We start from the raw sequence: 117,182 nt of genomic DNA, 5'->3' as shown, positions 1-117,182 counted from the left end.
TTAGGACTGTAGAAAAGGAAAAACCACTGGCCTAGTTTTGTCCTATTGTGTCAAAACTGCCCAAGAGCCCCTTAAATGTTCAACAATCGTTATTTTTAATATCAAACGGAAACTTAAAATCCACGTGTTGTGGGGCCTACCAGTAGCTCACCTGGTTCAGTACATATCATTTATCAGAGCTGAAGCATTATCTGGGTTCATCTCTGGTCCAGGGCTGTTTGCTGCTCGTCATCCCTTCCCTCCCCTTTTTTCCTCCTCATCTACACTGTAGCTGTCAAAAATAGAAAGCGCCAGAAACAGATATGTTGTGGTTTTACGGAGGGTCATGTTTGGGATTATCAGTTGGCTGTTTGCAGTGATTTCCTACAGTCATGACACCCCCATGATGTTGCCAGGCCACCAGTATAGATTTACACATACGTCAATGAGCTTAATCTCCTCATCTAATCCTGATCTAAGTCCTTTTTTCCAAAACCGCCACACTACTCTTTTGAAAATAAAGGTCAGTGAAGGTAACAGGGGATTTTCAGTATCAGTATAATGGCATCTTTTCAACTTAATCAATGCTTGGATCAGGAACATCTCTCTTTCCTTTGGAACTTTTATTATAACTAGTCAATCTCGTCACATTGACTGTCACGCAAACACGCATAACAATAATTATGATTCTGTAGAATTACCTAGCCATAAACTTTCGCCATAAAGACTATTTTTTTGCAAATTTTGCCTTAAAAATAGGAACTAAAACTGCTTCATATGTCGTTTGCTTTGGTTCATCATCACCATTTACAAGTTACAGCAACTCTTCTTTACAAGTTGTTTGAATTCTTCTGAAATTCACCCCCCTACTGCCATTTGCCACTGAAGATGTGGGGAATACTGTAGGCAGCTTTCCGAACAATAAAAAACACACGACCTCTGACACAGTGTGGTCTTGGCTGACCTGACCCCAAGGCCACGACAAGGACACAAGCTGGCAAGTACGTTAGGGAGAAAGAAAAAAAAAACAGCATCTTGCAATAAAACAGTGTTGTGCTTACCAAAATAAGAGAATGTTTGCAGAGGGGATGTCAGCGGATGAACATCGGAGCGAACAGGTTTGTTTCATTTATCTGCATCATCTGTTTTGAATCAAGCAGTGATACAAGTGGGCAGTTAACATTGCTGTCAAACTCCTGTACTGAAATGAGTCACGGGAACTTCATTCATCCGTTTCTAAGCTGACAGGACCAAAATAAACATTTCTGCTCACTTACGTGGGAATTGAACTCCCAAACCTAAAGGAGATTGAAATGGGAGTTATGTTCAGCAGATCATCACAGCAGGTTTAAATATACAGAGACTATATGGCTCCATGTTTCCCCTGCTACTTAAACAAGTTTCATTGAAATGGCTGGTAAGTGAACTAATCAGTAGGTTAAACAGCCACTTTTAATGATCCATTGTGTTGTCTTCAGGAAAAAAAGAGAAAAAGAAACACTCATAAGCTTTAATTATCATCCATGTGGATTTCATATCAGGCTGTGTGATCGGTGCTTCACAAGGGTCAAAATATGAAAGAACAAAGTGCTGAATTGTTCCAGGTGGCAAAATCACTTGTTGCCGTGTCCCAATGGAACTAATAAGGCAGGTCCATTTTCACCCCCTAAATCCCCTGCATTGGCTAAAATGACTGATTTACAGCTTAGACATTAAAACATGGACCAAACTCACATTATGCACATGCACACTCACACATAAGCACACAGCACAAAGGTTTCTGATACTGTTCACACAGAGAACATGGGCCTGCGTCTCGGTGGCCTCACAGGTAAAAGAGTCCAAGGCCAATAATTGGTTTTGGCTCGTTGGGACGATAATCAGATTTGAGGTTTGGAGTCAGGAAACCTACACTGTAGATTGGAGTTTCTATTCTGATTTAAAGTGCAGGTATCAAGGCGCTGGTGACGCCTAAGAGGGGTTTCACTTGTGGTGTCAGGGGGACAGAGGAGATTTAGACAGCAGAGCCTGATTTTCTTTTTTTACACCATCTTGTGTGTTCAGTTTTAGCCGAATAAGTCACGACCGTTTGTCAACGTGTGAATGAAATTTTGAATGCTCATTTCCAAGTATACCTTATTTTACTTTTATTCTTTTATAGGGGAGAGTAGCATTCGGTTCATTTTTCCATTCGTTTCTCCTCACTCATTAAAGATGCTGTAACTAAATTGTATTCGAGAATCCGGTGCAAACTTCTTACAAAGTTACAAAACTACACAGAAAGGTGAGGTAAAATGTTACACATCATATTATTATTTGAGAAACTTATATTATTAGCTGTGATCATGCGTAGATGATTTACAGTTCAGCTTATGAAAAGTCTAAATGAAATGCTACTTCACAATCTTTCCTCACAGCCACCGGCTCCACATGGATTAAAACAGGCATCAACTGGTGAAGTCTGGAGTTTTCAGACTTGATTCACACAACCACCCACCCTCCTCCCTATCAGACAAACGAGTGTGTAACAAGTCATGTTCCCCTGAAGGAAACCCCGCCGCTGTGTTGTCGCAAAGAATAATTACAATATAATTGCATGTAGTGTTCGAAGCCATGCTGTGAAAGCAGCGCACCAGGCCCAGGACACAGTCTTCAAAAAAGTCAGACCAAGGAAAGTCATGGAAGAGTGATTGTGAGCGGGAGAGCATTTGTATCCAAGGCAAAGGGCTTTAGATGTTATGTGAAAACCATTTTGTGTCATGTGTTCACATGGAATACATATTACTTACACATGTAGGATGAAAAAGTACATCAAGGTCCCTCCCGGGAGACCACCAAACAATCTCTAACCTGCATTTAGGGAGTAAGTTAATGTAACTGTAGATTTGCTTAAGTACATGCCAGGGAGTTTTTCCATGTGGATGTCTGTGGTTTAAGAAAAAACAAGTGCACCGACATTTCACGTGTATGGAGATACTGCAATATGACCTAATGGCATCTGATGAATAGGATTAAGGTGTTTGATTGTGATTAAATGCTTAGTAAAAGCTTAGTAAGATTTTTGGAAGACATTAGATGTGTTTCTAGTAAGTAAGGAATTAACCTGATTATTAACTTACAAATAAATTCTTGTTTCCTTCTATGTGTTGTTAAATGATACACAGTTAATGTTGAATGTTGTTTTTGTGGGGTTGCAAGCAAATAGGTGAAGGCAAAATGTTTTAACAAGTATTCAGTTTCAAATTGGCTCCAGCCTGGACGCTCCGCCTGCTCTCGTCGAGGATATTGACTTTCCCGCAAGTTAAAGTATTTAAATGTGGAGGGAGACAGATGCTGTGTGTGGACTGGTGGCGACCACAAGAAACACACGTGTGGGCGGAAGGTTGATGCTGGGAGTTTTACTATCCGCGCATCTTGTAGAGAGACATCAGCTGTGCCACCACTGCTTTAACTGCACAGAAACCAAATCATTCCGCGCTGTCACTCATGGAGTCCATTCAACTTTTTATTTTTATTTTTTATCACTTATTTTTAGGGCATCCCCTGTGCGCATTTTGCCGCTGATGCGTAAAGACCCGTGCGTAAAACTCCCCAAAACGCACCGCTCTGCCGCGTCACAGAAAGTCAAAGGGGGTTTATTCCTCTAATCAAGACTTTCGTTTTCAGTGAGTGATTGACACGAAGGGATTTAGCGGAGCCGCGTTGGTGACAGCGACACTTTCTCCGGACTCTCGGTGAGGATTGGCACCGCAGCGCCTTTTAAATCCCCAGGACCAGCGAGAGTGGATCCTCTTTTTTCGCCCGCATGGGACCCTGTCAGTTTTGGATCTCTTAATTGTCCCAGCTATCGCCTTCCATGTGTAACATGAGGGACATAACGCTGGGCTGAGATCCCCGTCAGGAGGAACTGTATTTCCGAGAGCTTCTAGCAGGGAATCAGTGGAGTATTCATGAAGCAATATTTGAACTATTACAAGATGAGGCTGAGAACATCGAGGTTAGGTTATCTGTAAGTAAAGAGGTGTCACTGTCATATAGTTGGTTATATGTATCTCAATGAATTCCAGCAACAGGTTGTTAATTTTTTCCCCATTTTCTCTCCCCTGCAGGTTACTCCAGTTCACGGCGCTTTGCTTTTACGCACAGGTAACTTCCATTCTCACCTCAATAAAAACCACTGCACTAATGTTGCTTAAAGTTCTGCAGTTAACAAAGTAAAAGTGCACAGATATTCAGGCGCCGTCCGCAGTCTCTACATCTGCGACAGGCTGCAATAACAATGAAAACATTTTATTATGAGCTCTATGGCAATTGGCAACAATTCAAACATCTTGAAAAGAGGTAAGCTCCAGCCTTAAAAAAAAAGAAGAAAAAAAAAGGTAATTGTTAAAACACATGTGGGTGGAGAAACGCTGCAATGAGGGGAAAAAAAAGAGAAATCAGGAAAGGGCGAAAGATCATCGGTGCTGAAATGTTTTTTAGAAATAAATTAACCGGTTGGATGAATTGACAAATGAACGAAATCAAAGGCAAAATCCCGAGAATCTCCACAATGTCCTATAAACGACGGTGGGCGGAAATAAGAAGCGGGCTGAATTGTTTAAATATGACGAATGACTTAATGAACTGTGGGAAAGCGGGGCCCTGGCTCTTTGACTGGCAAGCTCGCGTCTCCTCACGGCTAATATTCATATTTCCGCAGTGCAATTCCATGCGAGCGCTCCTGACATGTGTTTCCCATATCGTCCGACAGAGCTCCGTGCAGTCACCCCCTAATTTCAAGCACCATGTCACCGAGCAGAGCCGCCTGTCGGACCGCATGAGCCGCCGGCTGACCCGCACCTACCAGCTGTACAGCCGCACCAGCGGGAAGCACGTCCAGGTCCTGGCCAACAAGAGGGTCAACGCCAACGGGGAGGACGGAGCGATGCACGGTAAGATGGTGCAAGAGGGCACCCACTGCTTTCAGAGGAAACAGCCACACGTGCATGAAACTGTGAGGAGCGGGAAGGGAAACACGTCGAATATCGCGAGAAACATGGTCTTGTTTTTAAACAGTAGCCAAGGTTAATCATCCCAGAAGGTGGTGTCTTCATTTAGACAATTTAAATGGGATTATCAAGTTTAGTATGCATGTGTCAATTAAAACACCACAAGAACCTGCAGGAGGCAGGAAGTAAAACATGTCAAATAAATATTTTGAAGCTAGCTTACGCCAGTGTAACCCTGCAATATGTGTATATTTAAATACATATTTAAAAACATGCTAGTGATCTAAATAGATGTAGCATGTTGCAGAATCGGTACAGTTCAAGTTAATCACTTTGAGAAGCTGCGGGAGGCCAGAAGTGAGACACGCAAAAATATTGCTAGACTATGTATACTTTTAACAAGTAGCCTAGCTTAACCTTCCCTGCAGTTTATATATTTTACGACATATTCATTACCAAAATCGAGTGAGCATTTAGCTAAATACAGGTCCACATATGTGAATTAAAACACTAAGAGATGCGTCCGGAAGTGGAATTTAACATTTTAGTGGCCTAGCATAACATCCCCTGCAGGTGGCATATGTAATTACATTATTCAAATATAAATATCATATACAATTACAAAAGATGGCTGAATTAAGGACCACTTTTGCCAATCAAAAATGTCTCTTAAAACATTTCAAAATCACACAAAAAATTGCATGAATATGAGTCGAATTAAAAAAAGATCTACATTTGATAGCTAGGCTACTCGGTAAAAAGTATCTGCTACATGCTCATTCCATTTAGTTTTATTAATATCTGAATATCAGATAGAATGAGAATAAAGAGCCACGTAAGTGAATCCTTAATTTCAGTTCAGACGCAACGAGAAACCGTGGGAGACAGGAAGTGACACGTGCAAAATATCGTGAGAATATGTCGTGTAATTAACTTTTTGAGCAAGGCAAATTTTTTATGCAGGTGCAGTATTCAATTACGTAATTTAAATATGATTTCAAATAAATGTGCATGTAGCTGAATAAATGTCCACATATGTGAATTCATTCAGGAAAAAACTTTTTTTTTATATCATCTCTGAAACAACAAAGCAACTTTACCTCTTGAAGCCCCAGTGTGCCGTGTCCAGGTCCATGAAAAGGCGATGACAGCTAAAGGCCGTCGCGTCTTGCGTTTCAATGCTTTTTATACCTCAGGAAAACAGTAAAAAATACTTAAGATGTTCACCTTACAAACACAGGAGCAGTTTAAACTCAATGGTGCACGGTGCGGTGTTGAAAAGCAGTATAAATTATGTCGTCTTTCTGGCAGCCTGTAGGAAAAATAGCTGGAGCCAGGAGAAACAGAGGTGGAAATTGTAAACAGAGTTAGTGGCATCGGTGTTGCCATCTTTTATGGACTTATGAAGGTAATTTATTTCTTTCGTGTGTTGGTGGTCCAGAAAGTCATTGACACCTGTAGGGATGGACCTTTCTGAACTTCTCACAGGAAAATCTTCTTAAACTTAGAGGGAGCAGAATTCCTGTCACTAAAGGAGTTTTTGGTGCGTCTAGCCATCTTTCCACCGCAGCCACCATCCATCCATCCATCCGCTCCTCTGTGCCGGCTGCCCGCCTGCTTTTCTGGAGGCGGCTTTTATGAGGAATTTTCATTGCTTTACAACTCAATGTATGACTCAATTTATAAGGAGCTGCGGTGAAGTCAGCATCTTCACTTTATACCTTTTCCTCTCCTGTGTGCTCTTTTGTCTTTTAAATTTCCCTGCCCACGCACACTCACACATACGCACACACACACACATACACACAGAGTCCATCCTGCACACACTGGCTGCACATCCTAAGTGGGTGTCACTCTTGTAACCGGCCCAAATCTGACCGCTGCTCTGTGCTTGTGGCTGTGTCCCCGACCGCAGTATTCTCACTCTCCTTTATCCCCGGGTCTGAAGTGCATCGCAGCACAGCATTTACCGACATCCAACAACAATCACGCCGTGAGAAGATCACTATCATTTGCTGCTATTTTGGACGGCTCGCATGCTTTGTTGAAAGGTGGCTGCCGGTCCATGAAGTTGAAAAGTTTATGTCTGGATTCTGGTTCCCTGGTCACGACCTTGTCCAAACGATTTCATGCCATTTAATGATGACTTGATGTAAATCCAGTTCTCTGCAGCTTCCTCTGCAACGTGATAATCTGAACGCCTGCGCCGTGTCACAACTGTGTCATCTCATTATGTCTGATCTCTTTTGTCCGTGCAGCTAAACTGGAGGTGGAGACGGACTCTTTTGGAAGTCGTGTTCGTATTAGAGGGGTGAAGACAGGATACTATATATGCATGAACAAGCGGGGGAAGCTGATTGGCAAGGTAATCTTGAATTCGTATTTTTGTGGCTGCAGAAAACAACACTTATCTGTTGCTTGGAAATGTAAATAACAACAATGTGTCTGCCTCTTGGAATTTGTCTAAATTATCTGTATTGTCTCACGATCACTCCTCTTTTTCCTTTGCAGCGGAAAGGCCGAGGCAAGGACTGCATCTTCACCGAGATTGTTCTGGAAAACAACTACACAGCCCTCCAGAACGCCAAGTACGAGGGCTGGTTTATGGCTTTCACACGCAAGGGCCGCCCAAGGAAGGCCTCCAAGACCAAGCAGCATCAGAGGGAGGCCCACTTCATGAAGCGTCTACCCAGGGGGCATTTGCTGAGTGAGAGGAGGCCGTTTGATGTCCTTCCTCTCCCTGTCCCCGTGCACCCTTTGAGCAGGCGGACTAAACATTCCCATCACCAGCGCTCAGGGGACCGCTGAGGACTGAAACCACTGAGGGAGAACTGTGGAGGAACCAGCGCGAGAACCACTACAAGGAAAAAAAAACATGTGCTCCCAGCAAAGTCAACTTTTACCATCAAGGGCCCATACACTTTTTGCCTCATTTTGTGGACTTATTATGTAATACTTTGTACTGGATTGTGTGTAAACAATCTAATATCTAATCTGCTAGTTATTTCCAATTCGGTCAGACTTTAGGAAAGTTTTTTTTTCTCTTATTAAATCAGGGGGCATTTAAAGGACTGAAGAGCTCAACTACATTGAAGTTCACCAGCTCAGCAACAAAGAATGTTTGAAAAGAGAAATGAGTACAATGCAGCTAGACACGGCAGCTATCTGTGGATTTTCTTGTGGTCCCAGCATCTGAGTCTCAGTTGACATGCTATCTTGCCTTTAGGAGGAGTTTGGAGAATTTCAACCAGTTTTTTTTTTTTTTTTTCTACACATATAAATATATTTTTACTGTAAAAATGTAAATTGCGTCAAATGATGGAAATATTTATTGTAGAGTGTATATTAAAACCACTAAAGAATCAGTTCACATGCTGCGTGGCTTCTCTCTTGTGTAGTTGTTTTTCGGGTGAGGCGTACAATGCTGCTTGCCCTAAAAAAAGAACAAAAAACACTGTTGCTTTTTTTTTTTCTCCTCCTCCTTCTTCTTCTTCTTCCTCTTCTTCCCCAAGCTGGAGACCCAGATAACTGAGGGGCAATATCTGTGACAGGCTACTGAATTCAGTGTGCTCAGCAAGTGAGACTTGGGCCTGAATGGCCCGAGCTATGCATTAAAAGCGATGAGGTCAGCCCACCATTTTGGCCCAAACAAAGGTTACCACCATGTAGTTGCATTTCTCACGATCGCACACCGTAACTCTCTGATCAAATGGGCCCTTTGTGTAACCTCATATAAAAGGGCATGTTATACAATAGTGGGTTCGAATAATAACACGAGAAGGGGTCAGTTATCAAAAAGAAGCCAGTCACACAGGGAGGGGTGGGTGGTGGGGGTCGCGCGGAGGGGCTGCAGAAAAAGCACCAGGGCCTGTGTGGCAAAATGTGGCATCGGCTGAAAGAGGGGGAATGGCTGGGAAGAGGCATTCGCGAATGAAAGGGAGGCAGAAAAGAAACCCTCTTCCAAGAGGCAGTTGAGCATGACCAGCAGAGGCCAAACGACAGGGGAGGAAGAAGACCCTGAACAGAGGAATTTGGCTGCTCTCACAATGCATGAGCTGGACAACCAATTTGTTAGTTGGTGTTTGCTGCCACAGGAATTTGTTTTGACAGCAGCCCGAGTGCTAAAGACTGCAGAGCATTACAGAAAATGAGCAAAAATGAAGACCTCAGAATCATTGCTCGGTATTCGATGTAATCACTAAACATCAACTTTGTTTTTACATGTTATATTTATTTAGAGTCGACAGAAACAAGTATTGTATAAAAACAGGTAGAAAATCACTTCCCTGACGAGTGTGTGTCAGGGACTTTCTGCACGTCAGCTCCTTCAAGTCTCTCTCAAGAATTTGCAAAACAACAGGACAGGCAGCGTATGAAATGCTTTCTTGTGTTCCTGTTCTTTCCATCTGGAATAAGACAAAGCACAATGGTTAGAGAGACCTGTGGCTTTGTCTCTGCTTCTTGCACTTGCTCTCTGGGTTTGGACAAGTGGTAAAAGAAAATGCAAGGAATCACATGGCTGAGACGATCTATATTTAAATACCATTGTCTCCCTTTTTTATCCACTGTCTAAGTATTTCGGACAGCAGTTCTTAAAATGAACTTATCAAACATCGCAGTGAAGCAAGGATCTATACATTCATTTCTTTCTGTACACGTCCGGTATTCACTCAGAATTTCATTTGACAAACATGAGAGCAGACGACTTTATATTCGTCAACATTAGGCCCTTTTGTAAAACAACTCTGGAACAGTTGCCCTCATTTCTAACCTGTGTCGGTGGAGTTTTAGCTGCAGACCACTGCGTCAGAGTGACCCGCTGCTCTAATGGGAAATGGTAACACTAGTTTCAGTAATGGCCTTCAGGGTGGCCCACTACATGCAAGGAACATAAGGATATTCAGTTAACACAAATGGGTTGTGCTCGTAACAGTGACCCCGGAACAAACAGGGATGAGGCATTGTGTGTTTTGAGTGTTTTACAAGGACATCAACGAAAAGGAGGGTTGTGGGTTATGTGACCCGGCCGTCTAAATGTCTCCCAGGTAGCTTTGGTGACAAGGAGTACAAAATACATGTTGTTATTTTTTTGTGACAGAACTTAATTGGAGAAAAAACCCTCATGGTCAAATGGCAAAGTTAATAACTCTGACTGTTAGGCTGAAAAAACACATTGACCACTATTAAATGGGCAACAGTTGAGAAACATATTGAGAGAAACTAACCTATGAATAAGGCACTGAGAGATAGGGAAGAAACTCACTATAGTAACTGACTGGAAAAATGACGCTGTGTGTTTCTACTTTAAATGCAATGCAGAACTTTTCTCTCGCTCCCACCGTCACAATTCACTGAGTTTTGCAGTCGGCGTTCCCATCTCCAGTTCCCTTCAGCTTCTTCAGCTCCTTCAGTAGCTCCTGCTCAAGGGTTAAGATCTCTTTGGGCTTCTTGTACTGGATAAGGAGAGAAGAAAGAATAATTACTTCAACATTCTCCCCATCTGCCTCCTGCATATCCTCCACAGCAGCCATATCGAAAGAACATACAAAATGCAAAGCTAATAAAACAACAAAAAGGAGCAATTACTGTGGGCATAAAAAATATAAAACTTTAAATCCACATCTTGTACTCATGATTCACATAAAAGTACTTAAATAAACAAAGTGATGCTTTTATGAACATGACCAAGGTTTATATAAAATGGAAGTAACTTATGCAAGTTAGGATTATAGTTTCCAGTAGATTTATTTGGATTTTTATAAATGTAAAAAATTCTAGATTCTTTTTAAATAACTCATAATACTCAGATCATAATGTTCAGGACCCTACATTCGTCAATTTAAGTCTGAAAACAGATTTAAGAATCAAACGTTAATGTTTGCACCTTTACAATTAAAGCAAATAGTTTTACAACTGGTTTAAGTTCATTTGTATTTCATTGTAGCGTCGCACTTACGCTGACAATCAAAGTGTTGTTGGCGTGAGTGAAGCTGAGGGCAGAGCAGTCGAATGGAAGCTCGCTGCGCTCCATGTCAGGTACACTGAACTTCTTATAATACCTGCGAAGACATGCAGTCAAATGTCACTGGTCGGTCTGGAGACTGTGAAGACTAAAGTGTTGTGCACACTGCCATCTAAAGGGAGACCGTGAGGATTACATGCAGCAAGTGGTATGCATGGGAATGACAGGATGGCCAGGAAAACCCAGTGTTCTTATGTGCAGATTACTTTTTGTTTGAGGTCTTTATGATGATGCATTTCTCCGACGGCTCCACAAAAACACTGAAGACATCTTTAGGATAGGGAAGGTTACGGATTCGCCACTGAAAGCTGCTCTTTGTGTCCGTACGCATGAACACAGGCTGCGGAGACAGAAAGATAGTTAGTGAAAGAGTTCTCTCTCATACGAGCAAAAGTGAAGTGGAGAATCTGGGGCGGTTCAGAGATAATTTTAGGATGAAAATGAGAGAGAATAGGTAGAAAAACTCACATTGGAGTTGTTCTCCTTGATCACATCATCCGAAGATGCAACTGGGCTGGCAGCTGGCTCCCCTACCTCCACCTGCCATGGGCCCTGAGCTCCAAGTGTGCTTTCATTACGCCACTTTCGTACTGAAATGAACCAAAGGGTGTGTAAGACAGATACACACATGCACTCCATGCACTGTGAGATATTTAAACATGAGTTGCCCCATGCAGCTGTGTAGAACTCCTACCAATGAGCTCATCTGTTTTCAAGTCATACTCCTCAGCCATTTCTTTTCCATCTGAGAAGAGGAAGTGGATCTTCCTTTTTCCTGGAGGTGGAATTCAGAAACATATTAACATTCAGACAACAACAACAAAAAACACAATACTTGAACGTGTTTCTAGTGGAGCTCAAACAAGCTGAGCAATCGCAGTACTAACCCAGATCCTGTCAATCTTAGTCGACAGTCATTGACATATTAAACACCTTTTTTTCATTCTTTTAACATGATATTTAAACGTGGTTCAAATGAAATAAGATGTAAATACTGGATTATAATAATGTAATGTAATAATGGCAGAAAGAGACATGGACAAACACAAACTAGTGTTTCAAAGATTAGCTTCAAGTGAGCGGAGATGTTCATCAGGACTCTTATTCATGCCACAACGCTTTTCAGACATCGTTCTGTAGATTGAGAAATCGCCACCTGCTTGTTGCCAAACGACACCGATGCTGTTAGCTTACAGTGGCTAACATTAGCTCTGGAGAATGACGAGCTCTTTAAGCAAAGGGTTCCTTCCATTTGGGAGAAGTTTGGCTTAAAGTGAGGAAGACGAGTCCCTGTTATCGGTGGTTGTTCTCACCGTCCATGCAGTCAATCTTAGTCGACAGTCATTGACATACTAAACACCTTTTTTTCATTCTTTTAACATGATATTTAAACGTGGTTCAAATGAAATAAGATGTAAATACTGGATTATAATAATGTAATGTAATAATGGCAGAAAGAGACATGGACGAACACAAACTAGTGTTTCAAAGATTAGCTTCAAGTGAGCGGAGATGTTCATCAGGACTCTTATTCATGCCACAACGCTTTTCAGACATCGTTTTGCAGATTGAGAAATCGCCACCTCCTTGTTGCCAAACGACACCGATGCTGTTAGCTTACAGTGGCTAACATTAGCTCTGGAGAATGACGAGCTCTTTAAGCAAAGGGTTCCTTCCATTTGGGAGAAGTTTGGCTTAAAGTGAGGAAGACGAGTCCCTGTTATCGGTGGTTGTTCTCACCGTCCTGTATCAGAGCTGTTTTCCTCGATGCCTGTAAACTCTGAGTCCAGCTCTGCACAGCCATGTCTCCACTGAAGTCTCCGTCTCACGGGCGCACTTCCGTAACCATAGCAACCCACGTCAACACGTAACCCGACAAGTGAGATCACATATATATAAAAACATCTGTATACATGGATAATTGCTTGAATTTTTTCTGAAGATTAACCATCTACATATTGTAGTTTGTAGACTTTCAAATGATTGATTTATAATACCTAAAAAATAGGAGCTGAACGAAACCAATCAGTGACCCGGAAGTGAACTATTTGAATTAATGTCCGTCTGTCGTCGTGTCCGTTTGCATGGTTCCAGCTGAGCAGGGGTAAGAGTCCAACTGTCACATTGTTAAGATTTAAAGGTTCAAATATGGAAATGTATTCGGACCTGCTGGTATGAGTTTAACATGCTACATATATGTTGGCTGAAGAGTATAACTGAAAGAGTCTAAAGCCTGTGTTGTTTACTGTTTCTGTTAGCATAAGCTAATGTTGGCTAGCTAGGAGCAGACAGAGCACAGTTTGATTTCAGAGAGATCAGCTTTAGTGTGTGAAGCAGGATCAGCTGTCCTGCCACACAGAGCTGGTCCCCACAGCTCCCACTTGTTTCTTTAACTGGGAAAATCTGTAGCTGTATGTTCTGTGGACTGATCCATTCAGAGGAGCAGACAGAAACCAGTTTGCAGTTATGCCATTTCACGAATTCCTTCTACTCAATCACTGTAGGACATCTATGAAGTCTTCGTATTTTATTTGAGCATTCCCATGTTGTACTATGTTGTACCATTGCCCTACAATCATATTAATGAATGATTATTATAAACTATATAGTAGTAATCCTTATAATTTGATCTATGTCACTAGTTTCTGATAACTACTAAATAATAATGTACTTTTAAAATAAGTGAATTTCTTATTAAAAATATGTTCTGTATATGAGTGGCAATAGTAATAAGAGGTACAATTCTAATATTTGATGATAAAACACTCTGTTTGCATTTGATATTACTTTCAGTTTACTTTCCCATTGTAGATGAGTTATTCAGTGAAAAATCTCATATGGCACAGATTGAATGCCTAAAGCAACTTTGATTTGCTTCTCTTGTAATTTGGCACATGTAATGTTCAATATCGGATCATATGGATTGCTGGAGGTTCTGGGCTACAGCTGCATGACCACATGGGGATATTCACTCTGAAATTGTGAACTTTCAATCAGAGTTTTGTGATTTAAAAGGTTAATTTTAGAATGTTTCTTACAGCATAGTATAGTTACTGTCAAACTGTAATTTCTGCAGAATTCGAAATATTAAAAGGACACAAATAGAAGACATTAATTTTTGTTCAACCAGTCTTCCTGTGTGAGCTTGCTACACATTAGTGTGTGAAGACTATTTGGTGCTACACACACAGCCAATGTTTCAGGTATGTGGGTTGGTTTTACTTTTCTGACATTATTCTGCTTTTGGCCTCAGGCCACTGGTGCCCCCCTGTGATACACAAGATGGAGGCTCGTCATGGGATCATGAAGGCCTTCCCCAGAGTTAAAAGGGCCAAAGTACTACAGGGAAAGGATGCACCACCAGTGAAGAAGAAACCAGATGAATGTGATGCCTCAGGTTGTTATTGTGTTTGCATTTGTGTTGTATGAATAACGAAACAAATGGAATGTTGATGGATTTATTTCTAAATGTTACACTGTTACAACAGTTAACACCAAAGTAGAAGCCAGGCAATGCAACACATGTGCTCACACTAACCCGCTCCTCTCCTCTGCCACAGGAGACACTTTTAATGGAGTCACAGTGCACATCCTCCCTGCTGGAATAGGAAGTGCCAGATGTCAGATCTTTCAAAGACAAATTCAGCAGAATGGAGGACAGACAGAGAGTTCACTGTGTCCCGCTGTCACTCATGTTGTTGTAGATGACAACATGGACAGTGACAGGGCTCTGCGCCTCCTGAAAGTGGATTGTATGCCCTCTGGAGTCCAACTTGTGAAATGCACTTGGTTGAGCATGTGCATCAGTGAGAAAGAACTCCTGGATGTAGCCAACTACAGTCTTCTTTTACCCAAGAGGTAAATGAGCCATTTGTTCTTTTGTTCTAGAATTCTTATGTTTATATATCTGTGTCCTTAGATTTCTCCAGTTTATGAGGTAGACTTAAACTTAGACTAGACTAGACAGAGAGAGTGGATATACACGTGCAATCTAGTATGTCTTAAATCTTGTATCTTTTTATTTTTGTCTATTTAGAGATCCAGAAATGCAACATGAAAATATTAAAGAAGAGTTGCCGATTGTCAAACCTGCAGAATTTGTTGAACCAATGTCTCATCCAGCCAAGCAAGAGGAGACTTTAGACAAGGTAGGTTGCCAGGTCACAAGATGCTTTTCTGATATTAGTAAAATCTTTCTTCATAGCAGAGTATTTCACATTCTCCTGAATCCTCTCCCTTGCAGAAACACAGAGAGACACACACTCAGATTGTCATTGGATGCATCTGTAAACTCTGACTGGGTTCAAACAACATTCTTTAGTTTCTACAAACTGAAATGACAGGTTTAATTGCATATATAACAGGGAAGTGAGATCCCATCACAAGTGGTCAGAGGAGACACATTCTGCACGGCTTGTAATGCCATGTGTGAACAGAAGATCTCAGAGGTGACCACTTTTGATTGGATCTCTCAGGATGGATGTTAATACCAAGTCTGAACAGGGCCTTATAGAGTTAACCAGACTTACAGTAAGTTATCATGTCTCTGTGAGTTGGATTGTTAATTTAGTTTAATTTAAATTCCTGCTATTAGACTGGACCAGAAACCAAAGATGAATTGCGAGCAGAAGAAGACATCGTCTCTCATAGTGACCTGAAAGCGCTCCTCACTGGTCAGCACCCCAAAGAGGAGCTGCCTGGCCCAAGCCTCGACCCCGGTCCGGACTCTCCGGCTCAGAAGGCGGCCTCAGGAAAGTGGGTCTGTGCCCAGTCCTCTCAATCCAAAAGTAATAACTTCAACAAGCACATCACAGACAAACTAGAAGTGCTGGCCAAGGCCTACACGCACCAGGGGGACAAGTGGAGGGCGCTGGGCTACTCCAAGGCTGTCAACGCAGTGAAGAGTTACCACAAGCCTATAACATCCTATCAGGTACTGCAGTGCAGATGCTTTTATTATTATGTCGTTGGTGCTGTCAGTAATTTGTGTGGTTGTAAAATAAACTGGAGCATGTACTTTTTGGTGCATGACAGTTAAGTACACTTTTTATTGCAAGGTGTTGGAATAATTTTTTTAAATACATTTTTTTGCCCACTTCTTTCAGGAGGCTTGTCAGATTCCCGGAATCGGAAAAAAAATGGCTGACAAAATCGATGAGATTATGGAGAGTGGACATCTCCGGAAGATTGATCACATCGGGGAGGCTGTGCCAGTACTGGAGCTCTTCACTAACATTTGGGGTGCAGGAGCTAAAACCGCACAACTGTGGTACCAAAAGGTAAGACATACAAACTTGTTTGCGCATATATATATATATATATATATATATATATTTTATAGGCATGTTTATGAAATTTGTGCGTACACATATAAAGGTAGGTAAATTTACAAAAAAAGTCAAATTTTTACAGATATCACTAAATGATGTGTCAGATAAGTGAAATGTTGTGTAGATTAAAACTCTGGATCAAAACCCTCTCTGATAAATCGTCTGAATCTATAACCATTGCATACAAAAAACGTTCAGATCCCTTCACTTTCCACATTTTGATAAAACTGTTTCCCTCATCAACTTACTTTAAAAAATGACACAGTGAAAAGCACAATTTTTGAAATTGTATATTTGACAGTACTTACAGCCTCTTGGGTTCTTGGGTATTACACAACAAGCTGTGTACACCCATTCCACTCCTGCTCCGTCTTGGTGGTGTGTTAATGGTCATTGCCCTGTTGTAAGAGGAACCCCTGACCCACTGTGAAGTCCAGAACATTCTGGAAGAGGATTTCATTAAGGATATCTTTGTACTTTGCTCTGTTCAGATTTGTCCCCCTGTCACTGCTGCAGCTTTTGCTCTAATATGAATTATCGGCTATGAGAGCCTATGTTGACAGCTGTTTGTGTCATATCCAATGAACTGAATGTGCCATTGGTTTACTATCAGCAAAAATGATAATAACAAATAGTTTCAACCATAAACTGTCCCTGCTCAGTACTTACCTCATCACAGCTCTTTAAAATCCAAATGTAAGAAATCCTAAAGATTTGATCCTTTTAGGTGTTAAAAGTCTTTCTGCTTATATGGTTATCAGGTTTTCTGAAGTCTCAAATATTAATATAAATACCAGCTTCAAAATACATTTGAGTAAAGTTTAGGATTTTTTTGATTTGGAGCTTCATCAGCGGATACTTTTGCTATCTTGAAATACGTATTACAAAAAGCTGGAAAGTGTGATTTTTAGTAGATATAGTTTTGTGAAATACACCTTAAATTCCAAAGGAGTTATATATAAGGCGGGCTACACATTTTCATGGTGATTTAATGAATGAATGAAACTTTGGCAAAAAAAAGACAGGAAGCAAATTTCTAATATATAATGTGGATTTTTTTTTTAAATGTATTGTTTGATTTGTTGTTATCAGGGATTTCGCACTTTGGAGGACATCAGCACAAAAGCCCACCTGACCAACACTCAGAAAATAGGACTCAAGCACTACGATGACTTTCTGGACCGCATGCCCCGAGAAGAAGCAGGAGACATAGAGAAAGTGGTAATGCAGCTTCATTTGTCACAAAACGTACAATGTTTTGTGATGATGACTGAAATGTGTTTGATTTCATTCTCATCATTATAGCCGTGTACATAGAGATGAGATATCTCTAAAAAAGATTCCACCTTTAATCCACAGAAATTTGGATGAGTTAAAGTAGGAGAAACTTTGTAGCGGTTTTCCTTGACCGCTTGATAATGAGAAAAGCAGACCATGTTCTCACAAAGTGAAGTGAGCTTCCCAAAGGGGAAAAGTAACTCTTAAACTTGCTGCATCTTGAGGTAGCCAGATACCTGCTCGCTCTACAGCACTGAGCACAATGCTAGTTGTTTTTAGATAGTATTACTGGATTTTCTTTTTCCTTCAGAGCTGCCAGATTGAAAGCGCACGCGAGGCAGATGACTAAAGCATGTGTCCTCCCTCAGCCTTGTCAAAATTATATGTGATGCTACCTCCCAGTATTTGGCTGGGAACAGGTAAAAACATTGCTGTTCGCCAGCGGGAGGGACTCTATAAAAAAATAGAGAACATACAAATTAAACAGTGGTTGTATGTTATTGATGAGAGGATTTCAAAAAGCTAATTCGGCCTAGGTTAAGTGATGGGCACTATTTTGTGTCTCTTTTTGGTATGTGCAGGTGAGGGATGCCACCCATGCCATAGACCCAGAACTGGTGGCGATGGCCTGTGGCTCCTACCGTCGAGGAAAAGCCACATGTGGAGATGTAGACGTACTCATAACTCACCCTGATGGCAAGTCACACAAGGGCATTTTCAGCAAAGTACTACAGAGCCTCCATGACACTGGTAAGCTCCATTCTTTTTTGGTGGAAGGGATTTTCTCTTATTCGTGTGCTGGATTTCCTTCAGAGAAATTAAAACGTCCTTTCTCTCAGGGTTCTTGACAGACGACCTGGTGAGCCACGAGGAGAATGGAGAGCAGAAGAAATATATGGGTGTGTGCCGGCTGCCAGGACCCGGCCACCGCCATCGCAGGCTGGACATCATCGTCGTGCCCTACGGGGAGTTCGCCTGTGCGCTCATGTATTTCACCGGGTCGGCACACTTCAACCGCTCAATGAGAGCCATGGCAAAGACGAAAAACATGAGCTTATGTGAGCACTCGCTGAACAACGCTGTGGTGCGTCAGGGGACTTTAAAGTTGTATGGCGGCACTCCGCTTCCTACACCGACAGAGAAGGATGTTTTCAGTCTTCTAGGCATACCGTACAGGGAGCCCAATGAAAGGGACTGGTGATCATTTGTCAACCGCAATGCCATTTTGGATTTTAGAGAGAAAATAATCATGAATCAATGAGAAAAACTCAATCATGGTCAAACAACCTATTTTAAGGATATTTTTTTTGCTGCTCCACAGATTAAATTAGAGCCCTGTTTGCCTTGAATTGCAATTTTATTCACTATTATTCTCCTTTATTATAAAAAGGTTCAAGCCTAAAATCATATTTTCAACTTAACTGCATCGCTCAGGTCTGTCACGTCCAGTCCTAACACTACTGTGAATCTAATATATAAGTGAAGGGAAATTTGTTGAGGATTCCATAGCCTTTAAAAGTATTTTTTTTTAATTATAGTATGTATATACTTAGTAAGTAAATTAGTTAGTAGGTAATTTAAGTTAGTATTTTTTTGGTGGGAGTGGCTTATAGCTCACCTAGCAGGTGGATTTCAAATCCCCCCCCCCCCCCCCGCCTCTCTAAGAAAAAAATAATTGATGAATGGATAATTATTGATGAAATTCCATCAATATCAGTGTGAAATCAATATCACTTTGGAAATTCCAACTTTCAAACAAACAAATTAATAAATAAATCCTGGATCCTCCACTCTGTCCTGGTCTACTGCAAAATGGAATGTTTTCTATCTTGGTCCATTTCTCATTCTTCAAAGTTTTGTGGAAATCTGTCTGGTGATTAGTTTTCTTTTCATCATAATCCTGCTGAACAAAAAAAGCACCAACGAGCAGGAGTGAAAGCAACCTCCTTGGCTGAGATCATAATCAGCAGGTACAACTAGAGCAAAGTGGAATAATATGTGGTTTTACAAGTTGAGTGAAGTGGCTCCACAACAACATTTTAACATAGGAAGTGATCGATGGTGTATTCTTATTCTGAGTGGTGATAATAAAACGTACTGAAAGGGAACAGTCGATCCCCCTTGTGCCTTCCTTTTCTGTTTTCATCACTTACATCTTTACAAACTCCAGTCTGAATTCAAAAGACAGTTGAGTTTGAATTTAAACATCTGATCACGAGGATGGATCTGGCAGCGTTTTAAACTTTAAAGAAGAGCAAACCAGGAAGTTAACAGGGCTGCGCACTTAAAGACGCACCGACCCCTGATTGGTCAGCCTGTCCCCAATAGCGGCCCAGTCCACAAAACCAGTGTCGGTCCACGCAACAGCACGCCCGTCACGTTCCGCACATGGATCGGGGGTTGAGGTGACCACGCCACACCCTGCGTTCAGACGGAGTCAGGGCGGCTGTGCTGCCTGGGGGGGGAGCGGCTTGTGTAACAGCTGTACGAGCCAGTGGCACCGACAGCAACCAGTTGCGCCAGCACCGCGCGCCCCGCTGAAATGTCTCGTACGCAGAGGAGGCGGCGCATGCAGCGGCCTCTCAGCGCGACGAGCACCGACAACTAGTGGGGGATTACGCGGACGCAGTTTGTGTACGCCAGCGGTTACATGTTCGTGTCGCCGCCGCCGCTGTAGCCACTTGTCGGAGGAATGAGAGGCCTGTGCGGGGCTCTGGAAATGGGACTGTTCCTGCACGCTGTGGGCTCTGTCACCCCCACCGAGTCTGCAGTGGACCGGGTAAGGCTGAGCTCTTCAAAACAACGCTCCCTCACAAAGCTGCTAGCCTAGCCGCTCCCGACTTCAGCGGGGCTAAGTTAGCAAACTATCCCGCTAGAAATGTATCCGCTTATTCAGCGGCACACACGGGTCCCAGCACAGCACCTGGTCCGGGCTGTCGTGAAACATGAGCCTCAACTCGCCCCGTGCTGTCAGGGAAGGTGTTAGCACGCCTGCTAAGCTGCTATAGCTAATGCATCTAGCTGAAGTGCAGGCACAGTGAGTCAGGGCCTGGCTCTGCTTTGTTGACGGTGGAGCTCTGACATTTTCCTCAGTAAAGAGTTGCATAAACAACAAAAGCAGTTATTCAGGTATGAAGGCAGCCACACAAGTCGACTTCCCCACAGTTACAAAGTGAGCCGAGCCTTGTAATGACCGCACAGCAGCACTAGCCCAACAGAAAAGAGCTCCTCTTGTGTTTCTCAGTCAAGTTATTAGTTGTTATTGTTGCTGTGTTGACTGATCTCCTCAGAATCTCCTGGCAACTAGTAGTTCTGGTCTTTAGAGAAAAGACTGTATCAATGTGAGCATTCTGACTGGGAGTTGAGACGTCAGAAAACTTTTTACAGTCCAAACAAAACACAAACGTTCAACTCCAGAGACAATGACATTGTTTTATACGTGACTTCATAACATTTATGATGATTCACAGGCGGTTAGAAAACAACTTCACATTCAAAATGAATAAAACAAGTCAGCGACATTTTCTTTTGTCAAATGTTATCAAAGGATATTTTTGAAAATATATGTAATAACCTATATATCGTTCAACTCTCAATCGCATTTTTACATCGTTGTGGAGACCGGCAAGGGTTCCAATATGAAGTATCAGTCGCCTTAATAGGGTAAAAAAAAATATGCTTTGAGAAATCAACTAAGAGTTTGCAAAATGCTCTATCCCAAAAGGTTAAAGAAAGTGAAAAAAATGACATGCATCGGCCACCAGGTTCCAGACCAACTCCAAAATGTAATGGGTTCCTCCTTGACCCATATCTCATCTTCAATCAAGTTTTCACCAAATGGAAATCTGTACAGTTTTTATTTGGCGTGATCTCACCAACTTACAAACAAACATACAAACTAACCAATAAACAAATGGACAGGAGAGAAAAACACAAGCTCCCTGATATTGTTTGTTTCGTTTTGTATGATCACACTTGTACGTCATTTGAGTGGGTGGATTAATGTCACCAGTCAGCATCCGGTTCGGTTTCTTATCAGCATGTGACATTCATGTCAGGAATTGTCCTTGATTATTTGACCGGCAGGTGTAAAAATTGTGAAAGGCAATCCTGGTACATAACAATTCTGTCATATCATTTATCATTGATGTGTTGTACTGTAAAAAAGAAAATGTAGTACCAACCGGAAAACATACTTTAATTGGTAACACATAAATTATTATAACAGTTTTATTCAAAGTTAGCCATTTTATCAATGTTACTTTTAGCTGACCAAACTTTATTCGTTTTTCTGTTACCAATTGAAGTATTTAAAATTGGTCCAACAGTTTGTTTTTTTTCGGAGTCGCAAACAGATAAAGAATCTATTTAGTAACTACACTAGTGTGATAAGAAAATGATGACTATATTACCACAAAGCTGTAAACTACAAAGCAGGACAAGTTTATAACTGCATGTGGAAGCCCACTACATGTGGGTCTATGCTTATGTCCAGTCAGAGTGGCACGTGTTGAGAGATTCGGTAACAACACACTTCAAAGACTCCTGGATGCATCAGAAAAAAAACGTCTTTATGAGCTTGACTAATCACAATCTATCAACAATTACATAGTTCAAAAGATGATATTAATAATTACATTTAATCTAAATTTGAATCATCATTGTCATCCCCTGCACTATCGTGTTCCTTTTGACCACAAGAATGTTTAAATGCAAATTTGTATGTCCAAAGCATATCAACTATTGCTTTGCAGGGTGTTGTCTTGCCATTACTATAAATATAAGCTTTATGTTACTCTGTTTGTCCTGAAAGGCATATACGTATGCCCATAACACAGCCTGACCAGTTCCTCCATTCAAGATAAATTTGTCTTTGTTTTATCAGCAGATAACGGTTAAAATATCTCTGAAGGTTCATGCAAGTTCTGAGGTTTAAAGTTCAACTACCATTAAAGAAGCAAAAAAAAAAAAAATCCAGTTAATAATGTTATCACGTGCAGTATCATGTTCTATTTGTTATCAGTGGACACCAGCATGTTCATAAACCATTGACTGACAAACAACACTTATTTTAAGAAGACCTCATGTAGCAAATTTATGACGGGTCAGAAGTGAGTCCTGGCTGAGACAAAGGTAATATCACATGGGCCTGTGTCATATATAATATATAACATTTACATTAATCCCTATAAATCTCCACATAACACAGAGTCAGCATTATGGTAACCAGTGATAACTTTTCTCTGTCAGACATTTTGAATAGTATTATCCTAAGCAGTTTACAGGATGAAAACCGCATCATACAGTTAATTATTTGAGAAAGGTCACATTCAGATTAAGGTGTTGTATAGTTATGTTGAATCTGTTTTTGAACTCTCACTATGATGCATTATTTTTGGTTAAGATGAAGGTTTCTGTTCATCTCATGAATATATGATCAATATTTACACTCTTTGACTTATGTTTCTCCACCAAATCTTGAGGGCAATATCCAACTCTTCTAGGGATAGTTCACAGCAAAATTCAAATTCACTCATTGTATTCGCCACAGTGCCGATGAAGGGGTGGGTGAAGTGCCTGAGATCACAAAACACTTCTGGAATTTTGAGGGTAAACAGCAATGCAGCTAGGGCTGCTCGATTATGGAAAAAATCATAATCACGATTTTTTTGGACAATATCAAAATCACGATTATTTAAACGATTATTAATGTGCCCTTATTCTGAAGTCTATGCTTTATTTTTTTAATCGCTTCCGGTTCTGGTAAACACCGATGACGGCTGCGTGTCTTATTCCTCCTTGAAACCAGGATATCGGTGCCCGGTTATTCAAACCCTTAATGATGGCCACCCTAACACTCTATAACCGACTGACCGGCGCGGAGAAATGCGAGACCGGTCTGAACAGCCAGGCGGGAGGGCGCTTGAGAATAGCGGTGCGCGCCGCCGCCGCTACATGGTCTGCTGCTGCCCTCCCTGCTTTTCCACTCGCACTGTTTTTTTCACCGCCGATCACCACCCACACACAACTCACCTCCTTCACTTTACTGCTGCTTGAGAGTGAGAGGCAGTCAGCTGGGCCGCTGAATGCTTTGGGGGAAGGACTGAATTGTGCATGCGCGTTTCTTTCGGAGATTCAATTTTGATTAATCGAGCAGCCCTAGTTGCAGCAGAATCCAATGCAATTGAATTAAATGGTGACCTAGACTTCAGATGTTATAAATCAACAGAAAAAAACACTACATGCCTCCATACTGCTTCTGTGGTGTCACCCAAGTGTCTGCAAGCCCCGACATTCATATTCAACTCTAAACCAGGATACTTGCATTGTGTTTTTAGCCTCAATGTCCTCTGATAGCTTCCTACGAGGTGCATTCACAGACCCTCAGACACACCATCGTCTGGCTATGTCCGCAGTCTTGGCCACTTCCAGTGGACTGTTAGGCTTAAAACGTTGTGTTAATGACCTTGTTTCGAGTCGAATGTGAATGTCGGCTGCTGACATTTGGATGACGCCGGGTTCACACCGGACGCGGAAGCGACGCCGAGGCGAGGCGTCAGCGCTAATCCCTAGAGCGCCGGCGCTTGGCTGTTCACACCGGGCGCGGTAGCGACACCGAAGTGCCGCTGTTATCAGCCTGCAGTCAAAACGTCATTTAATTTTTTTTCAAGCATATACTTACTTGTTGCTCCAACATTAACTGCAACAGCGTCCTAACATGTGTCATTTTAAGTTTGTTCTTTACAACATGTTCCGAGGATCATACAACTCACTGGACTTCTCCACTTCAATGTCAATGTCTTTAATGTCATCCATGTTGAAGAACTTCTCAGCTGTTTGCTCCGTTAAATGTCGGGTGTCGAGGGTAAATTACGTATTCTCCACTCGAGCTTATGTGGAGAATACGTAGACCCCTCTCTCTCTCTCTTTTTTCTTTATGACTGCTTGTGTGGCTGTAGTGGATGGGCACAGGGGGACATTTAATAATGTGGTCGGTAAAATTAAAACTCCTGGACAACAGAAGGTGAATACAAAGTATGGGATGTATATTTGAATATTTATATCATATAAAATATGTCGTCAATATCGTTTAAAATCATTTTTCAGTGTGTTTCCTCGTGCGATACGCTTGCGTCAAGCGGAAAAAATAGACTCAACGCCGAAACGATCGCTGCACGGCGCAAGGCAGCAGCGGCGCAACACTACGCTTCAGCGTCCGGTGTGTTCAGCACAACGATTTAACATGGGAGGGGATGGGAGCCAGAGGCTTGGCGCTGCGCTTACGCCTCGCTTCGGCATCGCTTCCGCGTCCGGTGTGAATCCGGCGTGACACAAGCAGTATGGAGGCATGTTATGTTTTTTCTGTTTTATTACTTCTGATGTTAAGGTCACCATTGACTTCAATTGTATTGGATTCTGCTGCAACAAAGTTTACCCCTGAGACTCCAGAAGGGTTGTGTGGACTCAAACACTTCACCAAACCCTCCATCGACATAGTGCTGGGTAGATTATGAGTGAATTGTCTGTAACCTATCCCTTTAAGCTGCTGAATGCTCCACTGTGTCCACTGGGGAGTGTAGGACATGCAAAGTTCATGCATCCAATGTTCTGCTTGACCTGCCTGAAGCCTCTTGTTTCAGCCTCACTGGCAACGTTAGTGATAAGATCGTAGTTATTCAATAGTTACAGCTGGAGTTTGTCTTCGTCTTCGTCTTGAAGCTTTATCCGCTGGCAAACAAACTGCATTTTCCTAACCATGAGATAACGTTTATCAGCTCACACAACCTTGTTCAACTCTACTTCTCAGCTGTTGCTATGTGGGAATGTACAGTTTTAGTGACTGTGACAAATATGCCAGCAGTTTTTTTTTGTCCCAAACAACCTTGATGTCTATGAAAGAGCACCTTCCTTTGTCACAGGACAGGATAATAGAGAAGGGGTCAGCAGGTTCTCTTTGTGCATCGGCTAACCTGCCTGCTCCTACGGACTGCTGATAAGGGGATCAGCTCTCGCGTTGTGGTCAAGACTAAGAACTGTAGCCACTTATCTCCAGCAGCAGTATTCGATAGTCACCAAGGGATTATTGAGCTGTTCTCACTGTCTGCACGTTTCAACAGCTTCTCATTATTGAGGCTGATTATTTTCTAATGCAACAATGATTTCTGGGAACGTTACCAAACCCGCTTTTAATGTGGCGGTGCAACATGACAGGGGTGGATGGTTTGTTTAGTTTAAGTGCACATGCGCCAACTTTGTATTCTGCGTGTGGCGGTTGCTCCTGTTCTTTCTCGTAAGCAAATTTCTGTGAGGTGAACATTGAAGTTGTTCTGATTGGTGGGGAGACAGAGGAATCTGGTTTGTCTAGATTCTTATCTTGGTCATGGTCTGTCAGGAGACGTAAACACAAACGGATAGAAATGGTTTCTGATGACCTACATCTTTTTCAGGTTCAGATATTTGATGATTGAATGTCACTTATCCAGTAGCAGAGGTTGTTTTGAGTCCCATTTGTGTTAAAGATTTTTTGTGTCAAATCCAGACCTCTTTCAATTCTCTCTTACGCAGCACTGACTGAAAAACCAAACACACTCTCAAAATCTCTATCAAATTGCAAAGGGGTCTATGCCAACCCAGTGGAGAGCATATGGTGCAGAATAGTTAGCGAGCCAATGAAAACAATTGTCAGAAAAGCTATCAGAAAACAATAGGAGGAACAGAACATTTCATGTTAATTACACGGAAAATTAAATCCCTCTGTCAGTCTGGGGTTTTGAAAAAAATCTTGTTGACAAAGCTGAAAACAGCTGATGAGAAATGATTCATCTGTCAGGAGTAGAGAGGTTGCAGCCACATTTCATTTCAGCCCTTTGGTTTGTGCTGAGCCTGTGTGTCCCTTGTCAGTAATCTTTCCTCTGTTAAGGCTCCATGTTTGACTCTCTCACAGATTTTCTCCACGTTTCCCTCACTGCCAAACACTTTGCAAAAAACTGTCTCACCACTGCGTACGCCTTATTATCACACGGCCCAGGCCCAGTTAGGAGCCCGCTCTCAACTGCTGGTTGGAAATTTCCGTAGAGCAATCCGCGTCGTCCACTGTTTTGGCCTGGGTGGGTGTGGGGTGAGGGGGTGTGTTTGTGTGTGGGTGTGTATGGGTATAGGGTGGACGGACGGAGAGGGAGGGAGAGAGAGAGTGAGTGAGAGTGTTCGAGAGCTGTTTGACTTTTTTCTTCTATGGTACAATGAGCTGAGAGGTGGAGAAGACCTGGATCATCATAATGCCTCTCAATCTGGGACCTGCACTGGTAATCTATATAAATAATATAAATAAAATACATAGAAGGATCATGAAGAGAATCTAGAGGAAAAACGTGCAAAGGATATTGCAGGAAAAATCCACAAACATTTCCCAGGAGAGGATTTTCGTTACACACAGTTGTCTCTATATGCTGATGTGTCTGATGTTATTCTCTTCTAGCCTGTGTGCTTCTTTTTACAGGTATGACATTAGTGTGTTAAAGTGGTAACGTTTGACCAGGCAGAGCTTCTAAAGTTTGGTCTTGGACAGTTAAAACATGCAGCGGACTGTTGGACCAGAGACAAATGCCTTATTGAATTTCGATGAAAGTGGACCGTTGTGCCGAGCTTCTTCTGACTGTGTGTCCGATCTTTGGGAACATGCTGAGTAGTTTTGTGCTGGCTGCGATTCAAACATTTGCACTTGATATGGGCCATGAACGCCGATGCAATTCTAGTAGCTTACAGGGACTTGTTTACTCCAGATTCATTGCTAAGTATAAATGTTTGCGACTAGATATCTGCAGTGTTATTATTCTAAATTGAAGACCAAGGGCAGAGTGTAAAAAAATGAATAGTGTCCTACTTTTATGCTACATATTAATGTTACACGTGATGCAATATACACTAATCTTCATAGGATACCCTTTATTTTGTAGTTTGTGTTTAAGAAATCTACACACTTCAATTCAGAAAAGAGAGTTACCCCTTTGTTATCCCTAGCTTGGAGTAATATTTCCGTTTACGTTATGCAACAGTTGTGTACATCAGCAGCACACAAATTATGCATACTGGCTTTATTTAGGAATAACGTGCGTTAGTGTTATCTGTTTTGAAATTCTATATATGGAACTGGAACATGGGACTGGGGCATGATTCAGAGGACTGGAGAACAACATAAATCATGAACTAGCTCCATAACAAAGTAAAGGCTTCTTGCATAAAAGGCATTTGAAATGTCAATGTAGGAAAACATGGGTAAAAATGATAAAATCCCTTAACCCTCGTCGAGACTGAGGAAAAACCACAATAAAACCCTTTTAAAGCACAGAGAGAGAGAGCTGCATCTGAGGGGATCCCTCTCCCAGGATGGTTGGAGGTTCAATAGGTGTGTTGGGCAACAGAGCACATCAACAAAATAACAATATTAACAACATTCATGAGCGACTACGATTTTCACCATAAATGGAGAGGTGTATCAATATCTCTTTAACAACAGGTCCAATCAATTATTCTTTTATTCTCTTTTTAGTTAGCAGTTTGGAGATATTTTGCACTTGCAATGCAAACACATTCCTCAGCTAAAAACTATCCCAGTATCTTCCACACAGTGAGGCTCACAGCTGAGTCTCATTGGTTGTAAGAAACAACATGGATTCTCGCTATTGGCATGTTTTAAGGCTCTGGTTTTATACCATTGCACATTGTGACCAAATACATTTTCTGTGTAATTGCAGGTAATTTATTCCTTTTTAAAGTGACAGTTCCTCTTCTGTCCATCTTGTAGAGTCTGCTGCACTGTGAAGGCGTTAATAACCAGAGCTACATCTGTGAGTCGGGACACTGCTGCGGAGAGTCTCAGTGCTGCAGCTACTACTATGAGCTCTGGTGTAAGTGTCTCATTCTTATACATTTTACTTTTTTCTTTACGTCTTCATGCTCAACATTATTTGATAGGTTCTAAGACACATTTTTTCTTTTTCATGTTAAAATACTATGCTGTAATATTAGTGGTTCACCGTTGATCAGGAGGAATAGACTTTATAATTGGACAGAGGGAGGAAATACAGAGTTGCATCTTTTTCTAAAGATTAAAAGAGGAGCTGAGAGCAGATAATGTGACAGCCACTCAACCACAATGTTAAAGCCCAATTCTGATATCTTTCAACCTTTCCTACAAAAGTTCTAATGCAAAGCTGTGTGTATTAGGGAAGTCAGCATGAGCCTCATATCATTTCAAATGAACATTCATCTTTTCAATCTCTTGTCTCCGACGCTGCCCAGCAGTAAAGGGATTGAAGCCACCTGGAATGGCCACTATACTAACTTTAAGGGCTCTAAATCAGGTTGCAGGTGGACCTTACCTTGGACCCTGCATACACCATATGCCACACACTCATTCTTTTAGGCTGACTGAGGAATAGGTTGGCACCCATTAGGAAAAAGCTAAATGCACATGTTTTTGAAGGGCAAGTCATCTCACAGGTGGTGAATGGTATTTATCCAAAACGGAGTAAATAGACAAGGTCAAACTGATTTCCATGAGAGTTGCTGTTTTGAACGTCATTATCAACCTAAATGTATTCCACAACTTCTCCTTCACATTACCCAGCAATGGTTTGAGGTGTTCTATTTACAGTAACAATTTACAGACTGCAGAGAAAATAGTCAAACCCGTACATTAATACCAGAGCTGAATTAATGTATCAGGTATTCTGATCTTCCAGCAAAATATTTCAGCTGCATTGTGTCTGTGGTAATGTTGTGCAACAAAGAACAACATGTTGCAGTTTCGAAAAGCCAAAAAAAAAACACGTGTGTTAAATCTTGTGGAATTGGTTGATCATGATGTTCAGTACTGAGCTCAATATTTTGTAGTTTACATTCTTATTTCTCCGAGACACAGGCCTACTTGCTGTGTTGTCCTTGAAGAGGCGTTCTCCACATTTCATTGTTGATGTAATGACGTGTGTATCTCAGACACACAGAAAACACAAACTGACTGTTTTTTTAAGCTTCACTCAGTTTTGGTTCCCTGCTGCTGTTTAGACTCTAGACAGTACAGGTTCACAAATAATTATTTAGAAGAAATGTTTAACTTCATGTCACAATAAAAAACACAATGATCTTTAAGAGACACATTGCGCTGGCATGTTTTGTTGTTATCATCATTATTAGTACACATTCTTAATATATATAATATGAAATTATTTTTTTTATATATATATATATTTATTTTCCACTGGCTTTGGCAGAAATAATCATGAATCATGAGGTCATCATTAAGAGATAAAAGCTAATCACTGTGGCCTGACATGAACTGTAGTCTGGACATTTCCCTGAAATTTTCCATATGTCCCGAATCAGTTGCTCCCGACATTGTCTGGAACTTTTTCTGCCAGCTCCCTAGCAAAATGTCCGGAAAAATCAGCGATCCCATGTGGGAGTATACCAGGAAAATGTCTAGAAAGTTCAAAGCCGGCGAGTGGGAGCCTGGATGAAGTTTAAAACACACGATGGACACATAACAGAGAAAGGAAAAAAAAAGTACATGAAACTCACTCTGAAAAAGAGGCGCTACAGTTAGAAGACAAAGATGTCAGCTTGGAAAGAAAACGACGGGCTGAGCCAGTGTCACTGAATTGTGAACAGAAACACATTGAGTGTAAACGTGGTATACAGTGGAATTTATAAATCATGTCATGCCGGAACCAATTTTCTGGACAGTTTGCAGAGTAAATGTCTGAAAACGGCTCAAGCTTACGAAACAGTTATATGGTGCAATAGCTTATACATACACTACTCAAAAAAGACTGATTATTATTCAATTTTTAAAATACATCCAACTAAATCATACAAATAATAATAGGGAATAGCATTAAATTCTTTCTTCAAATCCATAGTGCAGTACGGACAATATAAAGGCATGTGAATGTTTCACAATGTGAGAACCAGATGTTGGCTGGGTTGGCTCGGCAGTGGTATGTTTGTGCTAACAGCGGGGACTTTGTTACATCACCACATGCTACAGGGAACCATGCATATTATCGAGCACAGTTTTTCCTGTGTTAACGTGATGTTAACCATGTGAGTTAAAAATATTAATGGATAACACAATCAAAAATCGTTGCTCCACTTTAAATACAACATGTCTGTGTTTGTTCTTCTGACCGTAGGGTTTTGGTTGGTGTGGGCGATCATCTTCATTTTGAGCTGCTGCTGCGTGTGCCACCATCGCCGCACCAAGCACCGGCTGCAGCAGCAACAACGGCAGCACGAGATCAACCTCATCGCTTACCGTGAAGCACACAACTACCCCGCTGTGCCCTTCTACTTCAGTAAGGGCTACCACTGGCACTTGAATCTGTTCATATTTGTATCTTGTACATATATATGTTAAGTCTCCTTATGATTGCTGTCAGCAACTACTCAGATTTGAGCATTTAAAGCTGCAGTTTCAAACAATGTATGAAACTATTGTGTTTAATGTGAAACAGGTTGCTTATGATGACAAGCCCACAGAGCACTCTGCAGCTTCTCTCAGCCTGAAGAGTATTTTATTGTCTTTCTGCCCATTGTTTTGTTTTAACTGCCTTCAACTTCAAAATTCTGGTTCAAACCCGTGTTTTGATTTTCTTTATATTTTACTTACTGTAAGACATGTTGTTCGTGGTAGGTTACTAGGTTTAAATATCACCAGCAAATACAATAGGTTCAGTCCAACAGATCTATTTCCAAACATGTCAAATTGTGATCAGACCAGTCAAAAGCAGAGAAAAACTTAAAAAGCTAGTCGGTGAACAAATCTGAGTACTTAGATCCAAATATCTCAATCTGGAGATGGTGCTGATCAAAACATTGAGGAGAGTGAAACTCGACTCCAGAAGAATGCTGAGGCTTTTCCCTCTGGTGATGTGTAAAGAGCCGTCTCTTTGCTGTCTTAAAGGGATAGTGCACCGAAAATTAAAACTCACAACATTTGATGCATGAACTCTGTGTTTATCCTAAATCTTCCAGTACCAATCCAAGTTTTCTCACTTCATTCAGTGATCAAGTCTGTTGGTCAAAATAATTTAAGTAAAATCAATACAATATTCATCTGTGGTCTATATGAGTGGATTTTAATTACCCTTAAAAGTAAATACAGAAAAAACAATAAGCCTCCCAGTAGAAGGGAGGTCATAGAACACTACACCTTTGAGGCCAACATTTCAGCTAGGCTCAGTCAGCTGATTGCTTTACTGTAAACAAACGAATCACCACTGTGAACACACTATCCTGATACAAACTTTCATTTCAGTCCAGTACATGTCTGCAGATAATGTGTATATAAAATGACTGGACCTCTGTTTCATTGTTTCTGTGTGAAGCTCCGTCAATATTTTTTCACTGACATTGAACTGAGGAATATGACACTAGTGACTAGCAAAGTCAGTGGCTCCTGACTCAAATGTAATGTTTGCACTGAGATCCATCCCTGGGTTCACACAGCGTCAGAACCTTCCCTGTTTGCATGCCCCAGTTTTCAGGAAGAGGCAAGCATTTCTCTCTTGGTACCTTGCCAGTGTTGCAACACCATCTCGCTTGGAGCTGAAACAGGCCTCGGCACAGAATGAACCAGAAATTTACTTTGTTTTTCCACAAAGTGGTTTAGAAACTTCAGTAAGGTCACATTGACATTTTCACAAGTCAGACAGTGGTGTTTTTTTCAAGAAAGAGTGACTCATAATTCTTGCTCACCTGGTATTGTCAGTGCAGATGCAAATTAATGTTTTTCCTACTTAACACTGTTTTTTCCATCCTCCCTTTAGGGTTTCTGCCAAACTACCTCCTACCTGACTATGAGGAGGTTGTCAATAGACCACCAACTCCTCCCCCTCCCTACAGTGCCTTACACACAGGCCCATCCTCAGTGGCTTCTTGTCCCCTGGCCTCTGAGCCGCAGGAGGGACACTGTCCAGCCATCCAGCCTACTCCACTGCCCCAGGTCTCTGAAAGTCTGTGTTGCAGACCCAGCACAGAGGAAGCACAACCTCCAACTTCAGACTTTAGGCCAAAGCCTGACAGCAAGCCCATGCAGACTCCACAAGATTCAGGCGTGATACTCCTCTCAGATGGGCTCAGTAGGGAGGCAATCACCAGCCAGGAGAAAAGAAGCGGAGATGTGGAAGAGTCTTGCAAGGACCCCCTGCTGAAGGACCTGTCAGAGGGTTGCGCTGAGGACAAAGATCGTCTCCCCAATGGAAGGAGGCGGCGATTCACAGGGGACTCTGGGATTGAGGTGTGTGTGTGCAGCACACGTGGGAGCGGCAGTTGCAGTGGAGTAGGAGGGACGGGCCAGGAAGGCAAAGAGTTGAGGGAGCTGGAGAGCCTTCTTGGGCGCGAGGGACATGGCGACAACGATGAGGAGGAGGGGGAAGATGCGGGCGACTTCTGTGACAGCTGCGGTCATCGGGCCTCCTTCAGCGTGGAGGAGGAGCAGGTGCTGGGTGGGCTGGAGAGGCCGGCTGCTCGTGGACCTTCAGGATCTCCTGAGGCGGCTCAGCAGATAGGCAGCGGCTCGCTCCACCCTCCTGTGTGCCTCCTCCTTCACACCATCAACGAGCAGGAGGGGCCACACCACAACACAAGCACTGAGCCCCAGGGCTGAAACACAGCTGACACAGTGTTGTTAGGACAGGATATAGAGGCACGTGCTTTTGTATTTAAGTGTATTGTCTAAATGCTTTCTGAGTGAGTATTTTTATGAATGTGTGCATCTTAGATAAAACGGGTGTGGAGGAAGTGGAATCTCAACTGAAGCGAGTGAGATCTGGAAAAGTGGCCTTAACCTGTGTATGTTGGGTTAGTGGGGCCGTAAAAGCCCTCTAACAGCCTGTGGCAATTGAGACTTCTCACTCTGCTCTCAAACACAAAGTCTGTCAGATGTCCGTCTCATACAATGGAGTCTACTGACAGTCAAAGACTTGATAGCCGAAGCTGTGATGTCAGAACAGGATGTTCACTGCCTAGGATGAACAGAGCTCCTCCTCAATGGGTGCTTGTAACAGTTCTGCAAAGCCGCTCTTTCCGTTATAATAAAAAGAAAAAAAAACACACCCAGCAGGGACATTTTGAGGGAGTGGAATGTGGAAGTACCACAGTGTGTTTTTTATGCAATCCGATACTGTACAGGGACACCTGAACAAGACTGCGTGGGACGTCCTGTTATTCTCATGCTTCTAAAGTGCTTTGTTGGCGATTTAAAAACCGCTTTGCCTTGTTCTCATTTTGTTGTTCCTTATCTTCCCTGCTAGCGATAGTGTAAGTGCATTAACAGATCTTTATGTGAGCAGTTCCTATTTTGCACAAAATGTATTTAGCTATATATATATGGAAAAAAAAAAGTCAAGACAACTGTTTTTTTTTTTCATAACCTAAAAGTCTTAAAGGACCGATATGAAAGTTTGGCGTTTGGCTACATCTCCAACATTGGTGTTATCAGCTGTCTACTTAGCAGCGAAAAGTGGAAAGCAGAGCGAATGTGAACTCTTCATTTGCCTCTATTTCTGTCACTTCATCTTCTGTTAGCGAGTCACCTTTAGCGTCCAGCCTGCTCTGAAAAAGTGGTGCTGCTCAGAGGGCATTGTATGGCCTTTTTTTTTTTTTTCATGTAAATGCAGCAATTGCTAAACCACCAACAAACCGGGGCAGAAAAAACATACATATAGCACCTTTAGTTTCTTAGGGTTTTGTTGCCACATCTGTAGGAAATTGACTTCTGTAAATTGTTTGTATACAATCATTTTAAAACATGATTTAATGAATGTTTGTAGTATGTGCCTACCCCAAAACATGCAGAATGTTGATGAACGATTAGCCTCACTGAAAGTGAGAGATTGTCAGCAATCAGGTACTAAAACCAAGAAAAGAATGTTAAGCTTCAGAGATTATAACTGAGATGGGCAACATCAGACCTCAAACTTTTGTGTCAGTCACGTCAATAGATCACCAGCTTCACAGTATAAAAACAAAGATTCACAATCTTAATGTTTCATATCAGCTCAATCGCTACCATTCTCCACTCCTAGTATCCATTGATTGAACATATCTTATAGTTTCCAGTTAAAGAACTTTACCCAAAAGTGATTGATTCTGTAAGTCTTTTCTTTGTTTGTATAGGACAGAAAATTCCCCATTTAAATTGTACACAAAACGTGCATTCAACCACTCGTGGTAAAATACACATTTTCTTTCAACAGCTGCAGTCAGGTGTGTGGGGAAAGAAAAACCTCTGTGGCAAGTGAACAGAGAAAATGTATGTAGTTTAGATAAATTCATAAATAAGTGATTAGTGAACCATAAAAGATAATACATCACCATATGAGTGCCAAAATTAATTTGAAACAATAATCAAAAGTTAATTATAATGAAAGCATTTTCACTAGAAAACCAGTCGCTTGAATGTTTTAAAACGAACCTCCAAATCCAAACATCCCAAGATGATAATCGTTTGTCATCGATACACAAATTGTGATTAATGACAGATATGCACATGAAACATGAATTGCTCACAGAGGAGAAAGTGGGTGTGATGTGTGAATATTTCACAAAGTAACTTTTTGTTTGCCCATGAACAGGATCTGGTGACTCTAAATGCTGTTGTGCTGCAGCAATGTCGTTTCAAAGACTTAACGATATTGTGATGTCTGCAAAGCACAAATGTGTAGGTCTCTCAGATTTATACTAAATATACCATGAAACAATCAAACGCAAGGTGTCTCCCAAAAGCGCTGGGCGCAAGATAAAAAAAACTAACATCACTTTCTGTAATGATAGTGAGATGACTGAATTTTACTCATCGAAGCCTGAACACAATTTAAAGTGCTTTATATGCTTTTTGTGACCTAGAAAATCCAATTGTAGTACATGTAGTACAAAGATGAGCTATTTTTCATATCGGCTGAATCCTTTAAAAAATATTCTAACTGTATAAAAATTTCAAAACCACTTTATATTGAGGACAATATTCTGTAACATGTTTGTGAACCAAAATAGTTGCTTTCATCATTTTTATGGAATCAGTAGCTTTATGTTATGGACAGATTTTCTTTTGTCATTGTGGGTATTATTAGTGTTATTAATATTATTCTTCTGTTTGAGAAAAGATGTGTGAAGGGTACATGTGACTAACAATACACTAGACGAGTCTGATAACAAGATCAGGGGCATCTCGCCAAAGACACTTTTTCTTTCTTTACCAGTGTGTAAGGTGGTTTTGCACATATTATTTGAATGTTCTGATCATAAGCCATTAATTACGAAGATGGACATATGTTTAATAAACATACTCTTTTAAATTCAAGCTGGCAGTTGTGTCTTTGTGGCTCTTTCATCAGACATTTCAAACATTACAGAGATGGTTTATTGTTTCTCTAGTCAAGTCCAAGTCAATTTATATATAAAGCACGTTTAAAAATAACATAGCTAAAAGGGTAGATGCAATATAAGATAGAACAAGCAGCCAATAAGAACACTGTAAGACATTGAATGAGGTATAATGTGAGGTAATACCTACAGTGAATTTATTACCTATTAACCGTTTATGTTGCCCAGACAGAAGATTATGGCTCAGTGAACGTTGCACAGTTGAGAAGTGTTAAAGTGACAGTCCATTATGGTGGTGCGTGTAGTTTTACTGGGAGCAGAGCTGGTTGTACAGTCTAACAGCTGCAGGAAGGAACGACCTGCGATACCTCTCCTTATGACCCTTAGCTGAAGGAGCTGCCAAGTGGCTTGATGGTAACCTGCAGGGGGGTGGGGGAACTTGTTGTCCTCCTCTGTCCCACCAACTCCACTGGGTCAAGGGGGTATCCCAGGACCGAACTGGTCCTCCTGTCCAGTCTCTTCCTGTCAGCAGTAGAAAAGCTTCTGCCCCAGCAAACTACTCCAAAGAAGACAGCAGACGCCGCCAGAGACATACAAAGTCTCCAGGAGCGCCCCCTGCACTCCAGAAGGCCATGATGTAGATCAATAACTAACTGTGGTTACACAACTTTTATATATTGCTTTTGAAAAAAGCTATATTGCGATTATTATTGATAATGTTCTCTTCCCTAATAAATTTCAACCTTGGACTCAATTTAGCCTTTCCTCGTCTTGATGACCACTCATAGCTCTTTTTTGCCCTGCACCCATTATAGCTCATTCATACAGTCCATCCATGTGCAGCACGACCTCCTCCACACATCACTCACACTGCCAACCCAGCAGCAACGTGGGGTTCAGTATCTTGTCCTTGGAAATGTGGGATTGAACCACCGATCCATTTGGTAAGTGTACGACCCGCCCTATACACAGCCGCAGAAGTTCTCAAGGTTCATCCATTTAGATGATGGATATTCTTTGTCGACATGGTGAACATGCTTTTAATAAATAAATCTAAGGAGACCATGTTAATTCATTCCAGGAGACACACGTGGACATCTTCCATCTTGTAGGGCTGCTCAGCTGAGAGGGAACTGGGAACTTCTGCTTTACCACCTGTCGTTCCAGGCGATGCCAGCCAGAGGGGGCTGCTGAGCAGGAAGTGAACTGTGCTAGAAATGACTTCCTAGCACAGCCAGATATAACTGTGCTGCTGCTGTGGACTTTACACTCGAGGCAATGGCTGAAGACAAGAGGTAAGAAAGATCACCCTGAAAACTTCACTTTGGCCTTTTTCATCCTCGCATATTATCTCTCAGCTCGGTCAGATTTGAATCTGCTGACAGCACGTTAGCGTGAGAGGCGAGTTACACATGTTTACATGCGATATTACAACTGTGAACTGGTGTTAGCAGGTTAGATGAAAGTTAAGTAAACTCTGTATTGTACATGGAGCATTTGAAGTTCAGTATGTTTATTATGTATACTTATATTTGCAGTACTTGTGGAAAAGGCTTCCATGACAGCTCCATTCACGTGGACGTGAAGGTAACACACAAACATATGTCACACTGGTCAACCTAGCTTAAATGCTGCATTTAGCCTTAATTAGCTTTGATTAGCATGCTCAATCACTGCTGATGATAATTACCTCAGTAATGACTAAATGAAGCTCTGTAGTGGTCTGTAATTTGTGTTTGTGCGTGTGTGTGTTTGTTTGTTTGTGTGAGAGCAGGATTATTATGGAAACAAGCTGAAGCAAAGCTCTGACCTGAAGACCAACGCCTGTGTGGCTCCAGCCCAGCCCATCCCAGCATTCATCCGCCAGGCGCTGAAGAAAGTGCACCCTGAAGTCACTGCCAGGTGTGTTGTTGTTGTTGTTGTTGTTAGCGCTGCACTATCCACTCTTGTCTTCTCCCTGCAACAAACTGACTCTGGCTGTTCTTTGTGATTCCCTCTCCTCTTCAGGTACTATGGCTGTGGCCTGGTGGTGCCGGAGTGTCTGGAGGAATGCATCATCCTGGACCTGGGCAGTGGCAGCGGGAGGGACTGCTACATGCTGAGTCAGCTGGTGGGCGAGAAGGGCCATGTCACCGGCATTGACATGACTGAGGACCAGGTACTGTGCGTCAGCATCACAGTGTGGCTCACTGATAGGCTGCAGTAGCCTCTTGAGGCATTGCACGCCCCTTGCATAGTTAAATGATGTATGGATTGTATTGAGGGCTATTAATGGCTTGTATAATTTTCCAGTTTGGATTATAGAAGACAAAATTCTGCTCATCAGTCTGAACATACTGCTTTATAGTCATTGTGTGATCAAATGGCTTTGTCATATTACTGTACACTTGGCAAATAGCTTTAAATGCAACCTGACATGGGCTCCACAGAAGAAGCCTGACTGATAAGTATTTTTACTGGCTGATGCCAATACCAATATTAGGGATTAAAAAACATTCCAATTATTTAGATAAAATTGGCAAGATGTCGTTATCACACCCACATGACAAAGAAAAGTTATGCTTTTCTAGAAATGATAGAAAAACTAGAAATTAGTACATAAAGCATTAAGTACTCAAAAGGCACTTCTGGCAAGAATGAGTGTTATTATAACCCCAAGAGTGTGTCCCCAACAGCAACACTTCAGAGTCTGTGTTCTCTTCCAGCTCAAAGTGGCTAGGACGTATGTGGACTACCACATGCAAGAGTTTGGATACAAGAAGCCCAACGTCAGCTTTGTCCAGGGCTACATCGAGGCCCTTACAGAGGCGGGTCTAGAGAAGAACTCATTTGATATCATCATGTAAGACATCGTTCAAGTTTCTCTTTGTTTCACGTTTTAATGCTGTGCGATACTCAAGAAATTGTGTTGAGATGTTGGCTTTTCTGACGTCACATAGTTCCAACTGTGTGGTGAATCTGTCTCCAGACAAGAGGCAAGTCCTGGCTGAAGCCTACAGCATTCTAAAGGTACGCTATTTTAAAACAAGCTCACAACTATGCCAACAATGCCATAAGAAACAGCTCCATTAAGTCGGTTTACTCTGATCCTACCTGGATACGCTGTTCCTCTGTTGGTCATCAGGACGGTGGTGAGTTCTACTTCAGTGACATCTACAGCAGTGACAGACTGACGGAGGAAATAAAGAATCACAAAGTGCTGTGGGGTATGTCACATAAATATTCCGTTGCAACGCAAGACAACAGACACCTGGCGGAGTATCAGCGTGTGGATTGTCTTGGCAGGTGAGTGCCTCGGCGGAGCGCTCTGGTGGAAGGACCTGCTTAAATTGGCTGAAGAAGTTGGCTTCAGCCCCCCCCGGCTGGTCACAGCCAGCGTCATCACCGTCGACAACAAAGATCTGGAGGACATCCTGGGTTTGAAACCTTTTTCTTGTGTTTTATTTATTTTTGTGTATTGCTAGGGTTGCAAAATTCCGGGAATAATCAAAGTTGGAAACGTTCCATGGGAATCTACGGGAATATACAGGAATTAACAGGAATTAATGGGGAATTTTGTGGGTAATTTATTCTAACTGTATTTACCTTGTCATATACAGACATGAATATAAACATTTGTTTTGTAATAGGCTGATTTGAGCCCTGAGGAAAGTTTGGGCACTTGACTATATGCTTCTGGATCTGTGTCATTCTTAACATAGGTCTTTGCAAATGTACACAGCCTTTCCTTATACATTGGCTGGGGTGGAATTTCTCCACACATGAGATAGTGCACGTGCAATGGTTCTGTAGAATAAGATGAGAAAAAAGCTTGTAAAAAAACACTAATGCAATGCCAGAGATATAAATAATCGTCTTTAAAAATATTTTACAATTGATGGATAAATGAATAGAAAGAGGCTAGATGACTGGCCTCAATAGCCCTGCTGTAGTGTGCAGGATGCTGGGAATTATCTGCGAATGTGATGGAGAAATGCAAAGTGGAGGGTTGAAATTCAACGTGCAGCATGTCTTGTATTCCATACATCTTTAAAATAGAGTTTTGAATGATGTTTTTATTGCTCAGCGTTTAATTTGCGTATATATATTTTTTTCAAAATTCCCAAAATTCCCGAGCTGAATATTCCCATAGAAAGTTTCCGGAAATTTACCGCAAATTGTCCGCCCCCTTGCAACCCCTAGGTATTGCCTTATTTGCCAATGTTGTATCTGAGCTAACAATTTGCCAGAGTTCACAGAGTCCATGGAAGAAGTCTAATTAGCCTTAGTGAAGTAGTGACTGCTGCGTGAGTGCACCGTGGGTACGTAGTGCCCTCAAGATAAGGTGACCGGTCAAGTTAGGTTATGAGTATTTACAGTACTTAGAGTTACAACATAGCTACCATTCCCTTCACCCCAGCTGATTCTCACATGACAAACAAAGCAATGAATTTTTCATGTGGTAATGTTGACTGTTGACTGATCGGGCATTTATGTACAACAAATTATTTTACAGAACTGTTTTGTATTTAATAGGAAATCATCCAAGATGTCAATTGAACTGAGTTTGTAAAACTTCTAATATTGAAAACTTCATAAATGCCAGTACATCGTTTGTGTTTATGTTAGTCAAAGTTCGCATTTGCAGTTTGTCATACAATGTTTTCTATAATAACACAATAGGTATATTACACAACATAATTATTTAAATTGAATGGCCATGCTGTTGCTTTTTAAGAATGCTTGATTTTGTGTTTTTGCTAATGTCAGTCCTATATTTAGTTTTGACTAACCTTTTTTTGGAGAGATTGACTCATGTTTACATAATTTACATAATTTGATAATTGGACATAATAATTGAGTGAATTAGACTCATTGGGTTAAATGTAATTTCTCCAGCACAGCTCTGTTTTATGCTTTATTCAGGTTTACATATAAAGCAGTCTTTACTTAACAGACAAAATCCTAATTATGCTCTTGAATCACCAAATAAACCAAATAGGTTTATTTACATTATAGATTGGGAGAGGCGGTGGTCTAGTGGCAGAAACTTGGACTATGGGCAGAAAAGGTCTCTGGTTTGTCTCTGGTTCGACTCCACGGAGAGACAACAAAAGACGAACCTGGATTGATCTGTCCAAAAATCCAAGAGAATTCTCCCTACCCTGTCTAGTGCCCCTGAGCAAGGCACCTTACTCCCCCAACATCTGCTCCCCGGGTGCTGTACATGGCTGCTGTACATGGCTGCTCACTGCTCTGTGTGTCTTGCACCAGATGGGTTAGATGCAGAGGATAAATTTACCTACCATTGCATGAGTGTGTTGTGCATGTCTGTGCATGTGTTTGGTATAAATAAAAACGTATCTTAATCTCATTTATTTATCTCTTTACACTTCTCATAATACAGGTAACTTCAAGTTTGTCTCCGCCACATACCGACTCTTTAAGGTCCCTAAAGGCAACACCAAGCCCTGTCAGGTCATATATAACGGCGGCATTACTGGAGTAGAGGACAGCTTCCAGTTTGACAATCAGTACACATTCAAGGTGAGAAGATCCAGCAGTGTACCTGCAGTTAGGTCTATTGCACATGCATCAAATGGTACCAAATGTGGGCGTCTTTCACAGGTCGATGGAGTAGTGGATGTGGACGGAGAGGTGGCCAGTATCCTGACACATTCAAGATTTGCAGGGGATTTCACTATCCAGCCGTCTGGAGGCCCTGGCGGCTCATGTGGAGTCAAACCTACGGTCAGCGTCACAACTGAATTCTTAAAAAATATGAAAATGTCCGATCGGTCTGTGAGCGCTAGATGTCAGTATGTTTGTATTATCTGTTTGAAATGTGTGACACACCCAGAGAGGCCAGAGTGAACAAAGTCACGCACACACACACACACACAACAGGACGCATGCTGCAAGCTCTTACACACACGCACACACACACACACGCACACACTCACATACCCACTCAGACATAGAGTACATCCACACACATCCACATGCACAAGGTCAAGCAGCTGTCTTGGAGTCATAACCAGACTCTGGAGTCATGCTGGGGAACCTTGAACAGGAAGGAATGTGTTCTCCTCTCAGCTAACGGAATGCCATCTTATCAGCCGTCATGGCCATTGTGTGTGCACATGCAAACACACACACACAAGCACGCGAAAGCACGTCTTCAAACACAACAACATGTTTTTTAATGACTACTCAAATCCCTTAATCACTCGTAACACTTGCTTTCTGCTATTGAGGGATTTTCATTCTGTTTTGTGAAAAAACACATGCATTTATAATCTCAGTTATATATCAAAACCTTTGCCTTGGTTTAACCTTTGGACTGCCCCTCTGAGGCCAAATCAGACCCTACACACTTTATTCCAATCAACAACACTAGTTGGTGATAATAGCCATAAAAAGTCTTTGGTCTTGTTCTTAGAGGCGCAGCTACTGTGAAATGAACAACCAGTGTCTGATAACAGACACCAGGAGTATAGATTAATTTATATAGCTCTGTGAACAACAACTCTATACCCAACATTTTGCAGAATGTCTGTCACATTTACCTGTTTGATACTGGGAAATATGAGAATGTTCCTCAAGCCTTACGCTTGTCTTGGATGAAACAAAATTTGTATGTAATGTTAAAAACAAACTTGAAATCAGGACATAAACTGATAATGATTTCTAACTCTTTTAAAAATTGATACAGGCAAAAGTTGTGGACCCTTTTGAGTTGGTTCTTCAGCTGGAGAAGAAAGGACCAGGTTCAACCACAGGGGGGTGCTGCAGCACAAAGTCTGCAACCTGCTGCAAATGATGATGGGAAGAACTCAGAGAAATGCAGGCCTGGCATCACACTGTGCATTACAGAAGTGACTGAACTAAATTCCTTTTTGTAATACATTGTAAAATATGTGTAATTGACTTTGTAATTAATTCTACTGATCTTATGCTACTTACTTACTTGCATATAAACATATTCAAATAATGTATAATTAAACTTTTAATCGGAGAATAATGTGATGTGAATAAAACGACTATAACCAGGACAATATTCTTTGCCTTTTGCATTATTCTTGTTCACTGTTAGTGTTCCACTTTCACCACTACAGTACTTCTGTTACAATACCTGTATTTTAACGAAATAATTTGACAGATTCACATTATTGTGTGCTATGCAAGTTTGTTCTTCTTCTTCTTATAATTATATGGGTAAATTTCAATGAAAGGATAAACAAATTAAATCAACTGAATGTATTTATGTTCATTGGACATATCATATTGGGGGTTTTACGTCACGAACAATTTTACCAATAGAAAATGGATATTTGATTTGAAACAGGCCTGTATTATACAAATGATAAAATACTATGTAATAAATTGATAAACCTGGGGGGGTTAAATAAGGGAATATGTACTAATTGTATTAGTTTACATGTTTTAATTTAACCACTTTTTGAAACATCAAATAATTGATTGTCTCCCTGTCACTTAAACTCTTTCATATTAAACATTCTGAGAACAAAACATTATTATTGAATACATTTTCATGGGAAGTATTTCTTTATAAAAAGTTTGGAGTTTGAGCTACAGGTGTATCAGCATGTCCGTTCACCGGGTGATGCGATACACAACATGTAAATCCCAATCTGACATCTCATAATTGATGCAATATCCTTCCCTTGCATCGAATGGCAAGTCAGAGCTGTGGGTCCGGATCTGCTGCAGCGGATTCGTGTTGGAAAAGTCACGAGCAGAGTCCTGTCTCTTAACATGAGGTGCACTTGTTTTGGAATTTGATTCGCCGACCACGCCGCGCACGCCCCGCCCCCGGGCCGACGGCGCCCCCTCATTGGCCGCGGCCGTCGCCTGTCTCGGGGACATCAGGGGAGGCACGAGCTGGCCCGTAAGCCTGCGCTCGCGAGGCATCAGTGTCGGACACGTAGTGGGAGCGCGCGGGTCCCGATGCACAAGTGGCGGCGACCCTCTGCGGAGATGAAGGCGGACTCCGACGGGCTCTGAGTTTCCACTGCCCTTTTCATTCAGGAGCTCGGTTCGCCAATGGTTATCAATATGGCAGAGCCGTTATCCCAGGCACCCCCTGCTACAAAAATGGCGTCACTGAACCGGGTCCGAGCTCTGGCGATGATTTTCTTAACTGTCACGGGCTGTTGTGTGGCCCCGACAAGTGGCAAGGAAGGGTCCGAGGAGACCGTCATCATCGGCCTGAGGCTGGAGGACACGGACGACATTTCCTTCATGGACAGGGGCTACCTGCGGCTGAGTGAGCGCTCCCGGGTGAAGCTGAGGATCTACGGGCAGAACATCAACAACGAGACCTGGTCCAAGATCTCCTTCACGGAGCACGAGCGCAGCCGGAGCGTTGACAGCTCCTCGTGGGATAACCAGAGCCAGGAGGACCTGTCCAGCCCGCATCCCTGCGGCATCAGGACCTCGGATATAATCATATTGCCCCACATCATCCTGAGCCGAAAGACAACGGGAATAGTTGAAGTCGAGGTCAAACCTCTGCGGAAAACGGAGAGGAGTAAATCGTACTACCTTTGCATCGCCACCTCCACACCGGCCCTGATCGGGATGCACGACCCGTGGACGGAGACCACTTGGATCTACCACAACGGGGATGACACCAACGTGATCGTGGTGGAGGAGAAAAAGTTCCTGCTGCCCTTCTGGCTCCAGGTCATCTTCATCTCCATGCTGCTCTGCCTGTCGGGCATGTTCAGCGGGTTGAACCTGGGGCTCATGGCCCTGGACCCCATGGAGCTCCAGATCGTCCAGAACTGCGGCACGGAGCGGGAGAAGAATTACGCGAAGAAAATCGAGCCGGTCCGCAGCCAAGGGAATTACTTGCTTTGCTCGCTCCTGCTGGGGAACGTGCTGGTGAACACCACGCTGACCATCCTGCTGGACGACATCGCCGGCTCGGGCTTGATCGCGGTGGTCATGTCCACCATCGGGATAGTGATCTTTGGGGAGATCGTGCCCCAGGCCATTTGCTCCAGACACGGCCTCGCGGTCGGGGCCAACACCATTTTCCTCACCAAGTTCTTCATGCTGCTCACCTTCCCCGCCTCCTACCCGGTGAGCAAGCTGCTGGACTACCTGCTGGGACAGGAGATCGGAACCGTGTACAACCGGGAGAAGCTCCTGGAGATGCTGCGCGTCACGGACCCGTACAACGACCTGGTGAAGGAGGAGCTGAACATCATCCAGGGCGCGCTGGAGCTCAGGACTAAGACCGTGGAGGACGTGATGACGCCGCTGAGGGATTGCTTCATGATCCCGGGGGACGCCACCCTGGACTTCAACACCATGTCCGAGATCATGAAGAGCGGCTACACGCGCATCCCGGTGTTCGAGGGCGAGAGGTCCAACATCGTGGACCAGCTCTTCGTCAAGGACCTGGCCTTCGTGGACCCGGATGATTCCACGCCGCTCAAAACCATCACTAAGTTTTACAGCCACCCGTTGCACTATGTGTTCAATGACACCAAGCTGGACGCGATGCTGGAGGAGTTCAAAAAAGGTGAGGCAGCCCATCACACTATTTCCTTTATCAAGAGTGAAACGTTCCCAGTTGACACCACCCTTGACACCTGTAAGGCCAGGTGAAAGGGTCACTTTCTAACCGGTCAGAGAGATCTCTTGACCCTCAGGTGATAAAAGTTTATTGCACAAGCAGGTTGGCCTTCCACCTGTCCACCACCACCCCCTGTGCAAGAGCCAGAGACTGACTGGTGAGTACTAGTGTGTCCCAGGTCCTGCAGCCTCTTACAGCTCTTCCCTTTCAGGATGCCACTGCTCTGTCCGTCTGAGTCCTGTGAGCCAATCCCCCCAAAATGTGCATAACCTGATTTGTTTGTTGTTGTAGGTTTTTTCTTTTTGGGGAGTAGCAGGATAAATTCTGGTCCCCTTCACGATTTAACAAGAACTCCCCGGTATAGCAGAGGACAGGGAGGAGGAGGATGGGGTTGTTGTGGCACTTCTTATCAGGCCTGCCTCACTAAAGTGGCCACATCAGGAGTGAGCTGAACTTGCCACAGCCTCACTGGTCACTTCCTGTGAAGGGGAGGAGGAGGAGGAGGAGGAGGAGGAGGAGGAGGAGGTGTCCTTATCTTTCTCCATCGCTTCCATTCAGCGTTAATGTTCACACACTCTCTCGCTCCCTCTCTCTCCCTCTCTCTCTCTCTCTCTCTCTCTCTCTCTCTCTCCTCGTATACACTCTCTGTCTTACTTTCCTTGCCCTCCTCCCATTCATTCACTGCCCCCCTCCCTCCATCTCTCACTCTCTCTCTCTCTCTCTCTGATTTGTGAATGCATTAGGACATGTGGGAATGGTGCAACGGCAGTGCTGAGGTTATCAGGTGGGGGCATCTTGTTTGAGAACCTGCTTAAATCCCCCCCCCCCCCCTCTTGCCTCTCCTGTGCTTTGCCTCTTAGTGATGGTGGCGATAACTCCCTTTTGCCCAGCCCTGGAATGCAGTCGTGTGGATAATGAATAACAGCCTCTAACACCCTCGAGCCCCCCATGTGTTGTGTTTGTGTATGCGCATGGTGTTGGAGAAAGATGTTTACCTCGCCCGTGGTTTACCTGGTGTTTTGCATAGCCACCCCCCCTCCTCTCTCTGCTGTTGCCTGTGACTGATTCCTGGCACTGTGTGTAGATGTGAGCCTGTTCTCTCTTCCCGGCAGCCGTAGGAGTGATTCACAGAGACACCTGTCGAGCAGCCGATTTCCCAACGTCCACAATGTGAGGGGAAAAAGCACTGATAGATGCATCGCGTGCACATTCGAATATTCACTTTCCTTTTAAGAGGATTAATTGGGGGGTTCAGAGCTACTCATTGAGCTCCATTACCAGAAATTAGGGGAGGTTCTCCATGCCAAATTAGCATTACATAATATACTCACAGGGGGGGGTTCATCACCGCTGACTATTTAAAGACGCGTGGTAGTTCTGAGCAAAACAAAGAATAAGGAGGACTAACTGCCCCATTTAATATTATTACTATAGTTATATTACAGGATAAAATTCCTGCAGTATAACCTCCCTCTCTATAACAGATTAGACCTTTCTATTATATTTTATTTATTTTTAAAGTCTGGTCCGACAAAACAAGGAATGTGAAGGTGACACTTTTGACATCCATCCATCCTTCCCTCCATTAATAACAGGGACTGGAGCTAATCCCAGCTGTCATTTGCTATACACTCTGCACAAGTCACCTGTGTATCTTTGGAAAATTATTAATTAAATAATAATATTTTATTTCTAATATACATTGGAAATATAATGGTATATATCATAATATTTTCTGGCATTTTATCAACAAAACAATCAGCAATTTAATTGAGGAAAACACCTGACCTACTTCACTGACAAACGGCATGAAGTATGAGTCGTGAAAGAGATCTGAGCATGAAAGTAAAGTTGGCTGTGCTACTGCAGGATCAGAGAGAATCCATAAATTGCTGCTATATAATCATTTCATTATATCATCAGTGACATTTCAACAAGGTTCATATAAAACAAGTAACTCCAGGGCTGACTGGGTTTCAAATCAACTGGCAGTTCACTGGTGTTCTTAGGTATCTGCGTTGGTCACTAAAAGACAAACACATTATGTTGGCAGTGTACTTGATGCTATAGCTTTAGCGAGAAATGGCAGGAGTAGTGTGTCTCTGCTGCTGGCCAGGAGCCAGAGGGAATTCACCTTTCAGCTTCTCATGGAAGTCATAACCAACAGTTGCAGGGAAGGCGGGGGGGTCAAAGTTCCTTGTCAATCTGGCTCTGTTCGCGGCGCACACTCAGTTCAAAGTGCTTTGTATTGTAAGTCACTGTTAATTAATTTGATGCCGCTTGTGGAGCTGCACAGTCGTCTGAAGTCTGTAACAAAAAAATCCCCAAACCCACACCGCGTCGCTCGCGCTGGACACCGTGTCGGAGTGGCCAGTGCTGCTTTGTGTTGGATCTGAACTTTGTGTCTGACTAGATTTCCTTTATGCTCATGTTATCAATTTAACAATGTGACAGAACTCACTGTAATCCTATTCTCCAATTTCTAATCAACAGAGAAATTACATAAATTAATGTTGCCCTAAAATGAAAAGCAAAAAAAGTGTGAAAAAGTCAGATTTAAACCCACTGTATGCCCATTCTCATTTCTAAGTGGCTCGACCTTGGGCCTAGGTCAGGGGTTAAAGTAGGATTTATGCGGGAGCTTTTTAATGCAGGCGGACACCCTTCTGGAAACTTCTGACCCTGTCATTAATTGCTGTTTGTCTGTGATTGCAACAATTACTGTCATCCAGGGGCTACTTGTCAAAGCTGCAGGTTTAGCGGTTAATGAGTAGGTCAGTGTGTGCCATTTGGGACCAGAGAAACAGGAATTCAACTTTCCCTCTCGACTTCAAAGAAATGGGCGATATTACTGAAAGTGAAAGTTATTCACCAGCTCACACACAGTGCAACCAGCCTTGTGAGAGGAGGGGAGGGGGCTGACTGTATGTATGGGTCTTTGGAGAGCTCAAATCAGGTTGTGCAAAGGTATTCTTCTCCAGCACACAGTGCTCTCTGCCCCCCAGGGAAGGCACGCCACTTGCCTAACTTGTATTTGGGAGTTTTTTCCGAGGGGGGCTGAGACGGGACCCAGCAGAGGCAAGGAAAAGTTTCCCCCACAGTTTTCCTCAGGCCTTGCTAAGACTGGACAATTATAACACTTATAACACTCCCTCTTGTCATCTCTGACTCTGTGTGTACATTGATTTGGTTACTCCACTGTTTGTCCGCGACAAACATGGTGTTTCATGTAGGTAATGCAGCCCTTCTTTTCAAGCTGTTACATTTACATTCATGTTAATAGTACTCCTCCCTCATCTGAACAAGATCCTCTTGATAAATGATCAACATCACGTTCAGCTGTCGCTCCCCACCTCAGGTTTTTGGGCCTCAGTGTTTCAGAGTACCGTCCCCTGTGTAAAAGAGCCTACATGAGGTCTGGCACGTCTTGAACTAGTTCCCCCAATTGCTGCAATATAGGCCAATCTATGCTTAATTCAGATTCACCAGCCTTCACGGTCTCCCTGCTCAGGGCTTCGTCTTAAAGGGAAACTGATTTTTTTACTCTGTCGGTCTTCCTGAAATCGTTTTTTTTTTTAAAAGCAGTTTGGTGTTTTGCTTCAGATTTTCTTTTCTTGTGTTTTTTGGAGCGTACTATAGCTAATGTCTAGGACGCATGTTGGAGTGTTTGCCTGGTAACCCTTGGTGCAAACGCTGCAACAAGTGTTGGGATTAAATGGCATCATGTTGGTTGGAACACTTAATGTTTCCTGATGAGGGACACCCCTTTGAACTCAGCACGACGTCTGCTGCCAGCCGCTCACTTTATCAGAAGTAATTACCTCGAATCAAAGGTTGTCTGCTTTTCCCTTTACTTTGTATTATCGGAGATGTCATTATTAGTAGAATCTAATTTTGTTACAGAAGAACTTACAAATGGAAATAGCACAATGTGTGATTACATTAACACATATTAAAAAGAGAGCTTATTTTTGTGCTCGGTTTTGTTCATTTCTTCATTCACCTGTTCAGTCATTTGGCAATTAATCCTCACTGAAAGAAAATCTTGAGAGTCGTCTCTATGATTTATTGCATGTGTTTTATTTAAGTCTTTTGAGTGACTTTTGGGTGAAAGAAGCCCAAAAGTGCTGTTGTAGCAACCCTGTATATAGTAACCTCTTTATTGTAGCCTGGACTTTGAATTTAAGGAACCACACTCAATGTTTTGCATGTTTGAGCCTGTTTACCACAAGCCATGAATAATTTATATCACTTCTAACGGTTCTTTTAAACCATAGTTTTAGAGTCGTGTAGAAATGAAATGTTTTTTTTTACCTTTTTCACAGTTGGATTCACAATCTGTGGTTATGAGCTCACTTACAGGACAGTTGTTATGAAGATTCTTTCGTTTTTGTTCATGTTTAGTTCTCTTTGCCACTTGGGGCAGCAGAACCAACAACATGGAAATATTATCCTCCTTTTAAGTTGTTGTATCAGCAAAGAATGTCATATTTCAATTAGGCAACTACTTCAGACTATATTTGGAGTAATTTCTGGAGCTAGCGACTGGAGACATAAACATTTGTTATGATTTTTTCAGGATGAACAGATAGGATTTGGTGGTCAAATGTCAAAGGTCAAGGTCACTGTGACCTCACAAAGCTGTTTTTGCCTCGTGAATGTGATATCTCTGGAATTTCCGTCAAAGAGTCCTTTCACATTAGGCACAATAATTCACTTTGACTCAAGGATTAAATCACTTGATTTTGAAAGCCAAAGCTCAGAGGTTCAAGGTCTCAGTGGCTTCAGAAAGTATCTTTATGTTTTTCCGAAACGTCATATCTTAAGATCAGCTTGAGGGGATATCTTCAAATTTGCTACACAGATTCCTACAGACTCAAAGATTAACTGAACCGACATTTTGGGGGTTGAAAGTGTAACCTTGCATATATTTTATCTGGAATAACCAAACAACATATTATAACCAAACAACATATTATTACATGAGGCCCAGACATTCACTTGGACTCAAGCATGACCTGAAGACAAGTTGGTGGTACATTTATGACAAGGATTTGGACAGAAGAGCAGATCCAGGAATTTGGTTCTCTTTCTTTAACATTACAATACATTTTTTCAAGTTTTCCAGAAAACCATTCATGGATCTCTCGATGAAAAAAATCCAGTACACTGTCAGAACTGATATCTATAAGTGTGTACAGTTTGGTGAGGCTTGATTAAATTGAATTAGACTGTTGGGCCATGGCGGTGGTATGAGCTCTACTGAGAGCTTTTTCTTGTTTGTAATATAAATCTATGATAGGGTCAGAGACAGGCAGTTAACCATATCCCCTGTTAAAGGTTATTATGCGTGTCTATTCATTAGTATTCTTTATTAAGACATTTTACAAGGCTTTGCTGGAAACTTTCATTACATTTTGAATGTGATAATACTGATGCAGCTTTTAAGATGATTAAACATTTCCACAATTTTTGACTCATTCCAAACTTACAGAACGGAACAACAACCATATTGACATCATGTCTTCACTACCATTTGCATATTGTTTCGCTTTAGTGTCCTTGAACTCACCGCCAAGGAAAGATTCCCTAATGATCCCCTCTAGCACATCAGTATCAGAGTAGCATATTGTAGTAGGCTGCTAATTAAAGAGCTTCCACCTGTGATGTAATAAATATTGGAGTAATTGCCATGTATAATGTCAATGAATGATTGACTTATGGTGACTTCCATATCGTCTGGATTGAACTCTTGTTTGTGTTTGTTGACTGGCTTTCGAATTGGCCTACATTCCTCAGATTCTGGTACAACATGGAGTAGGCTTTTAAGACCCGATTAGTACAACAGTTGAGGAGTGTGAATATGGGCGCAGTGCATTCCCCAAAGCCTGTCTGATCGGGCATTATGACTTTGGTTTACATCCCGGCACTCCATATGTATCTCAAGAGCACCAGAGAAGTCTGTTGGCAGTGGTCCTGATTGGCCAGTTAGTGGTGTGGTCCTGTGCTTTGAGTATCCAGGGAGTTGCTGCTACTGTGCCACAACTCCAACCCTTACCGTTCACCATACCAACAACTGTTTCCTTGTCAGCTAGCTCACTGTATATTTACATTTAAAATGAGTGGGACTTCAAATTGGCCCTGCTTGGCAACCGACAAAAGGTGCCACAGAAAATAGAACATGCGTTGAAATTAAATCACGAGACATCAAAAAAGTCCCAGCAGCTTTGAAGATGTTATTTTATGAAGAGTCACTTTGAAGAGATAAATTCTGTGTATGTCGTTTGATCTAAACCTCTGTGATCCGGCCCTCTTGCCTCTGTCGAGCAGCGACAGTGGGCATTTATGGACGCCCACTTAGATAAAGGTTGCACGAATCTGAGGCATTCATTGTGGTAGAGAGATATTATTGTATTACTTATGTGTCTTTTTGTGCAATCTTTTGTTTGGATGGATTCATATATTTATATTTCAACACCTACTCTTTTGCTCGACACAGTTGTGAAATCATATGTCAGGTCACATCTTTTCCTCTTAACAACTTCTTTGATTCATTAGTGACTCGTTTCTTTTCTGGTAGCCTCTGACGACCACCATTCCTGAGAAAAGGCTTTGGTAGTTTTGTGTTGTGGATGTAGTTAAGAAGCTGAGTCTGCTTCCAGCACATGTTGCCAGGGATCTGTAGCCGTGCACTACTGAGCAAAATTTGTTATTACACAATTGAGAATGCAGCCACCCCCATGTTCCTTTTAATAAGCTGTTTCCCAAAACAGAGATCACACAGGGTATGACGGATCAAGGTAGTAACAGTATTCGGGATTAATAATTGACACGAGACCAGCTGTATTACTATAACAGCTGAAGAGTGATGTAGAGATGAGTGAGTACTTATTTGCTTGATTATGAAAAGGCCTGGATTTTACTGAGACACATGAGTAAGCAGAGTGTGCATACATTTTTGAGTGTATACTCTTTTTTTGAAGCATTTTAAAAGTAATTTGAACTGTGAAGTGTTGTGGTCTCAGGATTTTTTGCAGAATTGTTGACATTCAGTCAGTGTTAATTGGATGGTTCAAGTCAATTATTACACAGCTAAATGCAAGGAGAGTTAATTCAGGACAATTAGTCAACATCAAGAACACAAAGATCTCTCTCCGAAAGCAAAAAAACATAAACAAATAACATAATTCATAACGTTACAACATAAAACTACAATTATTTCTCAGTCACGCTTATCCAAAGCAAATTAGAACCCAGAGACAACACAAGAGCTCCAGTAGAGAAGAATGCGCTGAAGTATCTTGTTCAATAAGACCAAATGCAGGAGATCCGGTAAAAAGTACACAGTAAGTGCTAGTCAGGCTTGTAAGGAAAGGAGATGAACTCAGAGGAGATACGTCTTTAAGACTCTGGACTGTGGTTGCCTTTTGTGAAGGGATGGTGATTCCGGATGATATTTCTTGGAGGAGTTCAGGGGACAAGAAGTAGGATAAGCCCATTTGATTGAGTTCAGGTACTGCAAGTGACCCTGAAGTTACTCTGTCGGCTTTAGAAACTTGGATTTGAAGCTTGCAGCCAGTGGAAATCGATGGACAACAGAGTGACATGAGCTCTTGTCTGCAGATTGAAGAAAACATCTGTAAGTGTTTCACTGAGCACTAAGGCCATTCATAAGAGCATCTCAGTGGGTGAGGCGAGATAACCATGACCTGTACAAAGCTCTGACTGGCTCCCTGAGTCAGGTAAGGCCCGCTTTCTATAGCATGTGGAGAAAGATGCTAACATGGTCTGAGAAGGATAACTTTTCATCAGACATGGCACCTAGCTTTTCATGACCTTGGTTGGTGAGAGAGGAAGAGGTGGAGTTGATGTTGAGATTGATTGGTGGGGATGAGTAACTGTTCAGTCTTAGAGAGGTTTAGCTCAAGGTGGCCTTTCCATCATACATGACTGATAGACAAGTTGAGACTGCGACTGTGGGATCATCTGGCACGTATGACAGAAGGGTTGTTTCACATTAGCATATTGGTGATATGAGACGCCATGCCAGTAGATAATTGGACCAAAGGAAGTTGTGAATATTGCAAAGAGAAGGGGTTTCAGCAACGAGCCGTGGGGCACCACCAATCAGTTGGGAGGGGATGGTAGAATGACATTTGTCCATGCCATGACACGGAACACACAATGAGATAGAATTCAAACCGAGAAAGCACTGTGCCCTAGATGCCCACCGGAGAGTAATAAAAGTTCATTCAGATTAAAAAAATCTGAAATTCATACTTTTGTGCAAAGGAATATACTTTGTGTCTCATGTGAAGGGATAATGTTGTAGATATGTTTGTTTTCACTGTAGTTATGTCTTTAAGATGCTATCAAGGTAATTGGGGCGTTCTGCTTTATGTCATCCTTATGAAATGAAGGGAAATTGCTGCCATTAGTGTCCCCGTATGATCATTTTGAGGAGGAGCAGAATAATTATGATGATGATGATGATCCCTGTGTTGCAGTGATTATTGTGTCTTATTAGCAGAGGCTGAGATGTGCAAAATTCTACAAACCCTGAATTCAAGGTTTGCTGTGAAAATCTGTCCCAGTTTTCACACAGTAAAGTTTGTTGCACTGGTTATTGAGCTCCTGAGGTAGAGAACTATAATGTTACTGTTCTTTCTGAAAGTCTGACATATTGATTAACTGGCATCTCTTTGACATCTTTTGGTTCTCAGACGTACAGTAAAGCTGCTAATAGCTGCTAATAAACATGTGCTGTGTGTATGGTTGGATATCCGTCTCTCCTACAGTTGGTTTAGTTGTTTTCATATTGATATAAGTATGTGTGTTCAAATTATTATATCTTTATCTAGTTTATGTTTCACTCGGATTTGAACAAAAACGAAAATAAGGCCCATTCAGCCTGTGCCTCACAGAGGGACAGAAAGCCCTCCAGCTTGGTCAGCCTGGTAACCAGGCTCTGTGCAGCACACTCTGGGAGGCAGAGCCACTTGCTTGTGCAGCAAGTCCCATCCCCCTCCTCCAACATTCCCTCTCTCCCTCTTCTCTCCATATTGTCCTCTTGCCCATTTCCCTCAGTGTTATAAATTACAAACGACACAAACCTTCCAGGCCTAATGCCCTGCCATGGACGCCTTCCAAGCTGCACTTTTTGGAGAGCCAAGAGGCTGGCTTCATTGATAACACCGGGCACACTGTCCGTCTCTCCATTTGCTGGCAGGAGAAAAGCCTAAGACGGGCCCTTCACAGGCCCAAAAGACACCAGCGCCTTTTTACAATCAGCTGATGGAGCTCACTTTTCTGAGACTTCAGCAACGGTAGTGTTTCATTTCAGGCGGCCATTTGAAACGTATAAGTAATAAACAAAACAACGGAAAGACTGAGAATCACAACTATATCCAAAAAGATGCCCTATGATTTAGATTTATGCATATAAGAAGAAGCAGTGTGATTTTGGGGGGACTTCAGACACTACTGTTTGGGGTTCTTTAAAATTTAACACCAGTTATGACTTATTAGAGAGTGGTCAATGGGCCATGATGTGTCATTCTCAAAAGTGCAAGTGATCATTTCATTACCACACACTGCCACAGAAGTGATGCTAACTAAATCAATCTAAAGTAGACCCAGCTCAGAACTAAAAAGATTCATGAAGAGAAGAAATTCCCTTTCACTCAATAGTAAACAAAGGATTTATCAAGATCTCAAATAGCCACTTAGTTCCACCGATCGGCCTTTTAGTCCTACCTGTTAAAATACAGCAGATTCTCTTCTCACATGTGACGAGGACGAGGCATGTATGAGGACGAGGCATGTATGATGTTAGTGTAAAAAGCAGTTTGAATGCACATTTTTTGAGCCACATCCATATGCAGCAATAAGCAGTTTATCTATAAGCTTGGTTCTAAATACACAGATGCATTTTTGGGTCACTCAGTTCTCTTGGTATGCCTGCTCTTTTCCCTCTCTGGTGTCTCCCATCAAACAGCAAGGGGGGAAACTGCTAGTAGAGCCCCACTATGGGCTGCAGGCCCCTGCCACTGCTCCAGCTGACCCTCCAAACCCAGATCCAGCCTCCAGGTCTTAACCCCATCTGCAGCTGACCCTCCAGCTTGAATTATTATTCCTGTCCTGTTTGCTTCCATTGCAGATGGCGACTTTGCTTTGCTCATACAGTATATTTGAGTTGTTTTTAGTCAGCGATCTAGTCAGTTCATGTCTTTTTCTTGTGCCTCAGGAGACGGCTGTCAGTGGCCTTTAGTGTTTGAAATCCTACAACTTGCTTTTATATTGTTGGGAGAATTTTCCCTCTGGAGAAAATGAGTGTAACAAGTGTAAAATTTAAGTGACATTTCATGAGTTATGGTTAATTTTTTGCTATTTGAACATTATGTTCAAATATGTCCTGAACACTTTGACTGCAAGGTGGCAGTATTTGAACTCACACAAGCGCAAATGATTTAATTTTATATTACTCATCACTATAATGTTTGTTGTTCTATATTTTTAGTCTGGGATTTTACCTCTAACTTATGTTTCTCCTTAATTGTTAATATACTAACATGCTAATGAGCATGTCGTTGAGATATACAGTGAGTAAAGGTGAAAACCAAAATCAGCTTCACATTAGGGAATACACAGCCATTGATGGTCTATGAAATCACAGCGGGACTCAATCTGCTGTTTACCTGGATGACATCTAGCAAATTAGTTCATATTTCTCTCAAAAACAATGATAACCTATCTCATCAGAATGTATGCAGTTTTAGAGAATAAATAAGTAAATAACAAGTCATTGTTGAAAGTAACTTCGTGAGAATAGTGTTGCAGGAACTTCGTGCAGGTTTCATGTTTTCCTCAATAACCCACATTCTCAAAGCCTGTTGCACAAAGCACAAGAGCTTTTTTTATTGAATACTTAGCTCATTCTAGCTTTAAGGATTTTGCCCCCGGATAATTGTTTTGATTGAGGTATTAATTATGAGTTTCAAAGCTGCAAGTGCTCTGTGCCAGGTGTCGGACCTGCTTCCTCTGCTTGTTTCACAAGTGAGGTCGAATGATTCGGCAGCAGCAGCAACAAGGCTGTGACATGTTGTTGTGGATATCGTTGCTTCCCAAAGTGTGTCGTTGCAGGTAATTTAACTACAAAACAAAACTTCTGCTTAGTGGGTGAATCCATTTGACATATCCCAGCCCTATATTGCACCCCTGGTTCAATATAGTATGACACTGTATGGAAACAAATTGGTTTTGTCTCTGCATCTCAAATGCTCAAGTGTTCACTGCACACAGAATTTACTTCTGCTAAAACCCTGGCAGCAAAGCTTAATATTGTAGGTGCCTTATGTAAACATGCCATATATAAAATCAAATGTTGATTTTATTAATTCAAACATTTTATAATGAAATATTAAGTAGTTGTTTTGAACCTCTGCTATAGCTGACTCCTCCCAGTTGACAAATTTTTCTTAAGTTGCAGTAAATCAACAGTTATAACATGAAATGCTTTCATAATATATTTGTGATTTAAATATGTTCATCCATCCATTTACTGTACCCCTTATCCTTTAATGGTCTCAGGGGGTTGCTGGCGCTAATCCCAGCAGACATTAGGTGAGGGGGGGGGGGGGCACCCTGGACAGGTCGTCAGTGTATGACAGGGCCGGGATTTGGTCCTTCACATGCGATTGGATTGGATGTGGTTCAGCGCATATTAAACTTTACAGAGATGTGATCACTCTTCTATGCTGTGAGATCAAAAGTCAGACGATTATGAGGAAATTAGGAAAATTTGAATCAAATCTTTCTTTTTCTTGCCTTGTTGTTTAGTCTGTGGGAACAAAACTATTGTACAGCGCATTGAATTTGTCATATGAGTTAGGTACACAAAATTTAAGGGAAAAGATGTCATCCAACTGGATGATACTTAATTTGACTTTCTTAAATATGAGTGTATATTTTATATTTCAACATGACATTTGCCATAAGTGTGTTATATCTTGGTAAACCTACAGTGAAAGAACAAGGATAAATAAATAGGTTCTCATGATTACTAATTGCAAAAGTTCAATCAGGAAAAGCTATTAACAGATCTATGCACTGTGTGGATTAAAACACAAAGGATACATAATTCTCCTTGACAATAAACCACTGAACAACCAGGTAGACAAGACCAGGTAAGATCAGTGTATATGATGGAATCTGTGCTTCAAAATACTGCAGATTTCCATCAAATTGGAGCCTTTACAGCTAAAGTCTTTGTTTATGAGGGCATGCATTAGGATTCAGGTCAAGTGTATTTCCTAAATTGTTTGTCTTCTGGTGTAACTCGCAGAATACTAGATTGTCCATTTGCCCAGCGACAGACAGGAAGTGAATAATGAATGAAAATGAAAGTTATCACAGATTGTTGATATGATGTGATCTGCAAGCGCTAGACAGCACACTGTATCCAGAGTGTAGGCTGTTCATATTCTGTATGAGAGTTGCTGTCTGTTGACAAGCGAAATAAAGATGGCAAGGAATCAGGAGTGGTGAAATGTTACCATCACATTTATTGCTAACATTAAAAGAATATTAAATTCTGTAATATTATGAAGTTCCTTGGGCTAGCTGTGCCGAAAGATTTGACGATTATAAACACGTTTTCACAATGTCAAATTGCAAACTTAAAACAAACATAATTGTACTTTTTACATTTTTGCTTCTTCGAAACACCCCCGCTTGGTTCTTGTCATTGTAGTATGATGTGCTCACCATTCAGCAGTTACAACACTCACATAACAGAGCAGCACCTGACCACAGGCCCATTCATTTATCCCCTCTGGTTTCCCATTGATGCCTCTCCTTATGACTGAGGCCCAGAGGAATCTCCACCCAGGGGACCTTTCAACAACAAACGCAGCCAGCTACGACAGCAAGCTGCTTCTCTGAATGAACAACAATGTCATTCCAGCAGTGTGCGTGTGTGTGGCTGTACTGTATGATTGTGTGTGTATGTGTAGCGAAACACCACTGGCTAGTAGCAGTAGAGTGATCTTGTGACCAAGGCCTTTTAATGATGGTTAGGAGCTGTGAGCAGACTTAATGTCTCTGCAATACCCTGATTAGTCCATATCATGGTCGCTGTATTGTTTGACTCAAAGGCCATCCCAGGCGAAGGGAGCAAATCATCAGTGCTTGAGCACAAACACCCAACTGGCTGACAGACTTATTTTTACACTGCTATAAATCTGCTTCAGGGGACACTGCTTCAGCTGCCCTGAATTAGAATAAAGATTATAAATATACATGATCAAAATAAGCGACCACAGAGACGTATGCTGTCTTCTTTCAGGCACAAAGAGCTCGGGGGTTTCTGACTGAGCGGGTTGAGTTTGTGGCTTTGTGGGCACAGGACTGTGTTTGTGACAGGACCACCCTGTGTCACTACGCACGACCTCCGCTGACGTCACATGGGCAAGTTCAACATAAAATCCAATGTTACCGTTTGAATCTCAGCTCAAGTGATGTCAGTGCTTCTCTCAGTGAAGACGGATACTCATAATTTAAGCTGTGGTCATTATGCCTCCGTCTGCAGTAGTTAAAGTGCTCAGCTATGACTTGCAGATATTAGACTGCGATCCCAGCAGATATTGGACAAGAGGCAGGAACAGGTTGCCAGCTCATCACATAGCCAACATACAGAAACAACACAATATTTCGTTTCGGTATGTTGATCGGAGAGATTTCGTGCCCTTCAGCCTCAACTCTGCTCCTCGCGTCAACACTACACCTGGCATTCTATCGGTTGATGAATTTTGACTTGTCGCACAATTAAAGTCTCAAGGGCATCAGAGGAAAAATCATAGATCAGAGGAGTAATCTGGGAGCAGGCCTTTCCCGTGCGCACACAGAAGCAGCATGAGTGTGAGTATAAGAGCTGAAGCTGGAGCAAAGGAAATCTGTTCAAGCTACAAAATATCTGAGTGACAAGCACAGTTAGAACACAAGAGGAATAAATCATAGCTGAAGCAGGGAAATTCCAGTGCAGGGTTTTTGAGTGAAAGCATTAGAGGAACATGCTGTGAAGCAACGCTGTAATGTTTAATATATAACATTTTCAGGTGAGGCTGAGTCACAATATATAAAGTGGTGTTAGCTAGTATTAACATTAACATTAAGTAGATACCAGTGTATGGATTTGCACTTGGGGCAATTCTCAAATGTTGTTTTCGAACTTTAAGTCTCTACAGGAAACTACATTTCTTGTTCTTGTGCTTTCACATCATTTTGTGTTTGAAGTGTTACATTACAATAGTGACTAAGGGGATTCTTGTATGTTTGACGTCACTCGTAGGATTTCCTCAGAAGTTTAGAGTCTCTGTAGAGCAGCAGCAGCAGCAGCACTTCCCCTCTAAGTCAAAGGTCAAGGTTAATTTGTCCTGTATTTATATTAACAAATTTATAGAATGCCATTTTTCTGATTAATTTAAAATACTTGTAAAGGAAATAGGAACACTTATACACACAAACATACAGACACACATTCCACTTATGTCTCCAGATAATATGGGCAAAGACAGAATGATGTTATTTCACTGTCTGTATTCAAACCAAATGTTTATGTAAATGAAGACGTTATAAATAGTCGGCATGTTACCAGCATCAGGGTAGTGGATTTGCCCATGTTAATGGAAAAATGTGTACGATTATTTTGAAACGTAGCTCCCTCTTTTTTTTCTTCACTGGAGGTAAGATCATCAGATGGGTTCCCATCACCCTAACATTGCTCTATATTTGTCAGGGCTCAAATGTTTGGAAAAAAAGGAGGAGAACAAGAGAGTGGAAGGGCAATGATGAGTGAACAGGACAGATACTGACCCCTCATACTCCCACCCCAACTCTGCAAGCCTTTTGCGCCTATTTATAGGGGGAAAATTGCGCTATGGAAAAATATGACAAAGCTGCATTCCATAAATAAGCTGGGAATGGTGGAAAAGAGCACACGGCTAAGTCTCTGAAGGCCTGAGTGGTGGTTCTCAGGCTTGGCTTTGGAGCCTCCAAACACCACAGGAACAGGGCTGTAGCTATCATTAGCCAATCCAAATTAGGTGCAACATTTTCGGAACAATGCGGATATTATGAATTGGTTCTTCAGTACAGCTCGTGTTTAGTCAAGTGCAATTGAAGAGCATGGTGCCAGTTTATCACCAGAGGAACCATAATGGAAATATACCATTTGTGTTAGTTTTATGTTTTATTTTGAGGAACAAGACTCCATGGCTCCACGTGTTTGGGATGTTTTTGTTTGCCCCATGTTTCTGTCTCTTTGGTTTTAACGTTTTAACTACAAAACGCCGATGTTCTTTGTTGATCCTTGGATCTTTCCTCCAGCACCATCATAGGCTTTTGAGGGAAATGTCTCAATAGTTTCTTAATCATTCTGGTGATCATAAGGTCAGTGTGCTCAATAAATTGGTTTATGACCAAATACCTTCAATGGTAGTATTAATACCTTTAATGGTAGTATTGACATCAGCATGTTAGCATCATCACAGTGACAATTAAAAAATACTCAGTTCATTTGTATTGCACTAATTCACAACATACATAATCTAAAGTCATTTTATATGGTAAGGACCAAACCTTACAAAACCACGTCAGCATGCTAACTTTAGCATTTGCATTTTATTCCAGCCTTACAAAGGCATGGTTAAAGACTCTTAATCTTGTTTATCATTATTTATTTTTTAATTCGATTATTTGAATCACACAAAAATGAACTAATAAATGAATACACAATTAGTGGCCATGGCCCTGGGTAGTGGATCTCTTGCTTTGCATATTCATCTTTTCATAGCAACTGTTTAAACTAACTCTGAGACACATTAACTAAACAATGTGTCGTGGTCCCCGACTGTCTCCTCAAGGGGATTAATCACTTCCTGGTACCTTAGTACCTTGCTGCCTTGTTGTTAAGGGAAGCAAAATAATCCTCTCTGTGTGTGTGAGTGTGTGTGTGTGTGTGTGTGTGTGTGTGTGTGTGTGTGTCTTGACTTCACTCAATTACAAATGTAAACTGAAACAGCCATTTACAGTGCTAATGACTCAACCGTTATTCTGAGAAATCTTTCAGAAATCACATTTAATGACTGTAGTGTTCCAGTTTTTGACCAAGAAAACATGCCTCTTTAATGTGAAAGTGAATTGACCCCCGACCCTGATGTGTGCAGTGTGCCTGTGTGCTGGACTACCCAGCATGCATTCAGTCTCGGCCCAGCTAGACAGCCCCAGATGTCAGGCAGCAGTGGTGGCGTATAGGACCCCAGACGACTGGTCTTTGCAAGGACACGCTCTCCCTGAGGCCCTCTGCCAAGTTCCAGGCTCCAGAGGGTCCAGAGGGTCAAACTCCCCACTCTACCTCCAGTCCCCCCCACCCCCCACCCCCCCAGCCACAATATCCAGCGCCATAACAACAGCTTAGGAGCTATGAATAAACAGGCTGTCATTGTCTAATAATATATTTATGGAAGACAGAAGCTGCATTTTTTTCAGTAGACTGTTATTTTGTCTTTGTGGGAAACTGGAAGGTATGCATCTCATCTTGTGGGACAGCGAGACAAAACGATTTGGAGTGGAGCTTCTGTGCAAAATAACTTTGTGTGTTTGTGTATTTGTGTGTTTGTGTGTTTGTGTGTTTGTTTGTGTCTACCATTAAGCGAGACAGTGCTAGACTTTAGACACCAGAAGAGGAGTTTGTATGGATACAAGACTCATAAACTGGCAACTTTTATATCTTTATCTTTGCTAAATCTATCGTCAAACAATCCCACATGACTTGAACAAAAATTATATTTTACTTTTTGACTCTCAGCTGCTGTCAACATTTCTCTTAATGAAGAATAATATTCATGATATACACTATAGTCGGTTATGCCGCAGTCCCTAGCTAACAGTTAAATTGCTCGGCTACTTACAGATATTTTTGACCAACATCCTGGTCAAAAACATGTGGGAAACCAAATAGGAAATGGAAACTGCAGTGCGTTTATCTGGCTGTATGCCTATCTGTCTGTTTGTATTTACATTCAGCCATCCTAGCAGTATGAAAACTCTCAAGGGATTGAAACATTGGTTGTTTTGCCATTTTTGGCTAAGCAGAAATATCTCAACATCTTTTTGATGGATGTCACTCAGTTTTGTACAGACATTAATGGTCCCTAGGAGATGAAGCGTACTGATTCTTATCCATAACATGGACCAGACTATTAGTCTTCATCAACACTGGCTGCACTCTGAACCCAGCTTTGACATAAATGCTTATATCAGTGTGTTAACATGTGCTCTAGGACAGGACATATTAACCTGGTCAAAGTCGTAATTTAGCAAATGATCACCAAACACAAAGTGCAACTGTGATGTGGATGTCATTGGCTTGGCCGGTCTTAAGTCATGAACAATAGAACTGATTATATTTGTGACCTGGTGATGATGCTCGATGAAACAGTTGGGGATCATCAATAGGAAGTGGGATGGTTGTAAATTTGACGGAAATACATCCTGTAGTTTGTTTTACCTTAGTCTAAAAACGTAAACATCATGCATAGTGCCAGAGTCAAGTCAATTCACCTTTATCACTGGGATTATCCTCTTGGGGCCATGAATCTATGTACATAGTTGTACCAATTCAAAACAATGTTATTAAATCATTTCACAGGAAAAACGACAACTTGGACCTCTTGGTGGTATAAGGGGAAAAGTACTGGAATCACCAAAGTCATTACAATTCTACCAAGTGGGGATCATAAATTAATCTTCTGGTACTTCTAGTACCGCACTTTGTGCCAGCTCATACAGAAGTTGTGAATATATTTCACACGTCACATAAACAAATTTGACCTGCAGGTGGCACTAGATCGAAAGCCAGGGACTCTTCAATGTCATAAGGATTCATCCTCTTGATAATCCAGCCAATACTTGGGATATTTCTCTGTGGAACAAGAGAAGACGATGGCTTCCTTGGATTCACAGCTGAGAAAAAAATATTTTCTCAAAACAGACCTAATTACTTCCATATACAAAATTCAGAATAATATGTGGAAGACATCTATTCCATGGAATTTGTGAAATTCGTGTCTCCTTACATTGCTTCCCAAGGGACAGACCCTAGGATAAACAAAACCAAACGCTGCATAAACACATTTTTCTCAGTTACTTTCCATTCATTTTTATCCTGTGTGTAATGCTTTTTCTTCTAACTAGTGACATTTTTAACCTCTGTTAAAGCTCTTACCCTAGGTCATCTTTAATAGTGCCCCAAGTTACCTCGTCAGTAGAAGAAGGCGATAGTGTTGATGTGGACAAACATCCTGTTAGCTTAGCTTGTCTAACGAGTGAATATCGAAGATTGTGTTTGCTCTTTTCCACCTCTTATCAGTTGGCTTACATAAAGGTCGGAGTTCAGGCCTCGTTTTGTGTCAGAAAGGTGAGGTTCAGATTTGTTGTCCATTCTTTCTCAGATTAAATCCCCATATATGGAGAGTAGAGCAGTTAAAGGACAGCAGTTTTACAATACAGCATATGCAATGTACAAATTATGTAAGGGGAATGTTTCTGTTATGTTCACCATTCTGTGGAGGCTAGACTGGAAAGATGACATTACTATTTTGTAAGGTGGCTTTAATTAAGATTATTTGGTAACATTTTGAATTGTTCCTTCTGAAAAGTTATATATTTTTATCACCACCAAGAAGGTTATGTTTTCATTTTCGTTAGTTTGTTAGTCAGCACGATTACGCAAACCATTCAAATGATTTCCATTAATTGTGTTGAGAAGTGGAACACGACCAAAGCAAAATCCAATTTTAATTTGAATACCCATCATTTTATTACTGCGAGATCTGACATTTTTCAAAATTTTACTTGTCACTTTAGCATGATCAATTCATGGATCTTAATGTAAAAGCTCAGGCATGTATAGGGGACTGATGTGTTTTTGTAAGGAGACTGTTTGGTATGCAATCTACACTGAGTGCCAATCTACATGAATACATTCTTAAAGAAGAAATTTGAAATTGAAGGAAATATATCAACGTGCTTTCTTGCTGCGAGTTAGATAATAATACTCTCATCAAGTCTGTTTTAAATATGAAGCTTGAGCTCTAGCAGCCTCTTAGCCTCCTATCTTAGCATAAATAATGAACAATGACAATGTACAAACATGAGATGGGGTTGCTTGGGGTTCTCATCTAAGTCTCGGAAACAATGAGGAAAGTGGATTACCAAAATATGGTAGTATTCCTTTAATGGGCCCGGAACAAATACATGAGACTGTTAACAAGTGTATTTGTGCTGAAAACAAAAGATTTGAAATGAGAATAAATCTTCACATATTTTCTGGATTTTCACATTATTGTGTTTTTTTTTTTTTTTTTGTATCTCTTTAAGATAAGTTAAACCAACAATGGGGAGCTGTGTTTTTATTCCTGATGGGAGTGGATGCCATTAAAGTGGAGGAAGTGAACATTGATCTGTTTCACTGTGCTCTGCTGGCCACTCCATTTGCCTTTTCCCTCCCCGGGCAGTTTCGAGTAATTGCTTGCTCAAGGACTTCAGAGGCCTGATTGCTTTAACCCACCAAAGCCCCATTTGTGTTTGTCCTAGTTAAACACAAGTCCTCAGTGATAGAGCAATATGCTGTAGATATCATTGGCACCTTGATAGAAATAGTTAGACTCTCTTGCTGTTGTTGGACACTTTAGAAATAAGATATAAATACCACCTTTGTGTTGGAGGATTTTCTCCGTTTACATTATTTATACCTCTCTTTGGAGATCTACCCTGTTAGGTGTAACCTGAGTGAATTGGTTGAAAGCATCACTTCCGTATCTAATACCTACAACATTCTCTCGCTCAGCCTCTGAGGCTCTGCACATGTGCTGTCATAGTGTTGTGAGGAGGCAGTGAGCTGCAGTGCTATAAAACATGTGTGGTGATCAGCCCTATCAGCCTCTGCTATCCTGCACCAAAGCATTAGCTGAAACAGCGCCTGACTCCGCTGCGATGTACCTGTGTTCTCCAGAATTAACCACACACATGTTCGCACACCCATGTGCCCATGCACTCGGACACAAGCACATGCACGTGTACTCACACAGCCCCACCGATGTCCTCCATTATTTACACCCCGGTGTATCTGCATGCAAACGGCCCATTCCGAGACAATCTGATCACACAGCGGAGGCTTCGCCCAGTCTGTTCCTTCGCTCGGTGAGAATATTGCCGGGGCGGAATGGAAACTTCATTTTGCAGGGGCTAATATTAGCCTGGGCCTCTGGAAAATTCCTTTTAAATGATCACAAGCTGAGAAAAGGCAAAGAATTTGTTTAGTGTTTTGCCTGACAGTATTCTCTGCATACACGGCAGTTTGTTTCCTTTTTTCAGATGGTACAGCACACAGGAGGGTCCTGGGAACACAGATGTGGAGGGAGGGAGGGCTGAGGGAGGACACATGATGGCATTTAGGACAGTTTGACTGTCACTCTCTCTGTCTCAGTCTCTGCTGTCCCTGTTAACACTTGAACTACCATGTTGTGCATCCCTGCTCACTGAGGAGATCCCATCACTGTCTCCTGCTCTGTGTGTGATTCGCACTGCAGCCTCAGTGTCATAACAGCAACACTATCTGACATGAGTGATTTCCTTTTCCTTTTTGTTAAGTATTTACTTTTAAAACATGTCAGATAGGTACATTATGAGAGGATCCCTGTCTGTATGTCCCTCTGTAACTCCACCACTCACTGACCTATATTCAACTCTGTTTATCATTATATGACCCTAACTTGATTACATTGTGTCTGTATGTTTTTTTAGGGAAGTCCCACCTGGCCATAGTTCAGAGGGTGAACAACGAAGGTGAGGGGGACCCTTTCTACGAGGTCCTGGGTATCGTCACCCTTGAGGACGTTATCGAAGAAATCATCAAGTCAGAGATCCTGGACGAGACTGACTTGTACAGTAGGTCTCGCTCTTAAAGCTCATACCCTTTAGGCTTCAAGATTTCACTGGTCAGCAGCCTTAATAGCACTCTTACATCACAGTGACGGTTTAAAGCAAGTTAATTTAAGTCTAATTCATGCAGCAGAACTGTCTAAATATGTATTTAACGATGCCCTTTTTGAAAACTAACAGGGCACTAGTGAATGAGTCTCATCTTATTCTGCTTAGACCTTGGTGTGTTATGGTATGAAGGTCTGTAGCAATAGAGTGTAGCAACAGTAAATCGTGACCAAAGCTGGTACCAGTGATTTCTAAATTTGTGATTTTTTGAAAAATTTCTGTTTGCATATTGAATATGAATTAAAAGGTGCAACTAAATCTGCAGGTTTGAAAAGTATGTGTAAAGAGAAAGAGGTCACTTGTGGTAATGACAACAAAATGATCACACCGCTCTGTGGTTTCCCTCTGCTCTAAGGAGTACTTTAGCCTCTTTCAGGTCACTGTCTTGGTTTTTACACCCTGCAATAAAATGTGTGTATTTGGTTTGATTCCACCGCTCTCAATAAGCTCTTTTAAACTGCAGAATTCAGATGTAAACCATGTGCTGAGCACTAAACAGCTGACAGAGCAGGTGAAGGCAGTGGAGCCTCTAGCAGCTGAACATCCAGATACTTGGTGGATTAACAAAACAAAGTTAAAAGGAGAATGAATGGACTGGTATTGATCAGGGGACCAGAAACACAACTCCAGATGAAAGACAATATTGTTCCATGTCTACTTAGATAATTGCAGACACAATGTTTTGAGGTTATGGAGACCCGGTGAAGTGGTCCAGTAAGCCCCCTATAATGTCTTATACCTGTATGTCCAGTTAAATGTGAGCAAGGTTTTAATTGAAGAAGTGGGGCTCAAGTTTGATCAAAATTTTCAGATCTGACTACAACCGCTCTACAGATATTATATAATAATATATTTTTGTCCAGTGATCCAACAAACACAGCTTCACTAAATTGTTTCTCAACTTCCTACTATTACTCACAAGTTAAGGGTCAGGAGTTTTTGTTGTTTGATGGCGAGTCACCCAAATAGAAATTGACAGATTACCCCCCAGGTAAAGGATGAGCCATCAGAAGTGTGTCAGTGTTTTACTGGAAGAGAAATGGGAGGGAATTCATCTAAACACTGAAAAGCGAAAACAGAAAAGTTAAGACAGAGTGTCTAAAGTTAAGTTCATGCAAATGAGGGGACCATTAGATATTTTAATTATTAGTTCCATTACAAAAGTCAGTTTATTGTGTTGTTTTTTCACCAAAGGGTATTGTGTAAGTGAATGTGTATTTTCTACGAAACCTACACTCTCATTCAAACTTTCCACACCAAAGCTGTGCTGTTTCAATAAATGGTCAGAATCAGAAAAGGTCTGCAGACATGGAGTTCATGCCAGTCTATTTGTTGCCGTAATACATATGGCTTTAAGCAATGCTAAGAATGTGCTAAGCTCACAACGTAGCCCCCTATAGCTCTCCTTTAGTTCTGAGAAGGACGCCACAGCTACGTTTCTGGAAAAAGCAATAAGCTTTTGGGTAACTCCAGTTTAGTCACCCTCTGACCCGGGACGACTCAGTATCTGTGGAGGGATATGGATTGACGCTTTTCCTGTTGCAGAACAAAAAGTGAAAGTTTTGTGCATCAACCCTGTCTTTTAATTTTCCCTCCTCAGCTGACAACAAGACGAAGAAGAAAATCACCCATCGGGAGAGGAAGCAGGATTTCTCGGCCTTCAAGCCGAACGACAATGAAATGAAGGTTAAAATATCACCTCAGCTTCTGCTGGCTACCCTGCGTTTCCTAGCAACAGGCAAGTGGGCTGCGTTGCTGCTTGACTTCCCCCAGTGTGCCCTCAGCCCCTCACTGTGGGGAAAGTGTGTGTGTGTGTGTGTGTGTGTGTGTGTGAGCTGTTTGTGTGTGCATGTGCCCGTATGGGCTTTGAATTTTTGGGCAAGTGGATGTAGGGAGGAGTGAGTATGTGTGTAGAATGAGTATCTGTTGTGTGTCTGTGTGAGGGAATGAGTTGTGTGAGTTGTGTCACAGCAAGCGTGTTGGTATGCGTGTGTGTGTTTCTGAAGAGGTGGAAGGCCTTTCGGGAGCGCGGCACGGGATGTCTGTGCAAAAGAAGGCGTCTATTTGCTTGCATGTCATGCACTGAAGGTTACATGTTGAGATCTTTGCTCACAGCTTTAAAAACACCACCCTGTTTGCTTACACTCGTTCCTCGGTGACATCACGTCCAGCATTTTTGGCCTCTGATCTCTGTTCTCACACAAGTCGACATACTTTGTGTAAAATGTGAAATATTTCACCCGCTTTCCCTTGGGAAAAGGATTTCTGACCCGGCAGAAGAATATCCAAGCACCGCTACAGCAGCAGCAGCAGCAGCAGCAGTTGATTAGAACTTTGACCTAGCAGCTAAGCGTTGATTAAGTTCCTCTAAAGGCTATTAGGGAGTTTAGTTCCTGGTGGTGGAGCCGGCAGCCAGCTGACACATATCACCGCCGCTGCGTTGAAGGAGCTGATTGGCCCATTGGGTGGTTGAGGCAGACCTGTCACGGTTAGGCTACTTCTTACAAAGGTCTCGGGTACGAAATGACTGTTTGTTGAATTAAAAGCGGGATTCTTGTAAACTCTCATATCTTCGTCAGCAGCCTGTTCATGTTTGGTTTGCCCCACTTCACATTCCGCTCTCTCTCCTCAGAGGTGGAGCCTTTCTCACCGGTGCAGATGTCAGAAAAGATCCTGCTGCGCCTGTTGAAGCATCCGAACGTCATCCAGGAGCTGAAATACGATGAGAAGAACAAGCGGGCGGCAGAGCACTACCTCTTCCACAGGAACAAGCCCGTGGACTATTTCCTCCTCGTCCTGCAGGTGCGTTGGCATGACGACAGACTAAAGTGAATGTGACATCTGCAGATTTGATCCGAAACCGACCAACTACTGAACTGCTCATGAAACGATTTACAGCACAAGTATTTCAAAATCTATTCATGTTCCTTGGTGTGTACGTGTGTGTGTGTGTATTTCTGCTCTAATGCAGAGGATTGTGTTTTCTGGAGTTAGACTTAATCACAATCATTTATCCAACGAGACAACAGACAACACAGACACCTTCAAGGCTCTTTAATAACAGGTGTCGTGTGCACTCATCTAACCAGCTGAGTCACTAACACTTGTTTGAATACTGTTATTAAAAAGTGGATATTTCACCAGTACATTTTAACAGCTAATAGCTCTGGTACATTTTCTACATGAAGGACTTCATAATACTTTCATCAGTATTACTATTAATAATAATAGAAGCAGTGTAGTAGTTTTTTAATTAGTTACCTCCTAGGTAGGGGGACAGGGACAGGGACAGGGACAGGGTAGAGATGGGAGGATTTTATGTTTTCATCTGTGTTTGTTTGTTTGTCCGGTTGTTTGGAGCATTACAGTGTGAATCAGGAATTTATTATCATTCTCTTTAACATGGCTAGTTTTTTGACTTTTCACCAATTTCCCTGGGGAATAATTAATAGATCTTTATGGGGGGGAAAAAAGAATGCATAAATATTAATAGCATATAAATAGTCTGTGTGAATATAGCAGCTTTTTTAGTCCTGATGGCCGCTCAAAGCAGAGTTTTTCCATTCACACACACATTTAGACAGCTCATCATACATCAATCTGCCGTCAGGGGCAACTTGGGGTGGAATGTGGGAGACGGGGATCAAACCATCAACCTCCTGGTTAGGAGTTATTTAGGCATGAGATTGGGTTGATGTAAGCTTGTGAGTCTATTTCAATCTGCCTGTTGTGAACTTCAGATGTGGATTCGTCAAATGATACCATGCTCCATGCTTGTTCACTGCTAACTTCAGTAGTTGAACAAAAATAGATCACAGTATCTTTTGAAGCTCATGCAGTGTGTAATAATATCTTTCCTTTTTTCTAAACCAAAGTCTGAGCTTTCACTGCAACCGCACAACTATATTACTCTTAAATCAGGCATAGAATGGCTTATATAGCAAGTGACATGTGTTTTTAAGGCGTTTCAGTGAATCGTGATGCAGTTTTCCAAACACCAACAGAATCAAAGAGGTGGTACACACATCCCTCTCCTCTCCCTGCCCCATGTCTGCAGACACCTCAAAGAAATCCTGCTATAAAGTTACAATTATGTACTCAAAAGCAGACGCAAAACACATGTTGCTGATCTTCATGTAGCTTTACAGTTTGAAAACTGCTCTTAAAGGGATAGCTCAACCCAAAATAAAAAATCCACTCATCTACTCACCACTGCGCTGATGGTGTTAAATTGTTTGAGGCCAAATCCAGTAAAATGTTCTTCTTGAGTCGCGTTCGTGTTCACACACACCGCACAAGCTGTTGCCTCTATGATCTTGCCTCAAGGAGCATATGGCAGCATCAGTGATATGCAGCAGGAACTGCAGCTATGCAGCGATGCGTCAGTGCGCACACTTTACTTGACTCTCCCCATCACTCCATTAAGTCATCATCTGTATTAGTGAAACCCTCTTTTCTTGGTTGGTGGCTTGTTCTTCCGTTCTTCTGGGCTGTGGGTAATAAGCTACAACTGCTCTGGTAAACACTTGGTTTTACTAGTCTCCGGTCTTCATTGAATAAACACCAGCATGGCCAAACAGTTCATAGCTCTGCATTCACAACAGGCCTCTGGCACTACTCCATACTGTTTAACTCATACCTGTCCTACCTATAAGAATGGCAGGTAGGGACCACGTTACTCCTTGGTAAGAGGACGTGCAGCCACAACTTAAATGTTCTACAGTAAAATAATTAGACAAAATAATAATTAAAGTGCTTTAAATGTTGTTAGAGCAATGCTGATTTTACAGAAAACTGCCCAATGTCGCTGTGGATTTTTTCCAACTGAAAGTGCAAACTATAAAGCTCAATAGGAAACAATACATTTTGCGTAATAACTGAAATGATTAAAATTTCCCATAATACAATGTGTACCAGAACTACAGTTACAGTGTCTCTGGATCAGGTGAGGTCCAGGTGGGACAAGTGTGAGGTCACTGCCCTTGAGATCAGGCTTATAGGAAGACATTGGGAGCTATTAAATTGAGCACGGATTTTCTACAAGTAGTAAAAAAGGAGAGAGAAGAGGGAGGGAGGGGTGGTGTGGGTGGATTTGTCCTAAACTCACGGGCAGGGTGAATAAATATATTTGAGCAGATTTTGTTGAGGGTGGAAGTAGGATTGCAAAGCACAAAGCTGTAGCTGAAATCCTAGAGAGGAAGGATGAAAGACTATACTGTAACTGACACAATGAAGCACTAATGCAGAACGTCCATTCTGGGTTGGTGAGAAGTTGGATATCCAAAGAAAACGTACAGTGTGAAAAAGGATGGATAAAGATTAAGATGCATTTATTCATCCCAAACACATGCACAGACATGCAGAGGCACACTCATGCAGGTAGGGAAATTTAATCTCTGCTTTTGACCCACCTGGTGCAGGACACACAGAGCAGTGAGCGACCATGTACGGCGCTCGGGGAGCAGATGTTGGGGGAGTAAGGTGCCTTGCTCAGGGGCACTAGACAGGGTAGGGAGACTCTTGGATTTTTGCACAGATCAATCCAGGTTCGTCTTTTGTTGTCTCTCCGTGGAGTTGGACCACAGACGAACCAGAGTCCTTCTCTGCCCATAGTCCAAGTTTCTGCCACTAGACCACCTAGACCATGTGAATTCAAACAGCATGAATTGCCAATGTAACCTTCTACAATGTTGGGTGGTTGGTTGTGTGTCTTTGTAGATAGTAACTTGTTTGTTGCCGTCACAGGGGAAAGTGGAGGTGGAGGCAGGAAAAGAGGGGATGAAGTTTGAAGCAGGACCGTTCTCCTTCTATGGGCTGATGGCCCTGACAGCGTCGCCAGGTAACACCGACTGACCGATGTACACCCTGTCTCTGTCCTCCTTGTCACGATTGATCATTTTCTTTTTTTAAAGGCTCTCGGGTAAAAATCTTTATTTGATTTTTGAGTAAAATATCACTATGCAGCTTTTTGGAGAAAAATATTTAAAAACAATAATTGAATGCTGGGATTAGCTCCAGCTGACCCCAGCAACCCTCAAAGGATACGCGGTATATGGATGAATTGAATGTTTGTCTAGCTTTATCGTCTTTTTCACTCATTCTTTGATCAGATAGCATCTAACATTTTAACACTTCGTACTTACTATTATTTTCGTCAAGTAAAATTATTTTTTGCTGGAAACACTTTAACATGTAAAAAATGAAAAATATATAGTAAGTATTGTATGTGTGTCAATTGCAATAGTTAGATATCATATCAGCTCATACAAAAATTTCAAATCAATTTTAAGTCATATGGAAAATGTGGAAATGGTCCTGTCCACAAATCACAACAAACAATCCTCTCAAGGCACTTTGCAGGTTGAAACCTTACAATATTACAGAGAAACACAACCACTGTAGGACTGTAGGACTGTCCTGCAGTGACATCATGAGAGAGTGTCACACAGTCATCCCCTCAGTTCATTCATAAACTGTAATACTATTCTCAGCATTTCTCAACTGCCATGATAAGTGTGGGCGGTGAGAACTGAGAGACACCTACTGGTGAAACAGCAGAATAACCTTCCTCTGTATGTGTGTTTAGGTGCTCAGAATTTAAATGCTTAATAGTGGATCAATAGATGTTGATTTTTCTTTGATTACACATTCTAATTCAAAAATATGCTGCCATAATATGTACGACACATATGTGATTTGGTCCGAAAAAATGCATAATATGCGCTTTGATTTTATTGATTTATTTCATATCTTTCCTGCTTTTTCTTTCCCACTTTCTTTCTGTTTCCTCCCCAAGTCCCTCTGTCCCTGTCTCGTACCTTTGTGGTCAGTAGAGCTGAGTCATTAGCAGGATCTCCAGGTACAGTGGCCTTTTCTCTATCTTCTCATCTCATACCACACATCCTGTCAACTGATAAATGAAATGAACGTGAATTAAAGTAATATTTTTTTGAAATTACAATGTTCCCTTGTAGATTGTCCGCCTGTATACTTTGTAAACGTACATGAGTGTGTTCTGTCCTTTTCTTCCTCATTTTTGTCCGTTTGTACTTGAATGCAACACTCACTGTAAACCTGTGTGTACAAGTGAAGGAGAAAGAGGGCGAGAGGAAAACAGATTCAGCTATAGACTTTAACACTTTCATCCCTTGAGCCATTAGTCAAGTGGCTGAATGGTGTTGGAGACTAGAGGCCCCCGAGTTGGACCCAGGCTCCGCCCCGCTCGCCCCTAACCTTTAACCCTTCAACTACATAAACAAGACCTACAGCTACAGGCCCCCTGCCAAGCACCACTGAGAGCACATACAAAAACACACACACACACACACACACATTAACACATATGTTCACACGCACGGTTACACACACATCTAGAGTTATATGCTCGGTGCAGTAGAACAAAACACTCTCTCTTTCTGTCTTCTCAAGTATCCGGCAGTGCACTTAACATGCTTTGTTTCCTCCAGTGTGGAGCCTATGCACACATTTGTGTGTGGGTATCTGCCTGTATGTTAACGCATTATGTGTGTATTCTTGACACAGACCGCCATTTTTTTCTGTACTGACCTGGCCCCTGTGGCCCTGAGAAAGTGGAGTACTAATTCGCAAGAGTTCACATGCCAGGTCTTTCGCCCACTGCGCTCAGTCTCCACACACATACACACACACACACACACAAACACACACACACACACACACAGTGACACACACGCACTGTTAGTGCGTTGCGCTCCCTTTCACGCACACACATATTCCAACATGGGATTACATACATTCCAGTCGGCATAGTAGCATTAGCTCTGGCCAAGCCGTTTCCACTTTGTTGTGTGTGATTTTCACTAGGCTTCTTTAAGAAGTGGAAAACATAATCTGGCTTTAATTAAAAAATTACAAAAAAATGCACACACAAAAAACAGAACAGGTTTTCTGTGAGGCAGCTCATATGAGGAAGGATCATCAGAGACCACTGACTCAATACCTGCTGCATGAAACTCCCCTCACCCAAAGACTTATGTAGAAATGAGATTTCCATACAGCAGCACAGCAAGCATCTCGATAATATGTAACGCTTGACCTGGAAAAATGTCAGTGGTGCACAGGATCTTAACTACTGACAAGACTGCAGCTATCCAAATCTGAAAAAACTATGTCCAAATAGATTATGTACTGTTCCGATATCATAGACATAATGATACATATTTATAGTAATAAACTTTTGTTGTAGATATGGTATCACTGATGCAACAGCACAACCCATGGGAAGAAGCATAAAACTAGACTATAGGATTTCCAAGTAATGACGCTGCATATTTTCAGAAATGTTCAATTTCATGCATTATCAGGCGACTGTGATTGGGTCGTCCACTAATCAGAGGGTCGACGGTTCGAGCCCTGGCTCCTCCAGTGTCCTCGGGCAAGATACTGATCCCTCAAATAGCCCCTGACCTCTGTTCCATCTGTATGTGGATGATGTGTGATAGAAAATAGCACTGTGTATAGAAGTGCTATATGAATGTGTGTGAATCTGTGATTGTGATTTGTAGAGTAAAGTGCTCTGAGTGGTAGATTTTTTTGTCTAGTAATGGTAGGACTGAGTTGCGTTAGACATATCTCACACCACAGTCATTAGAACTCTGATGTATCAGATAACTCAAACCTTGTAAACATCTTCCTCCTCCTTACAGAAAATAAATCTCCTCCACGGCCGTTTGGACTCAACCACTCGGACTCTCTGAACAGGAGCGATCGCATCGAGGCCATCACCCCGACTCTGGGCAGCAGCAACAACCAGCTCAACTCCTTCCTGCAGATCTACGTACCTGACTACTCAGTCAGAGCGCGCTCGGACCTGCAGTTTATAAAGGTGAGAGAGCACACGAGGCCGAGCAGGACACAGCTCACACTGAGGCTCACGGGTGTAGACGTGCTCGTTCAGTACCCATGAAGAGCTGCTTGTTATTGAAGTCTTGCAGAGGCTGTTAATGAATAGATCTTTTGGACAGTAGAAACTGTAATGACCTAAGTTACATGTGTTTATTAATGAACTGATCAAATTGAGTGCAATTCAGTTAGACAGCTGACGTCCAAATGTTTATTGCAACATAGAACATGTTAGTGTTTGGCATGTGGCCTCCGACTTAATCACTCCCCCAGATATGATTATAGAGCAAATACTTGTACTTTTTTACTTTACTCACAGCTAATTCATTTTATGAATATCGTTTTTACTGTCCAATTAAATATCAGATAATTTATTGCATCATGACCATTTGAAAATCTCTCCTGGTCCAAAGCTACTCTACATCTGACAAAGAAAAGTCGTCATACAGAACCTTTCATTACACAATAAAACTGGAAGTGAGTCAAGTCTGACTTCATTAAAAGATCATTAAATTGATCAAAACATTATAACAATGTATACAGAACGTTTTACATTATTATGTTATTATGTTATTATTAGAAAGGATTAGTCATTGTTATTGAAAAATTCATTCTTTCTCTGGTATTTTCTGCCGCAGTCAGCTCATCACCTTTTTAGACCACTCTTACCAGCTCTTAGCCAATCGCAACCAGTCACAGTCAGTTGACCCCATCTTCACTGTTTCCTAGATAACACGGCAACAGTACCAGAACGCCGTGATGGCGTCGCGGATGGACAAGACCCCCCAATCCACAGACAACGAGTTCACTAAGATCGAGCTCACGTTGACGGAGCTCCACGACGGCGTGGAGACCTCAGCCGTGGTCACCACCACAACCAGCACATCCAGCACCACCCCCGCCGTGTCCATAGCTGTGTCCAACGAGACATGCCATCTGCTCAGCCCCCAGCAGAACTGTGTGGGCCTCAGCAGGAGCAACCACAGCGCCCACAACGAGGCACCCATCTAGCCCCCGCCGAGCCTGGTGGAGACCCCAGACCCTCCACCCTGTCTCGTGGACACACACACACGGAGCGGTGGCGTAGATGGAGATGAGGGAAAGCGGGGGAGTGGAGGCAGGTGGAAAGAGGGTTCTGCTCCGACCAGTAAGCCCCAGTAAGTCAGTCAGTCTGTCAGTCTGTCAGTGAGACCCTTTCATGGGAGGGGCAGTGGGGAGGAGGGGCGCTGCGCCGCCCTGTTTGCCCCCCCCCCACCACCACCTGAACGCTGTCAGGATCCCTGCTGTACCACTCTCCTTCCAGAGGCTGCACTCGGACAGTTCCTGTGACTGAGCTTCTTTTCTGGGACAATCTGACACTTTCATAGCGGTGACTTGGACTAGAGGACGACAGAGTGCATGCAAACCCCTTCCCTTTACCCTACACACACACACACACACACACACACACACACAAACACACACAAACACACACTGACACAGGCACACACACTGACAAAGACACACACACTAACAACACAACATTCTTTATACTTTCTCCTCAGGCCAAAGACTTTGGTCCCCCCCCACCTTCTTACACTGGACACAGACTGTCTTTTGCACATGTTTGAACATGCTCCCACTCCCACACACACTCACACAAATACAGACACACACATGCAACTCCATCACCCGTGCATCTTTTCAGGGAGGCTCAGTCAACTGTTGATCCCATCAGCAAGGACTCAAACCCAAACACGCAGAGAGCAACGGTTAGTCAAAGACTGCACCAAAAACCGCTTTGAAAGAAACCGTCGGAAAAAAAACATGAACCAAGAATGTTTTCCTGTATTTATTTATTTTATAATATTGTATGTATATATGTACGCGTGGAGACACGCTGTGACATAAACTGGCATACGAACATGCTCGAGCATGTGCAGCGAGGCGCGTGTGGGGCACACGTGTCCTATCACAAAAGGACATGCTACAGATATGGAGATGAACATCCATTCGTGTAAATGAGGAGGTGAGGGTCTTTTACAGATACAGTATGTATATTACAGATCTTGTTATTTTTACTATTATCCTAAATCAGGCTTATGGTACACTATCTTTTTCACCTTAAAAAAAAATCACACTATTGCCTTTAAGAGAAATCATATAATTAATTATTTTAACAAGTGCAATGAACAGCAATTTATTTAAGAGATGATTATGAATGAAAAAAAATCAGTGTATTATAAATTGACAGATATATTTGTATGTATGTACTGTATGTATATGTATATTTGTTTTTGAAAAAAATGCTAAACTGCAGCCATCCACAAGCAAAACTGTCTTTAGTCAGTTTCTGTTCTCACTTCGTCTCCATGTTGTTTGCATCGTTTGACCTCAAACACGTCTGCTGTAGTTTAACGTTCACATGGGAGCTGCGACGCCTGGACCTGTCACCACGGTGCAGCTCGACAGGGAGTCGGGTGGGAGAGGGGCGGAGTCAACTGGATGGCGGGGGTTTGTTAAAGTGCCGACACAGCGTCTATACATGTAGAGGTGATGTGTCTTATCTTTTTTTTTTATTTTATATTTTTTGCCAATTTTACTCATAATCGAACTTGTTAATTGCACAGTATTAATGACCTCATCTAACATGTTGAGCATCATCAACGTCACAAAAAGCAACCTCGACATTAAACGTGTCCATGAATGATACGCAGCGATGCTTTGCCACTCTGTATGTGTTCCTTTTTCATTTTTTTGAATGCATGTGTGTCACTTACATGTGCGTGTCTTCAGAGCGAAGCCAGATTGTTCAGACACTGCACTTGACTTGTGTAGATCATAACCGATGTTAAACGATTCTTGAGTTAATTAAGATTAGTATCTAAACTCTTATTGTGAAAGAACAGGTCCAGAACAAATCCTCCTCTAAAGCTACAACTCATTCTTTTTGCACATACATTCATTATCATTCGTTGTGTCTTGTTTGTTTGATACAAATCTATGCAAGAGTCAGGTTGTGATTTTTACGGTTGGTTATATGTTGGACTGTTTCTTGGCCAATTTCGTGATATAACTTGTGATGTGTATTGTATTTTTATATCCAGTCCTTATGCTAAGCTAAGCTAACTCTCCTTGGTGTTTAGAGTCTGGACGTGACAGCGATATTGCGCTTACTCTCTCTCTGCTGATTTCCTATATTCACCCTTTGCTTTTATCAAATTTTTACATTCAAAAACACATGTATACATTGTGCAATGAAGCATTAAAGGGAAAGACAGAGGGGGATATTATGAATATATATAAAAAATAAATATATATATATATATATAGTATATATATAGAGAGAGAAAGAGAGAAAGTGAGAGAGAGAGAAAATGCACAAAGAAAACAAATAAATCCCTCTTTGATATTTTTCATCCCTGACTCCTCCCATCCGATTCTCAAAGAGAATGGTGATTGCAAGATAAATATGGAAATATAAAATAATAATATTAATAATAATAAATAATTCATCATTTCCTTTTTTTCCAGTTCTCTCTTGGCCTTATTGCTTTACCTCTTAAAGACTAAAATGTGTTTTAAGTTTGCTTGTTCCTGAAGTTCCATGAGTCACAGTCGATATTTGTCTTTACTTCAGATCTGCTGCTCTGTCGATCTGAACTGTGAAAGAGTTGATTTTCACTCCACTTCCTGTTCATTAACATTAAATATACTTTACGCTGATGTCACAACACCAAATGTACTTCAGCTAAATATTTCCTCTAACGTCCAGTTGCAGTTTGTAACCACTGGTGGTCGCTGTTTCCTCATGTAACTCCCTTTCAGTGTGTGACATGGTGTGTGACAGAATGTAAAAGCAGCACACTCTCTCTAACACACACACACACACACACACACAGCCCCTCCATCTGCTCAGCCACGTCCCTCGGTTGTCGAACCAGATGTCACAGTGCGTCCATCCTGTTGTCTGCAGCTGTTTGTTGTCGCTGTTGTTTACTGTTTACCTGAATGTGCTCCTTAGCGGCAGAGGCCCGCTCTGCTCCGCAGGCACAATCACTCCAGAGAGGAAGCAGTGGACGGTGACGACCACACCAGGGACTGTAAGAAGTGACATCATGGATCTCAGTGGCTGACAGGAGAGCAGGAAGCACGGCGACAAGTCACAAGTCCAAACGCACAACATGAAAACACTGAGGACACAAGCATCAGGTGTGACTGGAGTCATTGCAATACTAGCTGGCCCCTTCCCCATACGGCTGCTGCTGCTGATGCTGATGATGCAGATGATGATGATGATGATGATGATGATGAGGATGATGATGATGTTAATGATGATGATGCTGATGATGATGATGATGCTTTACCCGTGTGCCGTGTCCACAAAGCTCCTTCCTCCTGAAGACGACTCTCCCTGTGCCTCCTCCAGCTGCTGGTTTAATAAAAAAAGTGAATGATTAACAGACAACACAGCCGGTTGGCTCAGTGTCCTCAATGTTGTGTAATGAGGATTTAACCATAGATACACACATGCTAGAGATAAGTAACTCTAAATGTAACTTTTGAGGGCAGATTTGACACAATGTCCCGACAACAGAAGACTGTCTCACTCAGTTCATTACACACTTGATTTGATCAGATCCTGATTCGCTGATGCCGCTCTTTCTGACGTCCACACAAAATATAATTCAAATACAAATCAGCGAAGACACCGAAAGAGACAAGCAAATTTTCACATTCATCATATATATAATCATTAACACTATGATGCATTATTTATACATAAATAGTAAATGTATGCATATATAAAAACTTTCTAGCATATTAACTTATTCTAATTCCTGAATTTGTATCGATGCATATACACAAGTACATCACACATAGCCCACCATTTAGCTATACTCTTCATTAACATCAACACAGAGGTTACTATACTATATGATAAGTATCTACGTCTTTTTACAACATTACCATTCATAATCAAACAAACATATTATGATATTATGATGTATATATATTCCATTTTTAATACATGTTTAGGTTTCCCACCCCATTATATCCCATTTATTTGTATTAATAGATCTTGGTATGGCCAGTAGTTAATAACAGCTGATATGAACCAAATACTGAAGTACTTACTTCAGTTACTGAGTCAGTTTTCTGAGTATTTAACTCTGTACTTCTCAGCTGTTCACACAGTGTCCCTTCTGTCTGCTGTTCAGGTAAATGGGACTCACGTTAAACAAACAGAAAAACATCAAGTGAATCGTATAAATTAGAGGCTGCTCGCAGACCTGGACATTTTTAAGATCTTTTTGTGGTATTATGTATATCAACAATACTTTAGTTTTTAACACATATTATGACAGGATGGAAACTATGTATGTTTTCAGGAATTGATGGTTGAGCCAGCAGGACACTCTCCCTCCTTTTTAAGTGTGTGTGTGTGTGTGTGTGTGTGTGTGTGTGTGTGTGTGTGTGTGTGTGTGTGAGACTGATCATGTCATTCAGCTCTGAAAGCAGTTTTATAAAAAAATTGACTTCAGGAGTGTGTTCACTCTGAAGTGACCTGATGGAACTTTACGAGGAAACAATAACACAATCTCACTCAGCTCCAGACACACAGGGATCTAATTTCAACTCGTTCCAGCATTGAAGCTTCATTATACGTTAACAGAGAAATGAATTGAGTTGCAATCATTATCACTGTAGCCTCACAGCTAAAAGGTTCTTGGTTCAAATCCCGCTCCAGCCGGGGTCTTTCTGTGTGGAGTGTCATGTTCTGATTTTTCTCCAGCTTCCTCCCACAGTACAAATACATGCAGATTGGTTCTAGGTAAACTGGAGAATTATCTGGACGTGAGGGGATTTGTGTCTGTTGCTCCCTGTCACCTGTCCAGTGTGTACCACAGTGAGTGCGTTGTGTACCACGCATCTCACTCGTCCGGCTCCAGCCCCATGTGACCCTCAAAGGATGAGCTGCATAGACCAGGAATGGAGGGAGGAATCGAACTGTAACGGATAGATTGCAGCGACCGGTCCATCAGACGGAAAGACAGATTTTTGTAAAATATTTTTTACAAATTAACATGGACATTTCTGAAGGAAAACTTTGTGATCTTTATTAGAATAAAAAAAAAGAAAAACTCCAAATCGGGAATCTGATAATGGCGGTGGACCACGATCGAAGTAGAAGATGATGGTGAATCATGATTGTGGTGGCTGCTGATCGTGGACTATGATTACTACAAGATTGCTTGATATACAATATTTCAGATACTCGACCATTACTAACATAATCCATCAATTAATTTACCTTCCATTATGCTACAAAGTGTTTAATCTAACACTTGTGATTTGTGAATACGGGCTATACAAAACAAATTTGATTTAAGGAGCTCTGTTAGTTTTTAAATAAGTTCAGGATTCACAGCTAAACACTTTTTATGCTGTTGTTTTTTTCTGCCACTTTTAATAAATGAAACCTGAAAGAATCTATTTCATCATTGACAATGAAAACATGAACGTCTACTGCCTTTCCTCCTTCGTCTTTCTGTGCGGTCGATCTACTGTAGCTTCTCGGCACACAACGAGTCTTCCCTGATGTGCAGCCGCAAAACGTGAACAAAAGAACACCGTGACAATTATGAAAAACTATTTTTATTCTACATTTTTTATGTATTTTTCTCAATGTACAGTTTGTAGGCTAGTTTCTGGAAACAAACAAACGAAACACTGTTCAGGAGAACATATTGATATGCATAAAAACCAAAGATCCCTGTGGTTTACAGAGAGACAGGTGACTGTTTTGGCACCGGATGTTAGTGTGGATGCATCACAACAAAGGTTAAAAGTCTTCTACAACAGTGGAGCTGTTCACCAGGCTTTAGGTCGACCACTGTGGTACAGTATATAAAAACAGAAAACAGTTTGAAGAACAAAGAGGATAAGAAAAGGAAATGGAACGATCTCATTACAGATGTGTAAACCAAGACCATTAAAAAAAAACACTAGCTTAGAAAAATAAAATAAAAATAAGCCCATGGTGTTGATTACAAGTTACGGTACTTAACATGCTATTCACATTTCCCTTCATTGTAAGTTTTGTTTTTACAGATTTAGATGATGTTTCTTCGCCTTGTGTAAACTACAATGTCCAAAAAAGAAGCTTGTCCTTAAAATGATACCGTCCATGAGAAAGAAAACACAAATGCTACCGTGGCAGAACCGATTATTTTCACATGCATATGCAAATTATACAAAGAAAATAGTCATTCTCATAAGCAATGCAGCTGCCTCGTGTAGCACATCCAGTCATTCAAGAAACAAAAATCACGCCCGAGAATACAAACACAGTATTTCAGTTGTGTAGAAAAAAGAAGGGACAAAAGAGGAAAAAGGGGTGTTTGTGTTACCGTAGCGACACATTTCTTCCCTTTGCTGGCCTAAATCAACGAGCGGACATTTACAGGACTGAAGCACGTCAGCACTGAATAGAAAACGTTAACCTACAGGGAACACTGCATGTTAAAAAAGAGACGGAAAGAAAACAAACAAGTCACCAGGTTTGATATTCACGTAGTTCTCGTTTAGCGTTTTGAAAACCAACACTGATGCATTTGAATACTAGGACATGAGAACATTTTTCCCACCAGGTTGAAGTAGGCAGGGGCTGGGATAGAGGAGATTTCACATGCTTCCTGGCACCAATCAGGACTCGGCAACGATTTCAATCAAAATGTGATGACAGCTGTTTGGTCACTTGCCAAGTTTCCATCCCAATTTAGGTCAAATTTCAACTTCGTTCCAAAAGAACATGTGAATTCTTGTACGATTGCATCCACCACTGTTCATTCCTTTCTAAGCTTGAGAATAGTCTCCAGTGGTTGTGACAATGTTAAACCTCTCCAGCAGCATTTAGAAGAGCCGAGGTCAAACATGACACAAATCAAAACTTTGTGAAAAATGTGATTGAAAAGTAAAATTTGTGCTTGTGTCAGGTACAAATCTGGAAAACGTTAAAGTCTCCTAATGCTCCACACAGATGATTTTATCCACTGTTTGTTGGTTTACATCTTCCTCAGAGTCCCTTGCTTGTTCATTCTACTTTAATCCCTACGTTTGTTTGCATCCCACTCCATCAGCTGTGAGTCATCACCTCTGCCTCCTCAGGTCGGTGGAGAAAACAGTTCTTCCACTGAAGGCTTTCCTTTTTATGCAGATTGAAAATGTACATCAAAACATTAACTGTCACTCAAATCAAACTACACGGTCGTGATGAAGCAGGTAAACTGTTGTTGACAGATAAACTATTAATAACGTATACCTAACCCTCTTCATACATTTTGATATTGCTTATTCATTCATTACAACGTAGTATTAGGGGCTTTTGAAGAGATTTAGAAAAGAGTAATAATATGAGAAAAAAATCGAATGTTAGATTGTGTGTCGTGTTAGAGGGGGAATGTAAGAAGATCAGCCTCTCGCCTGTGTTAAAATGAGGACTGTGGAATACCTTGTTAAATGAAACGTCAAATAACAAAATACTTTGACTCGTCTGCACCATTTTATCACAAGTATCAGGAGTTTGATAAGATAGAGTGAGAAACTCAATCTATCCTGAAGAAAGAATCACAAGAGACTTGGAGGAAATTGTCTCTTTAGTGGAGAACATCGCTGGTAATGGTCGACTGGACAATCATCGTTGGTTTCATCTGCGAGGTTTTTGAAGGGGTTTCGTGAATAATACATAAATAATTGTTAATCTAGATTTTGGATCCAGAAGGAGCAGATCCAGGGCCAGCATGGTTATAATTATTGATACACTACTAATATATTAATATGACTTTTTCTCAATAAATTACAGCTATATTCTCCTTGTTTTTTCTCATATTACTACTTTATTCTGGAAAATCGTATTTTTTCCACTTCAATATGGCCCCGTGGTAACTCACAAACATTCGTTTTAAAGAGTTAAAAGTATTCAAGGGCTTAAAGTTCTAAGCTTGTCAACTGTTGTGAAGTTAAAAAGAAAATGCAAGTTAGATCAAAAGCTCAACAAAGCCTCAGGACATAGAGAAAGCTGATCACAGTGAGAAGCGAGGTGCACGTACTGAACGGAGCTCTGCACTGTACATCCCAGAATAAACCTCCACTCTCTCTCTCACAGGCCACGTTCATGCTCCTGTTATCACAGCTTCACCTCACACGTCTGTCAAGTTGCTTCAACTCGTCAAACTCTTATTTTACATCCGGCTACTAAAATAAAACCCTCTCAAATATTCAAATATAACAATCGAGTTTCAGCCTCCTAAATAACCGAGCTGAAGGAGAGACCCCCCCCCCCCCCCCAATGCTATTTACAGACACATCGCTGTAGCTCAAAGTTGTCATAGAGACTGTCTGCATTAGATACAGTTACAGTACTCTGTTCTGATGGTTGCTAGGTGACAGAATATCAGTTGGACAGCCACTTGCGTACCACACGTGTCTGACGGCTTCACGCTGGCCTGTGCTTCAGGTTCAGTCACTCAGGGTGCTACAGTCTGAGTGAGTCTACTTTGGCAGATACACACACACACACAGACACACACTGACATACAAGTTAGAAGAAATCACTCCTCTATCATGAAGAAAATCGTCAAAATGAAGCAAAACACGACAAACTGAATGTTGTTCCCAAGTTGCATAAAAAATATTTTTCTGTTTGATTACAACGTGCATACTGCAAGGCCAGTGTGTTGCAATGAAAACAACAGATTATTGACCGTGTCTGGTGGATTTAAGTGAACGTCTGTTTACTCCACCAGCAGGTCTCAAAAGTCAACTTATAAAACAGAATGATAAACAATATGTGCGATTTACGTGTGCGTGTGTGTCTGTGTGTGTGTGTGTGTGTGTGTGTGTGTGTGTGTGTGTGTAGGGGAAAGGATACAGAGATTAAATCAAAAACAAATATACTTTTCTTATAATGAAGTTGCATTATGAGGACCTAGAATGAATAAAGTCTTCATACAATCTGTCTCGCTACTGGTCCTTTATACTTTCCTCACAAATCTCAGAGTATGTGTGTGTGTGTGTGTGTGTGTTTGTGTCTGTGTGTGAGCGTACAGTACTGATACAGTAGACACACACATACATACTGGAGATGTTTCCTCTCTGCCTCACTCTGAGAGATCAACTGACTCTACTGGGAAACATTGGAAGGCAGGAGCAGGATTATGGCTCTCGTCTCCATGTCCACCTTATTACTCTTCCTCCTCCTCCTCCTCCTCCTCCTCCTCTTCTTCTTCCTCTTCCTCCTCCTCCTCCTCTTCCTCCTCCTCGTCGTCATCTTCATCGTGGCAGTGAGTGATCTCTTGGGGGGTCTGGGGGAAGAGGTTGGGAGGTTTGATCTCACTGAAGGAGCGGGTCAGCTGGTTGCGTTTGCACTCCATGTCCTTGCAGTCGTTGCAGTGGGTGCGGTTGCGCGTGGCCAGCGGCGACTCCATGTCCATGTCCACGTGGGTGTGTTCCACCGTCGACTCATGGGGCATCTGGGGGAGGAGAAAAAGTGACCGGATCCATGTCAGTTGTCAAAGTTGTCAGTCGAGACAGATGGTTCTAACAAATGTTGCACCTCCAAAATATAAATATGTGTTGCATAGAAAACATCATCACACAATCAACATCAGTCCTAGATTGAAAAATCGGTTATAATAACCATTTTAAAGGATTAATCTACTGATTTAGCGCTGCACTCTAATTCAACTTGATGCTGCAACTTTTTTGAACGCATTATTGTTTCTTGGTAAAAACTGGTGCCTACAGTACCCACAATGCAACGCATCTTAAGGTGCGTAATACCAGTGGTTCTAGGCTTCTTGTCTCCAGCTGTTATTTTCTAACAAAGATGAGAAACCAAATAAAGACATAGAATGAATTCTTTCTAACTTCACATCCACATAATTCGTAGTGTTCATCTCATCGATTTGATCAGATTGAACACAGTTCCTTCTGGAGCCACACAAAGATTTTACACATGCTCCTTCACATTTGTAGTAGTATCCCAAAGGCCTGTGAACACTTTAATGGAGGTCTGATAGTCTGATGAGGAATGACTACACAGATGGATGAGATCAGTGAAGGAGGGAAACTTTCAGCAGAGACGACCACGAGTGAATCTGGGAGTTTGATGCTGCTGAGCTCAACATGATTGGTTGAGTGATGGTAAATTTATGCAGTAAGGGATAAACACTGAGACTCATGTTAGATCTTTCATGAGAAAGAAAATGTTTAAGACAAATGATTCGAGGAGAACATCGACAGGAGCAAATGTCTTCCTACGATTTAGAGACAGGACTTCTCTATCTGTATAACAGCGTGCTTGTGGTATCTTTGGTGGTTTATGGTTCATTACACTCGCTACACTCGCTCTCGTCACAGTCAGAGCCTCACCAGTACATGTGCGGCCCGGAAGAGGTAGCTGAAGGGGTAGTACAGCAGATTGATGAAGGAGGCGGCGTACAGGTCGGCGTAGCGCATCACTTGGGAGGCAAACAGGGTCTGTCTGGAGCCACTGCGGAAAAGGCTACCCATCATGCCGTAGCACATGTCCATGTCGTGTGTCACTTTCTAAAAGGGCGAGAGGGAGAAGAGAAGTCACTGGTGAGCCTTGTTATCAAGATAACGTGGATGTTTACCCACTTTTAACTGTGCAGTGTGTTTATCAAGGGCATTGGGGCCGTTATGTGATTGGATTTATTTCATCACACAGACAATATTCACTGAAAACAATATAAGTTGGAAGAATGGTTAATGATTAATGAATTGTAGACACAATGCAAATGTGGGCACTGATAACGAGGCCTGTTTGTGTCAAACACATGTGGACATGTCTCCGGTCGTCATAGAAACGGAGGTGATTAGGGCTGTACCTTGACTCTTCCCTGAAGAGTGCTGATGTCTGGCCTCTCGTTGCTGCTGCTGTCCAGATGTCTGGGGAAGGACAGGGGAGAGAGAGAAGATCCGGTCAGGACGGAGGTTCGGGAGGGGGTGGGGAGAATGGAGATGATATCAGACTGCTGAAAGGTAACGTGTCAAAGAAGTGATCTAACAGCAGGGTGTGCCAGGGCTATAAATAACGTCAGCGAACTCAGTTATCGGGCGGAGGGCGAGAGCCGACCCTTAGACTTTACCCTATTCATCCTGTCCTCTCTCGCAGACACGTGTTTTCGCATGCATGCAAACGAACACGGCTGCTGCAGAGAGCAGGGAGCAGCAGAACTGGTCCAAGAGCCAGAGGTTGAATAAGAGGGTGGGATACAGTGAATGGAGAGGGAAAGGGAACAAGAGGGGAGGGGGTAAAGGAGGGTAAAGGTCACATTTCTTACTTGTAGAGTTCAGCCAAGAAAATTTCCAGGCCTTGCAGTTCTTCAAATAAAGCTGGAAAACAGGAGAAGAGGGTGAATCCCTGTCTCATCAGATGAACAGTGCACATGTTGTTCAGCTTCAGTCCGCTCATGTGTAAATGAGCTTGATTCTGTGAATATGTGGTGCGTGATTGCTACAGAATCAGAGCTGAACTTGTTGTCAAAATAAAGTCATGTATAACTTTAAAGAGATTTTTTACACAAGGTCTGACGTTGCAGCTTCTGTTCTAGGTCAAGTCCCTGCTGAGTCCTTTTTCTGTTGCACTGCGATACTTGGAAATAGTCTGATGCAACTGCAAACACATGTGAACCCATCTGTACGTTCAGCCAAATTCTGATTTCCACACGTCACTGTGAGTGCGTGTGTGTGTTTATGAGTCAGTCTAAAAAACTCACAGCTCTTGTCGGTCCACACGTGCAGTTCCTGGGCCAGCTCAGGTATGACCAGGAACGTCCTCCAGCCTTGACGCTTCTTGGACTTCAGGATGTCTCCGAAGATGTGGTCCCCGATGTACACGATGTCCTTCCCCTTGGCTCCCAGGAGGTCGCACACGATGTCTGACGAACCTGAGCGACATTTTAAAGCTATTAGAGACAACCGATGGCTATGTCCCAGAGTGAATGACTGAAAGGAAATGTAATCTCACCTCCAGAGTAGACTATCCCATGCTGCAGAGGTCCTGTGTAGGTTCCTATCTTCAGACGCCCTGTTGTCTGAAATGACGAAAACAAACAACTGTTAGGAATCTTGGCACTAACAGGGTCAGTTTCACGAAAAGCAACATTATGCTTGAACACATATTTACATGGAAACCGGCTTTTTAAAGCCATAAACATCTTTTGTGTTTCCCTGGACAGTCTTTCATTGCTGAGCTGCAGTGGAGGGACAGTAACAAAACATTTTTTACTGTGAATATCGACTTGATATTTTGAACACAGACGTCTGTAGCCTCATAATAACTTTAATTAAATTCTACAGATTACATAGAACAATGTTTTGAAATATGCTTGTTTAATTTCAATAATATATTTTCGCCACCGATTCCCATAAGGTTCTTTGAATGATCTCTGCTTTTTAATCTTTTTACTTTATTTAAATAAGTTTTTTTTAGAGTGGCAGTGCTATTTGTCCCTGCTTGTTTAAAATGAATTAAATTGAATCAATTAATACTTTTAGTATTAAAAAAAATAACAAAATTATGTTACAAGGCTGTTCCTGCTGTACTGAAGAATAAACACAACTCATAATAAGTAGCACATGTTTCTGAGTCAATTTCTTCAGTTGTGTCTTTTCCACTGAATCGCTGTAACAGTGGATCAATGTGAAAACGTTTGCACTCTTGGATCCAGGCTACTTAGGAAGTTGTCATGGCTGTGAAGCCTTGATAAACAGACATAAAGGAGGACATGACCAGTCCTGATTGGACACTGCTAATTTTTTCACCTTGTACTGAATTGATTCTTCTGTATGCATACATACAAAGTTGTATATAACGAGACTGTGATCAGGTGGAACTGAGTCGCAACATGTCCGGACACGTCACTCAGTGCTAACATGCGTTAGCTGTGAGAACCTCCTTTGTCTCAGCTGGATGTTGTGTCTCTGCTCACCGTGTCGACTTGTCTGAGCACCGTCCCCTCGCCGAAGAACAGCGGCTTCCTGGCGTCCACCAGGATCAGATCAAAGTAGGACTTCCACGGTCGGTGGGTGGAACCAGGCTGTGGTGGACACAAACACACACACACACAGAAAAATCTATACATATTCAACACATTTCAAAGTGTGATCAAAGCAGAGGGAGAATAAAATGTAATTTTACCTTGGGACCATGAGGAAAGTCAAACAGGTAGGTCATGATTTTCTGTGAGAACACAACACACAGACAGTGTCAGTCAGTCGTTTGAAAACCACTGTTTCTTTCTAAATGAATCAGGATTTATTAATCATTATTAATTATTAATCAAATTCTTTTTTCCCCTAACATTGAAGCTTGTGACACAGCTGCACACACATACTCACATCAGTGTATTTGAAGTCACTGTTGGTAGCCAAGAAAACCTTGGCTACCTCATTCATTCTGCTGAGGAGGAGAGGCAGCTTCCCCTGGTGGAAACGGAAAGAAGAAAAGACTGAAGCTCATGGCATCTTTACAACTCCAGACCCTTCACAGAGCTCAACAACAATGTGTCATACACTGAGAGTGTGTTCTCATACATGTGTGTCCTTGAAGAATAAAACATACTCACATCCCTCACTACATACTTCTCCAGGTTCTCAACTGTCTTCTCCTTCAGTGTACCCTTCAAATAGAAACAGAGGTGTCAGACTAAACACTGCAAATATGTATAACATAGTGTTTTCATAAAAAATATGACCTTCTCAAGTAGGAAGTAGTAAAACAAACAGTAATAGTTACAAAACCATTGGGTTTTGTGGACTCAAACACTTCACCCACCCCTCATAGTAGCTATTAGATAATGAGTGAATTTTCATTTCTGGGTGAGCTATCCTTTTAAGTCTGATGGCAACATCCGGTAACGCCCCTACCACCCTTCCCCCCATCAATGCAACACAACGAGTTTTCATGATAGTTTTGGAGTTTTGGACCTTTGGAGTTTCAGGGGTAAACAGCTCGTACTCGTTGTTCGAGTCCTACCTTGAAGTGGATCCAGTCAACTGAGTCGCGGACGTCCTGGAACATGCTCTTGTAGGACATGAAGAGGTCTCCATCTTTGAAGCCGGTTTCACAGCTGAGGAAGAGGAGCAGAGACACACACGTACACAGCCGTAGCACAGGCCACATCTTTACTGAAGGTTTTCAAAAGCATGACATTTGTTTTTTGTTTGCTTTTAAATGGGATAGCCTTCCCTTGTTGGAGGGGTCCCCAGCCAAACAGGAAAGCATTCTCCCCCTAAAAGACCAACAACCAGGTTTCAGAGGACAAAGGACATGCAGCCATTCCAGATTACATTCTCAACAAATTTACAGGCCATTATTATACCTATAGTACCATTTAAAAGATAATCTCTTAGTGATATCAGGATAAAATAATAGTTAGTGAAACCATTTTTTTTTTTTATTCCTGTCTCATTCTGATGAGAGTCCATGCTTTCCTACATTTAGTAGTGGCAGAGATGAATTAATTATTGTTAAGGAAAATGAAAATTAGACAGGGTTGTCTGACATGTCTGCCATTTGATTTCCATTTTTAAACAATTAGCTGAGATTAGCAGCTGAGACCCCTGCACCCTCCCATGCTGTAGGGCTTGCTCTTGACCCAGTTTGGCTTGCAACTGTCTTTGTGTCACCATGCGATGCCCAGAAACGTGTTGCGACATTGATAATGTAACCAAGAGGTTTTTTACCTTGTGTATCTGTCACAGTTGGAGAAAAAGTCCACAAGGCATGCAAAGAGGTAGGTCTCTGTGAAGAAAAATAAAAACATCATGGTTTACTGTAAGATAAAGCTAGGTGGCAGTGAGAAGACAGCAGTGCTAAATTCCTATTTATATACAAAGCAACTTCCTGGGTATCTTACACATATTTTTAACATTTGATCAGTTTCATAGTGCACTGGCTCCCATGTCTAATTGGTCCTTGAGAATAATCCTGTGATTGCTGCGGCTGGGAAACTGGTTCTTAAACACTATGAAAGGCACTTGTGGAACAATCTGCAGAAGCTTGAAAAATTAGATAAAATAATCCATTCTGATTGACACACAATAGTGTGCAAAATGCATGTTTTTGTAATGGGACATGGGCAAAGAAAGAAGCTTTAAAATTTGGGGCAGATCTGAATCACAGGGGCATTCGTTTTTGATTTTCACAAATTCTCCCCAGTTCTGTCCATTGGTGTGAATCCAAATTAAAATCTAGATCTAGTGAATTTAAATGTGGTTTTACTTTTATACTGTTGGCCCTTAGTGAAAGTATGCACTCTACTGAGTACCATTACAGTTTGGATAATCTGCTGATGTATACAGTCATACTTGTGTGCCTTTATTGTTTTATATATACTGTAATCAGCAGGCCCTTGTTAAGTGTCCCTCCCTCTTTAAATCAAAGTTGGAGGTGAGGTTGCGGCTTAATCAAACAAATAAAGACCTTTCTTACTGCGTAAAATGTTCTTTATCAGTCCTGTGGTGTTGTCAGTGTTCAGAGACCTTACCTGGCAGGTTGAAGAGTGTGTTAAGGATATAAAAGCGCTCGGTATCATCTCTCTGGATGAACTTGTTTGGGTACCGTTCACGTATCTCTGGCCTGTGAAAACAAATGGCACGGACAACAGCTTAATGCAGCCAATGTCAAAAACAAATAGGTTTTACTCCAAATTACTCTTTACTATGGCTCACCCTCGGAGGAAGTTGAATCCGTGGCAACAGACCAGGATATTACCATAGGCATCTACCTTCAACAGGTTTCCATACATGGTATCAAACACAAGGCCCCTGGAAGTCGGAATAGAGACATGATTGTTTCAGTCTACAAACCAGAATAAAAGTGACTCTCAATAAAGTCAGAAGATCTGGCATATTACCTGCTGTAATTTGTCACATTCAATAGTTATAATCAGCACATAGAGGTTTTAGGTTCTAAAGAGACTCAGAGTAGGACTGAACTATAAGCAGGTGATGGTTTTTTGTTAACCTTGTTGTATGACAGCATGTCCTCTGAGGTTAGAAAGTAAGAGGGACTACAATGATTAGAGATGAGGCAACAGAAACAGTGGTTTGCCATTGACCTTGTGGCCATCATGATGTCTGTGTTCTGTGGTGTGATTGGTCTGACCTGGTGGGAAAGGATGGGTCGTACACAAAACTGAGCAGCTCCTGGGGGTAGCCGATGGAGACCATGCGCTCCACGGTGAGCTCAAAGCCGAGGGACTCGTACTCCGGTGACTTGTACACTAAAATGAAACACATTTACAGAGGTTGAGCAAATGTTTTGGTTCTGCTGAAATAGGCTTGGTATATTAATATTTGTTCTTTCTCTGGCATTTACACAAATTCATTAGACAATTGTCAGACCAAGCAGTTTTCATTATATAAAAATTACTTTGCCCTTCATCAAAATAACAAATAGTCTGATTACAACTTTCGAATGTGAGAGAGTTCTGCTTTTTCAGGATGATTCTATGTCCTCCTCTTCAGTTCTTGGAACATGAACATGTTCTACCATTTCATAGACAAAATAATGAACTGTATCAATTGGTAATGAAAATAAGAGTCAGGTGAAGCTTGAATATCTATTTTTAATCTATTTTTAGATATTCCTTATCAACAGTTTTAAAATATGACTTTGGGGTCTGGCAACTGAAGACAAATGTGTTTTTTTTCTAATTTAACAAATCAAAACATTGTGATAGAACATGTGGAATGCATGTTAAGTTTAAATGAAGTATGTGGCATGTATACAGTAAAGGAACATGAGCTGTGGGGGATTACACAGCAGACATACTGTGAACCGGGCTCATGTTACACAACATGTACATGTGACTTTTCACAAGAATCTCATCTACTTCAGACTGTGTGGGGTTGTCTCACTATTCAGATAATGTGTTCTCACTCTCCAGTATCAACCAACCCCCCTCTCCTCTCCAAGGACGGGCTCTGAAAGTAAAACCCCAGACTTGTGCTAAACTAGGAAAAGGCTGGCAGAGAATTAAAATGCTATTTGACACTGGGAAAAGAACATGTCAGATGTTATAAATATGCGACAGAGTATGCACTGGTGTTGTTGCCGGTTTGTCTATGCTCCCAGTGGGGTGCCAGGAGGCCTCTGGAGGGGAGGAGGATGTTTGGGTAGAGGACGGTTTGCAGGGGACCCCAGGAAAAACCTGATCTGCAAAATGTGTGAGCGTGCACTTGATGGGATGTTTGAATGCTGGATTAACCAGAGAGGCAAGTTACAGGAGAATCTTGGCATCAGTAAATCTTTGTCCTTTTGTTGTCAACCCCACTCTGTGAGGCTGAGCCAGTTTCTGCATTACAGTCACGTAACCTCTTGTGATTTAACCTACCCCCTACCCTCGCCCTCATAGGCCCCCCACCCCCCCGCGCGGCCGTTGTCTCCCAGCAAACAGAGGATTTGGGCCCTCTGCCCAGAGCAGTAGCACACACCAACTAAATATCATCCGTCTCCTCGCTCACTTGTCATATTCCTCTTTAAGCTCTGAGGCGCTACAAAGAAACCTATTTTAAGAGCTGTTTCCCCTGTCCGTCACCTTTGCTATCATCACTCTCGCTTTAGCTCGCTGGCCGGCTTTTTTCACTTCCTGACCTTGGGACACTTGTAAAGTTCTGCCACCCTCACCCAAAGTAGGAGATGTATGATCACATCACAGTCGAAGTTATATAAAAGTCAGTCAGGTTGCTCGTTTAGGATCAGGAAGTTGTTTTGTTTCATAATAATTAATTAATAATTAAGATAGATGTAAGGCTTTATCAGTCAAGGTTAAGATAGTAACTTTTATGATAAAACTACTCAACTGAATGAAACCACTGTTAAGTAAAGACGGAGAACCATTAAAGTCCTTTAACAATTGGTCTCATTGTTTTTCCATAACCTTACATTTTCACATCTAAATAGGCACCAATAAAAGTTTAAATATACAGTAACAAAATTATGATTTTATAACCCTAACCCTAACCCTTTAAATCCGCTAAAATCGAATATCCATAAACCTAACAATAAATATGTAAAAAGAAAAAAATGTAGCTTTAAAAAAAAATGTATTATTTATCAAATATTTTGGCAAAAAGCCTCATTACATCTATGTGGGTGTTTAATTGACGACACTGTATTAATAAATTACTTCTAAAAACATAAGTGTCTTTATACTCACACATTGAAAAACAATGACTAACTAAAAATCTAATTTTTAAATGACTTATTTACCGTTTATTTCAGAGAGAAGACTTTAAAGACTGTTAAAGCACAAACAAGCTCACCCTCCCCTTAAAGCCTCCACACAGACACATGAGACCAGGGCTTACAGTGGATCCTTTTCACACGTAATTCTAGACACCCCTCACTATTTCAGAAGGTTGGTCTGCTTGAGCTCTAATCCATTGACTGATTTGTGGATGTGTTTTTCCATGAAAGGCACACCAGAGGGACAAGTCATGGAGGTGCTATGCATTTGTAAACAAGACAACAAAGCAAGTCTCATCAACAGATGTTTAGAACAATTGTGTGAGCACTGCAAGTTGTGTTATCTTTTCTTGCTGTGTCTTTGACTCTTGATGTAACAGCTTTCTCATATGTTAGGCTGTCAGTGCACACACGTATATACATGCGACCATCTTCTTGGAGCTGAGGTGAGAAACAGCCTCAGCTCCAAGGATCTGTTACTCCTGGTATCCCTGATGAGATCATTACTAGATAATTATACACCTACTGCTGGAGTGTGCGGCGTCTCCTCAGTTTCTAGGCCAGTCTAGGATAACCTTGGGTCTACATGTAACACACACCCCTCACAAATAAACAAGGTAAACAACCCCCAACCTTCTACTAGTAGAGCGCTAAATCCAAATCATAGAAGTAGTCGCAGGTGGAGTATTTATCTGAACCATGTCAAACGTCAACCTACATTAAAAAAGTAACACCTCAAGTGTTAAATGTGGGGCTTTGTCACAGATTCATGACACGATGGAGCAAATCGTGGAGAAATGAGAAAGCCTCCCTCCAGCCCTGGGGACGTACATTGCAGCCAAAGTCTGCTGGAAAACTAGGACAAAACTGCAATCTGGGCCTGAGTGTGTGTGTGTGAGCTACAGTCTCGTCTGACTGTTTGTTCCCTGCAGGAGGACAAATAACACATGAGGCAATGTTGCCCACACAATGTTGATTTAGATTACAATGTCCTACAGATTTTCGACATTTGTGGACGCAACTGTTGAAAGGGTTTAAGGAGACGAGTTACAGAAGTAACCTACATTTTTTGGGCTGATGGTTTTAGATCAATAAAATTTTCTAGGACATGCATCCCAAAACAACATTCTGTCGTGCAGGAAATGATCAAGTGATAAACTCTTTGTATAAACTGTTCATACTTTTATCCTGACTATAGTTTACAGACAGAACTACTACTAATAAGTAAAATGTCAGTAAAAAAGTGAGTGAGGATCATTTCTTTAACTTTCTTTAACTGTTTAATACTCTGGTGAACATCTCTGGTCTAGATATCAGTGACATTTCTGTAAACTGAGTTTACCACTGAAATTGTGTATGCTTTCAGTATTAAGTGACAACTGTTGACAGGGATGTGTGAGGGGCGGGCACAGCAAATTTCTTCCATACCAAGATTTGTCAAGAAAGCATGCGTTAGGAAAACATTTTCGAAAGGGTGCACACTGATAATTATGCAATTTGCACATTTGAACCGTCTTTAACACCCTCTAAAACAAATACTGGTGCCCTGTGGTTAAGCAGCAGCCCTTCTCCGTGAATCTTCCAGCTCCCTCGTCTTGATGAAGCATTTGTGGGGTCAAACGCTGAACGCCCTCCAATGATACACGATAGCCACGCTTCTAGCCAACATTAACACTTGGTTATGAGCCCCCATAAAGAGAACCATGTCAACAGCTGAGCGTCCATAAAATCCCCTGCACTCAGAGTGAGAGTACGAGTACAGAGCCAAAGAGGGACAACGAGTGATCCCCGTTATCAAGGGAGCCATCAGGGGTGAAATCAACAAACAAACGTGACCTCCTTCTCAAAGTGAGGCTAGATTTATTTCGAGAGACGGAGAGACCAAAAGCTGCAGCTGAGTCACAGAACCAAAAAAAAAAAGAAATCTGGATATTTCTGGACTGGTTACTGGTCAGTAAGAAACAGATATCTGTGCAACTCACTGTGTTTACCAGAGAGCTATGCTTCACATTCTGTTATCTGAGAGTTATAGTGTATTCAATATGTCATCACTACTGACCTAAATAACATTTTGTGGACAACAAGCTGCAGTTCTTGTGAGGTAGCCTGGTAAAGAGCTAAAGAAGATGAGATACGGTCGACTTTAATATCTACATTTAACTCAGGTCAGCAGAAATTCAACAGCCAAAGATTTGTATAGATTATTCCAATTGCAGAGTGGCAAATCAGATAATAAAATTTACATAACTCTAGCCCTTGTCTGAGTGTTCTATGAATTCAATATGTCGCCAACATGGACACAAATAACATCATATTGAAAATGAGCTGCAGCTTTGTGTGGGTAGCATAATAAAAAGCTGCAACAGATGTTAAAACATCTGTCAAATTTAAAAACAAAGGATTTCTTTTGATTATCACGATTACAATGGTGACAAATCAGATAAAACAAAGTCCTTCAATATGACCCTGACATTCACTACCAGCCAATCAAAAAAAAAAGTCACTGTTAAAGGGATGTGTTAACGTTAAAGGTCTGAAACCCAAGAGATGTTCAGTGATGAAAAAACAGTTTTGTTTTTAGTACCAGTGGGGACTCGTTAGATGAGGTGGATCAACTTACCTGCTAAAGTGTAATCCATGTCAAAGCCAAAGCACTTAATCTTCTCCATCGCCAAACTTCTGTTGACAAACACCCTGAACAAAACAAGTGAAGAACAATTTAGTAGACATACAATCTTCAAAATTTAGGTTAAATGTATTTAGCACAAGAGAAAGCATTGTCTGGGGGGGCGGGGGGGAATTCACTGCTACAGTGCGACGCTTCAAGAAACAGATGATGTTTAAATGAACCAAATTGTTGCTGCAGGTGAATTAAACACAAAAATATTGGAAACTTCGTTTAGATTTTTTTAAAGAACAAACCTTTTTCCCTCTTCTGTTATTTTGTGATTTTGATTTTGACTGAGGGCAGTTATGAACCATTTAATGATTTTGATTGTTATCGTCAAATGTGAGTGAAGACGAAGATAGAATTTACCATGACACATTAAGTAGCCCTCAGTTGCGTCACCTGCATTCACAACTTTGAAAACAACCATTGATACTGCTTCCTTCACAAATTCATTGGTTTTATATGACAAAAACAATTACATCACAAAAATTCTCTCTATTTTGTTTTTAATCAATCTGAAATAAAAACCAACCACTCTAAATAGATACCCGAGTTAAGTCTACTTCTTTCTGTTTAAGAAGTTAGGTAGTAAGAGGCAGCTACAAGTACAACTTGAGGGAAACATGAAACTTTATATGCAACAACACGCTTTTCTCTGATTCCATTTTAAGACAGTATATTTTCAAATTTCTAAATAGATCAACAATGTGTCATGCAGGAGTGGGTAACATTTTGAAAAGACAGGGCACCATGTGATTAGAGAATGTTGCAGCCCTACAATGAACTTAAAGAAGTTGAGTCATTTAAAACCACAGGCCTTCAGCGTGGAGCTGGGTAAAAACAACAGGAAGTGAACACAACTCTTAACCAGGGGACTGTGTAAACCCAACCACCTCAAGATTGTGACAATCTTCCAGGAAACAGCTCTACTCTCATCACTCATAAATCAGTCAGGACACAGTAATAGTGTTTACGTTCTCTGGCCAATACAACTTCCACAGTAAAGACACGCAAACTCACACACACACACAAGCAGATTTCTTCAACATCTGTGACTGAGATGAATGTGGAGCTGTGTTCCTGAATATTTCCACACAAGTCAATATTTTGTCATGCCAGAAATAAGATGTTAATCAGCTGAAGTAAAATTTAGAAAAGGATGTCACAATGACAAAAAAAAAAACACACACTCGCAACTAGCCCAAAAATATGACACACAAGTTCACAGCTCAAATGTCCTACACTGACAGCAAGGTATCTCCTCGTTAGCCTGTGACAATGACCTTCTCGTCCTAAAGCAAAAGTGTGCGGTGAAATACCTGGCAGCAGATCCATAGTGAACGAGCTCCCATTTAGATCTTAGTCCAGCTGACAACTGCCGATGCATTCTGTGCAAAATTAAACCTCGGTATGACTCTCCGCTGGTCCGACCTGCTCCAGTAACACAGAGCAGCTCTGGCCCACAAACAATGACACCCAGCCGCCCCTCTCTCTCTCTCTCTACCTATCTCTCTCTCGCCCTCTGCTTTCTTGCCATTCAGACATTTTCTGACTTGTTGCAAAAATGATTGTGGCCATTCTGCGTCGTTCTCTGTTGTTGCGTTCTGACTGTTGTTGATGTTGTTGTTGTTGTTGTGGTGCAGCGTGGTGTGTGTGGGCCCTCAAAGACATCCAGAACAATCACAAGTCACGTAGAATCAAGTGAGCCCCCGCCATGAGTGACAGCTGCTCACATCACCACACACTGGTGATGAGAGGGATGGGGCAGCAACCATCGGTTAATTTCCTCATCTAACAATGAACGATGAATCTCATCAGGCAAGCAGCTTTTTTCTTTCTATTTTCTTAATATATATTATCTTTTTTATGTAAGCAAAAAAAAATATATATTTTAATAGCACATAACCTATCCATTTTTTTTGGTGCATAAATTCAAGTGCCCGGTATTCAAATTAGCATTTTCAAAATTAGGATCAAGTTACTAAATTCAGACATCAAAAGTGTGCAGTGAAAAACTTTACTCACGTTTTGCTACCCATAATATTCCATTTTATTGGAAGGTGAATATTGCATACACATTCTGAGTAAAAAAAATGTATTCTCTATTTTATTCTCTCTTATATTTTGACATGTTCTGTGGTCTATCACATTTAGACCATCTGCTGTTGTAACATGTGACTTATCCTGGCATGGAACCAATAAAGTTTTCCTTATCTTAAGTCTAAGATGAAAACTCAAAACACCACATAGGGGCAGGCTATCCTGAGCCTTAAACAATAATAAAATAAATGAAAAAATGATCCAAGAAAGTTCAAATGAGTGCCCCTTAAAACCCAGTATACTTGAATAAATCTAAATGTATGTACTTCAAATAAAGTCTAGCTTATAATATTCTAGTCTTACAAAACAAAAATGTTTTAATATTTCAATGCTGTCACTTCAATGGTATTCCAACATTACACTTCCAACATCATATATTCAGACAATTGATGTAGGTATGAGCGGCTTAAAAGATAATCCCATTATTCTGCCCTTATTTTGTTTCCACAGAGCGATGACTTTTTTAAAGCTGACGTCCTCCTATATAACCAAAAACAAATGGTCTTCTTTACTGTCAACATTCATCAGCGCTGAGGGGGCACATGCCTTTTCCAGTGAGGGACTTAAATCTATATCTCCTCTATTTTGTTTCGCTGTTGTCATGTCACATGTGACCTTAGGCCTGATGCTTGTGGGAGCAGTTGTAAAGGACAGCCATAAATGATAAGTATGTTTGAGCCACTCCTAAGCTCATCAGTATTGCCAGTTCGAGATGAGTTGTATTCAGCCTTGACTTTGGTCCCCCTGATAACTCTATTGCCTCAAATAAGCAGCATGAGCCCCGGCAAACCTTCAAGAGAATCCTTTATGACTTTCAGTCCATCAGAGCACAGCTGGTGCCGCAATCTGACAGATTTTTTCCACTGTGTTCAAATCTCATGCAGACATGACTCGGCTCCCTGTGATAGACAGTTTATCTGTGCCAGGCAGATTCGTCAGCCCACTGCTATCTGATACTCAGCTCTCATTATCAGGCTGCATTGCTTCAGCTGGGCTCTTATTTTGAAGGAATTCCCTTAATCTGTGTGTGAGATAAACCAAAGGTCACCCCTAACATGCGCTTATGTAAAAAATAAATCAATTAAACTGATCAAGTAGCTTCAGTGAAGGCACGACTACATTGTCCAAGCAGGCAGAAGGTCCTTCTTGTATCTTTGTTATCTTCACATGTGCGATTAGGTCTGTCTTATGTCAGCACAGAGCGAACACATGAGTGACACTTATATAGACAGCGTATTATGTAATAGTGTGGCAGAACAGCAGTACCCAGTGGACACAAATGACTGAGGGCGGGTTAAACATTAAACAACATCACACGTGTTACGAATGTGACAAGGAATAAATTCCTCCTTACATCCGCCTCTGTTGCTCCAGCGTGTTTCCAGTCGACAGATACACACACATGGGCATCTATTTGTGGTAAGGCTCTCCTATTGTATGAGCTAACAAAACAACTTAGTAGTCAAAACAGTGCAGTCGGCATCGTTTGGCCTTTAGCGCTGCAGGCTTCACAGACTCCATCCCTTGACTTCACCAGTCTGGTGACATTTTACCATGAGACTGAGGAATTCTGAGAAACAGCCAGACAACCACACACAAAGACCCACTGACTGCATGTGTATGATCTGCTTTGCCATCCAAATTAAATTTCACAGACCCAATAGAAATGGCCTATTGAGTGATTGTGACGAACAATGAGAGGGTTATGAGCTGAAAACCTGCAGCTAATAATAATGAATAAACACAAATTGCATTAAAAAATAACCTCAAATTACGTCTCATTATAAACCAGTACTTAGTATACTTTAGTATACTAAAGTTAGTATAATCCTGCCAACAGACAAACAAACTCCAGTGAAAATATCCTCGGGGTAGGTAAGATAAGACAAAGAAGCACCAAACAATAATAACAATCCCAATTGATCTAGAAACTCTGATCTCAGTGCCAAGATAAAGACAGATTCAAACATTCAGTTGTGTTAATGAGTAGGCAGTTTGTTACATGGTGATTGAACAAATGCCGACAAATGTTTGTTTTAATCCCTTTCAATTCTCAGAGGTTGACTCTGACACTGAGGGTTTTACCTTGGTGTCTATCACTCGCCCTCGTAACCTTCTTTGCATTCTCCAATAACAGAGCTCTGTTTCTTTTGCCAGGTAGAGTTTCCACAGTTACTTTGGTTGGTCTGCCATCAGTAATGTCTGCTGCCTGGTGAAAGCTATGTATAACTACCATGAAGAACAAAGCACAATCATCTTCCTGTTTTGGCTGCAAAATGACAAACACACTTCTTTTGGGCCTATATTTTCCTGTGAGTTTTTGTACCAGTGGCCGACTTGTTAAGTCGGAGTGAGACTTATAGGTAACCAATGATGGCGTATTTATTTTCAAAACAATCATGAAGATTGGAAGAGATAATGGCTGTTGTTTCAGCTTATTTATATCAAGTTATGAGGATTTACACAGTTGAGAAAAGGTATGAGTAATGATATGTGCAAATATGTGGATATGATAATACCTCTCTAATGATTGGAGATTTTGCCATGTTCATAATTATAAAAAGCTGAACTATTGCCACATAAAGAAAAGCACAGGAGCTGCCAAACCTGAATTAAGACTTCGATGATGGCAGTTATTGTTTCACAGTGTTTTCCTTCATGGTATATATGACAAGTATGCAAATTATTTATATGATGTGTCCTATTGAGTTCCACATCCATGTCCTGTCGTCGGTTAAACTCAATCTCAATGTATCCAGTGGCTACACTCAGCACAAATGTGTTAGTCCCCCTCTTCCACCTTCACATGTGTGTCTTACCTGTGGTAGGGCTCTCTCCTGTACTTCTTCATCGACAGCCTGTCCATGTTGGCGGGCAAGTCTGCATAATTCTGCAGTCTGTCACTCCACGAGGTGGTCATCTTTAAAAACGGTCAGTGTCTGAGGAGAAAGGAGAGAACAGGTTTGCAACAACAATTTATACAAGAGTCGAAAGCAGCCAAGTTATCTTTACTCACAGGAGGAACATTTTATAAAGAAGGGAAAAGAATAACTACGGTCAACCTCTTTGAACTGCGACTGCTTTATCAGTTATTATTCAAACACGTCTTAACAACACCATAATTCATAACTGTTTGATCAGCATCAGTCAATGCTGGATCTGCCTGTGTCCTCCTCCAACAGCACACAAAGGACATTAGGTGAATGGAGGGCAAACAGGTCCAACCAGTGGTCTCATTTAAAACCAACTACTAAGATCCACTCTTCCGTTTTAAGACAAAAATAATACTACCAAAATTACTCAAAAGACAAAGTCCAAAAATAAAAGCCATGAGCAAGAGCCAATTAATAACCTGTGAAAAGACCTAATGTGAATCATCATTAAAATCCTTGTTTGGCTAAAGCATTATGTCACATGTGAACAAGCCTAAGAGAACTGAGAATCTGTGAATCACTTGAATTTCTCCCTAAACCCTAATGTCTGCGTTGTCTTTTTTTTTTTTTAATGGACAGTGTTGAATGTTTTCCTCTCCTCCCATGCTGACACTGAACCACTCTGCCTCTGTCACTGGAGAGGCTGGGCCGCAGGAAGGAAAGGCACAGGTCAGCTTTCTTGTTCTTTCAGTGCCAGCACAAATGCAAATGAGACTGGCAGAGGTGAGGAGGCGGAGCTGTCAACACACTGAATCAGGAAAAAGGGCATTTGTCCACTCTGCTCCCACCACATGGAACTGGCTGCAAAAAGATTTTAAATTAACCGAAATGATTTCTTTGAACGCTTTTAAATCTACGATGAGAGCATTTCAGACCACTTCTTTTACTTGTAGATGTTTTTTATGAATTTTAATTTACTTGTAATTGTTTTTTTATCATTTTAATTTCTGTTTATATGTTGTGAGTGTAATATTGTGAGTGTACATATGTTATTTGTTGCTGCCTCTTGGCCAGGACTCCCTCGAAAAAGAGGTTTTTAATCTCAATGGGACTTTCCTGGTTAAATAAAGGTCAAATAAAAAAAAAAAAAAAACAGGGGCCACAATGCATCAGAGAAGCAAACATTGTCTTCAGTGTAAACAATAAAAGGTCATTGTCTTCTTCACCTTCTGGCCTAGTCACGTGAGAACATTCTTTATTTAATTATTATTGTTATCATGATCATATCAGGACAATGTTCATTGATCGACAGACAAAATAGCTGAGTGATTGAGCTGTTTAGGCTAATTTTCATCTGTTGTCCCCAGCCAGCGATTTAAAATGACCTAAAGATACCAATATTATTGTAATGGATAGTCATACTTAAATTTCTTTCACATGTTTTCTATTCTGCTATGACTGCATTTTTTTTTTTTACTTTTGTATAATTTTATTTTAAAGCGTAATTTTATCATACCACATTCCCTGATTTAAGTTAATTCCACTTTCAATCATTGTAAAGGGTGGTCATTCTTTCACTTGTGTCACACGATAAGAGTTTTTATTCTTAATAAAGAGAGTACTATATTATAATTATCTATGGATAACACATGTGGTCAGATCAATACAATTCATCGAGGCTAACTGTATAGCTAAACATTACACCAAATAGGGCTCGGAAATAAAAACAAAATTTCAATATGAATTTCTAATTTTCAATATATTTATGGATAAAATGCCTGTGCATTGTGTGAGCAGAGTGAGGAGACATATCACATTAACAACAACATCAGGGATCTACCTCAGATTTAAGAAAAGTTAAGAAGAGTTCATAACCACAACCTTCCCTGATGAGCAAGAACATGTCTCAAAACTTAGAAGAAGCAATAATGTGACATTTACCCTGATATTTATCGATACTGACCGAAATGAAAATATGTTATGTTACATTGTACATCCGGGGCCTGACATCCAATACATCTCGACATTTCAAAAAGTGGGAGCTCTAAATCTCAAGGGGTTTATCCCATGACAATACGTGTTCTACATAATAACTGAACATGAGTGTTCAAACCTGAAAGAACTCTGTACCCGCAGCTTTTAAACGCATTGTGTAAGTTTAGGTAGAGATCGGGCTGGGAGATTCAGAGCTGTCCTGCGTCTGAGAGAAAGGACCAAACATGACCTTTGTTGCCTGGGGTCAGCCTCTGGAGACACAGGGTCGACGGGTCATGCAACGTGGCTAACTCTCGTTTGTACAGGAGCTCGTTTGCGTCGCAGTGTATTCTCCATGTCTGTAGGAAGAGCCCGGGGCTGAGCAGCACCCCGGAGCTAGCTTGAGCTACGTGTTAAAGTGTCCCGACGAGCTAACAGCAAAACGCCTTGTTCCCGACGAGGGGTTAGCAAGCAAACCACCGACCGTCGCGTCAGTGAGGAAAGGCTAAAAGACAGTCCGCTGCCTCGCACACCGAGCACCGGCTAACGTCAGCTAGCTTAGTTTGAAAGCTAACAAAAAAGACCAACAGTCCCGTGAGTGACATTACTGTACTCACCTCTGAGCTCCGGAAAACTGCACCGTCTCTGAGTGTGAGCATGCGCCCGCAGCCAGGAGAGGAAGAGGAGGCAGGAGAGAAAAAAGACCCGAGGAGGATTATCGTGAAGAGGAAGCTGCGGGGGAAAGCGACTGTTGTGTACAGTATGAAAGACAGACAGCGGCGGAGTGTGTCCCAGACCTGTGTCTACGTCTCTGTGTGTCTATCTGTGTGTGTGTGTGTGTGTGTCTCTCTCTGTCTTGCTGTCTCTTCCTGTCTTCCTGGCTCGCTGTATCTCTGTATCTCTGTATCTCTGTATCTCACTCTCTCTCTCTCTTTCTCTTTCTCACTCTAATTCTCTCTGTCTTTCTGCTGCCAGCTGTTGTTGTGAGACATTCAGGGGGCGGGGTTTACACTCACGTCTGTCACGAGGAGGCGGAGACTGCTGATTGTCGTCCACGACCATGTGACTCAGTACGTCATCGCACCTATAATAATAATAATAATAATACAAATAATACACTTTATATTGCACCTTTCAAAACACAGTTACAAGGTGCTTAACAAGTGGAAAATAGCAATTTAAAAGGCATAAAGATCACAGAACACCAGAGCACAAATACTGAAATAATAAAAAATGTCACAGATGAGAAAAGAGCAAAAACCAGATCCAATAAAATGTTTAAAATATTCTGTAGGATCAGGACATAGCCCACCTATAACACGTGTCTTTAAGAGAGATCTACAAGAGGATAAAGTGTTTAACCAGGTAGATCTAAGAAAACCCCCAGTCACCTCTGTTGAATAGCAAGTAGGATCTCCGCCTGGGACTTCAGGCTACAGCTGCAACAATAAAATCTGAGAGTCAATTCTTACATGGTAGCCAATGAAGAGCATAAAATCTTTGTCAACATAATCATAAGATATATATTATTATCCATATTATTTCTTTATCACTAAAGGTTTGTATTTGCTTAAGTGAAACTTTATGTATAACCCCTGGTATATTTATATGTGTTTGCTATGTTTATGTTTGCTTCAAGTTATTAAGATAATTTCTTAATTAATAAAGAACATTTGAAAAATATTTTCTGTTGGATTCTGTTCTGTGGGAAAAAAACTATATTCCCAAATAGACCCCTAAAGGAACCACACATGCAACCATCCAAAATAGAAAAAGAGAGACATCCGTCCCCAATTGTAGAATCTATATCATAGATATTATCAGTGGTGGATGAAATACGTAGATCTTTATACTCCTAATATTTTTCAAATATGATGACTATATATAATTTTGAGACTCTTTGAGTTTTAACCCTAAACCACTCAATAACTTACACCCAACCTGATATAATACTGTTGACCGTGCAGCCCTCAGGTCTTTGGAGAGACACATTTACCTCGTGGCAGGCCAAACTCAAACTTAAATGGATAGTTCACCAGGAAATAAAAGTTCACTCATGATCTACTCACCACTATGCCGGGGGTGGGTGACGTGTTTTAGTCCACAAAACACTTCTGGAGTTTCATGGTTAAACAGTCATGCATTCAAATCCAATAAAATTGAAGTAACTGGTAACAGAAAAACTTCAGACGTAATAAAATCACAGAAAAAACACAATATGCCTCCACACTGCTCGTGTGGTGTCATCCAAGTGTCCACAAGCCCCGACATTAGTATTCTACTAAAAGTAGTGTCATAAACACAGTTATTTTTTCTACTGACACGTGTAACTACCTGTTTACCTCTTCTGTCACAAGTTTGACTCGAAGGACGTCATTTTGATATCAGCACATATTTTGAGATAATGTCTCATGGGCATTGTGAGGCATCTGTGGCTCATTTTGAACATCACTGATATTGTGAGGCTTTTTGTTTTAACTCCTCGACTATGATACTCATGAAAGAAGATATGAAAAGAATGAGAAAAGTCAGTTGAGGTTTGTCACCTGTCATGTCAGGCTTTATTTAATGTCTCGCAGAATGTACTGCTAGGGATGACACATTATGTTTCTATGTTACCTCAAACATTTCTTTGATTTGAAATAGTCCCTCAATGACTTTGAGGTTCTGTCAGGCGTGTTGGTTTATCCTAATTATGAGAAGATGAGCCGAACTCTGTTTGTTCATCAAGTATTTATTTAGAAAGCTATGAAAGGTAACAATCAGCAAAGCAATGGGCATCCAACAAGTCGCATCAGAACACGAGACCCATCAGAACGCATCAAACAGCCGGCGCCTGTCTATTTTATAACAGTAGATCTTGGTTCTTCCTCCTCGAAAGTGCGCAGGCGTAGGCCATCCTCTTGGTATTGGAATAAGGAAGTGACAAGGAGCCACTCCCAAGACCTTGACACAGCTGATGGCATGTGGGCCAATGGTGTTGACAATTGGAGAAAAGATTATTGTGTTCTTGCTATATCAAAACAATATTCTGTTTGTACAGACATTCAAAACAATTTAACGGAAGTGACAAGGAGCCACTCCCAAGACCTTGACACAGCTGATGGCATGTGGGCCAATGGTGTTGACAATTGAAGAAAAGATTATTGTGTTCTTGCTATATCAAAACAATATTCTGTTTGTACAGACATTCAAAACAATTTAACCAAAACAACGAAACAGAACTGTAACGCAGACTCATTCTAATTTTCAAGATTACGCACTAGGAAGGAAAAGGTTATTATTAATCATTTGCGTGAAGGCCTTATCTGGCTCAAACTGCTTCTATTTTTATTCATTTAGAGTTGAGTCAGACAGAGAATATAGGTAAAATATTGAAATCCTAACAAACCCTCTTTTCACACCATTTAATGGTGTGAACCACTTACTTGGGATTTCCATGTACCCCCAAACTTCATCCCATCCAGTGCAACCCCGTCCTCATCCTCATCATCATCATCGTCAGCGTCACCTTCGTCCTCAGCATCAGCATCACCAGCATCAGATCAGCTGGGTGGATGATGCATGTTTTCCTCCATCAGAGCCATGGTGATGAGTCTATTTAGCAATTTCAAAGTCTGCAGCCATGTCTTGTCATGGTGCGTAGGGTGGAGAGGGCTCCAGCCACTCAGCCACCAGGGGCGGTTTGGTTTGGAAAAAATGAATTTCAAGAAATTCCTATCATAGTGCACAAATCGGTTCTGTGTGACCATAATGGATGTAATTGGAAAGCTGTTCAGATATCAGCTGCTGTCAGATCTGCTCCAAAAACAAAATTATCATGACGTCAGTGCGATTTCTGTTTTAGTCCATTTGTTCTAGTGGGGTTTAAGAGTCAATGATCTGGATCTTAGCATTGTGAAGTTCCTTTTGTGGAATTGATACTCGCCGTTTGTCAGGTTGGAAGAGGTGCAGTTGTCACTGAATGGGAGTGGGTTGTGGAGACATGGAGCCCAGATTCCAGAGTTTGAAAGGAAACAAACAGAAAAGTGATTAATATACTGAGTTGCGTAACTGAGTTTAAAGTTGATTATATAAACTTATATTTGCAAAGGAAAATAAACAATTAATCAAAACAAGACATACAGGTAGACCCTTCTTTTGTGGTCAACAATTTCTTTAAAATTTTGAGGAGTAGTAGCCAAATAAGTGGACAATAAAAATAAAAGATTCAAAAAGTGGCAGAAGAGTGACAGAAATCTTTGGCATTTCATAAAATATTTAATGATGAACAAGCTGAATTTCAATAAGCAGCAGATTGGTCAGTGTTTGAGTATTTGTGTTCAAACCATTTTCCAAAAGTCATCGACTGCTTCATTACATGATATCACATACAAAGGACAAATGTGTGAGACAGCTGAAAAAAACAAAACAAAGTTAATAAAAGTCATTCTGCCACACTTTCCTTCATGATAAAATAAAAACAAAAAACATAAGTAGAGCTTAACATCTTTCAAATTAAGAGTATTGGATGTTAAGATAATTGGTGAAACAAAACATCAAAAGTTAAACATATAAACGAACAAACAAACAAACCAACACCCAAGCCTCCTTATGATCTCAACACCAGTGTCAAGCTGTAAGGATTCTGGCCTTGCCCCAGATGGCTTTCCGACTCCCAAACACTCTTATCTCCCTCCTTTCATCCTGTTGTGCACGTACAAAATCTTTCTATCCCACATCTCTTCCCCTACTTTCTTTACCACTCAAGTTTTACATTCTATTATCCTATTAGAGCAAGATATTACTGAATTGAAACCTCTCGCTCTTACAGATCTTTCTCCTTCCTAACCCTACCTTTATCTTTCTAGTCTTACTTCATCTCTCAAACCTTCAGTCAACATTCTTTCACTTTCTTTGGTAAGTCCTTTACACATATACCCTCACATCCATACATATAACATACATTCAAATGGCAGGCATATATCGCCTCTAGTCTAGTTTTTGTATTATTTCTGTTTCTCTCAGTCAGACATTTCCCTCTCTGTCTCAGTCAGCAAGCTGACCTTGACTATTTTTCCTCTCCTCCTCCCTAGTTTTCACAGACACACTATTTTATTCATACTAGTTCGTTCAGAAAGAACTCCCTATATCATATAATCAATATTAATTTATAATTATTATATTATTATATAGTAATTTCCTCTTCCAAAGTCTTTATTCGTAACAGCCTTCCGTTATTTGTGCCCAATTGAAAATATGTTGTGTCTGACTATTAAAGCTCTTCTCTCGTAAGACCAGGCCAACCCCTCCCTCCAGAATCACAATCATATTTGTATGATCTCGGCGTCTTAAATTTAGGACCGATTTAAGCAACGGTGGTTCTGGCTAGTCAAGCACCTCACTTTTGTGTAGGCTGCTCAACTTCCTCCAGAATCCCACACTAACTAACTTAGTTTGCAGAGATGCAACATTTGCTAAAGTCGTCTTTCTTCTTTTAGTCCCGATCACCGGTGTGTCTCTTCTCCAATCTGAAATAGTTTTAAGGATTCGTGCGTCACAGACTTATCTGTTGCGCCAAGACTCTGCACTGTTTAGACTTATTGCTGTTACAAACAACCTTTGTTCAATCCCTTGATTAACATTGCTTTGCCGTAGCCTTTCATTGCCTCCCAAAAACATTACACATATTATTTTACCTCCTTCTCCTCTCCGCACACTCAGAATCCATAACTAAACAGAATTTGTTTCCTGCTTACCTTTTGGTTTGAGTATGTGGAGAATCGATAGGAGCAGCCTTGGACCTTGGGGGTCTCCGGTCTTTCTGGTCAAAAGATTCCTCCTCAGGATCACGTCGGTAAAAACTTCTCTTAGGATCACGTCGGTAAAAACTTCTCTTAGGATCACGTCGGGGTCACCAAATTGTCAGGCGTGTTGGTTTATCCTAATTATGAGAAGATGAGCCGAACTCTGTTTGTTCAATCAAGTATTTATTTAGAAAGCAATGAAAGGTAACAATCAGCAAAGCAATGGGCATCCAACAAGTCGCATCAGAACACAAGAGCCATCAGAACGCATCAAACAGCCGGCGCCTGTCTATTTTATAACAGTAGATCTTGGTTCTTCCTCCTCGAAAGTGCGCAGGCGTAGGCCATCCTCTTGGTATTGGAATAAGGAAGTGACAAGGAGCCACTCCCAAGACCTTGACACACCTGATGGCATGTGGGCCAATGGTTTTGACAATTGGAGAAAAGATTATTGTGTTCTTGCTATATCAAAACAATATTCTGTTTGTACAGACATTCCAAACAATTTAACCAAAACAACGAAACACAACTATAACGCAGACACATTCTAATTTTCAAGATTACACACTAGGAAGGAAAAGGTTATTTATTAATAATTTGTATAGAAGGCATTATATCTGACTCAAACTGCTTCTATCTTTATTCATTTAGAGTTGAGTCAGACACAGAATATAGCTAAAATATTGAAATCCTAACAGTTCACACAGTTGATGTGTGTATACACCTTCAACCATGCCCCTCTGTCCTCTGCTCTTCCCACCTTCACCCAGTACGTGAACTGCCACACTAGAGAAAATAAAACTTTGGACCTACTGTATGCAAACATCAAGGATGCATACACCTCATCCCCCCTCCCCCCGCTTGGTCGCTCGGATCACAACCTCGTTCACCTCGTCACGGACTACACCCCTGTGGTGAATAAACAACGACCTGAAGAGGCTTGTTAAGGAGTGGTCTGAGGAGACCAGTGCTAGGCTCAGAGACTGCTTCGAGACTACAGACTGGGATGCACTCTGCAGCCCCCACGGCACTGATATTGACAGCATGACCCACTGTATCACAGATTATATTAACTTCTGCGAGGAGAACACTGTGCCCTCCAAGCTGGTACGGTGTTTTCCCAACAACAAACCCTGGGTGACCCCCAAGATAAAGACCCTGCTGAACGAGAAGAAGAGGGTCTTCAGTTCGGGGGACAAAGAGGAGCTGCGCAGAGTCCAGAAGGAACTCCGGCTGATGATCAGGAAGGGGAAGGACAGCTACAGGAAGAAACTGGAGAAGCGGCTGGAGCAGAACAACGCCAGGGACGTCTGGAGAGGGCTGCAGACCATCGCAGGCCACGGAAAAGGTGTGGGAAGACAACAACCCAGCGGGGACAAGGACTGGGCAGATGAACTGAATCTGTTCTTCAATAGATTTGATCCCCCCCGCCCCCTCTTCACACCTCTCCTGGCCAGCCCCCCCTCCCCCTCCCCTCCTCAGCCAGCCACCTTCGACACCTGACCCCCACCAGCCCACCCCCACCCCATCTCCAGATCATCATTCCCCCTTGAGACTCTCACCACTCCTCACCCCCACACCCCCACCCCAGTCATCCTCCACCCCCCTCTCTATAACTGATGATCAGGTGAGAAGCCAACTCAAGAAGATCAAGGCAAGGAAGGCCGCGGGCCCGGATGGTATCAGCCAAAGACTGCTCAAGGACTGTGCTGACCAGCTCTGTGGTGTGATCAGGCTTGTGTTCAATCTAAGCCTGAGCCTGGAGAAAGTCCCAGCCCTGTGGAAGACCTCCTGTGTGGTCCCGGTGCCGAAGACGCTGCGCCCCAAGGAGCCAAACCACTTCAGGCCAGTTGCCTTGACTTCTCACCTGATGAAGACGATGGAGAGGATTATCCTGAGACACTTACGACTGCTGGTGGGCACACAGCTGGACCCCCTGCAGTTTGCTTACCAGCCTGGGATTGGGGTGGACGACTCAGTTACCTACCTGCTGCACAGATCCCTGCTACACCTGGAGGACAGCAGGAACCCTGTGAGGGTCATGTTTTTTTGACTTCTCAAGTGCATTAAACTTCATCCATCCTTCACTGCTCAAAGTGAAGATGGAGAACGTGGGAGTGGACCAACACCTGGCTGAATGGACAAAGGACTACCTCACCAACAGACCACAGTATGTGAGGCTCCATCACTGTGTGTCTGACGTGGTGCTCTGCAGCACAGGTGCCCCTCAGGTTATGGTGCTCTCCCCTTTCCTCTTCACCCTCTACACCTCCGACTTCACCCACAACACCACACATTGCCACATCCAGAAGTTCTCTGATGACACAGCCATCGTTGGATGTGTTCCTGAGGGGAATGACCTGGAGTACAGGGCGGTCATCACAGACTTCGTCAGCTGGAGTGAGCTGAACCAGCTTCAGCTGAACACCAGCAAGACGAAGGAGATGATCGTGAACTTCCAGAAAAAAGCATCCAACTTAACACCAGTGAACATCCAGGGATGGACATAGAGGTGGTGAAGAACTACAAATTCCTGGGTGTTCACCTCAACAACAAACTGGACTGGTCTGACAACACACATGCCCTCTATAAGAAGGGCCAGAGCCGCCTCCATCTGCTGAGGAGGCTGAGGTCCTTCGGAGTGTGCAGGGCTCTCCTCAGGACTTTTTATGACTCTGTGGTGGCCTCAGCCATCTTCTACGCTGTGGTCTGCTGGAGGGGGGGTAGCACGGACAGAGACAGGAGCAGGCTCAACAGACCGATAAGAAGAGCGAGCTCTGTCCTGGACTGTCCTCTGGACTCCATTGAGGAAGTGGGGGACAGAAGGATGTTAGCCAAGCTGGCGTCCATCATGGGCAACACCTCTCACCCCCTACATGACATTGTGGGGTCCCTGAGCAGCTCCTTCAGCAGCAGACTGTTACGACCACCGTGTAAGAAGGAGAGGTTCCGCAGGTCCTTCATCCCGGCTGAAGTCAGGCTCTACAACACCAGCACCACCTGATAATGTTGTAGTCCCTGTCTATTATCTCTATCTCCACTAAACCTCTCACCATAGCTGTATTTGTATTTTTGTTTTTCTTATTTATGTTTGTATTTTTTTGTATACTCAGTTCACTACCATGCACAATAATATTCAACACTTAACATCTGTATTTATATCATGGTCACTTAAAATGGTTACATTGCAATATTTATATTTCCAGTATGCTATCTTGTAGTATTATTTATATTATGGTCACTTACTTTTTAATTATTTTTAATTATTTTCTGTATCATGGTCACTACTGTTGCATATTTTTGTTTTCATTACAATAACACTTAACATCATTCCACTTTATCCCAAGCACCTGCTTTTGCACAGTGTCTGTTTTTGCAAGTTGTTTGTTTCTGTACTCTTATTATGTGTAGTTTTAGTAGTGTACATATTGTGATCTTTTTTTTTTATTGTGCTTCGGCACTGTTACTTTAATTCTGTTTTTCTATTATTGCTGTAACAAGTGAATTTCCCCATTGTGTGGATAAATAAAGAAATCTAATCTAATCTAATCTAATATCGTGATCCGACAACAGAGGGCAGCAAAGACCAGTCAGTGGGAGGCTGTCTCCCAATAGGCTCTTTACCCAAACATTCTGTGTAAAAAGTCCACAAGAAGTGGCGAAGCTAGCGAACGTTAGCACGTCCGACGCCCCCTGAATGCACCGTGCACGTTGGAAGCCTTGACTGTATATAGGTTGGAAGATATCAGCTGACTTCTGGCTTAAAACCTGGTACAAAGTTACTTACTTAAATTGTATTGGATTCTGCTCTTACACTGTTTAACCCAAAGAATCCCAAAGTGTTTTGTGGACTCAAGCACTTCACCCACCCCTCCATCAGCATCGTTGTACTATCCCTTTAGAGTTTTTTAAGTTAATGTAGTGCAGAGTTTACAGTGTCACTGTGCTTCCATACTGTTGGAAAATTAAGGAGACTTTATAAAATATTTGATAAGTCTGTGTAAGACTTGGAAATCAATCATCCTCAGGCCTGAAAGTTCATGTTTGAGCCTGCCCCAAATGGACAGCACTGTAAGATAACAAACAAACAAATAAAGAAGATCAAATGTATTTTACGTCAATCAACGACATACTTTAGGTTAGTGCACAAACATTCCAAAATCGATTTGGTCAAGGATTAAAAACAACTCCATATCCCATTGTGATAAGCATCTGAGAAGAATCACAACCTTTGAAATAAGGACAAAGTACCTGAGAATGACACACCCTCAGTTAATAATCCAAATATTGTAATATACGTTTGTCATATTGCAGAGAACAAAAATTCAAAAATGAGTTTCATCTGAAAGGTGTGGACATCCAGTGTTTTCTACTGACCTGTTTACCTCTTCTGCCACCTTTCGTTGTCCTAAAGGATGTAATTTGGATATCAGCACAGATTTTAAGACAATGTCTCAAGGGCACTGTGGCTCATGTTGGACATTACCATGTGTTTAGACTGATATTGCTCCTCAACTATGATACTCATGAAAGGATATATGAGAAGAATGAGAAAATCCAGTTGAGGCCTATCATGGCATGCAGGCTTCATTTATTGTCTTGCAGAATGTACTGCTAGGGATGACAGTTTGTTTGTCTGTGTTACCTCAAACATTTCTTTGATCGGAAATAGTCCCATACATCTACAAATCAGTGTGTCTGCATTGTCTCAATCAAACATTTATCAAAATATTCTGAAGTCTTCAAATGACTATGAAGTTCACACAGTTCAGTTTAGCCCCAGTAACCTTACATTTGAGATATTGGTGATTACCTGGTGTATATCGTGACCCGACAACAGAGGGCAGCAAAGACCAGTGAGTTGGAGGCGGTCTCCCATTAGGCTCTTCACCCAAACTTACTGTGCAACATACAAAGCAACTAAAGGGTGCAGTAAGGCTGCATTGAATATTATTCCAGTTTTTACAGTTTTTTTTATAGAAACGGACAGTTTAAATGTATATATCGCCATAAAAGTGGTTTTGTGGATCGTGTCACTGCAGTTTTTTGCAAATATGTAAGCCTTGACAAAATAATAAGCTTTGAGTTAACGTGCATGTGCCTTCGAATGTGGATCTAAGTTGAAATAGGAAACTTTTAGAAATATCGCATCTTAGTTTTGCTGTGAAAACATTGGAAGTAAGTTTGACTTTAAAGCCTATCAGCCGTTTATTGTTTTATGTGCAACAAGCGATCAGTCACCGACGCATCACCACTGCGCAAAATGGGACAGTTCCATCTGCTCCCCACAAAGAGCAGTGCCACCTGAACCATATGTCAGGATTAATGCAGTCTGGACTAATTGTTATCATTTCTATCACAGCATTAATCATATATTCACACAAACAGTGGACTACCTGACTCATCTGGATCGGATCGTTCCGGATGTGAGCAGTGGGCATTAATTAGTTATTGGGGTGGTCCTCCTATAAATAGGGCACACGCCCACTGCTCTGCTCTCACTCATTGCAAGCCAAGATGAGCTACGGATCTGAAGCCTTCTCCTCCTCCTCCTACCGAAGGATTTTCGGGGATTCTCCCCGTTATGCATCTCCATCGCGGACCACCGCGACTGCGTCCTCCCGGGGAGGAGGCTACCGGTCCTCCTCTCTGTCCCGGACCAACGCTTCATCCCAGGGCACGTACAGCAGAAAGTCCGGCCGCTCCTTCTCCTCCATGCCGCTGGACACCTTCGACATGACACAAAGCAGCGTCCTCAACAATGAGTTCAAAATCGTCCGCACCAACGAAAAGGAGCAGATGCAAGGCCTCAATGACCGCTTCGCAATGTTCATCGATAAAGTGCGCAACTTGGAGCAACAGAACAAAGTGCTGGAGACGGAGCTGGTCGTTTTGCGCCAGAAGCAGGCGGAGCCGTCCCGCCTGGCCGAGCTCTACCAGCAGGAAATACGCGAACTGCGCTCCCAGCTCGAAGAACTGAACGGAGAGAAGTCCCAGCTGATGATCGAGAGGGACAACATTGACGACGAACTGCAGAAAGTCAGGGGGAAATACGAGGATGAGTTCCGTGGCCGGGAGGAGGCGGAGGCCCTGCTCAAAGCTTTCAAGAAAGATGTCGATGATGCCACCATGGTGCGCCTGGACCTGGAGAAGAAGGTGGAATCTCTCCTGGATGAGATCAACTTCCTCAGGAAGGTGCACGAGGAGGAGGTGGTCGAGCTGTCGGACATGATCCAGGCTGCCCAGGTGTCTGTGGAGATGGAGGTGTCCAAACCGGACCTCACCTCCGCCCTCAAGGAGATCCGCGGCCAGTACGAGTCCATGGCGTCCAAGAACCTGCAGTCCGCCGAGGAGTGGTACAAGACCAAGTTCGCGGACCTGTCCGATCAGGCCAACCGGAGCAACGAGACCATCCGCAACAGCAGGGAGGAGATGAACGAGTTCAGGAGGCAGCTGCAGTCCAAGACCATCGAGATAGAGAGTCTGAGGGGAACCAACGAGTCTCTGGATAGGCAGCTGCGGGAGATGGAGGATAGGCACAATGCGGAGATTGGAACCTACCAGGTAATCACATTAATCACAACCTATTAACGTCATATCTAAAGGACTGTAATCTGAAAAATCGTCAATTTATTTTCAGTATCATAAAAGTTTATTAGAGCATTAAAAGCATTGTGTTTTTATGGAGGGCAATAGACTTTACATTTCAGAGCGATAATAACAAGGAGGAGCAGCTGTTGAGGCTCGGGCTCTGTCCGTGGTGCTGAAACTCCCTCCCCTGGGACAGCCCCGCTCAGCAGCTGCAGCAGACAACGCCCACCGAGTGAACCTGCTCTAGTCAATTTATACAAAGGCAGTGTGTGATGCAGGTTTAAAAATATCAAAATTCTTCATATGAGAAACTTTTACTCAGAAACGACCCTTATCCCCAAACGCACGACGAATAATTTAGCGAT

At 41.7% G+C, this 117,182-nt stretch overlaps 8 protein-coding genes across 12 annotated transcripts in view; 6 read left to right on the top strand and 2 right to left on the bottom strand.

The window, feature by feature from the left end:
• Positions 1–3,231: 3,231 nt before the first annotated feature.
• On the top strand, positions 3,232–8,320 carry fgf8b (fibroblast growth factor 8b). Its single transcript, XM_062388061.1, has 5 exons — positions 3,232–3,988; positions 4,089–4,125; positions 4,733–4,913; positions 7,229–7,335; positions 7,482–8,320. Exons 1-5 carry the CDS (start codon positions 3,930–3,932, stop codon positions 7,776–7,778), a joined length of 681 nt encoding a protein of 226 aa, XP_062244045.1. The 5' UTR covers positions 3,232–3,929; the 3' UTR covers positions 7,779–8,320.
• Positions 8,321–9,180: 860 nt separating this feature from the next.
• dpcd (deleted in primary ciliary dyskinesia homolog (mouse)) lies at positions 9,181–12,847 on the bottom strand. The gene is made up of 7 exons (XM_062388985.1): positions 12,733–12,847; positions 11,687–11,767; positions 11,461–11,582; positions 11,199–11,332; positions 10,927–11,029; positions 10,310–10,423; positions 9,181–9,376 (listed from the first exon to the last, which is right to left on the bottom strand). Exons 1-6 carry the CDS (start codon positions 12,794–12,796, stop codon positions 10,319–10,321), a joined length of 609 nt encoding a protein of 202 aa, XP_062244969.1. The 5' UTR covers positions 12,797–12,847; the 3' UTR covers positions 9,181–9,376; positions 10,310–10,318.
• Positions 12,848–13,045: 198 nt separating this feature from the next.
• poll (polymerase (DNA directed), lambda) lies at positions 13,046–19,713 on the top strand. Of its 2 annotated transcripts, none has more exons than XM_062388059.1 (9): positions 13,046–13,096; positions 14,246–14,389; positions 14,553–14,850; positions 15,029–15,140; positions 15,587–15,925; positions 16,098–16,271; positions 17,415–17,543; positions 18,182–18,350; positions 18,440–19,713. In XM_062388059.1, exons 2-9 carry the CDS (start codon positions 14,275–14,277, stop codon positions 18,799–18,801), a joined length of 1,698 nt encoding a protein of 565 aa, XP_062244043.1. In that variant the 5' UTR covers positions 13,046–13,096; positions 14,246–14,274; the 3' UTR covers positions 18,802–19,713. The 2 variants fall into 2 exon arrangements, with proteins under 2 accessions (XP_062244043.1, XP_062244044.1); XM_062388060.1 differs by having other exon boundaries at positions 14,246–14,392; positions 14,556–14,850.
• Positions 19,714–19,941: 228 nt separating this feature from the next.
• On the top strand, positions 19,942–35,958 carry wbp1lb (WW domain binding protein 1-like b). 2 transcript variants are annotated; one of them, XM_062387797.1, is made up of 4 exons: positions 19,942–20,379; positions 28,402–28,504; positions 30,791–30,952; positions 32,426–35,958. In XM_062387797.1, the coding sequence occupies exons 1-4, from the start codon at positions 20,293–20,295 to the stop codon at positions 33,262–33,264; spliced, it is 1,191 nt and encodes a 396-aa protein (XP_062243781.1). In that variant the 5' UTR covers positions 19,942–20,292; the 3' UTR covers positions 33,265–35,958. The 2 variants fall into 2 exon arrangements, with proteins under 2 accessions (XP_062243781.1, XP_062243782.1); XM_062387798.1 differs by lacking the exon at positions 19,942–20,379 and adding an exon at positions 26,769–26,902.
• Positions 35,959–37,175: 1,217 nt separating this feature from the next.
• as3mt (arsenite methyltransferase) lies at positions 37,176–43,020 on the top strand. Its single transcript, XM_062387537.1, has 11 exons — positions 37,176–37,276; positions 37,520–37,568; positions 37,756–37,883; positions 37,989–38,139; positions 38,687–38,823; positions 38,921–38,990; positions 39,106–39,187; positions 39,267–39,398; positions 41,368–41,507; positions 41,589–41,711; positions 42,676–43,020. The coding sequence occupies exons 1-11, from the start codon at positions 37,260–37,262 to the stop codon at positions 42,781–42,783; spliced, it is 1,137 nt and encodes a 378-aa protein (XP_062243521.1). The 5' UTR covers positions 37,176–37,259; the 3' UTR covers positions 42,784–43,020.
• Positions 43,021–43,725: 705 nt separating this feature from the next.
• On the top strand, positions 43,726–79,174 carry cnnm2b (cyclin and CBS domain divalent metal cation transport mediator 2b). 2 transcript variants are annotated; one of them, XM_062387538.1, is made up of 8 exons: positions 43,726–45,516; positions 66,433–66,576; positions 68,279–68,416; positions 69,311–69,480; positions 72,424–72,517; positions 73,475–73,537; positions 75,363–75,541; positions 76,288–79,174. In XM_062387538.1, exons 1-8 carry the CDS (start codon positions 44,028–44,030, stop codon positions 76,567–76,569), a joined length of 2,559 nt encoding a protein of 852 aa, XP_062243522.1. In that variant the 5' UTR covers positions 43,726–44,027; the 3' UTR covers positions 76,570–79,174. The 2 variants fall into 2 exon arrangements, with proteins under 2 accessions (XP_062243522.1, XP_062243523.1); XM_062387539.1 differs by lacking the exon at positions 73,475–73,537.
• A 3,007-nt stretch (positions 79,175–82,181) lies between these two features.
• Positions 82,182–105,374, bottom strand: nt5c2b (5'-nucleotidase, cytosolic IIb). Of its 2 annotated transcripts, XM_062387970.1 has the most exons (19): positions 105,058–105,374; positions 102,413–102,532; positions 97,443–97,516; positions 92,738–92,855; positions 92,302–92,397; positions 92,118–92,209; positions 91,315–91,372; positions 90,605–90,698; positions 90,195–90,248; positions 89,968–90,051; positions 89,768–89,809; positions 89,559–89,666; positions 88,595–88,661; positions 88,344–88,514; positions 88,148–88,240; positions 87,909–87,960; positions 87,453–87,513; positions 86,974–87,150; positions 82,182–86,072 (listed from the first exon to the last, which is right to left on the bottom strand). In XM_062387970.1, exons 2-19 carry the CDS (start codon positions 102,511–102,513, stop codon positions 85,785–85,787), a joined length of 1,830 nt encoding a protein of 609 aa, XP_062243954.1. In that variant the 5' UTR covers positions 102,514–102,532; positions 105,058–105,374; the 3' UTR covers positions 82,182–85,784. The 2 variants fall into 2 exon arrangements, with proteins under 2 accessions (XP_062243954.1, XP_062243955.1); XM_062387971.1 differs by lacking the exon at positions 88,148–88,240 and having other exon boundaries at positions 105,058–105,372.
• Positions 105,375–115,638: 10,264 nt separating this feature from the next.
• Positions 115,639–117,182, top strand: part of inab (internexin neuronal intermediate filament protein, alpha b) — a 4,471-nt gene continuing 2,927 nt past the window's right edge. Inside the window, exon 1 of the mRNA XM_062388873.1 lies at positions 115,639–116,790. Within this exon, the coding sequence (XP_062244857.1) occupies positions 115,744–116,790 (1,047 nt within the window). The 5' untranslated portion in view covers positions 115,639–115,743. The remainder of the gene's footprint in view (positions 116,791–117,182) is intronic.

The sequence above is a fragment of the Platichthys flesus genome, chromosome 5 (assembly GCF_949316205.1).
Source record: "Platichthys flesus chromosome 5, fPlaFle2.1, whole genome shotgun sequence".
In the NCBI taxonomy this organism is placed as follows: domain Eukaryota; kingdom Metazoa; phylum Chordata; class Actinopteri; order Pleuronectiformes; family Pleuronectidae; genus Platichthys; species Platichthys flesus.
This window is presented reverse-complemented; position numbering and strand designations above follow the sequence as displayed.

What these genes read in the sequence shown, in the direction of transcription:
- fgf8b (XM_062388061.1), top strand. Translation starts at nt 3,930, where the DNA reads ATGAAGCAATATTTGAACTATTACAAGATGAGGCTGAGAACATCGAGG. An exon ending in GGAGGACGGAGCGATGCACG is followed by an intron (nt 4,914 to 7,228) that starts GTAAGATGGTGC and finishes TTGTCCGTGCAG; the next exon opens with CTAAACTGGAGGTGGAGACG. An exon ending in GGGGGAAGCTGATTGGCAAG is followed by an intron (nt 7,336 to 7,481) that starts GTAATCTTGAAT and finishes TTTCCTTTGCAG; the next exon opens with CGGAAAGGCCGAGGCAAGGA.
- dpcd (XM_062388985.1), bottom strand. Translation starts at nt 12,796, where the DNA reads ATGGCTGTGCAGAGCTGGACTCAGAGTTTACAGGCATCGAGGAAAACA. An exon ending in ATAAAGACCTCAAACAAAAA is followed by an intron (nt 11,030 to 11,198) that starts GTAATCTGCACA and finishes ATGTCTTCGCAG; the next exon opens with GTATTATAAGAAGTTCAGTG. An exon ending in ACAACACTTTGATTGTCAGC is followed by an intron (nt 10,424 to 10,926) that starts GTAAGTGCGACG and finishes CTCCTTATCCAG; the next exon opens with TACAAGAAGCCCAAAGAGAT.
- poll (XM_062388059.1), top strand. Translation starts at nt 14,275, where the DNA reads ATGGAGGCTCGTCATGGGATCATGAAGGCCTTCCCCAGAGTTAAAAGG. An exon ending in AAGAGGAGACTTTAGACAAG is followed by an intron (nt 15,141 to 15,586) that starts GTAGGTTGCCAG and finishes TCCTGCTATTAG; the next exon opens with ACTGGACCAGAAACCAAAGA. An exon ending in CACAACTGTGGTACCAAAAG is followed by an intron (nt 16,272 to 17,414) that starts GTAAGACATACA and finishes TGTTGTTATCAG; the next exon opens with GGATTTCGCACTTTGGAGGA.
- wbp1lb (XM_062387797.1), top strand. Translation starts at nt 20,293, where the DNA reads ATGAGAGGCCTGTGCGGGGCTCTGGAAATGGGACTGTTCCTGCACGCT. An exon ending in CCGAGTCTGCAGTGGACCGG is followed by an intron (nt 20,380 to 28,401) that starts GTAAGGCTGAGC and finishes TCCATCTTGTAG; the next exon opens with AGTCTGCTGCACTGTGAAGG. An exon ending in CGCTGTGCCCTTCTACTTCA is followed by an intron (nt 30,953 to 32,425) that starts GTAAGGGCTACC and finishes TCCTCCCTTTAG; the next exon opens with GGTTTCTGCCAAACTACCTC.
- as3mt (XM_062387537.1), top strand. An exon ending in AAGCCTACAGCATTCTAAAG is followed by an intron (nt 38,991 to 39,105) that starts GTACGCTATTTT and finishes GTTGGTCATCAG; the next exon opens with GACGGTGGTGAGTTCTACTT. An exon ending in ACAATCAGTACACATTCAAG is followed by an intron (nt 41,508 to 41,588) that starts GTGAGAAGATCC and finishes CGTCTTTCACAG; the next exon opens with GTCGATGGAGTAGTGGATGT.
- cnnm2b (XM_062387538.1), top strand. Translation starts at nt 44,028, where the DNA reads ATGGTTATCAATATGGCAGAGCCGTTATCCCAGGCACCCCCTGCTACA. An exon ending in GCTGGAGGAGTTCAAAAAAG is followed by an intron (nt 45,517 to 66,432) that starts GTGAGGCAGCCC and finishes ATGTTTTTTTAG; the next exon opens with GGAAGTCCCACCTGGCCATA. An exon ending in CGGACCTGCAGTTTATAAAG is followed by an intron (nt 75,542 to 76,287) that starts GTGAGAGAGCAC and finishes ACTGTTTCCTAG; the next exon opens with ATAACACGGCAACAGTACCA.
- nt5c2b (XM_062387970.1), bottom strand. Translation starts at nt 102,513, where the DNA reads ATGACCACCTCGTGGAGTGACAGACTGCAGAATTATGCAGACTTGCCC. An exon ending in AACTGTGACAGATACACAAG is followed by an intron (nt 90,699 to 91,314) that starts GTAAAAAACCTC and finishes CCTCTTCCTCAG; the next exon opens with CTGTGAAACCGGCTTCAAAG. An exon ending in CGTGTGGACCGACAAGAGCT is followed by an intron (nt 88,241 to 88,343) that starts GTGAGTTTTTTA and finishes ATGTGTTTGCAG; the next exon opens with TTGCATCAGACTATTTCCAA.